This window comes from Trachypithecus francoisi, unplaced genomic scaffold (genome assembly GCF_009764315.1).
Source record: "Trachypithecus francoisi isolate TF-2019V2 unplaced genomic scaffold, Tfra_2.0 Contig01436, whole genome shotgun sequence".
NCBI lineage: Eukaryota > Metazoa > Chordata > Mammalia > Primates > Cercopithecidae > Trachypithecus > Trachypithecus francoisi.
Window position 1 is genome coordinate 3,366,307 of NW_022681430.1, and position 131,508 is coordinate 3,497,814.

At 39.4% G+C, this 131,508-nt stretch overlaps 2 protein-coding genes across 3 annotated transcripts; one reads left to right on the forward strand and one right to left on the reverse strand.

Annotated features, from left to right (window-relative positions):
* Positions 1-30,064: 30,064 nt before the first annotated feature.
* Positions 30,065-121,275, forward strand: LOC117092015 (cytochrome P450 2C9-like). Of its 2 annotated transcripts, none has more exons than XM_033225140.1 (9): positions 30,065-30,330; positions 56,600-56,762; positions 56,933-57,082; positions 65,355-65,515; positions 66,675-66,851; positions 97,972-98,113; positions 113,099-113,286; positions 117,932-118,073; positions 120,741-121,275. In XM_033225140.1, the coding sequence occupies exons 1-9, from the start codon at positions 30,163-30,165 to the stop codon at positions 120,920-120,922; spliced, it is 1,473 nt and encodes a 490-aa protein (XP_033081031.1). In that variant the 5' UTR covers positions 30,065-30,162; the 3' UTR covers positions 120,923-121,275. The 2 variants fall into 2 exon arrangements, with proteins under 2 accessions (XP_033081031.1, XP_033081021.1); XM_033225130.1 differs by lacking the exon at positions 30,065-30,330 and adding an exon at positions 54,547-54,758.
* LOC117092023 (histone H2A.Z-like) lies at positions 85,231-94,811 on the reverse strand (the record flags this gene model as incomplete). The annotated part of the gene is made up of 2 exons (XM_033225150.1): positions 85,231-85,978; positions 94,766-94,811. Coding segments are annotated over 2 exons (423 nt in total), but the record flags the coding sequence as incomplete, so codon positions are not given.
* Positions 121,276-131,508: the final 10,233 nt, after the last annotated feature.

Here is a 131,508-nt window from a genome sequence, read left to right on the forward strand (position 1 = left end):
TGGAGTATCTTACTGGGGTTCTCTGTATTTCCTGGATTTGAATGTTGGCCTATCTTGCTAGGTTGGGGAAGTTCTCCTGGATGATATCCTGAAGTATGTTTTCCAACTTGGTTCCATTCTCCCTGTCTCTTTCAGGTACTCCAATCAGTCATAGGGTCAGTCTTTTTACATAATCCCATATTTCTCAGAGGTTTTGTTTATTCCTTTTCATTTCTTTTTTTCTTTTCTGCCTGCCTTATTTCAGAATGATAGTCTTCAAGTTCTGAGATTCTTTCCTTGGCTTCGTCTATTTGGCTATTGATACTTAGAATTGCATTGTCAAGTTCTCATGTTGTGTTTTTCAGTTCCATCAGGTCATTTATGTTCTCTCAACTGGTTATGCTGATTATCAGCTCCTGTAATGTTTTATCATGATTCTTAGCTTCTTTGTATTTGGTTAGAACATGCTCCTTTAGCTGAGGGAAGTTCATTATTACCTACTTTCTGAAACCTATTTCTGTCAGTTCAGCCATCTCAGCCTCAGCCTAGTTCTGTGCCCTTGCTGGGGAGGTGTTGTGGTCACTTGGAGGAAAAGAGGCACTCTGTCTTTTTGAGTTTTCAACATTTTTGCATTGATTCTTTCTCCTTTTGTGGGCTTATCTACGTTCAGTCTTTGAGGTTGCTGATCTTTGGGGTTTTTGTGGGGTTTTTTCTATTAATGTTGTTGTTGCTTTCTCTCTGTGTGTGTGTGTTTGCGCTTGTGTGTGCATATGTGTGTGTGTTTTAACAGTTAGGCCACTCTTCAGTGGGCCTGCTGCAGTTTTCTAGGTAGGGGCACACTCCAGACCCTAGTCACCTTAGACCCTTCTGCACCTGGAGGTATCACTGGGGAAGCCTGTGAAACAGCAAAGATGACAGCCTGTTCCTTCCTCTGGGAACTCTGTCCCTGGGGGCACCAACCTGGTGCTGGCCAGAATGCTCCTGTGGGAGGTTTCTGGAGATCCCTGTTGGGAGGTCTCACACAGACATGAGAAACAGACTCGGGGACCCACTTAAAGAAGAAGTCTGGCTGCCCCTTGGCAGAGCAAATGTGCTATGCTGACCTCTGGCCTCTCCAGAGCCAGCAATCTGGAAAGACTAAGTCTGCTGAACTGCAGAGACAGAAGCTGCCCCTCCCCCCAGGGACTCTGTTTCAGGGAGACATCAGAGTTCTCTTTGTATAATCATGGCTGGAGTTGCTGAAATTCCTGCAGGAAGGCCCCACCCAGTGAAGAAGGATGGATCGAGGTCTCACTTAAAGAAGCAGATTGCCCATAATCTGGTACAGCAGCTGTGCTGCACTGTGGGGAATTTCTCCCAGCGCCCCCATACTGGCAGGCTATAGTGGCCAACTGCAACCACAGATATGGCAGCCAGCTCTCCCCACTCCCCTAACTTCAGTCCATGTCAGGCCATCTCCAGCCTGCTGCCACTGGCTGGCTGGAATTCCAAGCCAGTGGGCCTTGATTTGTGAGATGCCATGGGAGTGGGGCCCACAGAATGATGCCGCTTGGCTCCCTGGATTCAGCCCCTTCCTAGGGGCATGCATGAGATCTCCTGCTTTGTCAGAATTCCTGGGGCTGGAATATGCAAATCTCCTGGGGTTCTCTGCATGCTGAATGAATGAGTGGCTATCTGCTGAGATGCCACACAGCTCTGTGCTGTGGACCCAAGGCCCTGGTGATGTGGGCTCATGAGGGGATCTCCTGCTCTGTTAGGTTGCAAAGATGCCTAGGAAAAGCATGTTTTCCTGGGCAGGGTTGCACAGTCACTTGCTGCTTCCCTTGGCTGGGAGTGGGGCTCCCCTGGCTCCATGCCACTCCTGGGTTGGCTGTTACCTCACCCTGCTTTCCTCACTTTCCATGGGTCTAGCCATCTGCCTAGTCAGTCTATGTGAGAAACTGAATACCTCAGGTTTATTTTCTTTCCCTCTCCCTTTCTCTTTCTCTCTTTCTCTTCCTTCCTTCCTTCTTTCTTTTCTTTTCTTTCTTTTCTCTTTCTTTCTTTCTCTCTCTCTTTCTTTCTCTCTCTCTTTCTTTCTTTCTTTCTTTTCTTTTCTTTTCTTTTCTTTCTGTCTTTCTTCCTCTTTTTGAGACAGTGACTTGTTCTGTTGCATAGGCTGGAGTGCAGTGGTGTCATCACAGTTCACTGTAGCCATGAACTCCTGGGCTCAAGTGATCCTTCTGCCTCAGCCCCCTGAGTAGCTGGGACTATAGGTGCACCCCACTACACTTGGCTAATTTTTTAATTGTTTTTGTAGAGATGGGATTTTGCTATGTTGCCCAGGCTGGTCTCAAACACTTGCATGTTTTCTTCTAGTAGTTTTAGAGTTTCTGGTCTTATGTTTAAGTATTTAATCCATGTTGAATTGAATTTTGTTTATAGTGTGATATAAGGGTCCAGTTTTATTTTTCTGCACATGAAAATCCGGTTTTCCCAACACTATTTATTGAAGATACTCTTCTTTTCCTGAAAATGTACATATCTTGTGTACAATTTGATGTTTCAAAAAGTTCCACACTCATGTAACAACCACCCAAATCAAGATAGAGAACGTTATCATTCATTACCTCTGAAAGTTCTATTGTGTTCCCTCTAGGCAATTGCTGTCCCCAGTTGTCCTAAAGAAATACTTATCTGATTGCTATTACCATAAATTAAAATTTTTATTTCTTGAAATTTCTATATGTGAAATAATATAGTATGTATCCTAGGTATATGACCTTTTTTTGCTAAGCAGTATGTTTTTGAAATTAATCGGTGCTGTTGATGACATTTTCTTATGCATATCGGCCATTCATATATCCTCTTTTGTGAAGCATCTGTTTCTTTTGTCCATTTTTAAATTGGATGGTTTGTCTCTTCACCATTGATTTTCTAAGATTCTTGGCTGGGTGTGATGGCTTACACCTGTAATCCCAAAACTTTGGGAGGCCAAGGTGGGCAGATCACAAGATCAGGAGTTCAATACCAGCCTGGCCAATATGGTGAAACCCTGTCTCTACTAAAATACAAAAAATTAGCTGGGCGTGGTGGCATGCACCTGCAGTCCCAGCTACTTGAGGGGCTGAGGCAGGGGAATCACTTGAACCTGGGAGGTGGAGGTTGCAATGAGCTGAGAACGTGCCTCTGCACTCCAGCCTGGCAACAGAGCAAGACACCGTCTCAAAAAAAAAAAAAAAAAAAGATTCTTTGTATGTATTCTAGATATAAGTCCTTTGTTGGGTATATGTCTTGTGAATATTTTCTCCCAGTCTATTGCTTATATTTTCATTTTTTAAATAGGATCTTTCAATGCAATAAACTTTTAAAGACATTTCTGCCTCAAAATTATGAAGATATATTCTTAGTTTTCTTCTAGGAAATGTATAAATTTAACATTCATGTTTAAACCTAATATTAATTTTGATATTTGGTATGAAGTAGATGTTAAGGTTCATTATTTTCCATAAATTTATCCATTTGTGCTATTAACTTTTTTTGAGAGAACTGACATATTCTCTATCAGTCAGGATTCTACCCGAGAAAAATAACCAAGAACCAGTAGAAGATTATACATATCTCTTACTGAGAGATAGAGAGTGAGTGGGAGGCCAGTAGGGGAAAGAGAGAAAGAGACTGAGAGAGAGAGAGAGAGAGAGAGAGAGAGAGAGGTATTATTGTAAGAAATTGGCTTACATTATTGTGTAACCTGGCTAGGTAAGTCCAAAATTTGTAGGGCAGGCTTACAGACTGGAAACTTGAGGGCAGAAGGTGACACCACAGTCCACAGTAGAATTTCTGCCTCAGTCAAACCTCAGTTTTGTTCTTAAGGCCTTTCAACTAATTGGATAAAGTCCAAACACATTATCAAGGAAATACGTCTTTACTTAAGGTCAACTGGTTATAGATATTTATACTGTCTACAAAATACCTTTGCAGCCACATCTAGATTAGTGTTTGATTACATAACTCAGTACTATAGCCTAGCCAAATTGACCCATAACTCTCAGTTTTATTACAGTTCACTCCTTATCAACTTGGCACCTATACACATCTTAAATCATACCTAATCTCTAAATAATAACAACAACCAAGTCATACTTCTACCTAATACAACTGTAAACATGCTAATTCTTTACTCAGAGGAGGATACAAGTCTTTGAATGATGTTCACTCTTTAATATTCTGTAATTTAAATACTGTGATACAAAGTGAAGTATTATGAATATCTCCTATGTTAGATGATAAAGGAATGAGAAAGAAGAAAATGAAAATATTAATACTTGTATATATAAAATGTTTGATAAAATAAGGAAAAAACACTCATAATTATAGTCCTCAGTTTTGCAAATGGTTATGTGGTCATAGCTAGTATTTATGACTACCTCCTTTGACTGTCCACCTCATATTTGCCTTCAGCAAGCAACTGACAGTGGTTCTTTGCCTAGTGGAATGACCCAAACCTGAATTCCTAAACAGTCTCAGCCATAGGGAGTCTTGCCTGGATTGGTCTTTTGTAGTTTTTCATTGACTTTCATCGTGGTCGTACTATGAGACACTCTAAAAGAACCCTCTGTGTTCCATACATGCTCTTTGTACCACCATTGTGTAGTAGCAGCTCAATTTCTCTTTGGTAATCAGGATCCGTCACCTCAGCCAGTGTAGTATCTTCCTTTTTTGCCTGTTGATTCAGAAGCATGTGGAGCCCACAGTGGCTGAGTGGGAATTTAACTTATACTTTAATGGAATTGTTGTTGTGTCTCCTGGTGGGAATAATTCTGTCTAAAACTAAGGTCTCTAGACCAGCAGAGCATAAAGTTATAGAAACAGGAATAAAAAATTTTGCTAGTGGATCACTAGGGGGAATAGTGAGTGATGCCATTCTCATTTTCATACCTTGATTTCTGGACCCATGAATCCTGGCTAGGGAAGAAACAGCTGTGTATGTTGAATGCTGATTTAGAGCATATACATCCTCCTGGAGGACACTGCTGCAGTCATGCAAGATATTGCCACCAACTTGGTACTGTAAGTTTCTTCAAAAGGCCATTCCAGCATTCTATCATGCTACTTTCTTTTTTTTTTTTTTCTTTTCAAAGTAAAAAAATTTTTTTTTTCTTTTTTTTTTTTTTTTTTTTTTTTTTTTTCTTTTTTATTTTTTATTATACTTTAAGTTCTAGGGTACATGTGCATAACGTTTATATCATGTATAACTCCCCATGCAATCCCTCCCTCCTCCCCCCTCCCCATGATAGGCCCCAGTGTGTGATGTTCCCCTTCCCGAGTCCAAGTGATCTCATTGTTCAGTTCCCACCTATGAGTGAGAACATGCGGTGTTTGATTTTCTCTTCTTGTGATAGTTTGCTAAGAATGATGGTTTCCAGCTGCATCCATGTCCCTACAAAGGACGCAAACTCATCCTTTTTGATGGCTGCATAGTATTCCATGGTGTATATGTGCCACATTTTCTTAATCCAGTCTGTCACAGATGGACATTTGGGTTGATTCCAAGTCTTTGCTATTGTGAATAGTGCCGCAATAAACATACGTGTGCATGTGTCTTTGTAGTAGAGTAATTTATAATCCTTTGGGTATATACCCAGTAGTGGGATGGCTGGGTCATATGGTACATCTAGTTCTAGATCCTTGAGGAATCGCCATACTGTTTTCCATAATGGTTGAACTAGTTTACAATCCCACCAACAGTGTAAAAGTGTTCCTATTTCTCCACATCCTCTCCAACATCTATTGTTTCCTGACTTCTTAATGATTGCCATTCTAACTGGTGTGAGATGGTATCTCATTGTGGTTTTGATTTGCATTTCTCTGATGGCGAGTGATGACGAGCATTTTTTCATGTGTCTGTTGGCTGTATGGATGTCTTCTTTTGAGAAATGTCTGTTCATATCCTTTCCCCACTTTTTGATGGGGTTGTTTGTTTTTTTCTTGTATATTTGTTTGAGTTCTTTGTAGATTCTGGATATTAGCCCTTTGTCAGATGAGTAGGTTGCAAAAATTTTCTCCCATTCTGTAGGTTGCCTGTTCACTCTGATGGTAGTTTCTTTAGCTGTGCAAAAGCTCTTTAGTTTAATGAGATCCCATTTGTCAATTTTTGCTTTTGCTGCCGTTGCTTTTGGTGTTTTAGACATGAAGTCCTTGCCCATGCCTATGTCCTGAATGGTACTACCTAGATTTTCTTCTAGGGTTTTTATGGTATTAGGTCTAACATTTAAGTCTCTAATCCATCTTGAATTAATTTTCGTATAAGGGGTAAGGAAAGGATCCAGTTTCAGCTTTCTACTTGTGGCTAGCCAATTTTCCCAGCACCATTTATTAAATAGGGAATCCTTTCCCCATTTCTTGTTTTTGTCAGGTTTGTCAAAGATCAGATGGCTGTAGATGTGTGGTATTATTTCTGAGGACTCTGTTCTGTTCCACTGGTCTATTTCTCTGTTGTGGTACCAGTACCATGCTGTTTTGGTTACTGTAGCCTTGTAGTATAGTTTGAAGTCAGGTAGCGTGACGCCTCCAGCTTTGTCCTTTTGACCTAGGATTGTCTTGGCAATGCGGGCTCTTTTTTGGTTCCATATGAACTTTAAAGCAGTTTTTTCCAATTCTGTGAAGAAAGTCATTGGTAGCTTGATGGGGATGGCATTGAATCTATAAATCACCTTGGGCAGTATGGCCATTTTCACGATATTGATTCTTCCTATCCATGAGCATGGTATGTTCTTCCATTTGTTTGTGTCCTCTTTGATTTCACTGAGCAGTGGTTTGTAGTTCTCCTTGAAGAGGTCCTTTACATCCCTTGTAAGCTGGATTCCTAGGTATTTTATTCTCTTTGAAGCAATTGTGAATGGAAGTTCATTCCTGACTTGGCTCTCTGCTTGTCTGTTACTGGTGTATAAGAATGCTTGTGATTTTTGCACATTAATTTTGTATCCTGAGACTTTGCTGAAGTTGCTTATCAGCTTAAGGAGATTTTGGGCTGAGACGATGGGTTTTTCTAAATATACAATCATGTCATCTGCAAACACGGACAATTTGACTTCTTCTTTTCCTAACTGGATACCCTTGATTTCTTTCTCTTGCCTGATTGCCCTAGCCAGAACTTCCAACACTATGTTGAATAGGAGTGGTGAGAGAGGGCATCCCTGTCTTGTGCCAGTTTTCAAAGGGAATTTTTCCAGTTTTTGCCCATTCAGTATGATATTAGCTGTGGGTTTGTCGTAAATAGCTCTTATTATTTTGAGGTACGTTCCATCAATACCGAATTTATTGAGCGTTTTTAGCATGAAGGGCTGTTGAATTTTGTCAAAAGCCTTTTCTGCATCTATTGAGATAATCATGTGGTTCTTGTCTTTGGTTCTGTTATATGCTGGATTACGTTTATTGATTTGCGAATGTTGAACCAGCCTTGCATCCCAGGGATGAAGCCCACTTGATCATGGTGGATAAGCTTTTTGATGTGCTGCTGAATCCGGTTTGCCAGTATTTTATTGAGAATTTTTGCATCGATGTTCATCAGGGATATTGGTCTAAAATTCTCTTTTTTTGTTGTGTCTCTGCCAGGCTTTGGTATCAGGATGATGTTGGCCTCATAAAATGAGTTAGGGAGGATTCCCTCTTTTTCTATTGATTGGAATAGTTTCAGAAGGAATGGTACCAGCTCCTCCTTGTACCTCTGGTAGAATTCAGCTGTGAATCCATCTGGTCCTGGACTTTTTTTGGTGGGTAGGCTATTAATTGTTGCCTCAATTTCAGAGCCTGTTATTGGTCTATTCAGGGATTCAACTTCTTCCTGGTTCAGTCTTGGGAGAGTGTAAGTGTCCAGGAAATTATCCATTTCTTCTAGATTTTCTAGTCGATTTGCGTAGAGGCATTTATAGTATTCTCTGATGGTTGTTTGTATTTCTGTGGGGTCGGTGGTGATATCCCCTTTATCGTTTTTTATTGCGTCTATTTGATTCCTCTCTCTTTTCTTCTTTATTAGTCTTGCTAGCGGTCTGTCAATTTTGTTGATCTTTTCAAAAAACCAACTCCTGGATTCATTGATTTTTTGGAGGGTTTTTTGTGACTCTATCTCCTTCAGTTCTGCTCTGATCTTAGTTATTTCTTGCCTTCTGCTAGCTTTTGAATGTGTTTGCTCTTGCCTCTCTAGTTCTTTTAATTGTGATGTTAAAGTGTCAATTTTAGATCTTTCCTGCTTTCTCTTGTGGGCATTTAGTGCTATAAATTTCCCTCTACACACTGCTTTAAATGTGTCCCAGAGATTCTGGTATGTTGTATCTTTGTTCTCATTGGTTTCAAAGAACATCTTTATTTCTGCTTTCATTTCGTTATGTACCCAGTAGTCATTCAGGAGCAGGTTATTCAGTTTCCATGTAGTTGAGCGGTTTTGATTGAGTTTCTTAGTCCTGAGTTCTAGTTTGATTGCACTGTGGTCTGAGAGACAGTTTGTTATAATTTCTGTTCTTGTACATTTGCTGAGGAGTGCTTTACTTCCAATTATGTGGTCAATTTTGGAATAAGTGCGATGTGGTGCTGAGAAGAATGTATATTCTGTTGATTTGGGTTGGAGAGTTCTATAGATGTCTATTAGGTCCGCTTGGTGCAGAGATGAGTTCAATTCCTGGATATCCTTGTTAACTTTCTGTCTCGTTGATCTGTCTAATGTTGACAGTGGAGTGTTGAAATCTCCCATTATTATTGTATGGGAGTCTAAGTCTCTTTGTAGGTCTCTAAGGACTTGCTTTATGAATCTGGGTGCTCCTGTATTGGGTGCATATATATTTAGGAGAGTTAGCTCTTCCTGTTGAATTGATCCCTTTACCATTATGTAATGGCCTTCTTTGTCTCTTTTGATCTTTGATGGTTTAAAGTCTGTTTTATCAGAGACTAGGATTGCAACCCCTGCTTTTTTTTGTTCTCCATTTGCTTGGTAGATCTTTCTCCATCCCTTTATTTTGAGCCTATGTATGTCTCTGCATGTGAGATGGGTCTCCTGAATACAGCAGACTGATGGGTCTTGACTCTTGATCCAGTTTGCCAGTCTGTGTCTTTTAATTGGAGCATTTAGTCCATTGACATTTAAGGTTAATATTGTTATGTGTGAACTTGATCCTGTCATTATGATATTAACTGGTTATTTTGCTCATTAGTTGATGCAGTTTCTTCCTAGCCTCGATGGTCTTTACATTTTGGCATGTTTTTGCAATGGCTGGTACCGGTTGTTCCTTTCCATGTTTAGGGCTTCCTTCAGGGTCTCTTGTAAGGCAGGCCTGGTGGTGACAAAATCTCTAAGCATTTGCTTATCTGTAAAGGATTTTATTTCTCCTTCACTGATGAAACTTAGTTTGGCTGGATATGAAATTCTGGGTTGAAAATTCTTTTCTTTAAGAACGTTGAATATTGGCCCCCACTCTCTTCTGGCTTGTAGAGTTTCTGCCGAGAGATCTGCTGTTAGTCTGATGGGCTTCCCTTTGTGGGTAACCCGACCTTTCTCTCTGGCTGCCCTTAAGATTTTTTCCTTCATTTCAACTTTGGTGAATCTGGCAATTATGTGTCTTGGAGTTGCTCTTCTGGAGGAGTATCTTTGTGGCGTTCTCTGTGTTTCCTGAATTTGAATGTTGGCCTGCCCTACTAGGTTGGGGAAGTTCTCCTGGATGATATCCTGAAGAGTGTTTTCCAACTTGGTTCCATTTTCCCCCTCACTTTCAGGCACCCCAATCAGACGTAGATTTGGTCTTTTTACATAATCCCATACTTCTTGCAGGCTTTGTTCATTTCTTTTTCTTCTTTTTTCTTTTGGTTTCTCTTCTTGCTTCATTTCATTCATTTGATCCTCAATCGCTGATACTCTTTGTTCCAGTTGATCGAGTCGGTTACTGAAGCTTGTGCATTTGTCATGTATTTCTCGTGTCATGGTTTTCATGTCTGTCATTTCGTTTATGATCTTCTCTGCATTAATTAGTCTAGCTGTCAATTCTTCCACTTTTTTTCAAGATTTTTAGTTTCTTTGCGCTGGGTACGTAATTCCTCCTTTAGCTCTGAGAAGTTTGATGGACTGAAGCCTTCTTCTCTCATCTCGTCAAAGTCATTCTCTGACCAGCTTTGATCCGTTGCTGGCGATGGGCTGCGCTCCTTTGCAGGGGGAGATGCGCTCTTATTTTTTGAATTTCCAGCTTTTCTGCCCTGCTTTTTCCCCATCTTTGTGGTTTTATCTGTCTCTGGCCTTTGATGATGGTGACGTACTGATGGGGTTTTGGTATAGGTGTCCTTCCTGTTTGATAGTTTTCCGTCTGACAGTCAGAAGGACTGTCTGTTGGTCTGTTGGAGATTGCTTGAGGTCCACTCCAGACCCTGTTTGCCTGGGTATCAGCAGCAGAGGTTGCCAAGATAGAATATTGCTGAGCAGCGAGTGTACCTGTCTGATTCTTCCTTTGGAAGTTTCCTCTCAGGGATGACTCCACCCTGTGAGGTGTGGGGTGTCAGACTGCCCCTAGTGGGGGATGTCTCCCAGCTAGGCTACTCAGGGGTCAGGGACCCACCTGAGCAGGCAGTCTGTCCGTTCTCGGATCTCAACCTCCGCGTTGGGAGATCCACGGCTCTCCCCAAAGCTGTCAGACAGAGTCGTTCGCCTCTGCACCGCCCCCGCTGCTTTCCCTATTGGACCTCAGCTGTGGGCTGTCCCCAGAGGTGGAGTCTACAGAGACAGGCAGGTTTCCTTGAGCTGCTGTGAGCTCCACCCAGTTCGAGCTTCCCAGCGGCTTTGTTTACCTACTTAAGCCTCAGCAATGGCGGGCGCCCCTCCCCCAGCCTCGCTGCTGCCTTGCGGATAGATCGCCGCAGACGGCTGTGTTAGCAGTGAGGGAGGCTCCGTGGGCGTGGGACCCTCCCGGCCAGGTGTGGGATATATTCTCCTGGTGTGCCTGTTTCCTTAAAGCGCAGTATTGGGGTGGGAGTTACGCGATTTTCCAGGTGTTATGTGTCTCAGTTCCCCTGGCTAGGAAAACGGATTTCCTTCCCCCTTGCGCTTCCAGGTGAGGCGATGCCTCGCCCTGCTTCAGCTCACGCTGGTCAGGCTGCAGCAGCTGACCAGCACCGATTGTCCGGCACTCCCTAGAGAGATGACCCCAGTACCTCAGTTGAAAATGCAGAAATCACCGGTCTTCTGTGTTACTCACGCTGGGAGTTGGAGACTGGAGCTGTTCCTATTCGGCCATCTTGCTCCGCCCCTCCATGCTAACTTTCAAGATGATAGGGAACATGGTAAGACCAATGAATTCTATAAGCATGGACCCATCATTGCATTTCATTTGTAGTGAAGTGAGTTCCTTGATCACAAGTAATGCTTTGTGGATTATCATGATGGGTGGATAAGACACTCTATTCTGTAAGTTCACAGATGGTGCTTTGGCAGATGCATTTTATCCAGCATATGTGTTTATTATGGTAAGAACAAAATGCTACTCTTTCCATGATGAAGGTGGTTCAGTATAATCAACCTGCTACTAGATGTCTGACCAATCACCCTGAGGAATGGTGCCATACTGAGGACTCAGTGTTGGTCTCTGTTGGCAAATTGAACACTCAGCAGTGACTGTAGCCAGGTTGGCCTTGGTTAGTGGAAATCCATGTTGCTGAGCCCATGCATAACCTCTATCCCTTCCACTATAGCTACTTTCTTCGTGAGCCAATTAAGCAATGACAGGAGTGTTGTGGGAAGTCAGGGACCCCAAACGGAGGGACCAGCTGAAGCTGTGGCAGAAGAACATAAATTGTGAAGATTTCATGGACATTTATTAGTTCCCCAAATACTTTTATAATTTCTTACACCTGTCTTTACAGCAATCTCTGAACATAAATTGTGAAACTTTCATGGACACTTATCACTTTCCCAATCAATATCCTTGTGATTTCCTATGCCTGTCTTTAATCTCTTAATCCCATCATCTTTGTAAACTGAGGAGGATGTATGTCACCTCAGAACCCTGTGATGATTGCGTTAACTGCACAAATTGTTTGTAGAGCATGTGTGTTTGAACAATATGAAATCTGGGCACCTTGAAAAAAGAACAGGATAACAACAATGTTCAGGGAACAAGGGAGATAAGACTTTGGACTCTGATTGCCAGTGAGCCAGACAGAACAGAGCCATATTTCTCTTCTTTCAAAGGCAAATAGGAGAAATATTGCTGAATTCTTTTTCTCAGCAAGGAATATCCCTGAGAAAGAGAATGCACCCTGAGGGCAGGTCTATAAACGGCCCCCTGGGAGGCAGCCATCTTTTATGGTCAAACCTGAAGGGATGAAATAAGCCCTAGTCTCCTGTAGTGCTCCCAGGCTTATTAGGATGAGGAAATTCCCACCTAATAAATTTTGGTCAGACTGGTTGTCTGCTCTCAAACCCTGTCTCCTGATAAGATGTTATCAATGACAATGTGTGCCCAAAATTTCATTAGCAATTTTAATTTTGCCCTATCCTGTGGTCCTGTGATCTCGCCCTGCCTCCATTTGCTTTGTGATATTTTATTACCTTGTGAAGCATGTGATCTCTGTGACCCACACCCTAGTTGTACACTCCCTCCCCTTTTGAAAATCACTAATAAAAACTTGCTGGTTTTATGGCTCAGGGAGCATCATGGAACCTGCCCACATGTGATGTCTCCCCCGGACACCCAGCTTTAAAATTTCTCTCTTTTGTACTCTTTCCCTTTATTTCTCAAACAAGCTGAGATGCTTAGGGAAATAGAAAAGAACCCACATTAACTATCGGGGGCGGGTTCTCCCAATACAGGAGTAGCTGGGGAGAGGCTAGCTAGTATTCACAAAAAGGGTCATCCTATCCACCTGATGATTAAAATCCTTTCCTGCCAATGTCACCTTGTAGTGAGCACTGAGATGAGCACAAATATCTTCTTACTTTTTTCCATTCAGAGAGTTCTATCCAGATACTTCAGCCCCAGGTCTCCTTGTTACTAATTTTCTAAACATTTTTCTTCCAAACCCTTGTCTACCCAGTAAAACCATTGGCCACAGCTCATGAAATGGTATAGACTTGTACCTCTGGCCTTCCAAGCAAAATGAACAAGTAGGTGCACTGCTTGAAGTTCTACCTACCTGGAGCATGTTGCCTCATCACTGACCTTCAGGGATGTTATAGAAAGGTGCTGTAGTGCTTCAGTTGTCCACTTTCAGATGATGCCTACATGCCATGCTGAACTACCTGTAAACCAGGCCCAAATTTTCTCTTCCTTAGTCAACTGATCATAAGAAACTCTCCATGAAGCCATAGTAGGCTGGAAGAGAGAAGGTAGTGTATCTGGAGTGGGGACAATGGGCATTTGGGCCACTTCTTCATGTAGGTCCAGTCAACGTAATATCATCAATGTAATGACCAGCGTGATGCCTTACAGAAGGGAAAGGTGATCGAAGTACCTATGGACTAAATTATGACACAAGGTTGGAAAATTGATAGACTCCTGAAGTAGGAGAGTGAAAGGGCTGTTACTGGATTTCCCGGCTTAAAGCAAACTGATTCCAGTGCTATTTACTAACATGTATCAAAAACAGTATTTGCCAGATCAATAGCTGCATACCAGTTACCAGAGGATATCTTAATTTGCTCAAACAATGAAATCATATCTGGAACAATGGCTTTAGTTGGAGTTGCCACCCGGTTAAGATTATGATAATTCACTGTCATTCTCCAGAACCATTTGTTTTCTTCATAGTCCAGATAGCTGAGTTGAGTGAGGATGTGGTGGGAATCACCATTCCTGAATCTTTCAATTCCTGATGGTGAAAATAACATCTGCAATCCTTCCAGGAATATGGTATTACTTTTGGTTTCAATTTTCCTAGGCAGAGGCAGTTCTAGGGGCTTCTACTTTGTCTTTCCTACTATAATAGCTGCCACTATATAGGTCGGGGAAGCAGTCTGGGAATCCTACCAGTTGCTGAGTACATTTATTCCATTATGCATTCTGGAACTGGGGAAATAAACACAAGATGATTTTGAAACCCTACTGGGCTCACTGGGAGACAGACCTGAGCTAAACCTCCATTGATGACCTGACTTCCATAAGACTTTACTCTGACTGGTGGATCAAAGTGGTGTTTTGGGTCACTCAGAATTACTGTCAATTTAGATCCTGTTACAGTAATTTCTCCAAAGTCCAATTATTTGCTCTTTCTCAATGCACATTCACTGTGGTAAAACAGATTTTGGGAAAGTCTGGAAGAAAGATTCACAGTATACATTTTTGGGAATTTAGCAGGGCAATTCTTTAAGGGGAACTGGATGCCTCTTCAACAGGGTTCTAGGTCTGTAAACTGTCTCAAATCCAGGAATAGATTCAGGGGTCATGATTCAATGTTTGGGTGATTCAAGTTAGACTTCCGTTCACTCACTGTAGAACTCTTCTATTGTCTATACAGACCAGCTGAGAATTTGGTAGACTGGTCATCCATTCCTCTTGTAGGGACACTATGACCAGTGCCATAAGTAGATAAGAGTCAGATTATTCTGATTATTGCTTTAACTCCACTGTCCATTATGATAACTATGAACATTTTGTCTTTGGTGGCTAAGTGCTACAATTTGACCCTTGTTAACCTGGGATTCAATTATCTTCATTGCACTGAAGGATTCTAGTTCAGTTTGCATTATAATTTCTGACTTACAGAGAAGAACAACTGCAGAGTTCTTCAAGGATGCTGGGGATCCCCTTACAAATTTATTTCTCATAGCTGTGCTGAATGGTGATCCACTGGGCCCTCCTTGGGATGTGTGAGCAGTTTTGATAAGATAAATTCATTCTGACATTTGAGTCTCTCTGAGTCTTTGAATCCCTTCATCTACAGTATACCAAGAAGTTCTGGCATATTAACTTTGTTTGGTGTAGGCCATTTTTTATTCTGTGTTTCAGCCAAGCAACCACCAACTAAACAAACAGGCTCTTTCTAGCCCATCAAGCTACAACATTGAATTTAGAATTTCTGCTTAGTGAACTCATGTCAATAAATTGGCCTGTTCCAACTTTGTATTCCATTCACCATTATCCCACACTTTTAGTATCCGCTCTTACACATATTATGCAGATTACTATCTGCATGAATTGGAAATATCATGCAATCATTTTGGTGTTAGGCTACCTCTTCACGGGTTACCCTTTCAGGCCTGCTGGGGCTTGAGTCTAGTTGTAGGTCTAGAAGCAAAGAAGGTTGGTGGGGGCCCTGCAGTGTCATGCAAGGCCTCAAAGGAGGCCATTATAGGTTCTTCAGGCAAAACAATTATAACCTCCACAGACAGGGCTGGAGGGCTGCTTCTACTGGCAAAGGAGCCACAACAGATTTTAAGGTTCAATCTTCCCAGCTGCATTGGGATCTACTCTATATGTTCCTATTCCAACGTTCACAATTCCATTCCTTCCAAGTCCAGGCCCTCACTTTAACAGAAGACACCCTGCAATGTTGGGAATTCAATTTGTGTTGTAATTTTGCCACTTACAGAATGAAAGTCCGGGTTTGGTTTTCAGCAGTCTTAGTTGTAGCTACAGGAGATAAGGCTTGCTTTCTCTTTTTTTTTGAGATGGAGTCTCACTTCTGTTGCCCAGGCTGGAGTGCAGTGGTGCGATCAAAACCCACTGCAGCCTCAACCTCCTGGACTCAAGTGATCCTCTCCACCTCAGCCTCCCAAGTAGCTGGGACTGTAAGCACACGCCACCCACCACAACTGGCTAATTTTTTTTTTTTTTTTTTTTTTTGTAGAGATGGGGTTTTGCCTTGTTGCTCAGGCTAGTCTCAAACTCCTGGGCTCAAGCGATACACCCACCTTGGCCTTCCAAAGTGCTGGAATTACAGCTGTGAGCTACTGCACCCTGCCTTAAGCATTTCTTTCAAGGCAGACATAGACACTTTCAGATCATTTATGTGGAGCTTATGTGGAATTTGAAGCCCTGAGTTGAGAATTTGAATCCCTGAGATCATCCTTTTCTATCCCCAGTTTCTCCAGAGCAGTTATGAGCAGCCAACCAGTTGTTACATTCATTATTTTTACGAATGTGTTGTAAGGTATCAAATACGTGGCACTCAGACCATGCCCTTTATAAATATTTAATTATGAGTATTCAATGGTGACATCTTGCATATTTCTATTGCCGCATTATGCCATGACCAATGATCTCATTATCAATGGAAATAAAGTCATTAGTGCCTTTAAATCTAATCAGACGGGAAAACCAATTTCAGACAGACCAGAATCAATTTAGAAAACTCATCCTTAAGATTCTGTTCCTTTACAACCACTCTACGTACTAAAATCTGTGTTATTCAGGTTTCTTCAGAGAAACAGAACCAATAGGACACACACACACACACACACACACACACACACACACACACGGGGATTGGCTTACCTGTTTGTATGGGCTGACAAGTCCAAAATCTATAGGGCAAGCACGGAGGCCGGAAACTCTTGGGCAAAAACACGATGCTGTAGTTCCTAGGTGGAATTCCTTCTACTTCAGAAAAACCTGTTTTGCTCTTAAAGGCTTTTCAATTAATAGGATGAGCCCTGTCCACATAATCAAGGATAATCTTCTGTACTGAAAATCAAGTGACTATAGATGTGAACTATATCTACAAAATACCTCTACAGCAATACCACATTACTGCTAGATCAAATAACCTGGGTACTACAGCCTAAACAAGTTGATACATCAAGTTAACCATCACAAATGAGAATAACTTAAATAATATTGATTTAATATGACTATCCTAAAAATTATATTACATTCAGGATATTTCAAAATTGCTGTAAGAGTAGATTTTTAAATATTCACACCATACAAAAATAAGTAGGTGAGGTGATGGATATGTTAATTAGCTTGATTTAATCATTCTACAATATATGCATATGTCAAATACATATATAAAAACATTACATTGCAGCCCATAAATATATGCAATTATTATTTGTCATTTAAATACTTTTATGAGTGGTTTTACTTTCCTCACGTTGCATTTTTTAAAAAAAATTAAAAAAAAATTTTTTTAAATAATTAAAAAAATGCAACGTGAGGAAAGTCCCTTTGTCCCTTCTGTTATGTGTGAACACAGAGAGAAGTAGCCATGTATGAACCAGAAAGTGAACCCTCACCAGGCACTGAATCTGCCAGCACTCCATTATTGAAAAATACAAAGTGAGCAAAGTAAAACCACTCATATAAAAAAGTATTTTACTCTAAAAATATAGATTGTAGAAATACTTATGAAGAAAAAAACCATAGACTGTCCCACGGGCCAGGCAGCTGCTCATCTCATAGGGGACCCATTTGAGCATAAACTTCCACAAAAAATGTACGTGCCACCATACCTGGCTAATGTTTTGTATTTTAGTAGATATGGGATCTCGCCATGTTGCCTAGGTTGGTTTTGAACTCTTGGACTCAAGCAATCCAGCCACCTTTGCCTCCCAAAATGCTGATTATTACAAACATGAGGCACCTCACATGGCCTCAGGTATTTCTTTATAGTAATGCAAGAACTGCCTTCTACAGGCATTTCGTAATACTGGATCCACATACAGATAGGAAACCTGAGACTCTGTGGTGATCAAACAGTCTGCAGTTTCAACAGTGTCATTACAAACTTTGATCTGGCTAACACCAAGATCTGTGACACAGTTCTGCTGAGGACTCTGACAGCTACTTTGCTGAAAATGTTTGTGGCTCTGGACCAGGCTCAGAATCAGCACAACCTCATCTGTCATTTGTAGTGTAAGACGGGTCTGAGCCTCAGACACAGGACTTGTTGCCTAAATTCCTGAGACCTCAACTGTGCTTTCTTCTCCCACACCTTCCCACATGCCAACCCTGGGGATATGCTTGATTTTGTTTTTGCCCCTTGTGGCTGCTGAGCAGAACTACCTCTGTACTTTGTCCTCAAGCAGCAAAGTCCCACACTCAAGCTTTTGGGGAAGATGTCAATGATGACAATAGCAGGTGAAACCCAAAGACAGCATTCTGGCAAGGAGGCGATATTGGGATAGGATTATTTTTCTTATGAAACGTTTGAGGGCCCCAGTGGCCATCAGGTCTCCTGATAAGTTGGAATGGAGAAAAGGAGTCACAAGTCTAAGTCTTCCTCCCTCTTTAGTGAGACTCTACAGTAGGTGCTTGTAATCCCAGCTGAGGCAGGAGGGTTGCTTGAACCCAGGAGGCAGAGGTTGCAGTGAGCCAAGATCTCGCCACTGCATTCCAGCCTGGGTGACAGAGTGAGACTCTGTCTCAAAGGAAAAAAAAAAGGAAAAGATGAGCTGTAATATCTTGCTATGCCAGAAAGTAAGGAATTGCTTAAGGATTGAGGGGAACATGACAAAAGGACTCAGAATCCAGTCATTAGAAGATAATTTGAGCACCAAAGTAAGTAATGTTATAATGGATTATAACCCATTGAACACAACTGAATTCATGATTCCATAATGATATAAATAAATACATGAATACATTAAAAACTTGATGAGGAATATAAAGTTATGTAGCATCAAAGAATCTACCCACAAAATATTTCTTTTTTTTTTTTTTTTTGAGATGAAATCTCGCTCTTGTCTCCCAGGCTGGAGTGCAATGGTGCGATCTTGGCTCACTGTAACCTCCGCCTCCCGGGTTCAAGCAATTCTCCTGCCTCAGCCTCCCATATTTCTTAATTACAAATGCAGGAAGAATGACATTATGGTGGAGGACACAACCAGACACCATAATCAAAAATCAAAGTAAACATTACCCATAATAGAACAGATTGAAATTATTTGTCACTAGATATGATGCAATGAGAAGTGAAAGCATCTTCTATGATATTCCAGCCAAAGTTGCATAGCCAGAATCTGATTATGAGGAAACCTCAGATAATCCCAAATTGAGAGAAAGTTAAAAAATTCCCAACCTATGCTTTTCAAAAGTGACAAGGTCAAGGAGGTTGAGGAAAGACTGAAGAACTGTGTCAGGCTCTGGTTGACTAAGGAGACATGAAAACTAGTTGCAAAATGTGATTCAGGATTCTAAACTGGATTCCAAAATGAATATAATGAATATCATTGGGATTTATTGAGGAAACACTAATGGAAATGAGGATTAGATGGCCCTAATGCATCAATGTTAATTTCCTGAATTTGAAAGTTATATTTTGGTTATATAGTCAAATTGCCTTGCTTATAAGAGCTGTATACTAAAATATTTCAGGTTTGGAACTTCAGGTCCAAAATTACTCTCAAATGTTCAAAATAGAGAAAATTCTCTGTTTGTACCTCCAACTTTTTATTACATTTATAGTTATTAAAATTATATAAATATATATGCACTAGTATATATATATGTATAGATATGCATACATATAGATATGCATATACATAGATAAATGATACATATAAAACCAACAATAGACTCATATCTAATCTATGCAAGCCCTTCACAAAATATTTGATATTGCCAAAGGACATTTGAAAAAGCACCCGGCATCATGAAGCTCCACTGAAATGAAAATTAAAACTACAGTAAGATATTATTACACACACATCAGAATGGTTAAAATGAAAAAAGACAGTACACTAAGGGTTGGCAAGAAAGAGAAGCAGTTGGCACTCTCAGTAAAATTGTAAATTTATTAAACCATTTGGACAATTATTTGGCAGTCATTAATAAAAGTGAACACATGCACATCCAGCAATTATGCTCATAGTTGTATCAATAGAAATCCTTATATTGGGATAACAATGTATTAGAGTAATAACAGCACTATTCACAATAGCCACAAACTAGAATCGACTCAAAAGTCCATAACAATACAATGAAAAGATAAATTTTGGAATTGTTATAAAATAAAACACTCTAAAGTAACCCTAACTTACCTGCTGCTATTTGTGACAACATGAATGAATCCTACAAACACAAAATTAAGTGAAAATACTAGATACTTAAAAATACATAATGTGATTCCATTTATATTAAGTTCACAAACAGGCAAAACCTATGGAATAATACTGGAGATATCTAGTGGGGGAGGAAGGTAGGAGGAGACATAAAGGGACCTCTGGGGTCCTGGCAAAATTACTTTTCTTGATCTGTGTATTGATTACACAGATATGTTCAATTCATGATAATTCATTGAGCTATATACATTTAGGATGTTTCCAACATTCTCTTTGTATATTACATTCCAGTGAAAAGGTTTATTTAAAAAGAAGCAGTTTGCATTCGCCCAATTCCACCCAAGCTGAGGTTTGCATTACTCTGTCACTGTGGAGGGCTTCAGCCAGATGCCCTCCTGACAATCCATTTGGGCAATAATAGGAAATCTCTGCAATGTGACAATCACTGAACTGGGAATTAAAACCTGGATTCAAAAAAAAAAAAAAAAGATTATGTGCTGATGCACTGGTGGCAGTTCACCTCACTTATTCACCAATTCCTTATTTCTTTTTTTTTTTTTTTATACTTTAAGTTCTAGGGTACATGTGCATAACGTGCAGGTTTGTTCCATATGTATACTTATGCCATGTTGGTGTGCTGCACCCATCAACTCGTCAGCACCCATCAATTCATCATTTATATCATGTATAACTCCTCAATGCAATCCCTCCCTCCTCCCCCCTCCCCATGATAGGCCCCAGTGTCTGATGTTCCCCTTCCCGAGTCCAAGTGATCGCATTGTTCAGTTCCCACCTATGAGTGAGAACATGCGGTGTTTGGTTTTCTCTTCTTGTGATAGTTTGCTAAGAATGATGGTTTCCAGCTGCATCCATGTCCCTACAAAGGACGCAAACTCATCCTTTTTTATGGCTGCATAATATTCCATGGTGTATATGTGCCACATTTTCTTAATCCAGTCTGTCACAGATGGACATTTGGGTTGATTCCAAGTCTTTGCTATTGTGAATAGTGCTGCAATAAACATACGTGTGCATGTGTCTTTGTAGTAGAATAATTTATAATCCTTTGGGTATATACCCAGTAGTGGGATGGCTGGGTCATATGGTACATTTAGTTCTGGATCCTTGAGGAATCGCCATACTGTTTTCCATAATGGTTGAACTAGTTTACAATCCCACCAACAGTGTAAAAGTGTTCCTATTTCTCCACATCCTCTCCAACACCTGTTGTTTCCTGACTTCTTAATGATTGCCATTCTAACTGGTGTGAGATGGTATCTCATTGTGGTTTTGATTTGCATTTCTCTGATGGCGAGTGATGATGAGCATTTTTTCATGTGTCTGTTGGCTGTATGAATGTCTTCTTTTGAGAAATGTCTGTTCATATCCTTTCCCGACTTTTTGATGGGGTTGTTTGTTTTTTTCTTGTATATTTGTTTGAGTTCTTTGTAGATTCTGGATGTTAGCCCTTTGTCAGATGAGTAGATTGCAAAAATTTTCTCCCATTCTGTAGGTTGCCTGTTCACTCTGTTGGTAGTTTCTTTTGCTGTGCAGAAGCTCTTTAGTTTAATTAGATCCCATTTGTCATTTTTGCTTTTGCTGCCGTTGCTTTTGGTGTTTTAGACATGAGTCATTGCCCATGCCTACGTCCTGAATGTACTACCTAGGTTTTCTTCTAGGGTTTTTATGGTATTAGGTCTAACATTTAAGTCTCTAATCCATCTTGAATTAATCTTCGTATAAGGGGTAAGGAAGGATCCAGTTTCAGCTTTCTACTTATGGCTAGCCAATTTTCCCAGCACCATTTATTGAATAGGGAATCCTTTCCCCATTTCTTGTTTTTGTCAGGTTTGTCAAAGATCAGATGGCTGTAGATGTGTGGTATTATTTCTGAGGACTCTGTTCAGTTCCATTGGTCTATATCTCTGTTTTGGTACCAGTACCATGCTGTTTTGGTTACTGTAGCCTTGTAGTATAGTTTGAAGTCAGGTAGCGTGATGCCTCCAGCTTTGTCCTTTTGACTTAGGATTGTCTTGGCAATGCAGGCTCTTTTTTGGTTCCATATGAACTTTAAAGCAGTTTTTTTCCAATTCTGTGAAGAAGTCATTGGTAGCTTGATGGGGATGGCATTGAATCTATAAATAACCTTGGGCAGTATGGCCATTTTCACCATACTGGTTCTTCCTATCCATGAGCATGGTATGTTCTTCCATTTGTTTGTGTCCTCTTTTATTTCACTGAGCAGTGATTTGTAGTTCCTTGAAGAGGTCCTTTACATCCCTTGTAAGTTGGATTCCTAGGTATTTTATTCTCTTTGAAGCAATTGTGAATGGAAGTTCATTCCTGATTTGGTTCTCTGTTTGTCTGTTACTGGTGTATAAGAATGCTTGTGATTTTTGCACATTAATTTTGTATCCTGAGACTTTGCTGAAGTTGCTTATCAGCTTAAGGAGATTTTGGGCTGAGACGATGGGGTTTTCTAAATATACAATCATGTCATCTGCAAACACGGACAATTTGACTTCTTCTTTTCCTAACTGGATACCCTTGATTTCTTTCTCTTGCCTGATTGCCCTAGCCAGAACTTCCAACACTATGTTGAATAGGAGTGGTGAGAGAGGCATCCCTGTCTTGTGCCAGTTTTCAAAGGGAATTTTTCCAGTTTTTACCCATTCAGTATGATATTAGCTGTGGGTTTGTCATAAATAGCTCTTATTATTTTGAGGTACGTTCCATCAATACCGAATTTATTGAGCGTTTTTAGCATGAAGGGCTGTTGAATTTTGTCAAACCTTTTCTGCATCTATTGAGATAATCATGTGGTTCTTGTCTTTGGTTCTGTTTATATGCTGGATTACGTTTATTGATTTGCGAATGTTGAACCAGCCTTGCATCCCAGGGATGAAGCCCACTTGATCATGGTGGATACTTTTTGATGTGCTGCTGAATCCAGTTTGCCAGTATTTTATTGAAAATTTTTGCATCCATGTTCATCAGGGATATTGGTCTAAAATTCTCTTTTTTTGTTGTGTCTCTGCCAGGCTTTGATATCAGGATGATGTTGGCCTCATAAAATGAGTTAGGGATGATTCCCTCTTTTTCTATTGATTGGAATAGTTTCAGAAGGAATGGTACCAGCTCCTCCTTGTACCTCTGGTAGAATTCAGCTGTGAATCCATCTGGTCCTGGACTTTTTTGGTGGGTAGGCTATTAATTGTTGCCTCAATTTCAGAGCCTGCTATTGGTCTATTCAGGGATTCAACTTCTTCCTGGTTTAGTCTTGGGAGAGTGTAAGTGTCCAGGAAATTATCCATTTCTTCTAGATTTTCTAGTTGATTTGCATAGAGGCGTTTATAGTATTCTCTGATGGTTGTTTGTATTTCTGTGGGGTCAGTGGTGATATCCCCTTTATCATTTTTTATCGCGTCTATTTGATTCCTCTCTCTTTTCTTCTTTATTAGTCTTGCTAGCGGTCTGTCAATTTTGTTGATCTTTTCAAAAAACCAACTCCTGGATTCATGATTTTTTGGAGGGTTTTTTGTGTCTCTATTTCCTTCAGTTCTGCTCTGATCTTCATTATTTCTTGCCTTCTGCTAGCTTTTGAATGTGTTTGCTCTTGCCTCTCTAGTTCTTTTAATTGTGATGTTAGAGTGTCAATTTTAGATCTTTCCTGCTTTCTCTTGTGGGCATTTAGTGCTATAAATTTCCCTCTACACATTGCTTTAAATGTATCCCAGAGATTCTGGTATGTTGTGTCTTTGTTCTCATTGGTTTCAAAGAACATCTTTATTTCTGCTTTCATTTCGTTATGTACCCAGTAGTCATTCAGGAGCAGGTTGTTCAGTTTCCATGTAGTTGAGCGGTTTTGATTGAGTTTGTTAGTCCTGAGTTCTAGTTTGATTGCACTGTGGTCTGAGAGACAGTTTGTTATAATTTCTGTTCTTTGACATTTGCTGAGGAGTGCTTTACTTCCAATTATGTGGTCAATTTTGGAATAAGGGCGATGTGGTGCTGAGAAAAATGTATATTCTGTTGATTTGGAGTGGAGAGTTCTATAGATGTCTATTAGGTCCGCTTGGTGCAGAGATGAGTTCAATTCCTGGATATCCTTGTTAACTTTCTGTCTCGTTGATCTGTCTAATGTTGACAGTGGAGTGTTGAAGTCTCCCATTATTATTGTATGGGAGTCTAAGTCTCTTTGTAAGTCTCTAAGGACTTGCTCTATGAATCTGGGTGCTCCTGTATTGGGTGCATATATATTTAGGAGAGTTAGCTCTTCCTGTTGAATTGATCCCTTTACCATTATGTAATGGCCTTCTTTGTCTCTTTTGATCTTTGATGGTTTAAAGTCTATTTTATCAGAGACTAGGATTGCAACCCCTGCTTTTTTTTGTTCTCCATTTGCTTTTAGATCTTCCTCCATCCCTTTATTTTGAGCCTATGTATGTCTCTGCATGTGAGATGGGTCTCCTGAATACAGCAGACTGATGGGTCTTGACTCTTTATCCAGTTTGCCAGTCTATGTCTGTTAATTGGAGCATTTAGTCCATTTACGTTTAAGGTTAATATTGTTATGTGTGAACTTGATCCTGTCATTATGATATTAACTGGTTATTTTGCTCGTTGATGCAGTTTCTTCCTAGCCTCGATGGTCTTTACATTTTGGCATGTTTTTGCAATGGCTGGTACCGGTTGTTCCTTTCCATGTTTAGGGCTTCCTTCAGGGTCTCTTGTAAGGCAGGCCTGGTGGTGACAAAATCTCTAAGCATTTGCTTATCTGTAAAGGATTTTATTTCTCCTTCACTTATGAAACTTAGTTTAGCTGGATATGAAATTCTGGGTTGAATTCTTTTCTTTAAGAACTTGAATATTGGCCCCCACTCTCTTCTGGCTTGTAGAGTTTCTGCCGAGAGATCTGCTGTTAGTCTGATGGGCTTCCCTTTGTGGGTAACCCGACCTTTCTCTCTGGCTGCCCTTAAGATTTTTTCCTTCATTTCAACTTTGGTGAATCTGGCAATTATGTGTCTTGGAGTTGCTCTTCTGGAGGAGTATCTTTGTGGCATTCTCTGTGTTTCCTGAATTTGAATGTTGCCTGCCCTACTAGGTTGGGGAAGTTCTCCTGGATGATATCCTGAAGAGTATTTTCCAACTTGGTTCCATTTTCCCCCTCACTTTCAGGCACCCCAATCAGACGTAGATTTGGTCTTTTTACATAATCCCATACTTCTTGCAGGCTTTGTTCATTTCTTTTTCTTCTTTTTTCTTTTGGTTTCTCTTCTCACTTCATTTCATTCATTTGATCCTCAATCGCTGATACTCTTTGTTCCAGTTGATCGAGTCGGTTACTGAAGCTTGTGCATTTGTCACGTATTTCTCGTGTCATGGTTTTCATCTCTGTCATTTCGTTTATGACCTTCTCTTCATTAATTAGTCTAGCTGACAATTCTTCCACTCTTTTTTCAAGATTTTTAGTTTCTTTGCGCTGGGTACGTAATTCCTCCTTTAGCTCTGAGAAGTTTGATGGACTGAAGCCTTCTTCTCTCATCTCGTCAAAGTCATTCTCTGACCAGCTTTGATCCGTTGCTGGCAATGGGCTGCGCTCCTTTGCAGGGGGAGATGTGCTCTTATTTTTTGAATTTCCAGCTTTTCTGCCCTGCTTTTTCCCCATCTTTGTGGTATTATCTGTCTCTGGTCTTTGATGATGGTGATGTACTGATGGGGTTTTGGTATAGGTGTCCTTCCTGTTTGATAGTTTTCCTTCTGACAGTCCGGACCCTCAGCTATAGGTCTGTTGGAGATTGCTTGAGATCCACTCCCTACCCTGTTTGTCTGGGTATCAGCAGCAGAGGTTGCAGAAGATAGAATATTGCTGAACAGTGAGTGTACCTGTCTGATTCTTCCTTTGGAAGCTTCCTCTCAGGGGTGTACTCCACCCTGTGAAGTGTGGGGTGTCAGACTGCCCCTAGTGGGGGATGTCTCCCAGGTAGGCTACTCAGGGGTCAGGGACCCACCTGAGCAGGCAGTCTGTCCGTTCTCAGATCTCAACCTCCATGTTGGGAGATCCACGGCTCTCCCCAAAGCTGTCAGACAGAGTCGTTCGGGTCTGCACAGGCCCCCGCTGCTTCCCCTGTTGGTCTTCAGCTCTGCGCTGTCCCCAGAGGTGGAGTCTACAGAGACAGGCAGGCTTCCTTGAGCTGCTGTGAGCTCCACCCAGTTCGAGCTTCCCAGCGGCTTTGTTTACCTACTTAAGCCTCAGCAATGGCGGGCGCCCCTCCCCCAGCCTCGCTGCTGCCTTGCGGATAGATCGCCCCGGACTGCTGTGTTAGCAATGAGGGAGGCTCCATGGGCATGGGACCCTCCCGGCCAGGTGTGGGATATATTCTCCTGGTGTGCCTGTTTGCTTAAAGCACAGTATTGGGGTGGGAGTTACCCGATTTTCCAGGTGTTGTGTGTCTCAGTTCCCCTGGCTAGGAAAAGGGATTCCCTTCCCCCTTGCGCTTCCCGGGTGAGGCGATGCCTCACCCTGCTTCAGCTCTCGCTGGTCAGGCTGCAGCACCTGACCAGCACCGATTGTCCGGCACTCCCTAGTGTGATGACCCCAGTACCTCAGTTGAAAATGCAGAAATCACCGGTCTTCTGTGTCGCTCGCGCTGGGAGTTGGAGACTGGAGCTGTTCCTATTCGGCCATATTGCTCCGCCCCAAGATCCCTTATTTCTAATAATAAAGTAGGGATTAGGCTAGTGGATCTCTGAGACCCCTTCTGTCTCTAACTGTCTATGTTTCTTTCATTCTTTGATGGGACCAGGCAGAAGTCTCAACAGAAAGGAGGAACAGAAACCCATTTTTCAAGAAATAAAATGATTGTTTTAAAGAAAGCCATTGAGGTCATTTTATCTAAAAGAAGGTAGTGCACTTCTTTTAGAGTTCAGAGCTACGTGAACCAAGCAGTACAATAACTGTTTCTCTTTGTCTCAGATAAATTATTCACCACAACCCGGACTGACTCAAATCCCAAAGGTTACAGAACCACACCCTAATTGTAATCAACCTATGTTGCACATGTTGAGTTGGTTAATGTGTATTTGAAAGTCAGTGATTATCCTGAGTAATGAAATATTGCCTCATAGTACATGGTAAGTAAATGTTGGTGACTCTGGTTGAACTGAATTTCTTGCTTGGAGGGAATGATGTAAGAGTTAGGAGATAGGGTTCCAGCCTCGGCCCTATATTTTCAGCCTCTGTGTCCTTGAACAAAATACTGAATCTCCAAGGCCCAGCTTCCTTATCTCTAAAGTGGGAATAATTTTACCATAGGCAAGGGTAATTGAGAGAATCAAAAGAGTTATGATGGGTATAAAAATTCTCTGTGAATTGTCAGAATCCCTGTAAACATGTTTGATAAATCATTGTTGATATGGAATCTTGACAAAACTTAATTTTTCCTTACTGCAGTTAGAAATAACTGCACGAATCCAGTATTATTTCCAATAGCCAAGATATAGAAACAACCTAAGTGTTCATTCACAAATAAATGGATGAAGAAATTGTGGTGTTTATTTATATACACAATGGAATATCTTTGAAACTTTAAAAGGAGATACTGCCATTTGCAACAACAAGAAATGAACCTGGAGGATATTATGCTAAGTGATATGAGCTAGATACAGAGGAAAAAAGATTGCATGATTTCACTTATATGAAAAATCTTTAAAAAGTCAAATACATAGAAACAGAGAGTAGAATGGTGGTTACCAAAAGTGGGAGGGGGAGAAAATGGAAAAAAGTGCGTTAAAGAGCCCAAATTTGCGGTTAGATAGGATGAATAAGTCTAAAGATCTAATAGACAGCAAGAGGACTATAGTTAATATACTATACTGAAAATTTGCTAAAAGAGTAGATTTTAGGTGCTTATACCACAAAAAAGAAGGTAATTATAAAATTGATGAATATGTAAATTTAACTGTAGTAATCATTCCACTGTTTATGTCTACCAATGTTGTATACCTTAAATATATACAATGGAAATAAATAACTGTACTAGTCGTTTAGAATACCACAATGATATCTTTACAGAATATGCCTTTGTACAAGCATTGCCATTAATCATCCAGAAATGTGTGTATCATTTTAGTGATATATAGAGCCTCATGACCACTAAATGTCATCTTCTGTTCAGGTCTGCACAACTGTGTTTGTTCTGTGCTGTGGGTCTGTTTAATGATTTCCCTACCTCCCATTCACCACTGAAGCACATGCCTGTTGTTCTGCCTATAGTTCCCCTTCCTTGCTGTGGAATATTTCATTCCATTATTTCTGACATAGACCAAAAAAACAATAGAAACAGTTGTGTCTGGAGGCGAGCGGGAGGTGGAGAAGCCATAGTTTCTGAGCTCTTACCCACTTAATTCTCTGAGATTGGCTCTTTCCTCAGTTACACTGAGTAAGTTTCAGCTCTTCAGTAACAGAGAGGGGAGAAACCCTAGCTTTTATTTCTTCTGTTGAGAATGTACAGCCCTGTTATTTTGTGAACAGTGTGGTGTAGATTCAGACTGATGAATGTTTTTAGGATTTATTTTATTTTGCTAAAACTGTTCACAAGTCAGCTCAGGTGTAAGTGATAATATACTGCAGCGGGCATCAGATCTCAGTTCAAATCCCAGCCTGCATTTATGAGCTGTGGAACACTGAATAGGTCATCTCTTCTCCTAGAGTCTCCCTTTCCCCATTTGAAAAATATGAAACAATATTCTCAGCTGTCCAGTGTTTTTCAGGGGGGTTAATGGAAAAAGGTGTGTATGTTTGCTTAGTTAATTGATAACCGGTTTAGCCATTTAAGATGAATGAGTTTGTTAGCTGCGCTATGTTTAGGCAGCTATAATGTTAGCACTTACACTAAAATATTTCAAAAGGATCTCATTTTCAAGGAAAATGATCCCAGTGCTTGAGAAAGCATTATAGTGTTGCAGTCTTGCTGATCCTTAGCTCAGCTAGGTCCGAGTTGTTGTCTCATGCAGGAAGAATTAGGCACACAGACACCGGAGAGTGAGTGGAGTAGAATTTATTAAGTGAAAGGAAAACTCTCAGCAAAGAGAGAGGCCCTGAAAGCAGGTTGCGGATTGCTACTTCACAGTTGAATACCAGGATTTTTACAGAAAAGCTGATGAGGCTGGGATCCTTATTTGCATAAGGCGTGAATTCCTGGTGTTTCCACCCCTTCCTTCCATTGCGCATGTGGACTGTTAGTGTAAGCCACTCCATATTGATTTAATTCTCTTACTGCACATGTGTTAAAGGTAGGAATTTTTCACTGCGGGCATATTTAGGCAAGCTCCCTGTGCAAGTTCCCTTATCTGCACAAAACATCTAGTGTAAGTACTTGGGGTTTGTGTGGATTGGGCAATGACCTGGAAGGGTTGGAGGTTCTCTGGGGACCCTTCCCTTACTGCCTGCCTAAAGCAAGCTGGCTACCTCCTCTCAATAGGATAAATATTATTTTATATATGAGGGATATAATACACAGATTCCCCTCAAAGTCATATTTCCAACTGTTCATCAATCTAAGAATCCAAAATTTTGAATACTTTTTTTGATGAAATAATTTATTTCATTGGTTCTCAATTTTGGCTGCACAGTGGAACCACCTGGGGTTTTGAAAAAAACCTAGGCCTGGCCGGGCACAGTGGCTCATGCCTGTAATCCCAGCACTTTGGGAGGCCAAGGCGGGCGGATCACCTGAGGGCAGGAGTTCGAGACCGACCTGGCCAACATGGTGAAACCCTGTCTCTGCTAAAATACAAAATCAACCAGGCATAGTGGTGCATGCCTATAATCCCAGATACGCCGGAAGCTGAGGCAGAATCGCTCGAACCCAGGAGGTGGAGGCTACAGTGAGCTGAGATCTTGCCCTTACACTCCAGCCTGGGCAACGAGAGCGAAACTCCAGCTCAAGAAAAAAAGAAAAACAAAACAAAACAAAACAAAAACCTGGGCTCTGCTTCAGACTAGTTAAACCAGAATCTCCAGGGTGGGGCATTGGAAATGAGAACAAGAAAAAAAGAACACCTTATTTTTATCTTTTTCAGTGAGCCAATGTTCATTCAGAAGAGAGATTAAAGTGCTTTTTGCTGACTAGTCACAGTCAGAGTTAGAATCACAGGTGGATTAACAGGGAGTGTTATAAAAGCCTTGAAGTGAAAGCCCACAGTTTTCTTACTAAGAAGAGAAGCCTTCAATGGATCCAGCTGTGGCTCTGGTGCTCTGTCTCTCCTGTTTGTTTCTCCTTTCACTCTGGAGACAGAGCTCTGGAAGAGGGAGGCTCCCGTCTGGCCCCACTCCTCTCCCAATTATTGGAAATATCCTGCAGTTAGATGTTAAGGACATGAGCAAATCCTTAACCAATGTAAGTAGGCTTTATGCTCCTCTAGTAATGTACAAGGTGTATTAACCTCACGATTCCTAAAGTTTTATTTCATCTTAAAGTGATAAATGGTAATTGAATATATTAATGGGGTGCAATATTACATTTTGACACATGTATACATTGTGAATTGATCAGGGTAATTAGCATATCCGTCATCTCAAATATTTGTCATTTCTTTGTAATGAGGACATTTAGAATCCTCTTTTTTAGCTGTTTTGAAATATACAGTACATTAACATTAATAATAGTTACCTTGCTGTCCAGTAGAACACCCGAGCTTATTCCTCCTATCTAACTGTAACTCTGTACCTGTTGACCAAAGCATTCCCTTATTTGGCCCATTTCCAACTGCCAGCCTCTGGTAGCCACCATTCTAATCTCTACTTCTATGAATTCAACTTTTTAAGATTCCACATAGAAGTGAGATCATATATGATATTTGTCTCTCTATGCCTGGCTTATTTTATTAATATGATGTTCTCTAGATTCATCCATGCTGTAATAAATAAGAATATTTTTTCCTTTTTAAAAGGCGAACTAAAATTTCATTGTACATATATGCCACATACAAAATCGATTAATTTATTGATGAACACTTAGGTTGTTTCCATATTTTGGAATAGGAAAGGCCTGGATGTCTAGGCAAAGTTTGCTGCAGGGGTAGAGCCCTAATGGGGAACCTCTGCCAGGGGAGTACAGAAGGGAAATGTGGAGTGGGAACCCCCACTCAAAGTCCCCACCGGGGCATTGCCTAGTGAAGCTGTGAGAAGAGGGCCACCATCTTCCAGACCCCAGAATGGTAGATCCACCAACAGTTTGGCTTGTACTGTGTGCCTGGAAAAGTCACAGATACTCAACACCAGCCTGTGAAAGTAGTCAGGAGTGGGGCTCTACCCTGCAAAGCCACAGGGGTGGAGCTGCCCAAGACCATGGACACCTATCTCTTGCATCAGTGTGACCTGGAGGTGAGTCACAGAGTCAAACAAGATCTTTTTTGAGCTTTAAAATTTGACTTTCCTGCTGGATTTCAGACTTGCATGGAGCCAGTACCTCCTTTGTTTTGACCAATTTCTCCCATTTGCAATGGGTGTATTTACCCAATGCCTATACCCCCATTGTATCAAGGAAGTAACTAATTTGCTTTTGATTTTACAGGCTCATAGGCAGAAGGGACTTGCCTTGTCTCAGATGAGATTTTGAACTATGGACTTTTGGGTTAATGTTGGAATGAGTTAAGGCTCTGGGGGACTATTGGGAAGGCATAATTGTTTTGAAATGTAAGGACATGAGATTTGGGAGGGGCCAGGGGTGGAATAATATGGTTTGGTTCTGTCCTCACACAAATCTCATCTTGAATTGTAGGTTTCATAATACCCACATGCTGTGGGAAGGACCCAGGTGGGAGGTAATCGAATTGCAGGGCAAGTTTTTCCTGTGCTGTTCTTGTGACAGTGAATAAGTCTTATGAGATCTGATGGTTTTATAAAGGGCTGTTCCCCTGCATATGCTCTTTTGCCTGCCACCATGTAAGACATGCCTTTGCTCACCTTCTGTCATGATTGTGAGGCCTCTCTAGGCATGTGGAACTGTGAGTCCATTAAACCTTTTCTTCTTTACAAATTATCCAGTCTCAGGTATTTCTTCATAGCAGTATGAAAATGGACTAATATAGTGTCTTTACATAATCTCTTTTTTTGGAGGTTTTGTTCATTCTTCTTTTATCTTTCTTCTTTATTTTTGTCTGAATGAGTTATTTTGGAGAACTGGTCTTCAAGCTCTGAGATTCATTCCTCAGCTTGGCCTATTCTGCTGTTAATACTTATTATTGCATTATAATATTCTTGCAGTGGTTTTTCAGCTCCATCATGGTGCTAGTTTGTTTCTTAAAATGATCATTTCATCTTTCATCTTACAACTAGTCTGTTAATTCCCTATGGTCATTTGATTTTTTAATTGGTTGCCTTTAAACCTAGGTTCCTGGCTTAAAACTATTTTGCAAACTGAGATTATCATGCTACTATTAATTTGCTTGAGCCTTCCAAGAAGAGAGTTTTTATGCAATCACTGTAAAATGGGGGAGCCCTAGAAGCCAGGTTTCTACACACTGTAGCTTGTTTTTTCTTGTGGTTTTACCTGTAACTTGTTAAATTTCTGCAGAAGTGCAATTCTGAACAGAAGAATGCTGGTCCAGCACTTTGAGATTATAGCCATTACCTACAGAACAGAAAAAATTAACTTAACAGCCTGGGGACCACTTTTCTGAATCTTCCTTGTTGCTCAGATGTGGCTAAAAGGGTTTTGGCAGTGACTGCTAGTCACCGATCACTTCCTTCCAATGTGGAAGGGACCACATTGGAAGGGACTGGAAGGGACCAGTCCAAATCAAATAGAGAATGCTTCTTCTCAGCACCACGAGACCTCAGTATTTATCTAAATGAGTTGAAAACTTATTTCTACACACAAACCTGCACATGAATGATTTTAATAACTTTTTATTTGCCATTGCCAATACTGGAAGCAACCAACATGTCTTTCAATAGGTGAATACAAAAGTAGTAAATCCATACAATGGAATATTGCTTATTGTTAAAAAAATGAGCTGTCAAGCCATGAAAAGACATGGGGGAAACATATGTATACCAGTAACTGAAATAAACTAACCTGAAAAGGCTCTATACTGTATGATTCCATCTACATGACATTCTGGAAAAGGCAAAACTCTGGTGACACTAAAATATCATATTTTTAACCAAGGGCTTGAGGAAGGAGAGTAGTGAATAGGCAGAGCACAGAGGACTTTTATGGGATTGAAACTATTCTGTATTATATTAACATGCTGGATACTGTCACACATTATCCAAAGCCCATCGAATGTACAACACAAAGAGTGAACCCTATATAAGCTGGACTTTGTTGATGGTGATGTGTCAATATTGGTCTATTGATTGTAGCTATGAAACCTCACTGGTGAGAGTAACTAATTGTTGGGGAGGTTACCTGTGGGTGAGAAGAGGGAGTATGTGGGAGCTGTGTATTTTCCAGTTAGTTTTGCTGGGAACCCAAACCAATCCTAAAAAATAAATTCTAATTAAAAAATCCCCACTGTAATCCACAATTCTAGCCAAGCTGAGGTTTGCATTATTCTGTGACTGTGAAGGGCTTAATACTGATACTCTCCTGATCATTTAACTGAGATGTGTGTTTTAAAGGATGGGATGTGCAATATCATTAAATTGGGAGTTAAAAAACTGAAATTCTCACACACTTTTGCATTGGTGGCACTTTATCTCATTGAGTCACCAAATGCTCATTCCTTAAAAATGAATCAAAATTAAAGGCCCCTTCTATCTTTAACTTATCTATGATTCTTTCATTCTATAAAAGGCCCAGGCAGGAGACTCAGTTCATCAAATCAGGGATACTCACCTCCTAAGGAATAAAATAATTGCTGTAAAGGGAGCAGTTGAGCTTATTTTATCCAAAATAAGGTGGTGTAGTTGTGGTTCTTCTAGAATTTGTAGGTATGGGAGTTAGGCAGTAACTCTTTACCATCGGTACGGAATTAACTAAGATCTAGACTCACTCAAGTTACTAAAGGCGTATAAAACTACACTCTCTGACCCCCATTTTAATCGATTTGCACTGTAATTATTAACTAAATTAATATTTACTTTGCAAGTCACTCACTAGGCTCATCCATGAAATATCAAAACACAGCACACAATCAGTCAATGTTAGCAAACCCAGTTGAACTGAATGTTTTATTTGGGAGAAAGGGTGCAAGACTCAGAGGTTATGGGTTCCATAGCACCTGCAGACACCATGTCCTTGGTTAAGGTATTGAATTTCTGAGGCCCAGCTTCCTCATCCCTAAAATAAGAGTACTTTTACCTTAGGCAAAAGTAATTGAGAGAATAAAGAGGAGTATGATGGGTGTGAAAATCTATATTAATTGTCAGAATCCCTGTAAACATGACTCATAAAACATTGTGTAACTGCATATTGATTTTTTTAATTTTAATTTTTGTGGGTATGTTGTAGGTACTTATATTTATGGGGTGCATTTAATGTTTTGATACAGGTATGCAGTGTGTAATAATCACATCAGGGTAATTGGGGTCAAGCCAAGCATTTATCATTTTTTTGTTGTAGGTACATTCCAATTCTACTCTTTTAGTTATTTTCAAATATACAATAAATTATCATTGATTGTAGTCACCCTACTGTGCTATCAAATACTAGATCTTATTCATTATATATAACTATATTTTTACACTCATTAAGTATCCCCACTTTATCCCCCAATTTCTGCTACCCTTCTCAGCCTCTGGTCATCATCATTCTACTCTCTATCTCCATGAATTTAATTCTTTTGATTTTTAGCCCCCACGTATGAGTGAACATGTATTTGTCTTTCTGTGCCTGGCTTATTTCATTTAACATAGTATCTTCCAATTATGTCCATGTTGTTGCAAATGACAGGATGTCATTCTTTTTTATGACTGAATAATATTCTTTTGTGTAAATGTACCACATTCTTTTTATCTATTTATCTGTTGAACACACTCCCAATCTTGGACATTATGTATAGTGTTGCAATAAACGTGGGAATGCAGGTATCACTTTGCTGTACTGATTTTTTTTCTTTTGAGTATATATCTAGCAGTCGGATTGCTGGATAATACAGTAGTTCTATTTTTAGTTTTTGAGGAACCTCCATACTAGGTTGCTGAAATGTTTTCCATAGAGATTGTACTAATTTCCATGCCCACTAACAATATACAAGTGTTCTCCTTTTTTTTTTTTATTTTTATTTTTTTGAGACAGAGTCTCGCTCTGTCGCCCAGGCTGGAGTGCAGTGGCCGGATCTCAGCTCACTGCAAGCTCCGCCTCCCGGGTTCCCGCCATTCTCCTGCCTCAGCCTCCCGAGTAGCTGGGACTACAGGCGCCCGCCACCTCACCCGGCTAGTTTTTTGTATTTTTTAGTAGAGACGGGGTTTCACCGTGTTAGCCAGGATGGTCTCGATCTCCTGACCTCGTGATCCGCCCGTCTCGGCCTCCCAAAGTGCTGGGATTACAGGCTTGAGCCACCGCGCCCGGCCAAGTGTTCTCCTTTATCCACATCCTTGCTAGGTGATGTCTCATTGTAGTTTTGATTTGCATTTCTGTGATGATTAATGATGTTGAGTATTTTTCATATATCTCTTTGCCATTTGTATGTCTTCTTTTGAGAAATTTCTATTCAAATCTTTGACCCATTTAAAAAACAGAATTATTTGATTTTTTTCATATTGAGTTGTCTGAGTTCCTTACATATTCTTGTTATTAATCCTTTGTTAGATGGATAGTGTGTAAATATTTTCTCTAATTCTGTGTGTTGTTGCTTCACTTTGTTGAATGTTTGCTTCGCAGAATCTTTTTAAACTTGATATATCCCATTTGTCCATTTTTGCTTTGGTTGTCTGTGCTTTTGAGATATTACTCAAGAAATCTGCGCCAAGACCAATGTCCTGGAGAGTTTCCCGGATACTTTCTTTTAGTAATTTCATAGTTTGAGGTCTTAGATTTAAGTCTTCAATTTATTTTAATTTGATTTTTGTATATGGTGAGAGATAGGGGTCTAGTTTCATTTTTTTCTGCATATAGATGTCCAGTTTCCCCAGTACCATTTATTGAAGAAAATATCCTTCCTCCAGTTTATGTTCTTGGCACTTGTGTGAAAAATGAGTTCATGGTAGGTGTGTGGATTTATTTCTGGGTTCTCCATTCTGTTTCATTGGTCTGTGTATCTGTTTTAATGCCAGTACCATGCTGTTCTGATTGCTATAGCTCTGTAGTATAATTTGGAGTCAGGTAATGTGATTTCTTCAGTTTTTTTTTTTTTTTCTTTGGATAGCTTTGGCTATTCTGGGTCTTTTGTGGTTCCCTATAAATTATAGAATTTTTTTTCTATTTCTGTGAAGAATGTCATTACTGTTTTGATAGGGATTGTATTGAATATGTGGAGTGCTTAGGATAGTATGGACATTTTAAAAGTATTAATTATTCCAGTCCATCAACATGGAGTATCTTTCCATTTTTTGTGTACTTTTCCATTTCTTTTATCAACGTTTTATAGTTTTTATTGTAGAGATCTTTGGTCAAATTATTCCTAGATATTTTATTTTGTGTGTAACTATTGTAATGGGATTACTTCTTTTATTTATTTTTGATTGTTCACTGTTGGCACATAGAAATGCTACTGATTTTTGGATGTTGATTTTGTATGCTGCAACTTTACTGAATTTGTCAGTTCTAATAGTTTTCTTGGGAAGTTTTTAGACTTTTCCAATTATGAGATTATATCTTCTGCAAACAAGAGTAATTTGACTTCTTCCTTTCCATTTTGGATGCCCTTTATATCTTTCTGTTGTCTGACTGCTCCAGCTAGGACTTCCAGTACCATGTTGAATAACGGTGGTGACAGTGGGCATCTTTGTCATGTTCCAGGTCATAGAGGAAAGGCTTTCAGTTTTTCTCATTCAGTATTATACTAACAGTGGGTCTATCATATATGGCTTTTATTATGTTGAGGTATGTTCCCTCTATCCCCAGGTTTTTTAGGGCTTTTGTCATGAAGTGATGTTGAAATGTATCAAATGTTTTTTCAGCATAAATTGAAATAATCATATCACTCTTATCCTTCATTCTATTGGTATGTCACATTGACTAATTTGTGTATATTAAACCATCCTTGCATCCCAGTGATAAATCCCACTTAGTCATTATGCATCATCCTTCTAATGTATCGTTGATTTTGGTTTGCTAGTATTTTGTTGAGGATATTTGCATCAATATTTATCAGAGATGTTAGCCTGTAGTTTTCTTTTTTTGTCTGGTTTTGGTGTCAGGGTAATACTGCCCTTGTAGAATGAGTTTGGAAGTATTTCCTCCTCCTCCTCCTCCTCCTCCTCTGTTTTTCAGATTAGTTTAAGTAGGATTGGTATTATTCTTCTTTAAATGTTTGGTAGAATTCAGCAGTGAAGCCATTAGGTTCTGGGTTTATCTTAACTGAGAGATTTTTTCTTAAGGCTTTGGTCTTGTTCTTTGTTACTATTCTGCTCAGGTTTTGGTTTTCTTCATGGTTCAATCTTGGTAGCTTGTATGTGTCTAGAAAATTGTCAGTTTCTTCTATATTTTCCAATTTATTGGCATGTCGTTGCTCATAGTAGCCACTAATGATCCTTTGAATTTCTGCAGTATCAGTTGTAATGTCTCCTTTTTCATCTCTAATTTTATTTATTTGTATTTTCTCTCCTTTTTTCTGAATCTGGCAAAAGGTTTATCAATTTTGCTTAACTTTTCAAAAAACAAATGTCTTGTTGCATTCATCTTTTGTATTGCTTTTAAATTTCAATTTTATTTATTTCTGCTCTGATCTTTATGATTTCTTTTTTTCTATTAATGTTGGGTGGGTTTGCTCTTGCTTTATTTATTTATTTATTTTTATTATACTTTAAGCTCTAGAGTACATGTGCACAATGTGCAGGTTTGTTACATATGTATACATGTGCCATGTTGGTTTGCTGCACCCATTAACTCATCATTTACATTAGGTATGTCTCCTAATGCTATTCCTCCCCCTACAATAGGACTTGGTGTGTGATGTTCCCCTTCCTGTGTCCAAGTGATCTCGTTGTTCAATTCCCATCTTTGAGTGAGAACATGCGGTGTTTGGTTTTCTGTTCTTGCGATAGTTTGCTGAGAATGAAGGTTTCCAGCTGAATCCATGTCTCTACAAAGGACACGAATTCATCCTTTTTTATGGTTGCAGAGTATTGCATGGTGTATATGTACCACATTTTCTTAATCCAGTCTGTCACTGATGAACATTTGGGTTGATTCCAAGTCTTCGCTATTGTGAATAGTGCCACAATAAACATACGTGTGCATGTGTCTTTATAGCAGCATGACTTATAATCCTTTGGGTATATCCCCAGTAATGGGATGGCTGGGTCAAATGATATTTCTAGTTGTAGATCCTTGAGGAATCGCCACACTGTTTTCCACAATGGTTGAACAGTTTACAGTCCCACCAACAGTGTAAAAGTGTTCCTACTTCTCCACATCCTCTCCAGCACGTGTTGTTTCCTGATTTTTTTAATGATTGCCATTCTAACTGGTGTGAGATGATATCTCATTGTGGTTTTGATTTGCATTTCTCTGATGGCGAGTGATGATGAGCATTTTTTCATGTGGCTGTATGAATGTCTTCTTTTGAGAAGTGCCTGTTCATATCCTTTGCTCACTTTTTGATGGGGTTGTATTTTTCTTCTAAATTTGATTGAGTTCTTTATAGCTTCTGGATATTAGCCCTTTGTCAGATGAGTAGATTGTAAAAATTTTCTCCCATTCTGTAGGCTGCCTGTTCACTCTGATGGTAGTTTCTTTTGCTGTGCAGAAGCTCTTTAGTTTAATTAGATCCCATTTGTCAATTTTGGCTTTTGCTGCCGTTGCTTTTGGTGTTTTAGACATGAAGTCCTTGCCCAGGCCTATGTCCTGAATGATATTACCTAGATTTTCTTCTAGGGCTTTTATGGTTTTAGGTCTAACATTTAAGTCTCTAATCCATCTTGAATTGATTTTCCTATAAGGAGTAAGGAAAGGATCCAGTTTCAGCTTTCTACTTATGGCTAGCCAATTTTCCCAGCACCATTTATTGAATAGGAAATCGTTTCCCCATTTCTTGTTTTTGTCAGGTTTGTCAGATGGCTGTAAATGTGTGGTATTATTTCTGAGAGCTCTGTTCGGTTCCATTGGTCTATATCTCTGCTTTAGTATCAGTACCATGCTGTTTTGGTTACTGTAGCCTTGTAGTATAGTTTGAAATCAGGTAGGTGCCTCCAGCTTTGTTCTTTTGGTTTAGGATTGTCTTGGCAATGAGGGCTCTTTTTTGGTTCCATATTAAATTTAAAGCAGTTTTTTCCAATTCTGTGAAGAAAGTCATTGGTAGCTTAAAGGGATGGCATTCAATCTATAATTATCTTGGGCAGTATGGCCATTTTCACAATATTGATTCTTCCTATCCGTGATCATGATGTGTCCTTCCATTTGTTTGTGTCCTCTTTAATTTCACTGAGCAGTGGTTTGCAGTTCTCCTTGAAGAGGTCCTTTACATCCCTTGTAAGTTGGATTCCTAGGTACTTTATTCTCTTTGAAGCTATTGTGAATGGGAGTTCATTCATGATTTGGCTCTCTGTTTGTCTGTTACTGATGTATAAGAAAGCTTGTGATTTTTGCAAATTGATTTTGTATCTTGAGACTTTGCTGAAGTTGCTTATCAGCTTAAGGAGATTTTGGGCTGAGACAATGAGGTTTTCTAAATATACAATCTTGTCATCTGCAAACAGGGACAATTTGACTTCTTCTTTTCCTAACTGAATACCCTTTATTTCTTTCTCTTGCCTGATTGCCCTAGCCAGAACTTCCAACACTATGTTGAATAGGAGTGGTGAGAGAGGGCATTCCTGTCTTGTGCCAATTTTCAAACGGAATGCTTCCAGTTTCGCCCATTCAGTATGATATTGGCTCTGGGTTTGTCATAAATAGCTCTTATTATTTTGAGATACGTTCCATCAATACCGAATTTATTGAGAGTTATTAGCATGAAGGGCTGTTGAATTTTGTCAAAGGCCTTTTCTGCATCTATTGAGATAATCATGTAATTTTTGTCTTTGGCTGTGTTTATATGCTGGATTATGTTTATTGATATACGTATGTTGAACCAGCCTTGCATCCCAGGGATGAAGCCCACTTGATCATGGTGGATAAGCTTTTTGATGTGCTTCTGGATTCATTTTGCCAGTATTTTATTGAGGATTTTTGTATCGATGTTCATCAGGGATATTGGTCTAAAATTCTCTTTTTTTTGTTGTATCTCTGTCAGGCTTTGGTATCAGGATGATGTTGGCATCATAAAATGAGTTAGGGAGGATTCCCTCTTTTTCTATTGATTGGAATACTTTCAGAAGGAATGGTACCAACTCTTCCTTGTACCTCTGCTAGAATTTGGCTGTGAATCCGTCTGGTCCTGGACTTTTTTTGGATGGTAGGCTATTAATTATTGCCTCAATTTCAGAGCCTGCTATTGGTCTATTCAGGGATTCAACTTCTTCCTAGTAGTCTTGGGAGTGTGTAAGTGTCCGGGAAATTATCCATTTCTTCTAGGTTTTCTAGTTTATTTGCATAGAGGTGTTTATAGTATTCTCTGATGGTAGTTTGTATTTCTGTGGGGTCGGTGGTGATATCCCCTTTATCATTTTTTATTGCATCTATTTGATTCTTCTCTCTTTCCTTCTTTATTAGTCTTGCTAGCGGTCTATCAATTTTGTTGCTCCTTTCAAAAAACCAGCTCCTGGATTCAATGATTTTTTGGAGGGTTTTTTGTCTGCTCTGATCTTAGTTATTTCTTGCCTTCTGCTAGCTTTTGAATGCGTTTGCTGTTGCTTCTCTAGTTCTTTTAATTGTGATGTTAGAGTGTCAATTTTAGATCTTCCCTTCTTTTGTGAGCATTTAGTGCTATAAATTCCCCTCTATACACTGCTTTAAATGTGTCCCAGAGATTCTGGTATGTTGTATCTTTGTTCTCATTGGTTTCAAAGAATATCTTTATTTCTGCTTTCATTTCCTTATGTATCCAGTAGTCATTCAGGAGCAGGTTGTTCAGTTTCTATGTAGTCGAGTGGTTTTGATTGAGTTTCTTAGTCCTGAGTTCTAATTTGATTGCACTGTGGTCTGAGAGACAGTTTGTTATAATTTCTGTTCTTTTACATTTGCTTTTTGTTTAGCTATGCCCTGTCCCCAGAGGTAGAGTCTACAGAGACAGGCAGGCCTCCTTGAGCTGCAGTGGGTTCCACCCAGTTCGAGCTTCCTGGCAGCTTTTTTTCCCTACTTAAGCCTCAGCAATGGCAGCGCCCCTCCCCTAACCTCGCTGCCTCCTTCCAGTTAGATCTCAGACTGCTGTGCTAGCAATGGGGGAGGCTCTGTGGGTGTGGGACCCTCTGGGCCAGGTGTGGGATATAATCTCCTGGTGTGCCCTTTGCTAAGACCCTTGGTAAAGTGCAGTAGTAGGGTGAGAGTTACCCGATTTTCCAGCTGTAGTGTGTCTCAATTTCCTTTGGCTAGGAAAAGGAATCCCTTCCCCCTTGTACTTCCTAGGTGAGGCGGTGCCTCACCCTGCTTCAGGTCTCGCTGGTCGGGCTGCCCCCGTGGACCAGCACCAACTGTCTGACATGTCCCAGTGAGATGAACCTGGTACCTCAGTTGAAAATGCAGAAATCACCCGTCTTCTGTGTCACTCACGCTGAGAGCTGGAGGCTGGAGCTGTTCCTATTCGGCCATCTTGGGCGTGCCCCCTACTTATTTTTTAAGATGCATTATTAGATTTCTTTTCTACAGTTTTTCCTGTTTGTGATGCAAGCAGTTATAGCTGTGAACTCCCTCTTTGTACTCCTTTTGCTGCATTCCATAGGTTTTTGTATGTTATGTTTCCATTTTTTTGTCACAAATTTTTTCAATTTCCTTCTTAATTCTTTATTGACCTGCTGGTCTTTCAGGAGTGTGTTATTTAATTTTCATGTATTTGTATGGTTTCCAAAATTTCCTGTTATTAATTTCTAGGTTTTTTATTTTTTATTTAGTTTTTTTCTTTTTGAGATGGAGTTTTGCTCTTGTTGCCCAGGCTGTAGTGCAATGGCATGATCTTGGCTCACCACTACCTGTGCCTCCTGAGTTCAAGTGATTCTCCTGCCTCAGCCTCCCAAGTAGCTGGGATTATGGGCATGCACTACCACACCTGCCTGATTTTTGTATTTTTAGGAGCTATTGAGTTTCTTCCTGTTGGTCGGACTGGACACAAACTGCCGACCTCAATTGATCTGCTCACCTCGGCCTCCCAAAGTGCTGGGGTTACAGGCATGAGACACTGCACCTGGCCGATTTCTAGTTTTATTCCATTGTAGTCAGAGAAGATGCTTGATATTATTTCAATATTTTTGTATGTGTGTGAGAGGGAAACATTAAACGTTTCTTCCTATCTAGGACATGGAGCTGGTGCAGCCCACTCACCCTTTACAGAGACATCAATGAATCTTATCAGGAGCTCCTGTCAGCCATACTCATCAAACCCCATGCCTATGCTCATCACTGAGTTATTTATGGGCAAGCCAGCTTTGCCCAGCTTTGGCTCTGCATCCCCACAGAACAGGAAACTCAGGGAACTGGGTACTCCAATGTCCAGCCTATCACTTGAAACAACAGAGAACATCTCACAGTAAACAAAGATCCACTACATACACATCTGCTTGTGACACAGCTGGTTCTTACCTGTAAGTGCCATCTACTTGCTTGTAAGTTGAATCAGACAGTTTAATATAAAATCTGTTGACAAAGGGCATAGGGCTGTAGAAGAAAAGCCAAAAGACCTTACCCAATATACTCTATAGTCACACCCCATAGGAAGGGAGAGAAGGATAAAGGAAAAGAAAAAAATAAGAAAAGAAAAAATTCTATCCACAGAAAAATAGTTTCAAAAATTAAAAGTGGCAGCCTCTCCAAATGAGAAGGAACCATCATAAGAATTCTGACACCATGAAATATCTGAACATTGTAAACCACCAAAGGATCATGCTAGCTCCCCAGAAATGAACTCTAAGCAAAATGGGAACTCAGAAATGACATATAAAGGATTCAAAATATAGATTGCAAAGAAGATCAGTGAAATTCAAGACAAAATTGAAAATTAACACAAAAAACTACCAAAGCAATCTGGGAAATGAAGAAAAAGATAGACATCTTTAAAAAATCAATCAGAATTCTGGAATTGAAAAACTCGCTTAAAGAATTTCAGAATACAATGGAAAGATTTATAAATAGACTAGACCAAGCCAAAGAAAGAATTTCAGGGTCTGAAGACCAGTCTTTTAAACTAAACCAGTCAGATAGAAATAAAGAAAAATAGTTTTTAAAAATGAAGAAAGCCTTTGAGAAATACATGATCATGTCTAGCAACCAAACCTATGAATTATTGGCATTCTTGAGAGAGAAGATAAAGTAAACAAAATGGAAAATGCATTTGAGGGAATACTTCAAAAATTTTCAAGAAAAAAGAGCAGCAAAGTCTAGATGACAGCACATCAGTGTGCATGATAATTTGCTGAATATCTTAAGACCACTTTTGAGATCTACCACTCAGAAAAAAGTTCTTTTGAAAATACTACTGCTCCTTGACCACGCACCTAATCATGGCACCCATGAGCTCTGATGGAGGTGTATCAGGAGAGTTCTTTTCATTACTGACAACACAACTTTTATTTTGCAGTCATGAATCAAGTAGTAATTTCAAATTGTAAGTCTTATGATTTGATATGTACAGTTCAGAAGGTGATACCTGCTAGAGATAGTCATTCCTCTGATTAATGAGGGCAAAGTAAATTAAAAACCTTTTCAAAATGGTTAAGAACATTGGTAATTCATGGGAGGATTCAAACTATCAATATTAACATGAGTTAGAAGAAATTGATTCCAACCCTCATAGATGACTTGGAGGTTCAAGACTTCAGTAAAGAAAGTAAATGCAGATGTGGTGGAAATAGCAAGAGAATTAGAAGTGGAGCTTGAAAATGTGACTAAATTGCTGCAATATTATGATCAAACTGTAATGGATGAGGAGTTCCTTCTTACAGATGAGCAATGACATTGTTTCCTTGACAATGAATCTACTAGTGTTGAACATTGTTAACATGACAAAAGAAAGGATTTAAAATATTATATAAATTTTGTTGGGGAAGAAGTAGCAGGATTTCAGAGGATTAATTCCAATTTTGGAAGAAGTTTTACTGTGGATGAAATGTTATCAAACAGCATCACATGCTATAGAAAAGTCTTTTATGAAGGGAAGAGTCAATGTGGTAGACTTCATTGTTGTCTCATTTAAAGAAATTTTTACAGCCACTCAAAGATTCAGCAAGCACTACCATGATCAGTCAGCAGCCATCAACACTGAGCTAACACTCTCCACTAGCAACAAGATTATGACTTGCTGAAGACTCTAATGATTATAACCATAAAGTATTTTAAAATTAAGTTATGCACACTTTTTAGATGTAATGCTATTGTACACTTAACCTACCGTATAGTGTAAACATAACTTTTATACATACTGGGAAGCCAAAAAATTCATGTGTCCTGCTCTATTGAAATATTTTCATTATTGTGGTGGTCTGGAATTGAACACACAATATCTTCAAGATATGCCTGGTGATCCTCATAACCAAAAATGTAGGTTTTCATCCAGTTTTGTACATTGTGGTCATTCTTCACTGTGTGTCTGTTTAATAATATACCTACCTCCTGTATACCACTGAAGCACATTTTTTTGCTGTTCTATCATCTCTCTTTCTTGGTGTGTATTACTTTATTCTATTATTTCTGACAATGACAGGGAAAAAAAGTTACAGATGCAGATATGTCTGGAGGTGACTAAGAGGTGGGAGAAGCCATAATTTCTCAAGTGTTCTCTACTAAATTCTCTGAGATTGGCTCTTCCATTGGTTATTCTGAGCATGTCTTACTTCTGCAGTAATGGAGAGATGAAAACACTATTTTTTTCTATTCTCTTGAACATCTATGATCTTTGTCTCCTTTGAGTGAAATAACAGTCTTCTATTTAATGTGATGACTTTTTTGATGAAGGAACAGAGTTACTAGAGTATACATTCAGGGAAACTAATGCTTTTGGGGTTTGTTTTGTTTTGCTAAAATTGCTCTTGAGGCAGCCATGGTATAAGCAATAATGTACCATAATGCAAATCATAAGATCTCCATTCAAATCCAAGTTCTGCCACACAATGAGATATGTGACACTAGATATATCTCCCTTTCCCCATTTGAAAAATAAAAAAAATTATTCTTTGCCTTCTAGTGCTTTGGAACAAGTTTAATGATAAAGTGGTGAAAATTCTCTTTAGTTGCTTTCAGAATCTCTGTCACTGTCTTTTGAAAATTAAGTTATAATGTGTCTTGATGTGAGTCTCTGAGGATATATTGATTGGAGTTTCTTGAGCTTCCTTAATGTTTATATTCATGACTGTCATCAAATTTGGGTTGTTTTAAGCCATTGTTTCTTCAAATATTCTGTCTCTTTATCTCTTTTCCTCCTTGGATTTCCATAATGCATATCTTGGTCTGCTTCATGGGGTCCTACAGATCCCTTAGGCTCTATTAATTTTCTTTAATCTTTTTTTCAGTCTGTTCATCAGGCTTGATACTTTCCACTGACCTATCTATCTTCATGATCTCTGATTCTTCTGCTGGCTCAAATCTGCTTTCGAATCCCTCTAGTGAATTTTTAATCTCAGTTATTATACTCTTAAGCTCCAGAATTTCTTTTTGGTTTAATTTTAGATTTTTATCTCCTTATTAATATTTATATTTTTATATTTTGTTCATACCTCTTTTGTTTAACCTTTATCATATCTTAGTTTGTGAATTCAAAATACCTGAGACAAGTCTCAGTCAATTTAGGAAGCTCATTTTGCCAAGATTAAGGACACACCCATGAAACAACCTCAGGACCATCCTGTTAACATGTGGTCAAAGTGGTCAGGAAACAGCTTAGTTTTATACATTTTAGGGAGACACGAGACATCAGTAAATATACGTAAGATTTTAATTCATCTCGTCTGGAAAGATGGGACAACTCAAAGTGGGGAGTGGGGTTCAGGATACAGGTAGATAAAAGACAAATGATTGCATTATTTTGGGTTTCTGATTAGCCTTTCACTGACTACACAATTTACAGCAGTAGTCACTTATTCCTTAGTCTGAGTTAGTAAAACAATAAGGCAGAGGAAGCAATCAGATATTTGTCTCACATAAACAGAGAGATGACTTTGAGTTCTGTCTGTCCCTTGTCCACAAGTAATTTTCTTGTGGGCAAATTGTGAGGGAGGTTGGTAGCTTTTTAAACTCTTTGTAGCTATCTTATTTAGGAATAGAATGAGAGGCAGGTTTGTCCAACACAGTTCCCAGCTTGACTTTTCCCTTTGGCTTAGTGATTTTGAGACCCTGAGATTTATTTTCCTTTCACATTTTCCAGCATTTTTTTTTTCAATCTTTTGGAAAAAGCATTTCTCAATAAAACGAGTCTCTGGTTTCAGGTTTTGTCTGATCTCTCATGGTTAGAACAATTTACTCCTAGATGGATAGGTCCCATATTACTAGGAAAACTTATTTTTAGCAGGTGGTAAAGTCCCACATTTTATGAAGAGAAAATCAGGAGAGGAAGGGAGAAAAACAGCAACAAACAACAGCAACAAAAAGAACATGAAGGGCTGTTGAATTTTGTTGAAGGCCTTTCCTGCATTTATTGAGATAATCATGTGGTTTTTGTCTTTGGTTCTGTTTATGGGATGGATTACGTTTACTGATTTGCTTATGCTGAACCAACCTTGCATCCCAGGGATGAAGCCAACTTGATCTTGGTGGATAAGCTTTTTGATATGCTGCTGGATTCAGTTTGCCAGTATTTTATTGAGGATTTTTGCATTAATGTTCATTAGGGATATTGGCCTGAAATTCTCTTTTTTTGTTGTGTCTCCGCCAGGCTTTGGTGTCAGGATGATGCTGACCTCATAAAATGAGTTAGGGATGATTCTCTCTTTTTCTGTTGATTGGAATAGTTTCAGAAGGAATGGTACCAGCTCCTCTGTGTACCTCTATAGTATTCTGTGATGGTAGTTTGTATTTCTGTGGGATCGGTGGTGATATCCCCTTTATAATTTTTTATTGCATCTATTTTATTCTTCTCTTTTTTCTTATTTATTAGTCTTGCCAGTGGTCTATCAATTTTGTTGATCTTTTCAAAAAACCAACTCCTGGATTCATTGATTTTTTGATTTTTTTTTCTTTTGTGTGTGTGTGTGTGTGTGTGTGTGTGTGTCTATCTCTTTCAGTTCTGTTCTGATCCTACTTATTTCTTGCCTTCTGCTAGCTTTTGAATGTGTTTGTTCTTGCTTCTCTAGTTCTTTTAATTGTGATGTTAGGGTGTCGATTTTAGATCTTTCCTGGTTTCTCTTGTGGACATTTAGTGCTATAAATTTCCCTCCACATACTTCTTTAAATGTGTCTCAGAGATTCTGCTATGTTGTGTTTTTGTTCTCATTGGTTTCAAAGAACATCTTTATTTCTGCCTTCATTTTGTTATTTAAGCAGTAGTGATTCAGGAGCAGGTTGCTCTGTTTCCATGTGGTTGTGCAGTTTTGAGTAAGTTTGATCCTGACTTCTAGTTTGATTGCACTGTGGTCTAAGAGACAGTTTGTTGTAATTTCTGTTCTTGTACATTTGCTGAGGAATGCTTTACTTCCAACTATGTGGTCAGTTTTGGAATAAGTGTGATGTGGTGCTGAGAAGAATGTATATTCTGTTGATTTGGGGTGGAAAGTTCTGTAGATGACTATTAGGTTCACTTGGTGCAGAGCTGAGTTCAAATCCTGGATATCTTTGTTAACCTTCTGTCTCATTGATCTGTCTAACATTGACAGTGGGGTGTTAAAATCTCCCATTATTGAGTGGGAGTCTAAGTCTCTTTGTAGGTCTCTAAGGACTTGCTTTATGAAACTGGGTGCTCCTGTATTGGGTGCATATATATTTAGGATAGTTAGCTCTTCTTGTTGAATTGATCCCTTTACCGTTACGTAATGGCCTTCTTTGTCTCTTTTAATCTTTGTTGGTTTAAAGTCTGTTTTATCCAAGATTAGGATTGCAACCTCTGCTTTTTTTTGCTTTCCATTTACTTTGTAGATCTTCCTCCATCCCTTTATTTTGAGCCTATGTGTGTCTTTTCATGTGAGATGAGGCTCCTGAATACAGCACACTGATGGGTCTTGACTCTTTATCCAAAGTGCCAGTCTGTGTCTTTTAATTGGAGCATTTAGCCTATTTACATTTAAGGTTAATATTGTTATGTGTGAATTTGATCCTGCCATTATGATGTTAGCTGGTTATTTTGCCCGTTAGTTGATGCAGTTTCTTCCTCGCATTGATGGTCTTTACAATTTGGCATGCTTTTGCAGTGGCTGGTACTGGTTGTTCCTTTCCATGTTTAGTGCTTTCTTCAGGATCTCTTGTAAGGCAGGCCTAGTGGTGAGAAAATCTCTCAACATTTGCTTGTCTGTAAAGGATTTTATTTCTCCTTCCCTTATGAAGCTTATTTTGGCTGGATATGAAATTTTGGGTTGAAAATTCTTTCCTTTAAGAATGTTGAATATTGGCCCCCACTCTCTTCTGGCTTGTGGAGTTTCTGCCGAGAGATCTGCTGTTAGTCTGATGGGCTTTGCTTTGTGTGTAACCCATCCTTTCTCTCTGACTGCCCTTAACATTTTTTCCTTTATTTCAACCTTGGTGAATCTGACAATTATTTGTCTTGGGGTTGGTCTTCTCGAGGAGTATTTTTGTGGTGTTCTCTGTATTTCCTGAATGTGACTGTTGGCCTGCCTTGCTAGGTTGGGAAGTTCTCCTAGATAATATCCTGAAGAGTGTTTTCCAGTTTGGTTCCTTTCTCCCTGTCACTTTCAGGTACACTAATGAAAGGTAGATTTGGTCTTTTCACATAGTCCCATATTTCCTGGAGGCTTTGTTTATTTCTTTTTACTCTTTTTTCTCTAATCTCCTCTTCTTGCTTCATTTCATTAGTTTGATCTTCAATCACTAATACCCTTTCTTCCACTTGATTGAATCAGCTTCTGAAGCTTGTGCATGCATCATGTAGTTCATGTGCCATGGTTTTCAGCTCCATCAGGTCATTTAAGGTCTTCTCAACTTTGTTTATTCTAGTTATCCATTTTACTGTTCTTTTTTCAAGGTTTTTAGCTTCCTTACCATGGGTTCAAACATCCTCCTTTAGCTCGAAGAAGTTTGTCATTACCGACCTTCTGAAGCATGCTTCTGTCAACTCATTAAAGTCATTCTCCATTCAGCTTTGTTCCATTGCTGGTGAGGAGCTATGATCCTTTGGAGAAGAGGCGGTCTGATTTTTAGAATTTTCAACTTTTCTGCTCTGGTTTCTCCCCATCTTTGTGGTTTTATCTACCTTTGGTCTTTGACAATGGTGAACTACAGGTGGGGTTTTGATGTGTATGTCCTTTATGTAGATATTGATGCTATTTCTTTCTGTTTGTTAGTTTTCCTTCTAACAGTCAGGTTCCTCAGCTGCAGATCTGTTGGAGTTTGCTGGAGGTCCACTCCAGAACCCGTTTGCCTGGTTATCACCAGTGGAGGCTGCAGAACAGCAAATTTTGCAGAATAGCAAATATTGCTGCAGAACAGCAAATATTGCTGCCTGATCCTTCCTCTAGGAGCTTCGTCTCAGAGGGGCACCTGGCTGTATGAGGTGTCAATTGGCCCCTACTGGGAGGTGTCTCCCAGTTAGGCTACATTAGATTCAGGGACCCACTTGAGGAAGCAATCTGTCTGTTTTCAGAGCTCAAACACTGTGCTGAGAAAATCACTGCTGTCTTTAAACTGTCAGACAGGGACATTTAAGTCTGTAGAAGATTCTGCTGCCATTTGTTTAGCATTGCCCTGCCCCCAAAGGTGGAGTCTACAGAGGCAGGCAGGCCTCGTTGAGCTGTGGTGGGTTCCACCCAGTTCGAACTTCCTGGATGCTTTGTTTACTTACTCAAGCCTCAGCAATGGGGGATGCCCTTCCCCCAGCCAGGCTTCCACCTTGCAGTTTGATCTTAGACTGCTGCGCTAGCAGTGAGCAAGGCTCCATGGGCGTGGGACCTGCTTAACGAGGCACAGGATATAATCTCCTGATGTGCCGTTTGCTAAGACCATTGGAGAAGTTCAGTATTTGGGCAGTATTTCCCCAATTTTCTGGGTACAGTCTCTCATGGCTTCCCTTGGCTAGAAAAGGGAAATCCCCCAACCCCTTGTTCTTCCTAGGTGAGGTGATGCCCTGCCCTGTTTTGGCTTGCCTTACATGGGCTGCACCCACTGTCCAACCAGTCCCAATTAGATGAACCAAGTACTTCAGTTGGAAACACAGAAATCACCCATGTTCTGCATCGATCACCCTGCTCCTATTTAGCCATTCTGGAATTGAGGGGCCTCTATTTTTATTAATTTTTATCTTTAGATATCAACAGTCTGATTGTAAAGTTTATATGGAGAGGCCAAAAAACCCAAAACAGCCAATGGTAAGGAGAACAAAGTCAAATGATTAACCTTACCCAATTCAAATTCAAGACTTATTTTGAAGCTACAGTAATCAATAGAGTGTGCCATTGGTGAAAAAAATAGTCAAATAGATTAATACAAATGAGTAAAGAGCCTGAAATAGATAATCAGAAATACAGTCACGTGATCTTTGAAAAAAAAGCAAAGGCAATTCAATGGGAAAAAGTAGTCTTTTCCACAAAGACTAATGGAGTAACTGGAGAGTCACATACAGAAAAATGAATTTGGAAATAAACCTTATATCTTTAATGAAAGTTAACTTCTAAATATAAAATGCAAAACTATGAAACTCTGATAACATAAGGTAGGAGAAAATAAAGATGACCTTGATCTGACAATAGTTTTTAAAATACTACAATGAAGGTACAATCCATGAAATAAAGAATAACTAAGCTGACCTTTATTAAAATTTAAAATTTCTGCTCCACAAAAGACACTTATCAAGGGGATGAGATGACAAGACACAGATTGGAACAAATATTTTCAAAAGATATATCTGATAAATGACAGCTATCTAAAATTTTTTAAAACTCAATGATTAGAAATCAGACACCTTGTTTAAAAAAATGGGCAACTGATCTGAACAGATACCTCACCCAAGAAGACATACAGGTGGCAAATAAAGATATGAAAAGTTCTCATCATTAAATGTCATTAGGGACCTGCAAACTAAAACCCCAATGAGATACTATTACACACTTATACAATGGCTAAAATTCGAAACACTGAAAGAACCAAATGCTGACAAGGATGTGCAGCAATGAGAACTATTAGTCATTGCTGGTGGAAATGCAAAATGGTACAGACACTTCAGGAGACAGTTGGGCAGTGTCTAATAAAACTAAAATATGTTTACTATGTTATCTAGTAGTTGTGCTCCTTGGCATTTGCCAAATGAATTGAAAATATATTTCCACACAAAAATCTGCACATGGATATTTATAGCAGTTTTATTCATCATTGTCAAAAATTAGAAATCGCCAAGATGTTCTTCAATAGATAAATGAATAAACAACGTGGTAAACCTATACAATGAATGTTATTTAGTGTTAAAAAGAAATGAACTATCAAGACTTGAAAAGATGTGGAGAAACTTTATACATATTAGTAAGTTAAATCTTAAAAGGCTACATACTGTATGATTCCAAACGCATGACATTCTGGAAAAGGCAAAACTATGCTGACACTGCAAAGATTATTTGTTGCTAGGGCTCACAAGGAAGAGAGGGTGAACAGGTAGAGTACAGAGGGTTTTAAGGTCAGTAAAGCTGTTTTATATGATACTACAATGGTGGATACATGTCATTATGCATTAGTCAAATGCCATAGAATGTACAACACAAAGAATGAACCCCACATAACCTATGAGCTTTGGATGATGATGATGTGTCAATGTTGGTTCATTGATTGTAACCTATGAGAGTTCTTAATTGTGAGACAGACTGTGTATGGGTGCAGGGAAAGAGGCATGTGGTAATTATATACTTTCCACTTAGTGTTGCTGGAAACCCCAAACTGCTGTTAAGAAATACATTTTTCTAAAGCCTACTCTAACCCACCATTCTAGTCAAGCTGAGGTTTGTATTACTCAGTGACTGTGGAGGGCTTAATGTTGATACTCCACTGATCATTTGGACTGAGATGTGAATTCTATGAGATGGGATATGACATGTCACTGAACTGGGAATTGAAAAACTGGGATTCTAAGTCTTATACTGAGGCATTGTGATACTGTCTCACTGAGTCAACAATTGCTCATTTCTAAAAAAACAAAGCAAATCCTGTTTAGTTGATCTCAGAGATCCCTTATGTCTTCAAATTATCTATAATTCTTTCATTCTATACACTGAAAGGTCTAAGGAGAAGCCTCAGCTCAACAGAAGAGAGTAGGAGCAGAGCTGAGACACCTAACTCTCAAGGAATGAAATGATTATTCTAAAGAGAGCAACTAAGCTTATTTTACCCAAAATAAGGTAGCATATTTCTGTTAGAGTTCAGAGTTACATGAGTCAGCGACCAAGTTTTTGCTTTTCTTTAATCTATATAAAGGGTTCTCCAAGGCCTTTGACTTACCCAAGTACTAAAGGTTATAAAACCAAACTCTTCTGACCCCCAATCTAGTCAATTTGGGCTGTAATTATTAATGAAATTAACGTTTATTTTGAAAATAATTTACTAGACTGAATCACAAAATACTGAACCTTAGTACACAATCAGTAAATATCTGTGAACTCAGTTGAACTGAATGTTTTGCTTGAAATGAAACCTTCAAGATGCAGGGCTTATGGGTTCTAGTCTCAGCTCTAGCAGCAGCAGACACCATGTTCTTGGGTACAATACTGAATCTTCAAGGCTCAGCCTCCTCATTCCTGAAATGGGTCAATTTTATTGTAAGCAAAGGCAATTGAGAGATTCCCAAGGGACATGAGGTGTGAGAATTCTCTGTAAATTTTTAGAATCCCTGTTAAAAATGACCAGTAAAACATTGCACAATTGTGTCTTAACATAACTTAATTTTTCTTAATAAGACAACTGGAAATACCCTCAATGGGGAATTTAGAACAAATATGATGATATCTTTAAAGAAAATGGCTTTGCATAAGTATTGTCATTAGTGATCTAGTAAAGTGTATCTGTCTAGTTGTATTTAGGCCCTCAACTCAAAATGTCAGTTCCCATTAAGGTCTATACATTGAGGTGGTTTTGTGCTATGAGTCCATTTAGTGATTTACCTACCTCCCACCCTCTATTAGATTCACAGCTGTTGTTCTGTCCATAATTTCCTATGCTTGCTTTGCTTTATTACATTATTTTTGAAAATGAGAGACCAAAAACAATAGAAAGCAGCCGTGACTGGAAGTGACTGGGAGGTCAAGAAGCCTTAGTTTCTCAAGCCCTTAGCATCAAATTCTCTGAGATCAGTGGTTCTCTCAGTTACACTGAGTGTTTCACCTCCACAGTGATGGAGAAGAGAGAACTCTTATTTTTTCTCATGAGCATCCCTGGGGCTGTTTTGCTTAGATAAATAAGGGGTTCTATTTAATGTGAATCTTGTTTTATGAACAGAATCAATGGGGTATATATTCAGAATGACTAATGTTTGGAAGTTTGTTTTGTTTCGCTAAAACATAGTTTTAGCAAACAATTTTTTTTTTTTTTGAATTTGGGTCTTCTGTTCTGAAGGCATCTCTAGATGTAAGAGATAATGCACCATGATGGGCATCAGAAGACCTCAGCTCAAATCCCAGTTCTGCCAGCTATGAGCTGTGTGGCACCAACAGGTGTCCTGTTCTCCCAGGGTCTCCCTTTTCCCATTTGAAAAATAAAAAATAACAATTCCTACCTTCATGTGTTTTTTCAGGGGGTTTAATGGTAAGGGTGTTTATATCTGCTAAGCTAATTTGCTTGATATATGTTTGGTTATTTAAGATATATGAGTTATGTTAGCTATTTCATGTTTAGGCTGCTGTATTTTTAGTAGGCTATATTAAATAGATGATTTCATTATAAAAGACAAAGTCTCCTAATCTTTGATATAGCATTGACATACTTTCAAAATATACAAGGCATAGACTACATCAATTTTCCTCAAAATCATAAATTCCCAACTGGTTATTAATCTAAGAATTCAGAATTTTGAGTAATTGTTTTTCCATCAGATTATTTACTTCAGTGCTCTCAATTATGATGGTGCGTTGGAACCACTTGGGTTAACCTTTTTTTTTTTTAATTACCAATACCTACGCTCCAAAGTGGGCACTGGAATGAAGGAGAACAAGACCAAAGGACATTTTACTTTTATCTTTATGAGTGGGTCAAAGTCCTTTCAGAAGGAGCATATAGTGGACCTAGGTGATTGGTAACTTTATATGGCAAAAAGGCACACACTTAATTAGCATGGAGTGTTATAAAAGGCTTGGAGCACAAGGTCACGGTTGTCTTAACAAGAAGAGAAGGCTTCAATGGATTCTCTTGTGGTCCTTGTGCTCTGTCTCTCCTGTTTGCTTCTCCTTTCACTCTGGAGACAGAGATCTGGGAGAGGAAAACTCCCTCCTGGCCCCACTCCTCTCCCAGTGATTGGAAATATCTTACAGATAAATATTAAGGATGTCAGCAAATCCTTAACCAATGTAAGTATGCTCTTTCAGTGACTTGCAAAAGGTAAGTAAATTCACCTGTAGTTTTTGAATAAAATATACCCCTAGAGATACATTGTTACAAGAGATCATTGTAAAGTAAAATACTTGGAAAGGCTTTTGTTGCCTTTTCTCCATCACTGCAGAGGTGAAACCTCAGTGCAACTGAGTCTGTCAGGGTCAGAAATACTGGAATGCAATCATGTATTTTGTGAGTAAAGAAAGATTTAGGTCTTTGCATGTTAGATTCAAAATAACAAAGTGTCAATAGTTTGAAATGTTGTGTTCCTTCTTTATTTCATAGTCATTTGCTATAATTTTTGGCTGAAGGTAAATGGTAAGGGACGTGTTTGTTATTAGAGATTTTATTATGTAGGTCCTCTACTATATTAGCCATGTGTTTTATTCAGAATAGCTGTGAAAATTTAACTTTTCTGAGGAAATAATTTATGGCTGTTGTAAAGGAAATAGCTGTGGGTTCAGGACCAGCAAAAGCAGATAAGTAGTAGATAGGAAGTTATAGATTTCCATTATTGGATCCACAAATTAATGTTTTAATTAAACTATAGCTACAATATATAAACCCCAACATGACCTTAGGGTTTAGTAATAGTAGGAAGAGGGGTAGAAGATGTATAAGTATTAGGGTTTTCTTCTCGAGTGAAAGATGGTTTAACAGTGTTAATATGATATGTGAATACCCCTCATTGTGTAATAATTAACACATACAGAAAGTAAAGGGCTGCGATTAGTATAGTATAGTAAGCCTTATAAGCATGCTGGTATGATTAGACCAAGAGAATGAGGTATAGTTATGAAGACTACTACTAGAGTGATGGTAGGGGGCAGGGCAAGGTTGGCAAGGCTAGTTAGGAGTCATCATGTGGCTCTCAGGAGGAGAAGTGTTTGAAGGCCCCATGTTATTAGTATGGTTTGGCTGTGTACTTGTTTGTAGTTTGAGTTTGCAAGGCAGAATAGTACAGATGAGGTTAGTCCTTGGGCAATTATTAGGGCAGTTGTGCCTGTAAAACTTCAGGTGGTTTGAATGAGAATAGCCATGATAATAAGGGCCATGTGGCTTATGGAAGAGTAAGTAATGAGTGATTTTAGATCAGTGTGGCACAGACAAATGGAGCTTGTTATGATTATTCCTCATAGGGATAGTATGAAGGAGGAATAAGCTATAAACTCTGTTGGGGGTTAAGGATTAAGGTGATTCGTATAATCCCATAGCCACCTAATTTTAGGAGTACTGCTGTGGGGACTATTGATCCAGCAATGGGGACCTCTACGTGGGCTTTTGGGAGTCCTAGGTGGAGTCCATACGGAGGTGATTTTACTGTAAATGCTATGATGCATACTAATCATAAAAGGCTATTAGACCAGGAAATTATTAGTTATTGAAGCTGGATATTTGTGTTAAGGTAGACACGAGAGTGCTGCTGATAAATTTCTCACGCATGAGTGTTTGAATAAGTGGAGTTTCAAATTTGGGTCTTCTGTATATTAGCTGTGGGACACTGCAAATGAATTTGTCATTCTCTTAGCTCAGTTTGTTTGTTTAAAGTAGAGCGAATAGACCTGCTGAATATGTTGATGTGAGGATTAATTGTAATCTGTGTAGCAAGTGTCTGACCATTGCCTTGCACATCATAGGCCATCTGAGTGGCAAGTATAATAATCATCATCATGTTTATATATATAATTCAGAACTATTTGAGCCTGTATGACTGAATAAAAGCATACAAATACAATGAAAATATGAATCTAAGTCAGGCTTAGTAAATGGATGAAATAGTGACTTCATTTGCTGTTACCTGTATCTCTTTTTCTAGCTCTCAAAAGTCTATGGCCCTGTGTTCACTCTGTATTTTGGCCTGCAACGCGTGGTGGTGCTGCATGGATACGAAGCAGTGAAGGAAGCCCTGATTGATCTTGGAGAGGAGTTTTCTGGAAGAGGACATATTCCATTGGCTGACAGAGCTAGCAGAGGATTTGGTAGGTGTGCATGTGCCTATTTCAGCATAGGTCATGGGGATGGGGAGGATGGAAAACAGACTAGCAGAGCTTTTCATGCAGAGCTTAGCCCATCCACGTGGCTGCCCAGTGTCAGCTTGCTCTTTCTTGCCTGGGATCTCCCTACTAGCTTCTGTTTGTCTTCCTGTTAGGAATCGTTTTCAGCAATGGAAAGAGATGGAAGGAGATCCGGCGTTTCTCCCTCATGACACTGCGGAATTTTGGGATGGGGAAGAGGAGCATTGAGGATCGTGTTCAAGAGGAAGCCCGCTGCCTTGTGGAGGATTTGAGAAAAACCAAGGGTGGGTAAACCTACTCTGTATCACTGACCTTACTGGACTGCTGTCCCCTCTACTGACATTCTTGGAAACATTTCAGGGGTGGCCAGATCTTTTATTATGAGTCCTGGTTGTTAGCTCATGTGAAGCGGGGTTTGAGGCTGAGAGCCAAGGGAATTTGCACATATTTGTGCTGTGTGTGTACAGGCATGATTGTGCATACACTGTGGGTATAAAAGGTTCATTTAATCCTATGTTCTCCTGAACTTTGCTTCTTTGTTTTCAAATAAGAAATCATGAATAATATAGGTTTTGAGTTCATTTTTTGAAAGAGTTAAAGAGCAGTGTTTTTCCCATTACCTATTCCAGAACAAGTCACCAGAGAATACTTGGCAAGTGGACATGGTGGGAATGACCCTATCACACCCCTAGGTAGCATGAACCAAATGGCATGTGCTTTTATTTAATTGGACTGTGTTTGTATGGTCAGCCTCACTGACTTGTCTGGGGTTTCTTTTAGGCCCATGCTTTACGTTCTGGCCAGTAATGACATTCTACAGTTTGTATTGCTTAGGCATATCTTATTACAGTTCTCATCAATTTTTATTTCTCTGTAAACAGAGCATTATTTAAAAAATAGTGTTACTTCTTGTTACTCTATTGATTTATGTGTTTTGAGTAAACATATGCTGTAGCATAATTCTGTGAAATACACAAATGTCAATTTATAAAATGATTTATTTACCTACATTTTAATTATTAGTAATAACTCTGTAATCTGTATTCCTTAAGTACAATTTGGCTCCATTTCAGTTTTGGTTATCTTTTTCTAACCATATTTATGAAATTTTGGCTTCAAAATTTATGGTAATTATTATTTTCCACTGCCAACTCTGCTCACCTATGAAGCTTTACAATGAATCAGTTTATCAGCTTGGATGCCAAATTACCTTGTTTTTAAATTCTGTTTTCCATATGAAATGAAAGACTGAAAATCAGATTTGTCTGTGAATGATACACACACACTCAACAGACTTCCAGCTGTTCAATGCCTTGCTATTCATTCAGAGTACTTTTGATTAAAGTCACTATTTAGGGCCTATGGGTGTGAATTTGGAAGCTGTTTAAATATAAAGTTTAATACTTCAAAATAATAAGAGCTATGCATAGCAAACTCATAGCCAATATCATATCAAATGGGCAAAATCTGGAAGAATTCCCTTTGAAAACCAGAGTAAGACAAAGATGCCCTCTCTCACCACTCCTATTCAACATAGTATTGGATGTTCTTGCCATGGCAATCAGGTAAGAGAAAGAAATAAACGGTATTGAAATAGGATGAGAGGAAGTCAAATTGTCTCTGTTTACAGATGACATGATTGTATATTTAGAAAACCCCATTGTCTCAGCTCCAAAACTGTTTAAGCTGATAAGCAACTTTAGCGAAGTCTCAGGAAACAAATTCTATGTGCAAAAATCACAAGCATTCCTATACACCAATAATAGATAAGTAGAGAGCCAAATCATGAGTGAACTCCCATTCACAATTGCTACAAAGAAAATAAAATGCCCTGAAATACAACTTAAAAGGGATGTGAAAGACCTCTTCAAGGAGAACTACAAACCACTGCTCAGGGAATTAAGAGATGATACAATCAAATGGAAAAACATTCCATGCTCATGAATAGTAAGAATAAATATTGTGAAATTGGCCATACTGCCAACAGTAGTTTACAGATTTAATGCTATTCCCATCAAGCTGCCATTGACTTTCTTCACAGAACTAGAAAAAACTACTTTAAATTTCATGTGGAACCAAAAAAGAGCTTGTAAAGCCAAGACAATCCTAAGCAAAAGGAACAAAGCTGGAGGCATCACACTACCTGACTTCAAACTATACTACAAGGGTACAGTAACCAAAACAGCGTGGTACTGATACCAAAACAGATATATAGACCAATGGAACAGAACAGAGGCCTCAGAAATAAAGTCACACATCTACAACTATCTGATCTTCAACAAACCTGACAAAAACAAGCAATGGGGAAAAGATTCCCTATTTAATAAATGGTGTTGGAAAAACTGGCTAGCCATATGCAGAAAACAGAAACTGGATCCCTTCCTTACATCTTCTTCTTCTTTTTTTTTAATTTTTTAAATTATACTTTAAGTTCTATGGTACATGTGCACAATATGCAGGTTTGTTACATATGTATACATGTGCCATGTTGGTGTGCTGCACCCATCAACTCATTTACGTTAGGTATATCTCGTAATGCCATTCCTCCCCTCTCCCCACATCCAATGACAGGCCCTGGTGTGTGATGTTCCCCACAGTGTGTCCAAGTGTTCTGACCGTTCTGTTCCCACCTATGAGTGAGAACATGCAGTGTTTGGTTTTCTGTCCTTGCAATAGTTTGCTCAGAATGATGGATTCCAGCTTCATCCATGTCCCTACAAAGGACATGAACTCATCCTTTTTTATGACTGCATAGTATTCCATGGTGTATATGTGCCACATTTTCTTAATCCAGTCTATCATTGATGGACATTTGGGTTGGTTCCAAGTCTTTGCTATTGTGAATAGTGCCACAATAAATATACATGTGCATGTATATTTCTTTATAGCAGCATGATTTATAATCCTTTGGGTATATATCCAGTAATGGGATAGCTGGGTCAAATGGTATTTCTAGTTCTACATCCTTGAGGAATTGCCACACTGTCTTCCACAATGGTTGAACTAGTTTACAGTCCCACCAACTGTGTAAAAGCTTTCCTATTTCTCCACATCCTCTCCATCACCTGTTGTTTCCTGACTTTTTAATGATGGCCATTCTAACTGATGTGAGATGGTATTTCTGGTTTTGTAGTATTTGTAGCATTGTGGTTTTGATTTTCATTTCTCTGATGACCAGTGATGGTGAGCATTTTTTATGTGTCTGTTGGCTGCATAAATGTCTATAAATGTCTTCTTTTGAGAAGTGTCTGTTCATATCCTTTGCCCACTTTTTGATGGGGTTGTTTGATTTTTTCTTGCAAATTTGTTTAAGTTCTTTGTGTATTCTGGATAAAAGCCCTTTGTCAGATGGGTAGATTGTAAAAATTTTCTCCCATTCTGTAGGTTGCCTGTTCACCCTGATGGTAGTTTGTTTTGCTGTGCAGAAGCTTTTTAGTTTACTTAGATCCCATTTGTCAATTTTGGCTTTTATTGCCATTGCTTTTGGTGTTTTAGTCATGAAGCCCTTGCCCATCCCTATGTCCTGAATGGTATTGCCTAGGTTTTCTTCTAGGGTTTTTAACGTTTTAGGTCTAACATTTAAGTCTTTAATTCATCTTGAATTAATGTTCGTATAAGGTGTAAGGAAGGGATCCAGTTTCAGCTTTTGCCATATGTCTGGCCAGTTTTCCCAGCATCATTTATTAAATAGGGAATCCTTTCCCCATTTCTTGTTTTTGTCAGGTTTATTAAAGATCAGATGGTTGTAGATGTGTGGTATTATTTCCGAGAGCTCTATTCTGTTCCATTGGTCTATATCTCTGTTGTGGTACCAGTACCATGCTGTTTTGGTTACTGCAGCCTTGTAGTACAGCTTGAAGTCAGGTAGCGTGATTCCTCCAGCTTTGTTCTTTTGGCTTAGGATTGTCTTGGCAATGCGGGCTCTTTTTTTGTTCCATATGAACTTTACAGTAGTTTTTTCCAATTCTGTAAAGAAAGTCATTGATAGCTTGATGGGGATGGCATTGAATCTATAAATTACCTTGGGAAGTGTGGCCATTTTCACAATATTGATTCTTCCTATCCATGAGCATGGTATGTTCTTCCATTTGTTTGTGTCCTCTTTTATTTCATTGAGCAGTGGTTTGCAGTTCTCCTTGAAGAGGTCCTTCCCGTTCCTTGTTAGTTGGATTCTTAGGTATTTTATTTTCTTTGAAGCAATTGTACATGGGAATTCACTCATGATTTGGCTCTCTGTTTGTCTATTATTGGTGTATAGGAATGTTTGTGATTTTTGCATATTGATTTTGTATCCTGAGACTTTGCTGAAGTTTCTTATCAGCTTAAGGAGATTTTGGGCTGAGATGATGGGGTTTCTAAGTATACAATCATGTCATCTGCAAAGAGGGACAATTTGACTTCCTCTTTTTCTAACTGGATACCATTTATTTCTTTCTCCTGCCTTATTGCCCTGGTCAGAAGTTCCAACACTATGTTGAATAGGAGTGATGAGAGAGGGCATCCCTGTCTTGTGCCAGTTTTCAAATGGAATGCTTCCAGTTTTTGCCCATTCAGTATGATATTGGCTGTGGATTTGTCATAAATAGTTCTTATTATTTTGAGATATGTCCCATCCATACCAAGTTTATTGAGAGTTTTTAGCATGAAGCGCTGTTGAATTTTGTCGAAGGCCTTTTCTGCATCTATTGAGATAATCATGTGGTTTTTGTCTTTGGTTCTGTTTATATGATGGATTACCTTTATTGATTTGCATATGTTGAACCAGCCTTGCATCCCAGGGATGAAGTCAACTTGATTGTGGTGGATAAGCTTTTGGATGTGCTGCTGGATTAGGTTTGTCATTATTTTTTTGAGGATTTTTGCATCGATGTTCATCAGGGATATTGGTCTAAAATTCTCTTTTTTTGTTGTGTCTCTGCCAGGCTTTGGTATCAGGATGACATTGGCCTCATAAAATGAGTTAGGGAGTATTCTTCCTTTTTCTATTGATTGGAATAGTTTCGGAAGGAATGGTTCCAGCTCCCCTTCGTACCTCTGGTCCTGGACTTTTTTTGGTTGGTATGCTATTAATTATTGCCTCAATTTCAGAAGCTGTTATTAGTCTATTCAGGGATTCAACTTCTTCTTGATTTAGTCTTGGGAGGGTGTATGTGTCCAGGAATTTATCTATTTCTTCTAGATTGTCTAGGTTTTTTTGCATAGAGGTGTTTATTGTATTCTCTGATGGTAGTTTGTCTTTCTTTGGGATTGGTGGTGATATCTCCTTTATCATTTTTTATTGCATTTATTTGATTCTTCTCTCTTTTCTTCTTTATTAATCTTCCTAGCAGTCTATCAATTTTGTTGATCTTTTCAGAAAACTGGCTCCTGGATTCAGTGATTTTTTGAAAGGTTTTTTGTGTTTCTATCTCCTTCAGTTCTTCTCTGATCTTAGTTATTTCTTGCCTTCTGCTAGCTTTTGATTGTGTTTGCTGTTGCTTCTCTAGTTCTTTTAATTGTGATGTTAGGGTGTCAATTTTAGATCTTCCCTGCTTTCTCTTGTGGGCATTTAATGCATTTAATGTTCTAAATTTTCCTTTACACGCTGCTTTAAATGTGTCCCAGAGATTCTGGTATGTTGTGTCTTTGTTCTCATTGGTTTCAAAGAACATCTTTATTTCTGCCTTTATTTCGTTTTGTACGCAGTAGTCATTCAGGAGCAGGTTGTTCAGTTTTCATGTAGTTGAGCAGTTTTGAGTGAGTTTCTTAATCCTGAGTTCTAGTTTGATTGCACTGTGGTCTGAGAGACAGTTTGTTATAATTTCTGTTCTTTGACATTTGCTGAGGCGTGCTTTACTTCCAACTATGTGGTCAATTTTGGAATAAGTGTAATGTGGTGCTGAGAAGAATGTATATTACGTTGATTTGGGGTGGAGAGTTCTGTAGATGTCTATTAGATCTGCTTGGTGCAGAGTTGAGTTCAATTCCATCTGACTAAGGTCTAATATCCAGAATTCACAAGGAACTTAAACAAATTTATAAAACAACAACAACGACAACAAAAACTACTGAGTCTGTCCTGCAGACCCTGGCCAATGGATGAAATGAGTACTCATATACAGGTATGCAGTGTAAGAGCAGCTAGGGGACTGTCTGGCTTAAGTGGCCAGAGTGTAGCCTCGAGAAGCTGGAGCTGCATGCTTTTATTCAGTGCAGGCACAATGCTGAAAACCTGGAGCCCACATAATCTGTAGGTAATTAATATTTATTGTTCCCCTTTCAGGGAACATCAAGCAGGGATGATCAAAGGTCAGCTCCTGGTCAATATAAGTAAACAAGCCTGTTCATGATGACTTCCCCTTCCCTCCCTTGTGCATATTCTTGCCCTCTGGCTCAGGGTCAGGGAACAGCTGCCTTCATCTATTCTCACCTAAAGCTGGCTATGTAGATCCTTTTCACCTTTCAGAAGAGCTGTTCCTTTCCCTATACTTTCTCCCACCACTCTGACTGATCTCCTACAAACAACTTCATCAAAAAGTGGGTGAGCAGACACTTCTCAAAAGAAGAGATTTATGCAGCCAACAAACATATGAAAAACAGTTCATCATCACTGATCATTAGAGAATGCAAATCAAAACCACAATGCGATACCATCTCATGCCAATTAGAATGGTGATCATTAATAAGTCAGGAATCAAGAGATGCTGGTGAGAATGTGAAGAAATAGGAACACTTTTACACTGTTGGTGGGAGTGTAAATTATTTCAACCATTGTGGAAGACAGTGTGTTGATGCCTCAATGATCTAGAACCAGAAATTCTATTTGATCTAGCAATCCTATTACTGGGTATATACCCAAAGGATTATAAACCATTTTACTATAAAGATACATGCACATGTATAGTTATTGCAGCACTATTTACAGTAGCAAAGACTTGGAACCAACCCAAATGCCCATCAATGATAGACTGGATAAAGAAACTGTGGGACATACACACTACAGAATACTATGCAGCCATAAAAAATAATGAGTTCATGTCCTTTGCAGGGACATGGATGAAGCTGGAAACCATCATCCTCATCAAACTAACACAGGAACAGAAAACCAAACACCACATGTTCTCACTCGTAAGTGGAATTTGAACAATGAGAACACATGGACACAGGGAGGGGAACATCACACAACCAGGGCCTGTCGAGGCATTGGAGGGCAAGGGGAGGGAGAGCATTGGACAAATACCTAATGCATGTGGGGCTTAAAACCTAGATGACAAGTTCATAGATGCAGCAAACCACCATGGCACATGTATACCTATATAACAAATATGCACAATGCTGCACATGTATCCCAGAACTTAAAGTAAAATAAAAAAATTTTAAAAGTTTATCAACCACTTGATTACAACTTTATTTCAGAGATCCTCCACCAAACAAGAAAACCTTTCCTATAATTTAATTGATTTAGCTATTAAATGATAAACTTGGCCTAATCAATGTCAAATTTCAAATAAGTTAAACTTGAAGGATGATTAGAGATGATGGGCATTTAGTTCCTAAAGAAGAAAATTCATTTTTAAAAAACTAAAGAAGAAACAAAAACTCCTTTTATTAATTTCCTTTTCCTTTTTTCTTTCTTTCTTTTTTTTTTTTTTTTGAGTCAGAGTCTCGCTCTTTTGCCAGGCTGAAGTGCACTGGTGCGATTTCGGCTCACTGCAACCTCTGCCTCCTGGATTCAAGAGATTCTCCTGCCTCAGCCTCCCAAGTAGCTGGGATTACAGGCACCCACCACCACACTCGACTAATTTTTGCATCCTTAGCAGAGATGGGATTTCACCATGTTGCCCAGGCTGGTCTTGAACTCCTGACCTCAGGTGATCCACCTGCCTCGGCCTCCCAAAGTGCTGGGATTACAGACGTGAGCCACCATGCTCCACCTAATTTACTTTTCCTTGTTTGCCTTGCCTGGGATTTACATTTCAAATAAAAAGTTTTTGTTTAATTTTTTTGACAAACTAATCTATGTTAGACATGCTATTCATTTATATTTGTTTTCCTTCTCATAAAACACGTTCTGCTTCTTACATTTATTTTCTCAAATACATGAATTCACCCATAGTCTCTCTAGTTCCTCTCTACTGATTCAACACATGATTCTTTCAGCTATTCATTATAATATAAAAAGCTTCGAAATCCCCAACCATTCTTGCCCTTTCTATCTCAGTGCTTTGTTGTCTACAGACTTTGCAGACTGATGTGATTCCCTCTGAAACCTGAATTATTAGGTTTTTAAAAAATTATCCTTTTTTTCCTCCCAAAGTAAAAGACAAATAGTCCAGGAATGTAAATTTAGCATTTGAGCAGCCATTATTCAACCAGCTAGGTTGTAATGGTTACTTCAGAATTAATGTAAAAGTGCTGTGTTGATTTTATGCATGCCAAACTCTTTTTGTGGCTGTTAAGGGAATTCGTAGGTAAAACACTGCTTAAAACTTCTAAACTATTATTATCTGTTAACAAATACAAAGTGTTTTATAACTACAGTTTACTAGTATTTTAAAATTGTTTCCAAATCTTTAGGCTCACCCTGTGATCCCACTTTCATCCTGGGCTGTGCTCCCTGCAATGTGATCTGCTCCATTATTTTCCATAAACGTTTTGATTATAAAGATCAGCAATTTCTTAACTTGATGGAAAAATTGAATGAAAACGTCAAGATTGGGAGCACCCCCTGGATCCAGGTAAGGCCAAGATTTTTGCTTCCCAAGAAACCACTTATGCTCTTTTTTTCTGACAAATTCAAAATTCTATATGGATCAAACCCTGAAGTGCATTTTTGAATACTACAGTCTTGCACATACAGCCATGGGGTAAATATCTCAGAAAGATGGCAAAGCCCTTTATTTTATGCACAAGAAATGAATGCCCCAATATAGATCTGGCTTCTAAGTCCATTAGCTCCCTGATCAGTGTTTTTTCCACTAAACTCCAAAGCCCTGTTTCTATAAAGTACTTTGGTGACAGCCCCAAAGCGTGCTCATATCACTTCATGGACATCCAGGCACTTTGGAGGCTTCCATTACTCAGAAGGCTTGTCCTTCAATTCACACTTTGTCATATTATGTGGCAGAAATATCCTAATCTAAAAGACGTTGTCTCCTTCAAGGAGGGAGAATATTTGGAACCATAGAAGCTGCCAAAAAACACTGAACAGGGCAGGAGTGTTTGATATCTCAGTTGGGATTCTAGCTGATGAGATAGCTGGGTTAGGAATGACAAAATTATTGTTTTTTTTGTGTGTGTATGAACCATAAACAGACATCACACTTTTACCCTGTGCTGAACTGGCATGTTTTATACTCTGCCTAGATAATAACTGTGTGATTTTAGAGAAGTCATTTAACTGCTTTGGTGCACAGTTGGAATTTGAAGCATCTTTGAACCCCTCCAACTTCTAAAATACTAATTACATTTCAGAGGTTGCTTGATAGAATCAATATAGTAGGGACAAGCTTTGTACTATCAATCAGATTTTCCAAATTCTTTTAACCTATGCTGTCATCTATAAAACGTGAATGTAGTAATTGATACCATCTTATATTTCAAGATTGTAGAGAATTGTAAAAAATAAGAGAATTAATATAAAGATGCTTTTATACTATAAAAAGGAGATATGAGTCTAGGAAATGATTATCATCTTTGATTCTCTGGTAAGAATTTTCTTCCTCAAATCTTTTATAATCAGAGAATTACTATATATGTACAATAAAAATTTCTCCATCGAGATATAGAATATATTTTAATTATATTTATATCTTTAAATTACAACCAGAGCTTGGTATATGGTATGTATGCTTTTATTAAATGCTTTTAATTTAATAAATTATTGTTTTCTCTTAGATATGCAATAATTTTCCTCCTTTCATTGATTATTTGCCGGGAGCCCATAACAAATTACTTAAAAACATTGCTTTTTTGAAAAGTTATATTTTGGAGAAAGTAAAAGAACACCAAGAATCAATGGACATGAACAACCCTCGGGACTTTATTGATTGCTTCCTGATCAAAATGGAGAAGGTAAAAAGTTAACAACAGCTTAGTTATGTGACTGCTTGCATATTTGCGATTCATTGACTAGTTTTGGGTTTACTATGGATGTTTAAGCGGTCAAGGAGTAATGCTTGAGAAGCATTTTAAGTTTTTATTGTATGGATGAATATTAAGTAAGCATCATAGAAAATATAAAATTAAATTGTTAAATATTTAGAATACATAGGCTCAATTGTTTAGGTAAATATAATCTACCTGAACAATAAAGATGGCAGAATAGGAAAAGCCCAGTTCTGCAGCTTCCAGTGATATCAACGCAGAAGGTCGGTGATTTCTGTATTTCCAACTGAGGTACCTGACTTGTTTTTCTAAGACCACCAGAGCGGGCACAAAAGAACCAGCGACTAAGCAAGTGTAGGAGCAAAACTGCAAGTTTATTTTGGTCACCTAGCTTCAGGGGAAGAAGGTGGGTGGGGAGAGGTCTGTCGGCCTCCGGCAAATGAGGCCCACAGAGTCGCCCGTGGAGCTCTCGGACGGAGTTCCGAAAGTCCCGACCGCAGTGGGGAAGCTGGGAAGTCCGTGCATGGCATTCGTCCGGAGCGGCTTTTCTAGGAGTGGGAGGGCGATAGGTGGGGCACGGGTGTGTCGGGGGCGTTCTGCAGGTGCGACCAGGTAAATCTTGGTCTCTTCGGATTGACATCAACTGGCGCATGCCTAGTTGGTCTGCACCTTCCCGGGTCGCCGGCTGCATTTTCGCGCGCGCGGGAAAAGTTGGGGGATGAAGAACCTGGAAGTGCACCATCTTGCCTCCGTTCATCCAAACAGTCCAACCTTTTATTGATAATAGTGATAAAGGGGCGCCGTGGTCTGTCTGGCTACTTCCTGCTGTTAAGGGGCGCTGTTAAGGTCGGGGCCCATGGTTGGCATTTGGACGTACGGATGAAGAATAAAATAAGGCACAGTATTAGTATAGGAACGAGGAATGGAAGCATTTGTTGGAATAGGGGCAAAACCCAGAAGGAAGGTCCCAGCAAGGTTGAGGTATTAAGGTTCTGTATCTCAGTTTTTATTTTATTGAGGGTTCGAATGTTAGTGTCTACTAGGCCTGACTTGCTAACATAATAGCAGCACTCTTCTCCAAGGAAGAGACAAGTGCCTCCTTTTTCAGCTGTAAACAAGCCTAGGGCTCGCCTGTTTTGGGCAGCTACCTGGGCTATTGAGGTAGTTCGGCGCTGCAGGGAGGCCAGGCTTTCAGCTGATTCCAATAACTAGAGGGAGGAAAACAGCCCATTTTTGACGGAAGTGGCGTAGTGGCATGGAAAGTTGCTGGAAAAGCTCTGCTACTTCTGCCTGGCTGTATAAAGTTAGACTGGGGACCAAGGACACGGGGACATAGAGGGATCAGTTAATGGCTGTATGGTTAAGAGTTTTAGAGAGAGACCAGTTGTGTTGAAGGCCATGGGCAGGGGGCTGCCATAGGCGGGGGCCTTCTAAAGCCTCACAGAGGAAGCAGTGGGAGAGATTGGTTATATTCACAGTGTAGGTTAAGTTTAGCCTTTGGCGGATAAGTGTGAGCCATGAGAAGGGGGTCTCTATTGTGTGGAGAGAAGTTTGCTAGCCTTAAGGAAGACAACTGGCAGAACTATGTACTATTGAGTGTGTTCGGCTGTCTTGTGGCCAAGTTTCAGTGATGAGAAAAAAATTGCCATACAGTAGGTGGAATAGCAAAGGTCTGAGTGTATGAGTGAAACAGCAATATAAGTATAAAATGAGACTTCATTTTCAGTGTAGTCACGGAGTGTCCCTTGCCACTGGAGATGTTCGATGAAGGTTAGGAGATGGGAAAACCACTGCTCTGGACTATTGCCTGGAGGTAGATATGGGTCTGGGGTTATGTATTGAAAGTCTGATAGGTTTATGTAGAGGATGGTGAGAAAGCAAGCTAAGCCCCAGGGGTCAGGGAGCATGAACTAGTTAAGAAAGTTTTGTAAGTTTGAGGCAAGTGGGGGAAAGTTGAACTGATGTCCACTGATTGTTCCCGGTGGGGGCCCTTTTTAGCTGGGAAATATGAATCCAATGCGGGTGTCCTAGGAGTTTTGCTGCTGTATGTGTAGACAGGAGGACAATGTATGGGCCTTTCCACCTGGGCTGTAAGTCTTTGGCTTGGATATCTTTTATGTGTACTTGGTCTCCGGGACTGAGGGAGAGATGCGGGTTGTAGGCGTCTGTTGGAGGAGGGTGTGCTAACTCAGCGTGTTGTCTTAGGAGTTGTCTGAGAAGAGTGAGATATGGGAGGTAGTTCGCCAAAGGGGCTGGCAGGGAAGGTATTTGTTGGAGGGTTAGGGGCCGTCCGTAGACTAATTCGAATGGACTGAGGCCTGTTGGGCTTCGAGGTGCTGCCCGCAGCCGGGTCAGGGCTAAGGGAAGGAGAGTTGCCCACGACTGCCGGGTTTCGATTGAGAGTTTGGTGAGCTGCTGTTTGATGAGTCCGTTAGCCTTTTCTACCTTACCAGAAGACTGAGGCCTATAAGGGATGTGGAGTTTCCAGGTGATGTGTAGGAGGCTGCCACCTGTTGGACTACCTTAGAGATGAATGCTGGACCATTGTCGGATTGAAGAGTGACCGGGAGGCCAAACCTAGGAATAATATGTTCAGTGAGTATAGAGGCAACAATGTTATCGGTTTCTCCTGTGGTAGGATAGGCCTCGATCCACCCTGAAAAGGTGTCCACAAGGGTTAAGAGGTATTTGAATTTTTTATGTCTTGGCATATGTGTGAAATCAATTTGCCAATCTTCACCTGGTTGGTGTCCTCTGAGTTGATGGCTGGGATAGGGATTACGCAATGCGCCTTGAGGATTTGCCTTTAGGCAGGTAGAGCACTGCTGGTTGATTGTAAGTAAGTGTTTTTGTAGTGTTGGACAGTGGAGGAGGGGATTTAGGAAATGATATAAGGCTTTGGGTCCTATATGTAAAGAATTATGTATGTCTGTTAGAATGGTATGGAGTTGTGTTTCAGGAATAACTAGTTTGTTATCAATATATATCCAGTCACCTGTAGTTAGTTTGGGTGTTGGATTTTGTAATAGCTTAGCCTTTTCTTCCTGAGTGTAATTAGGGGCATACTGGGGGGAGAGAAAACAGGCAGAAGGAGGCTTAGGGGTGGAAAATCCGGCGGCTGACTTGGCAGTGACGTCAGCGAAATTGTTGCCAGCTGCTACCGGGTTAGATGAAGTTTGGTGCCCTTTACAATGTATAATGGCTACCTTGGAAGGTGCTGACAGTGCATCTAGTAGTTTGAGTATTTGGTTTTTGTTAATAATAGGGGTACCGCCAGTGGTTAAAAACCCTCTCTCTTTCCAGATGACTGAATGGGTGTGTGCGATTAGAAAAGCATATTTCGAATATGTGTATATGTTTACTGTTTTTCCTTTTGATAGTAGGAGTGCCTTGGTTAGTGCAGTGAGTTCTGCCTGCTGTGATGTGGTCCCTTGTGGTAGGGGTTTTGCCTCTAAAACTGTGGAAGAGGTAACTACTGCATATCCTGCCTGTCTGTTTCCTTGAGGGTTGATAAAGGAGCTGCCATCCACAAATAGGGTCAGTTGTGCATTCTGAAGGGGCTGGTCATGCAAGTGTAGGTGGCTGGGGGGTTGAGCCTCCAGGACCTCAGGACAAGAATGTTTAGTATGGGGTGGTTTAAGAGAGTCTGGCAGTAAAGTGGCTGGATTTAGAGAGGAGCAAACTTCTAAAGTAACAGTGGGGTCTTCTATGAATAAGAGATGGAAAAGTTGGAGCCGGATGGAGTTAAGTGGCTAATACTTTTATGAGAGATGAGATCCTGAAGACGGTGTGTGGAGAAGACTGTTAGATTACTGCCTCTAATGAGCTTTTTTGCTTCCTGGGTCAGGCAGGCTGCTGCTGCTAACGCACGCAGACAGGGTTGCCAGCCTTGTACAGTTGGGTCTAGCAGTTTGGATAGATAGGCCACAGGATGGTGGGTGTTACCAACAGGCTGGGCTAAGAGACCAACTGCCACTTTCTGCCTTTCATCTGTAAAGAGTTGGAAAGGACGCTGGAAATCAGGCAGTGAGAGAGTGGGTTGTGAGAGAAGGCAAGCTTTTAAGCGGGTGAAATGAGTCGAGATTAACTTGGGGTTGGACAAAGGCCCATGTGGGGTTTCTTTAACTGTGGCGTATAAAGGTTGGCTAGGATTCCAAAATTGGGGATCCAATGTCTGAAGAAACCTATTAGACCTAGGAAGGATTGAATTTCTTTTGCATCTTGAGGGGGAAGAAGGTTACGTATTAGGGCCATGCGGTCAGTAGTTAGTGACCGGGTTGTTGGGGTGATTTCAATTCCTAAGTATATGACGGTTTGGCAAGAAATTTGGCCTTGTGTTTAGATACTCTATAACCTAATGAGCCTAAATGGTTGAGGAGAGTTGCAGTGTCTAGAAGAGAGTCTTGTTCGGTAGGGCTACAGATTAGGAGATCATCTACATACTGCAGAACTTTGCTATTAGTGAGAGGGCAGGAGGCAAGGTCTTTTGCTAAGGCCTGACCAAAGAAATGGGGGCTGTCCCGGAACCCTTGTGGAGGACTGTCCACGTCAGTTGAGTGGAGGTATGTGTGTCTGGGTCCTCCCATGTGAAAGCAAAAAGGAACTGGCAGTCTGTGTGTAGGGGTATGGTAAAGAAAGCATCCTTAAGGTCTAGCACAGTAAAATAAGTAGAATTGGTGGGGATATGGGACAGAAGGGTGTAAGGGTTGGGAACTACAGGGTGCGTGGGACGGGTGGCTTCATTGACTAGCCGAAGATCCTGTACTAACCTATACATTCCATCCGCCTTTTTAACTGGAAGTATTGGAGTGTTACAGGGGGAATGTGTGCGGACAAGAATATGTTGGCTAAGTAGTCGCATGATAATTGGCTTTAAACCTTGTAGATGTGTAGGAGAGAGAGAGAATTGGGGGCGGTTTGGGAAACGAGTGGAATCTTTGAGCTTGACGAGAACTGGTGGGTGGTGGGCAGCTATGACCGGGGTGGAAGTGTCCCACACTTGAGGGTGTACAGAAATAGGAAAGATGGGGGGTGGGGGCGATATAGAAGGAGCATGTGCGCTTGCACAAAGCATGAGCAACAGGTCATGAGGGGGTTGAAGGGGAGTGGATGGGTTGGTGGGAATGCATACGGAGGTCTTTAAGGTGCTCAGGATGTCTCGGCCTAGTAAGGGGGTAGGGCATGAGGGTATAATGAGGAACGAGTGCGCAAAGTAGTTGTTGGCCAGGCAGCAACTGAGGAGTGGAGTTTTTCGTGGGGTGGATGGCTTCCCGTCTACTCCTACTACAGAGATATCGGATGGAAGGCTAGGTCCAGAGAAGGACGGCAAAACAGAATAGGTAGCCCCGCTATCTATTAAAAAATTAATTGTCTTACCCGCTACCAGGAGAGTTACCCGCGGCTCGGCGAGGGTGATGGGGGTCCCCGAGTCTCGGCACCTTCAGTTGTAGTTGTCGTCCAGATGTAGGAGCTGGAAGGAGCTCCCAGGATCCTGGGAAAGGGGGTCACGTGGAGACGCAGCACCTGTTCTCAGGGTGGGGCAATCAGACTTCCAGTGTCCTCTCTGCTGGCAAGCAGGGCAGGGGGCTGCTGGTGGACGAGGGTTAGAGCATTCATTGGCCCAATGTCCTGACGCCTTGCACTTATAGCAAGGCTGCATTGGGACTCGGGGACCTTGCGGACACCTGTTGGCATAGTGTCCTGCCTTGCCGCACTTATAGCAGGCTCCTTTCGTGGCCTTGGAGTCTGTGGGGTGTGTGCTCTCTGGTCTGGGGTTACAACTGGGCTGTAAAGCCGCTGCTAGGAGCTGGACCTTCTGTTTGAGGCGTGCCTGTCGCACTGCCTCAGCCGTCTCCTCTCTGGAGTTATAGACCTTAAAGGCTAATTTAACCAGGTCTTGTATTGGTGCCTGAGGACCATCCTCTACCTTTTGAAGTTTCTTATGAATGTCAGGAGCTGATTGAGAAATGAAATAAGACGCCAAAATGGTGGCCCCTGTCGGGGAGGCCGGATCTAACTGGGTATATTGGATTAGAACCTCAGTCAGCCTATTTAAGAATGCGGCTGGATTTTCTTCTGGATTTTGAATAATTTCTTTTAATTTGTTAAAATTTACAGTTTTGTTTGAGGCTGCTTGCATACCAGCCAACAAACACTGAACCATTATGTCTCGCCTATGGCGCCCAGGTTGGTTTGCTTGGTAGTTCCAGTCTGGGTCTGCCGAGGGGACTGCTTGCTTCCCTAGTGGGATGGCGGCATCAGTTAAATGTAGTTGGTTGGCATGCTGCCTGGCGGCCACTAGGATGCGCTTTTGCTCCTCAGGGTTTAGGGTGGAGGTTAGGATAACCTGGAGGTCATGCCAAGTTAGGTCATAGGCCTGACAAAGGTATCTAAATTCCTTTGTGTAGATGGTGGGATTAGCTGAGAAATCCCCTAAACGCTTCTCAATTTTGGAAAGATCAGCCAATGAAAAAGGGACATGTACTCTGACTACCCCCTCCGCCCCAGCCACCTCTCGCAAAGGCGCTAACACTGTAGGAGGGTGTGGGGCAGGAGTGGAGGCATCAGCAGGGCACTTAGAGCGGGTGTGTGCAGAGACAGGAGACTCAAGACAGCCAGTTGGGGGCCCCGAAGGAAGTACGGGACTGAGTGGATTACTAGTAGGTAAGGAAGAGGAAGGAGGAGTCTGGGCGGAGGGAGGAGAAGTATAGGGCGGAAGTGAGGGGAACCCTAGATCCTCCGGCTGAACAGAAAGGAATGAAGACTCCTCTTTTTCGGGTTCCTGTGAGCCAGCGTCCTTGGCTAGCATAACTTGGGCTGAAGAGCACCGGCTACACAGGTCGGGATGAGAGCGTAAGGCCCAAAAGCCTTGTATGTACGTAATTTCAGACCACTTGCCCAACCGCTGGCAGAAATTTCCTAAGGTCTTGTTCAAGCTGTAAGGTTTTTAAATTGGCTAGGAGGCACCCCAAGGGGGTGCTCTTTGGAAATTTGGACTGGGGGTTTCCCATTTGTTTCCTCTTTACCGACACAATGGACACAATGGAAATGGAAATGGATCCCTGCCTGGCTTCAAAGCGTCCTTTGGAACCAGCAGAGACAGACTGGAGGCTCTTGAAGCCAAAGTGGAGATTACCTTCAGGTGGATGTCTCCGTCCTGAACGGGTCTCCCGAGCCACGTGGTGGCTCCCAAGCCACTTGGTGGCTCCAAATGGACCTCGGACCTGCGCAGGATTTTGGCTGAGGGAGGTAAAGAGGAGACAAGGGCACTTACCCCAGAGAGGCCGTGAGAGTGAGGGAAGCGGGTCTCAGGTCCTGGTCCGTCTGCGGCATGGAACGAGGAGGAGGAGGAGGAGGCTCCCCAGACTCTGGGGGCCCTGAGGAGGGGTCTCCTCCCGGGTTTCGGCACCAACTGACTTGTTTTTCTAAGACCACCAGAGCGGGCACAAAAGAACCAGCGACTAGGCAAGTGTAGGAGCAAAACTGCAAGTTTATTTTGGTCACCTAGCTTCAGGGGAAGAAGGTGGGTGGGGAGAGGTCTGTCGGCCTCCGGCAAATGAGGCCCACAGAGTCGCCCGTGGAGCTCTTGGACGGAGTTCCGACAGTCCCGACCGCAGTGGGGAAGCTGGGAAGTCCGTGCGTGGCATTAGTCCGGAGCGGCTTTTCTAGGAGTGGGAGGGCGATAGGTGGGGCACTGGCGTGTCGGGGGCGTTCCGCAGGTGCAACCAGGTAAATCTTGGTCTCTTCGGATTGACATCACCTGGCGCATGCCTAGTTGGTCTGCACCTTCCCGGGTCGCCGGCTGCATTTTCGCACTCGCGGGAAAAGTTGGGGGATGAAGAACCCGGAAGTGCACCATCTTGCCTCCGTTCATCCAAACAGTACCCAGCTCATCTCATTTGAACTGGTTAGACAGTGGCTGCAGCCCATGGAGAGTGAGCAGAAGCAGGGTGGGGCATCACCTCACCTGGAAAGCTCAAGGCGCCAGGGAACTCCCTCCCCTAGCCAAGGGAAGCTGTGAGAAACCCTGCCATGAGGAACTGTGCATTCCTGCCCAGATACTATGCTTTTCCAACAGTCTCAGCAACCTGCAGACCAGAAGATTCCCTCAGGTGCCTACAGCACCAGGGCCCTGGGTTTCAAGCACAAAACTGGGCAGCTGTTTGGGCAGACACTCAGTTAGCTGCAGTAGTTCTTTATTTCATACACCAGTGGCACCTGGAACACCAGTGAGACAGAGCTGTTCACTCCGCTGGAAAGGGGGCTGAAGCCAGGGAGCCAAGGGGTCTAGCTCAACGGATCCAACCCCCATGGAGCCCAGCGAGCTAAGATCCACTGACTTGAAGTTCTCTCTGCCAGCACAGCAGTCTGAAGTTGACCCAGGATGCTGGAGTTTGGTGGGGGGAGGGGCATCTACCATTACTAAGGCTTGAGTAGGTGGTTTTCCCCTCACAGTGTAAACAAAGCCACAAGGAAGTTAGAACTGGGTGGAGCCCACTGCAGCTCAGCAAAGCCACTGTAGCTAGACTGCCTCTCTAGATTCTTCCTCTCTGGGCAGGACATCTCTGAAAGAAAGGCTGCAGTCCCAGTCAGGGCTTGTACATAAAGTGTCCATCTCCCTGGACAGAGCACCTGGGAGAAGGGGCGGCTATGAGCGCAGCTTCAGCAGACTTAAACTTTCCTGCCTGCCAGCTCTAAAGAGATCAGCAGATCTCCCAGCACAGTGCTTGAGCTTTGCTAAGAGACAGACTGCTTCCTCAAGTGGGTGCTTGACCCCCAAGTCTCCTGATGGGGAGACACATTCCAGCAGGGGTCAACAGACACATCATACAGGAGAGCTTTGGGTGGCATCTGGTGGGTGCCCCTTTGGGATGAAGCTTTCGGAGGAAGGAGAAGGCAGCAGTCTTTGCTGTTCTGCAGCCTCCACTGGTGATACCCAGGCAAAGAGGGTCTGGAGTGGACCTCTAGCAACTCCAGCAGACTTGCAGAAGAGGGGCCTTACTGTTAGAAGAAAAACTAATGAACAGAAAGAAATAGCATCAACATCAACAAAAATCTCATACAAAGGTCACCAGCATCAAAGACCAAAGGTAGATAAATTCATAAAGATGAGGAAAAACCAATACAAAAAATCTGAAAATTTCAAAAACCAGAATGCCTCTTCTCCTCCAAAGGACCACAACTCCTTGCCAGCAAGGGAACAAAACTAGACGGAGAGTGAGTTTGATGAATTGAGAGGAGTAGGCTTCAGAAGGTAGGTGAAAACAAACTCTCTGAGCTAAAGGATCATATTCTATCCCAATGCAAGAAAGCTAAGAACCTTGAAAAAAGGTTAGATGAATTGCTAACTAGAATAACCAATTTGGAGAAAAACATAAATGACCTGATGGAGCTGAAAAACACAGCATGAGAACTTCATGAAGCATACACAAGTATCAATAGCCAAATTGATCAAGCAGAAAAAAGAATATCAGAGATTAAAGATCAAGTTAATGAAATAAAGCATGAAGACAAGATGAGAGAAAAAAGAATGAAAAGGAACAAACAAAGCCTCCAAGAAATATGGAACTATGTGAAAAGATCAAATCTACATTTGATTGGTGTACCTGAAAGTGATGAGGAGAATGGAACTAAGTTGGAAAACACTCTTCAGGATATTATCCAGGAGAACTTCCTCAACCTAGAAAGACGGGCCAACATTCAAATTCAGGAAATACAGAGAACACCACAAAGATACTTTTTGAGAAGAGCAACACCAAGACACATAATCGTCAGATTCACCAAGGTTGAGATGAAGGGGAAAAATGTTAAGGGCAGCCAGAAAGAAAGGTCAGATTACCTACAAAGGGAAGTTCATCAGACTAACAGCAGATCTCTTGGCAGAAACTCTACAAGCCAAAAGACAGCAGGGGCCAATACTCAACATTCTTAAAGAAAAGAATTTTCAACCCAGAATTTCATATCCAGCCAAACTAAACTTCATAAGCAAAGGAGAAATATCATTTTTTACAGGCAAACAAATGCTGAGGGATTTTGTTGCCACCATGTCTGCCTTACAAGAGCTCCTGAAGGAAGCACTAAATATGGAAAAGAAAAATCGGTACCAACCACTGCAAAAACATACCGAATTGTAAAGACCATTGACACTATGAAGACACTGTATCAACTAATGGGCAAAATAATCAGCCAACATCATAATGACAGGATCAAATTTACGTATGACAATATTGACTTTAAATTGAATGAGATAAATGCCTTAGTTAAAAGACACAGACTGGCAGGTTGGATAATGAGTCAAGACCCATTGGTGTTCAGGACACCCATATCATGTACAAAGACATACATAGGCTCAAAATAAAGGAATGGAGGAAGATTTACCAAGCAAATGGAAAGAAAAAAAAAAAAGCAGGGTTTACAAACCTAGTCTCGGATAAAACAGACTTTCAACCAACAAAGATCAAAAGAGATGAAGAAGGCCATTACATAAAGGTAAAGAGATCAATGCAACAAAAAGAGCTAACTATCCTAAATATATATATAGTCAATACAGGAGTACCCAGATTCATAAAGCAAGTTCTTAGAGACCTACAAAGAGACTTAGACTCCCAAACAATAATAATGGGAGACTTTAACAACCCACTGTCAATATTAGACAGGCCAATGAGACACAAAATGAACAAGGATATCCAGGACTTGAACCCAGCTCTGGACCAAGCAGACCTAATAGACATCTACAGAACTCTCCACTCCAAATCAACAGAATATACATTCTTCTTAGCACTACATTGCACTTATTCTAAAATTGACCACATAATTGGACATAAAACACTCCTCAGCAAATGCAAAAGATGGAAATCATAGCAAACAGTCTCTCAGACCACAGTGTAATCAAATTAGAACTCAGGATTCAGAAACTCACTGAAAACCATGCAACAACATGTAAACAGAACAACCTGCTCCTGAATGAATACTGAGTAAATAATAAAATTAAGGCAGAAATAAATAAGTTCTTTGAAACCAATGAGAACAAAGACACAATATATTAGAATCTCTGGGTCACATGTAAATCAGTGTTTAGAGAGCAATTTATAGTACTAAATGCCCACAGGAGAAAGTGGGAAATATCTAAAATCGGCACTCTAACATCACAATTAAAAGAACTAGAGAAGCAGGAGCTAACAATTCAAAACTAGCAGAAGACATGAAATAACTAAGATCAGAGCAGAACTGAAGAAGATAGAGACCCGAAAGCTCCTTCAAACAATCAATGAATCCAGAAGTTGTTTTTTGAAAAGATTAAGAAAATAGACCAGTAGCTAGACTAATAAAGAAGAAAAGAGAGAAGATCAAATAGATACAATAAAAATGATAAAGGGCATATCACCACTGATCTCACAGAAATACAAACTACCCTCAGAGAATACTATAAACACCTCTATGCAAGTAAACCAGAAAATCTAGAAGAAGTGGATGAATTCCTAGACACATACACCCTCCCAAGACTAAACCAGGAAGAAGTAGAATCCATGAATAGACCAATAACAAGTTCTGAAATTGGGGCAGTGATGAAGAACCTACCAACCAAACCAAACCAAACAAAAAACAAAACAAAACAACAACAACAAAAAACAAAACAAAACACTGATTCAAAGCCAAATTCTATCAGAGGTACAAAGAGGAGCTGATCCTATTCCTTCTGTTTTTTTTTTTTTTTTTTTTTTTGAGACGGAGTCTCGCTCTGTCGCCCAGACTGGAGTACAGTGGCCGGATCTCAGCTCACTGCAAGCTCCGCCTCCCGGGTTTACGCCATTCTCCTGCCTCAGCCTCCCGAGTAGCTGGGACTACAGGCGCCTGCCACCTCGCCTGGCTAGTTTTTTGTAATTTTTAGTAGAGACGGGGTTTCACCATGTTAGCCAGGATGGTCTCGATCTCCTGACCTCGTGATCCGCCCGTCTCGGCCTCCCAAAGTGCTGGGATTACAGGCTTGAGCCACCGCGCCCGGCCTGTCCTATTCCTTCTGAAACTATTCCAAACAATAGAAAAAGAGGGAATTCTCCCTAAATCATTTTATGAGGCTAGCATCATCCTGATACAAAAACCTGGCAGAGACACAAGAGAAAAAGAAAATTTCAGGTCCGTATACCTGATGAACATCAATGTGAAAATCCACAGTAAGATACTGGCAAACCAAATCCAGCAACACATCAAAAAGCTTATCACCACGATCAAGTTGGCTTCATCCTTGGAATGCAAGGCTGATTCAACATACACAAATCAATAAATGTAATCCATCATATAAACAGAACCAATGACAAAAACCACATCATTATCTCAATAGATGCTGAAAAGGCCTTCAAAAAATTTAATACCTCTTCATGCTAAAACCTCTAAATAAATGAGGTATTGATGGAACGTATCTCAAAATAATAAGAGCTATTTATGACAAACCCATAGCGAACATCATACTGAATGGGCAAAAGTTGGAAGCATTTCCTTTGAAAACTGACTCAAGAAAAGGATGCCCTCTCTCACCACTCCTATTCAACATAGTATTGGAAGTTCTGGTGAGGTCAGTCAGGCAAGAAAAGGAAATTAGGGTATTCAAATAGAAAGAGAGGAAGTCAAATTGTCACTGTTTGCAGATGATGTGATTGTACATTTAGAAAATCTCATCGTCTAAGCCTCAAATCTCCTTAAGCTGATAAGCAACTTCAGGAAAGTCTCAGAATACAAATTCATTGTGCAACAATCACAAGCATCCTAGACACCAATAATAAACAAACAGAGAGCCAAATCACGAGTGAACTCCCATTCACAATTGCCACAAAGAGAATAAAACACCTAGGAATCAATTTAGAAGGGATGTGAAGCACCTCTTCAAGAAGTACAAATCACTGCTCAAGGAAATAAGAGACGACATAAACAAATGGAAAAACATTCCATCCTCATGGATAGGAAGAATCAATATCATGAAAATGGCCATACTGCCCAAAGTAATTTATAGATTCAATGCTATCCCCATCAAGCTACCATTGACTTTCTTCATAGAATTGGAAAAAACTACTTTAAATTGTATGTGGAACCAAAAGAGAGCCTGTATAGCCAAGAAAATCCTAAGCAAAAAGAATAAAACTGGAGGTATCATGCTACCGGACTTCAAATTATACTGCAAGGCTACGGTAACCAAAACAGCATGGTACTGATACCAAAACAGATATATAGACCAATGGAACAGAACAGAGGCCTCAGAAATAAAGCCACACATCTACAACCATCTGACCTTTGAAAAACCTGACAGAAACAAGCATTGGGAAAGGATTTCCTATTTAATAAATGGGTGTTGGGAAAACTGGCTAGCCATATGGAGAAAAATGAAACTGGACCCCTTCATTAAACCTTATACAAAAATTAACTGAAGATGGATTAAAGACTTAAACATAAGACCTAAAACCACAAAAACCCTAGAAGAAAACTTAGGAAATAGCATTCAGGACATAGACATGGGCAAAGACTTCATGACTAAAACACCAAAAGCAACAGCAACAAAATCAAGTGAGATCTAATTAAACTAAAGAGCTTCTACACAGCAAAATAAACTATCATCAGTGTGAACAGGCAACCTACAGAATGGGAGAAAATTTTTACAATCGGTCCATCTGACAAAAGGTTAATATCCGGAATCTACAAGAACTTAAACAAATTTGAAAAAAAAAAACCATCTCCATCAACAAGCATGTGAACAGACACTTTTCAAAAGAAGACATTTATGTGGCCAAGAAACATGAAAAAAAGCTCATCATCACTAGTCATTAGAGAAATGCAAATAAAAACAACGAGATACCATCTCATGCCGATTAGAATGGCGATCACTAAAAAGTCAGGAAACAACAGATGCTGAAGAGGATGTGGAGAAATAGAAATGCTTTGACTCTGTTTGTGGGAGTATAAATTAGTTAAATCATTGTGGAAGGTAGTGTGGCAATTCCTCAAGGATCTAGAACTAGAAATACCATTTGACTCAGCAATCCCATTACTGGGTATATACCCAAAGGATTATAAATTATTCTATTATAAAGACGCATGCACACATTTGTTTATCATGGCACTATCACAATAGCAAACACTTGGAATCAACCCAAATGTCCATCAATGACAGACTGGATAAAGAAAATGGGGCACATATACACAATGAATATTATGCAGGCATAAAAAAGATGAGTTCATGTCCTCTGCAGGGACATAGATGAAGCTGGGAGCCATCATTCTCAGTAAACTAACACAGGAACAGAAAACCAAACACCGTATGTTCTCACTCATAAGTGGCAGTTGACAATGAGAACACATAGACACAGGGTGGGGAACATCTCACACTGGGGCCTGTCAAGAGGTGGAGGGCTAGGGGAGGCATAGCATTAGGAGAAATACCTAATGTAGATGACAGGTTCATAGGTGCAGGAGACCACCATGGCATGTGTATACCTATTTAACAATCCTGCATGTTCTGCGCATGTATCCCAGAACTTAAAGTATAATAATAATAACAACAACAACAAAAATCTACCCAAGGAGAAACAAAATGCATGTTTTAGGTGAAATGGAAGCAATTATCAACAAGTTAGAAAATACAAAATATTATGTCATAGGATGAAAATGGGCATCATTGTTACACACAGTTTATTTGAGAATGGGAAAGAATGGCTTAACCTAGGTGGGTTTCCTGCATTCCTGTGGATTGAAATAGGCCTTAAAATATTTGCTGTGAGAATCAGAGTAGGGGTTTCAGATGGGTTGGGATGCTTTACATATAGGTGTAGAGGTGTGTGATGGGAAAGAGTAGGTGGATGGAAGAGGGAAGGATTCATTGAGTGTAAACTAAAATGATTTGTACAGGTAAGAATTGGAATTTGGTGTCTATCAGATACCATGTAAACATCACCTCAGTTGTCACTGCACCATTTTTGAAAAGGCTATTTTTACCTCTGTTGAATTGTCTTGACAACCTTGTCAAAATCCAATTGACTATAAATGTGTGAAGGGTTTTTTTGGGGGGCTCTCAATTCTACTCCATTGATCTGTATGTCTGTCCTAATGCCTATAGTACACTGTCTTGAAGTCTTAATTACTGTACCTTTGTATTAATATCAACTTACTAAATCAAGGAATGTGAGTCTTTTGTTGTCCTTTTTCAATGCTGTTTTCACTATTCTGGGTCCCTTGAATCTTCATATGAAATTTAGGATTAACTTGTCAATTTCTTCAAAGGAGCCAATGGGGATTTTGACAGGATTGCATTAAATCTGTAAAACAGGGAGTTAGGCCATTTTAAAAATTGAAGTAAAATTCACACAACATACAATTAACCAGTTGAAAGCATACACCTAAGTGGTATTTAATGTATTCACAATGTTGTGCAACCATCAGCTTTCTCTGGTTTAAAATGTTTTTATCACACCACAAAAACACATTATATTCATTAAATAATTACTCCATTTCCCCACTCCATCATGTAATAACCTCTAATCTTCTTTCTGTCTCTATGGGTTTGCCTGTTATGGATATATAAAGAACTCATAGCATATGCGACCTTTTGTTTCAGGGTCCTTACACTTACAATATTTTGGAGGCTCATCTAAGTTGTAGCATACATCAGTACTTCATTCTTTTTTGTGGATAAAAATATTTTATTTTTCATGCACATATATCACAAATTGTTATTCATCTGTTTATGAACATTTGCATTTTTTCCAACTTTCGTTTTTATAGATAATCTTGCTTTGAACATTTGTGTATGTTTCTTTATGGGCATGTTTTCATAATTCTTGGGTATATACTCAGGAGTTGAATTGCTGGATAAAATGGTAATTTTATGTTTATCTTCTTGTATAAGAGCCAAACTTTTCTACGATGAATGTGGCATTTATATCCCTTCCAGCAATGTAGAAGGATTTCTGTTTTTCCACATAATTGCTAATACTTGTAATTTTCTGTGTTTATTAAAGCCATCCTAGTGAATGTAAAGTGGTATGTCAGTATGGATTTATTTATTTATTTATTTTGAGACAGAGTCTCACTCTGTTGCCCAGGCTGGAGTGCAGTGGCATGATCTCAGCTCCCTGCAACCTCTCCCTCCTGGGTTCAAGCAATTCTCCTGCCTCAGTCCCCAGAGCAGCTGGGATTACAGGCATGTGCCACCACGTCTGACTAATTTTTATATTTTTGGTAGAGGTAGGGTTTCACCGTGTTGGCCAGGCTGGTCTCGAACTCTTGACTTCAGGTGATCTGCCCACCTTGACATTCCTAAGTGCTGGGATTACAGGTGAGGGCCACCACACCCAGCTATCATTGGGGTTTTAACTTGTATTTAATGACCAGTGATTTTGAACTTCTTTTAATATACTGCTACCCATTTGTATATCTTCTTTGGAGAAATGTCATTCAAGTCCATTTCCTATTTAAATTAAGTTGCCTTTATTTTTCTTTTGAAGCTGTTAGAATTGTTTATGTTTTCAAAACAGTAAACTCTTACATATACATAATATGAAAATATTTCCTCCCATTGTGTCAGTTTCATTTCACATTCCTAATTACATTCTTGATGCACAAAGTTCAATTTTGATGAAGTTTGGTTTATCTATTTTTTCTTTTGCTACTCTGGTATCAAATTTATGAATCTATTGCCAAATATGAAGTCATGAAGATTTACCTCTATGTTTTATTCTAAGAGTTTTATAATTTTAGCTCTTATATTTAAGTTTTTCCATCCATTTTCAGTTATATTTTTCATTTGGAGTGAGGTAGGGAAGGTCTGAGCTTCATTCTTTTGTATTTTGTCATTCAATTGTCTCATCACCATTTGTTGAAGAGATTCTTTCCTCTGATTGAATGGTCTAAGCACCTTTGATGAAACTAAATTGGCCATAGATGTTTAGGTTTATTTCTTGATTTCAGTTTTATTCCCTTGGTCTTGATGTCTATCTTTATGCTAGGACCACACTTTTGATTATTATACCTTGTAGTAAGTTTTGAAGTTGGAAACTGAGAACTCACTGATACAGAAATTAAGAAGAAATTACTTAGGCAGATAGTAAGCATTTGGGAGTCCTCGGTAAGATTTTTCTTTTTAATGAAAAGCAACCCCAAATCATTTTCTGGCAAAGAGCAGCCTGTAAAATCGAGCTGCAGACATAGACAAGCAAGCTGGAAGCCTGCACCGGTGAATCTGGTAGGAAAGAACTAACTGTGACTAGGTATGTTCAAAATGGCGGCTCCATCTTCCCTTCCCTTTGTCAGCCACATGTACAGTAAGGAGCAGACAAGATGGCACTGGTCAAGTGGAAAGTCCATTTGCATAATAAGATTAGAGTGAGGTGGCCCGCCTTCCCTGTCCACTATATAAATGCCACACCTGATTGAACCAATCTTTGGGCTCTATGTAAATCAGACACTGCCTTTTCCAGCCTGCCTATAAAATCTGCTGGGTCTGCCTCCTTCCCCCTCTTCCCCTTGTCTCATAAGAAGCTGCTCTTTTCTCTCCTTTCTTCTATTAAATGTTCAGTTACTTAACCCACTCAGATGTGTCCGTGTCCTAAATTGTCCTGGGGCATGATGACAAGTCTGTGGGTGTACATCCCAGAAAACGTAGCTGTTTCATCACCATGTAGTTGTATATAAATTGAATAATCAACTTTCCCATTTCTGGAAAAAAGACCATTGGTATTTTGGTAGGGATTGCATGACTTTTGAGATCACTTTGAGGTGTATTGCCATCTTAACAATATTAAGCCTTCCAATCCTTGAACATGGGATAGTTTTCAATTTATTTAGGTATTAGATATTCTTTTCTCCTCTGTTGCAAGGGTCTGGTTTAGTTTAAAAGGCAAGTTTATCTTAAATTTTGTATTTAGTTATGACATTGATTGCTTGATTTTAAAATGATACCATACTAAATGCCTTCTTTTTTAAAAAATTTTTTGACTTATTTTAGATTCAGGAAGTGCATGTTCACATTTGTTACATGGGTATACTGTGTGATGCTGAAGTTTAGGGTACAAATAATGCTGTCACCCAGGTAGTGAGACGAGTACCCAATAGGTAGTTTTTCAGCCTTTGCCTTTATATCTCTCTACCCTCTATAGTAATTCCGTGTGTATTGTTTCCACCTTTGTGTCTCACTTTTATATGAGAACATGTGGTATTTGGTTTTCTGTTGCTGGATTAATTCTCTCAAGATAATGACCTCCAGCGGCATCTATGTTGCTGCAAAGACATGAATTTTTTAATGGCTGCATAGCATTTCATGGTGTATATATACCACATTTTCTGTTTTTTTTTTTTTTTTTGGGTGGGGGGGATATGACCTTTATAGAGCTTATCCACCAGAGTGGAAATAATGTCTGTACAAAACCAATTGTTTGTTACTGTAACTTCTGCATCACAATTAAAATCCAAACAGTTTTTTAAAAACAGTCAACTCAATCAAAACCCACTACTTCAGAATCAATAGCTTCTTTGAAGCCACAGTAACACTTAAATATGGTTAAGACTCGAATGCAGAAATTTGATTGGTTGGAAAGCTAATTAAACTTCCAACTTGCTCAAATGGAATTACAAAAAGGCAAAATTGTGTTTTTCACAGAGATACAGTCCACTGGAATCACCAACACAGGACAGCTGTTAGAGTATTTAGAGTCCTGAGATAACAAGGAATCCAGGCATCCTTTAGACAGTCTTCTGTTGTGGTTTCTTCCCAATCAGAGATTTGTGGATGTGTGGAATGACACCATCACCAGCAATTGTAGCCTTGATGAGCGAATCCAATTCTTCATCTCCACGAATAGCAAGTTGCAAGTGACAAGGAGTGATAGGCTTTACCTTTAAGTCTTTTGATGCATTTCCTGCCAGTTCGAGTACCTTGGTGGTGAGGTACTTCAGGATGGCAGCGCTGTACACAGCGGCAGTCGTGCCCACACGTCCATGACTGGTTGTCCTAGATTTCAGGTGTCCATGAATAAGGCCCACTGGAAACTGCAAGCCGGCTCTCTGCGAGCGGGAAACCACCTTTGTCTTGGCCTTTCCGGAGTCCTTTCCAGCCTTTCGAATTCTGCTGAAGCTGAAGCAAGCAACCCAGAGAAAAGGCTAATTGGACCCACGGTGAGATCCCACCACCTACTCCTTCGTCGCAGCATGATTCAAATGCACCACATTTTCCTTATGCGACACATCATTGGTTGGCTCTATGTCTTTACTGCTGTGAATAGTGCAGGGATGGACATACGAGCACATGTGTCTTTTTAGTAGAACAATTTGTTTTCCATTGGGTACATACCCAGTAGTGGAATTGCTGCATCAAATGGCAGTTCTGCTTTTAGTTCTTTGAGAAATCTCCAAACTGCTTTCCATAGTGGCTGAACTAACTTACATTCCCACCAGTAGTATATAAGTGTCTTCTTTTCTCTGCAGTCTCACCAATATCTGTTATTTTTGGCTTTTTAATCATATCCATTTTGACTGGTATGAGATGATATCTCACTGTGGTTTTGATTTGCAGTTCTCTGATTATTAGTGATGTTGAGTATTTTGTCATGTGCTTGTTGGCCATGTGTATGTCTTCTTCAGAAGGACGTATGTCCTTTGCCCACGTTTTAATGGGGTTACTTGTTTTTTAACTTGTTGAATTGTCTAACTTCCTTATGGATTCTCACTGTTGAATCATTGTTGGATTCACAGTTTGCAAGTATTTTGTCCCATTCTGTAGGCTGTTTATTCTGTTGGTAGTTTCTCTTGCTGTGCAGAAGCTCTTTAATTAGGTCCCACTTGTCAATATTCATTTTGGTTCCAATTGCTTTTGAGGAATTATTCATAAATTCTTTTCTAAAGCCTGTATCCAGAATGGTATTTTATAGATTTTTTTTTCTATAGGATTCTTTTAGTTTGAGGTTTTGAATTTAGATCATTAATCCATCTCGTTAACTTTTATATAAAGTGCAAGGAAGTGTTCCAGTTTCATTCTGCATATGGCTTGTCAGTTATCCTAGTTCAATATACTAAATAGAGAATTCTTTCCCTCACTGATTATTTTTGTCAACTTTGTTGAAGATGAGATGGCTATAGGTGTGTGGCTTTATTTCTGGCTTCTCTACTTTTGTTCAATTTGTGTTTTGTACCAGTTACATTCTCTCTTGGTTACTGTAAACTTACAATATAGTTTGAAGTCACCTAATGTGAAGCTTCCCAGTGTTCTTTTTGCTTAGGATCGCTTTGGATTTGGTCTCTTCTTTGGTTCTATATGAATTTTAGAATAAAATGACATTGATAGTTTGATAGGAATAGCATTGAATCTGTAGATAGCTTTGGGCAGTCTAGCCATTTTAATGATATTGATTGTTTCAATCCATAAGCATGAACTGTTTTTCCATTTGTTGGTGTCATCTATGATTTTGTTCAGCAGTATTTTGTAGCTCTCCTTGTAGAGACCTTTTTGCCCCCTTTGTTAGTTGTATTCCTAGGTTTTCTCCTGTGGCTATTGTCAATGGGATTGAGTTCTTGATTTGGCTTTCAGCATGAATATTTTTGGTGTATAAAAATGCTACAGATTTTTGAATATGTATTTTGTGTACTGAAATCTCACTGAAGTTGTGTATCAGTTCCAGGAGTTTTTGGAAGGTTCTTTAGGGTTTTCTAGGTCTGAGATAGTTCTTCTAGGTCTGAGATGGGTCTTCTACTTCTACTAGTAGAAGATGGGCCTCGCAGTCTTGAGGACAGTAGAAGGATGGGTCTTATTTTTAATCCAACTTCCTGCTCTTTGCCTTTTATGTGTTGCATTTAGACTGTTTATCTTCAATGTTAACATTGATATATGAGGTTTTGATTCTATTGTGAAGTGGTTAGCTGGTTGCTTTGTAGTTTCTATAGTGTGATTGCTTTATAGAGTCTGTGGGCTATATACTTAAGTGTGTTTTTTTGGTAGCAGGTATTGTTTTTTCATTTCCATATTTAGAATTCCCTTAATGATCTCTTATAAGCCCGATCTAATGGTAACAGATTTTCCTGGCACTTGCTTGTTTGGACAAGATTGTATTTCTTTGCTTTTGAAGCTTAGTTTGGCAAAATATAAAATTCTTCTTTTGAATTTTTTTTCTAAATGAATGTTGAAAATAGGCTGAGCATCCTTTTAGCTTGACAAGGTTCTCTGTGTATGTGATCTGACCTTTTTCTCTAGTTGCCTTTAAAATTACGTTTTGGCCTTGGTTTTGGACTGCCTGGTGAGTAAATGCCTTGGTGATGTTAATTTTGTATAGTGTCTCACATATATTCCCTGGGTTTATTGTATTTGGATGTCTACCTGTCTAGCAAGTTTGGGAACATTTTCTCAACTTATTAGCTCAAATATGTTTTCTAGATTGGTTACTTTTACTTCTCTCTCAGGAATGCCAATAATCCCTAGGTTTACTCCTTTTAAATAATCATGTATTTCTTGAAGACTTTGTTCATTATTAAAATTATTTTTTCTTTATTTTTGTCTGAGTTAGTTCAAAAGACTGGTGTTCAAGCTCTGAAATTGGTCCAGTCTGTTGATAAACCCTGCACTTGTATTCTGAAATTCCTTAAGTGAGTCTTTCAATTCCAGAAGCTTTGATTTCTTTTTAAGATGTTTATCTGTCGCTCCATTTTCTGGACAGCTTTAGTAGTTTATTTGCATTGATTTTCAATCTTGTCTTGGATCACTAAGCTTACTTGCAATCCATATTTTGAATTGTTTATCTGTCATTTCTGAGTTGCCAGTTTGGTTAGAGTTCATTGCTGGGGAGTTCATGTGATCCTTTGGTGGTTTTACAACATTAAGACATTTCATGGTGCCAGAATTCTTATGCTGGTTTCTTCTTATTTGAAGAGGCTATCCCTTCTGGTTTTTGAAATTATTTTTGTGCAGATAGAATTGTTTTTCCTCTCCCTATTTTTTTTTCTTTCCTTTTTCTCTCCTGCTTCCTATGGGGTGTGACTATAAAATATACTGTGTAGGGCCTTTGACTTTGATTCTATAGCTGTGTTCACCTCTGTGGGTAGTTTTATATTGGCCTGTGCAGTTTGACATACAAATCAGTAGATGGCATTTATGAGCAAAAGCCAGCTGTGGCTAGTACAACTTGATCCAGCACGGCTTGATCCTTATTTTCTGGGGGAACTTCTCTGTTTCCTCAGACCATATGTTAATCATGGAATTCAAAGTAGTCTGGGCTCCCCGCTCAGCCCCAGGGGGATCAAGATGGGTGTTGCTGGACTGGGCAGTCCTATCTACAGGTCCCCTAATGGCAGGCACTAGCATCAGCCCTGAGAGACAACTGATTTTTGCATTGATCTTGTACTCTGAAATTATGCTGTAATCATTAGCTCTACTTGTTTCTATCTGTACTGTATAAGATTTTTCTATATACAGAATCATGTTATCTTCAAATACACATGATCTGAATTTTTCCTTTCCTATTTGAATGTGTTTTATTTCATTTCTTGCCTAATTGCTATGGCTAGAACTTCGAATACTATGTGTAATAGCAGTAAAAATGGGCCAGGTGTGGTGGCTCATGCCTGTAATCCCAGCACTTTGGGGGGCCAAGGTGGGCGGATCACAAGGTCAGGAGATTGAGGCCATCCTGGCTAACATGGTGAAACCCCATCTTTATTAAAAATAAAAAAAATTAGCCAGGCGTGGTGGTGGGTGCCTGTAGTCCCAGCTACTCGGGAGGCTGAGGCAGGAGAATGATGTGAACCCAGGAGGTGGAGCTTGCAGTGAGTCGAGATTGCACCACTGCACTCCAACCTGGGCGACAGAGCGAGACTCTGTCTCAAAAAAATAAAATAAAATAAAATAAAATAAAGTAGTAAAAATGGACATCCTTGTTTTTTTCCTTTTCTTTCTGATTTTAAGTTATAAGCTTTTAGTCTTTCACAATATAGTATGCTTTAGCATTGGGGTTTTCATAAATATACTTTATTTAGTAAGGGAGTTTTATTTCATTTAGAGTTTTCTGAGTGTTTTTGTTGTGATGGGTATTAAAAGTTGTCAATTTTTTTTCTGCATCTGATGAGATGAACATGTTTTTCTCTTTTATTCTAATATGGTGTAGTACACTGATCGACTTTCTTGTTGAACCACTTTTGCATTTCTGGGATAAATCTCACTTGTTTGTTGTGCATAATTTTTTAAATTTTGTAAAAAAAAATTGTGGAAAAATACACATAACATTAAAGTTTCTGTATTAATCATTTTAAGTGTATAGTGTATTGATATTAATTACATTCACATTGTTGTGCAAACAATGTCACTGCCATACATCTCTAGAATTCTTTTCATCTTGCAAAACAGAAACTTTATACCCATTTAATAATAACTCTTGGCTGGGCATTGTAGATCATGCCTGTAATCCCAGCACTTTGGGAGGTTGATGTGGTCAGATTGCATGAGTTTAGGAATTTGAGACCAGCCTGGGTAACATAGCAAAACCGTCTCTACCAACAGAGTCATCAACAAACAAAACCAAAGTAACATAATTTCCTCAACTATGCAAACTAATTTATATTGATAATTCCATGAAGTGCGTCCATAGTAACACAAGAACAGAAGATGGGCCTTGTAAAGGTGGCCCACCACATTCTTTGAGGTCTTTGTCAGTCTTATCTGCCAGAGACTGTGTAGATTAGCTGCAGTTAAAATTCTCATTACCTTATCTCTTGCCCTGAAATTTATCTGAAGTCAAAGGGAATGGGTTGCCCAAAGAGAAGTGTCCAGAGGCGTAGATGATGCAGGAAGAAATGTTGTAGAACCCCACCCCCACCTCAAATGATAACTCTACATTTCTCCCTTCCACCATCCCATGGCAACCAACATTCTACTTTGTGTCTCTATAAAATCGAGTATGCTGGGTACCTCATAAAAGTGGAATCATTACATATTTGCTCTTTTGTGACAGGTTTATTTCACTTAGCCTAATGTTATGTTCTAAGGGTTCACTCATGTTTTCGCATATGTCAGATTTTTCTTCCTTTCTAAGGGTGATTAATATTCTGTTGTATGTATAAACCAAATTTGCTTACCCATTTATCTGTTGATGGGCACCCAGATTACTTTCACCTTTTGACTTTGTGAGTAATGCTATTATGAATATGGGTAAACAAATATCTCTTTGATGTGCTGTTTTCAATTCTTTTGGGTATATACCCAGAAGTGGCATTTCTGGGATATGTGGTAATTCTATTTTCAATTCTTGAACTGCCTTAATATTTTCCTTAACAGCTTCACCATTTTACATTTCCATCAGTAGGACATGAGGGTTCCAATTTCTCCATATTCTCACCAACACTTGTTGTCTTTTGTTTTCTTAGCCTTCATTTATTTGATTTAATGATTATTTATTTAGTAATAATTTATAATATTAAAAATTATAATGCAATGTATAAAATATTGTATATTATAAATATATTATAAATTTATATTATATATCATATATAAATTTATATTATTATTGATATATTATAATAACTTTATAATTTATTATTTCAGTGGACACAATAATTGTACATATTTATGGGGTGTATTGTAATATTTCAGTACATGTACACAATGTGTAATGATCAAGCAGGATGATTAACATATCTATAACCTCAAATATTTTTCATTTCCTTATGCTGGAAACATTAAAAATCTACTCTTCTAGCTATCTTAAAGTACACAATAAAGTGTTGTTAATTATAGTCACCCTATTCTGCTATAGAACACTATAACTTATTCCTTTTATATAGTTGAACTTTTGTATCTGTTAACCAATTTCTGGCTATCTCCCTTACTTCTTTACCTCTACTAACTACTGTTCTGCTATTTCTTTCTTTCTTTCTTTCTTTCTTTTTTATTGTACTTTAAGTTCTGGGATACATGTGCAGAACATGCAGGTTTGTTACATAGGTATACATGTGCCATGGTGGTTTGCTGCACCCAACAACCCGTCATCTACATTAGATATTTCTCCTAATGCTATCCCGCCCCTAGTCCCCTAACCTCCTGACAAGCCCTGGTGTGTGATGTTCCCCTCCCTGTGTCCGTGTATTCTCATTGTTCAACTCACACTTACAGGTGAGAATATGTGGTGTTTGGTTTTCTTGGGAGGGTGTATATGTGAAGGAATTTATCCATTAATTCTAGATTTTCCAGTTTATTTGCATAGAGGCATTTTTAGTATTCTCTGATGGTAGTTTGTATTCCTGTGGAGTCAGTGGTAATATCCCCTTTATCATTTTTTATTGTGTCTATTTGATTCTTCTCTCTTTTCTTCTTTATTAGTCTGGCTAGCAGTCTATCTATTCTGTTAATCTTAACAAAAAACCAGCTCCTGGATTCGTTAATTTTTTGAAGAGTTTCTGCATCTCTATCTTCTTCAGTACTGCTCTGATCTTAGTTATTTCTTGTCTTCTGATAGCTTTTGCATTTGTTTGCTCCTGCTTCTCTAGTTCTTTTAATTGTGATGTCAGGGTGTTGATTTTAGATCTTTCCCTCTTTCTCCTGTGGGCATTTAGTGGTCTAAATTTTCCTCTGAAGACTGTTTTAGCTGTATCCATGGGATTCTCGTACGTTGTGTGTTTGTTCTCATTGATTTCAAAGAACTTGTTTATTTCTGCCTTAATTTCGTTATTTACCCAGTAGTCGTTCAGGAGGAGGTTATTCAGTTTCCATGTAGTCGTGCAGTTTTGAGTGAGTTTCTTAATCCTTAGTTCTAATTTGATTGTACTGTGGTCTGAGAGACTAAGATTTCTGTTCTTTTACATTTGCTGAGGAGTGTCTTACTTTAAATTATGTGGTTGATTTTAGAAGAAGTGCGATGTGATGCTGAGAAGATTGTATATTCTGTTGATTTGGGGAGGAGAGTTCTGTAGATGTCTATTAAGTCTGGTTGGTCCAGAGCTGAGTTCAAGTCCTGAATATCCTTGTTAAATTTTCTGTCTCATTGATTTGTCTAATATTGACAATGGGGTGTTAAAGTCTCACACTATTATTGTCCTCAGTTTCTTTGTAGGTCTCTAAGAACTTGTTTTATGAGTCAGGGTCCTCCTGTATTGGGTGCATATACATTTAGGATAGTGAGCTCTTGTTGCATTGATCCCTTTACCATTATGTAATGCCTTTCTTTGTCTTTTTCTTTAATCTTTGTTGGTTTAAAGTCTGTTTTATCAGAGACTAGGATTGCAACCCCTGCTTTTTTTTTGCTTTCTAATTGTTCGGTAAATCTTCTTCCATCCCTTTAATTTGAGCCTAAGTGTGTCTTTGCACGTGAGATGTGTCTCCTGAATGCAGAACACTGATGAGTCTTGACTCCTTATCCAATTTGGCTGTCTCTGTCTTTTAACGTTGGCATTTAGTCCATTTACATTTAAGGTTAATATTGTTATGTGTGAATTTGATCCTTTCATTATGATGCTAGTTGGTTATTTTGCCCATTAGTTGATGCAGTTTCTTTATAGTGTCAAAGGCCTTTACAATTTGGTATGTTTTTGCAGTGGCTGGTACCAGTTGTTCCTTTCCATGTTTAGTGCTTCCTTCAGGGTCTCTTGTAAGGCAAGATGGTGGTGACAAAAATCTCTCAGCATTTGCTTGTCTGTAAAGGATTTTATTTTATTTTTTCACTTTGAAGCTTAGCTTGGCTGGATATAAAATTCTGGGTTGAAAAGTCTTTTCTTTAAGAATGTTGAATATTGGCCTCTACTCTCTTCTAGCCTGTAGGGTTTCTGCAGAGAGATCCACTGTTAGTCTAATGGGCTTCCATTTGTGGGTAACCCAACCTTTCTCTCTGGCTGTCCTTAACATATTTTCCTTCATTTCAACCTTGGTGAATCTGACAGTTATGTGTCTTGGGGTTACTCTTCTCGAGAAGTTTCTTTGTGGTGGTCTTTGTTTTTCTGAATTTGAATGTTGGTCTATTTTGCTAGGTTGGGGAAATCCTCCTGGATAACATCCTGAAGAGTGTATGCTAACTTGGTTCCCTTTTCCCCATCAATTTCAGGTACACCAATCAAACGTAGGTTTGATTTTTTCAAATAGTCCCATATTTCTTGGAGGCTTTGTGCATTCCTTTTCATTTTTTCCTACAATCTTGTGTTCAGGCTTTATTTCATTAAGTTGATCTTTAATTTCTGATATCCTTTCTTTCACTTGATCGATTCAGCAATTGATACTTATGTATGTTTCGTGAAGGTTTTGTGCTTTGTTTTTCAGCTCTATCAGGTCATTTATCTTCTCTCTAAACTGGTTATTCAAGTTAGCCATTCATCTAACCTTTTTTCAAGGTTCTTAGCTCCCTTGTGTTGGGTTAGAACATGCTCCTTTCTATCAGAGGAGTTTGTTATTACCCACCTTCTGAAGGTTACTTCTGTCAGTTCATCAAACTCGTTCTCTGTCCAGTTTTGTTCCCTGTTGGCAAGGGGTCATGATTCTTTGGAGGAGAAGAGGTGTTCTGTTTTTTTGAATTTTCAGCCTTTTTGCACTGGTTTTTCCTCATCTTCACTGATTTATCTACCTTTGGTCTTTGATGTTGGTGACCTTCAGATGGCGTTTTTTTGTGGACATCCTTTTTGTTGATGTTGATGCTATTGCTTTCTGTTTGTTAGTTTTCCTTCTAACAGTCAAGCCCCTCTGCTGCAGGTCTCCTGGGGTTTGCTGGAGGTCGACTCCAGACCCTGTTTGCCTGGGTATCACCAGCAGAAGTTGCAGAGCAGCAAAGATTGCCATCTGTTCCTTCCTCTGGAAGTTTGTCTCATTGGGGCACCCACCAGATGCCAGCCAGAGATCTCCTTTCTGAGGTGTTTGTTAACCCCTGCTTGGAGGTGTCTCCCATCAGGAACCACGGGGCTCAGGGATCCACTTGAGGAGGCAGTGTGTCTTTTAGTAGAGCTCAAGCACTGTGCTGGTAGATCTGCTGCTCCCTTCAGAGTCAGCATGCCAGAACATTTAAGTCTGCTGAAGCTGCACCCACAGCTGCCCCTTCCCCCAGGTGCTCTGCCCCAATGGGAATGGTAGTTTTACCTATAAGCCCCTGACTGGGGCTGCTGCGTTATTTTCAGAGATGCCCTGCCCAGAGAGGAGGAATCTAGAGGGGCAGTCTGGCTACAGCTGCTTTGCTGAGGTGCAGTGGACTCTGGCCAGTCCAAACTTCCCAGCCATTTTGTTTACACCGTGAGGGGAAAATTACCTACTCAAGCCTCAGTAATGGTGGATGCCCTTTCCCCACCAAGCTCATGCATCCCAGGTAAACTTCAGACTGCTGTGCTGGCAGCGAGAATTTCAAGCCAGTGGATTTTAGCTTGCTGGGCTCCACGGGGATGGGATCTGCTGAGCAAGACCACTTGGCTCTTTGGCTTCAGCCCCCTTTCCAGGTGAGTGAAAAAGTTCTGTCTCACTGGTGTTCCAGGTGCCACTGGAGTGTGAAAAAAATCTCCTACAGCTAGCTCGGTGTCTGTGCAAATGGGTGCCCAATTTTGTGCTTGAAACCCAGTGCCCTTGTTGTGTAGGCACCTGAGGGAATCTCCTGGTCTGCAAGTTGTGAAAACCATGGGAAAAGCATAGTATCTGGGCCAGAGTGCACTATTCTTCATGGCACAGTCCCTCACTACTTCCCTTGGCTAGGGGAGGGAGTTCCCTGACCCTTTGGGGTTTCCGAGTGAGGTGACGCTCAACCCTGCTTTGGCTTGCCCTCTGTGGGCTGCACCTATTGCCTAAACAGTCCCAGTGAGAGGAGCTGGGTACCTCAGTTGGAAATGCAGAAATAACTTACCTTCTTTGTTGATCTTGCTGGGAGCTGCAGATGGAAACTGTTCCAATTCGGCCATCTTGCCAGCCACCCCCCCTTATTTAGTTTCTTCAAGGTAATTATTTTGAATTCCTTTTTTGAATATTTGTTGATTTTATTTTCATCGAGTTCTGTTATTTGAGAGTTATTACATCTTTTTGGTGGTGTAATATTTCTTGATTTTTCATATTTTGTCCCTGCATTGATGTCTATGCATGTGGTGGGACAATGGCTGTTCCAGTTTCTGGAGTGGATTTCATAGAGAAAGACTTTCATCTGAAGTTGAGTGTTTGTGTGCAGGTGATGAAGAGTGGGTAACTCAGTTTTTGAATAGATGCCATGTGATAGTATCTGTGTAGTTTCTCTAGCTGCGGTCAACATCAGGAATAATTTTGGGTGCCTCAGTGGCCTAGGCTGTAGAAGTTTGCAGCAGTATCAGGAGTAGTGTAGGTTGTTAATGTCCCTGGTGTCAAAGTATTTGGGTGTCCTCCTATTTTTATTTTCCTGAAATTGGGTGACTTAACCTAAGGGATTCCTTTTGATGTCAACTCTGACATGGCATACATGCAGCTGCATTGGTGCTGGGTTACAGGTATACGTCCTTGAAGTTGTCATAGAAGCATTACTCTAGACTCAAGATTTTTTAATCAGGTACTGTGACACCTGGGTCTTGGGGTACAGGTTCATTCTCTGTGGCAGGGTTGAATGTAGATTGCCCACAGAGCCAAGGTCTGTGACTCTATAGCACACCCTAGCAGCTGAAGCCCACAGACTGAGTTGTAGCTGTGAGTCTGTTTCTGAGGGTGAGGTGCAGGACAATGCCCTGGCCTGCCTCTGAGGTAGAGGGGTGCTCTTTAGATTTGAGCCCAGCAAGTAGAATATGGCTACTATCATTAATAAGGTAGGATAGACACATAACTGCTAAAGAACCAAGCTCAAGTCAGCAGATGGAAATGTTAATACTGGTTTGTGAGTGCACTGTTTTTACTTAAGAGTAATTTTTAACATGACAAGCTTAGAAAACGGTGTGAAGCTGATGTTACCAAGGGAGAGGACTGTCTTCATCTAGTAAGTAGACATGTTGAGTGGATCTAGTCTATTTCAGTGGTGTTGATTAAACAATATTCAACGTGACATACGTCACTTGGAGACTCTGAAAACGTAATTAATTTATTACTGGCCTAGAGACTGGTTAAAAAGTAATATGTTTTGTATATTGATGATCTCTTTCAACTAAGTATTCCTTATTCGTTGCTTTCTTTCTCCTAACTTTCAAATTATGAAAACTCCAGTCTTCGAGCCTTGGCATATGCATTACCCTTACTCTCTCCTTTATCCCCTGTGACAATTAATCCCTTTATTCTCCATATTCATCATTGTTCTTTCTCTTCATTTTGTATATTTTTATTTATTCCTGCACTACTGCACCCTAGAAAAAGTTATCTGTTGCCTCCCATCTCGATAATAATAGTGTGGGCCCATCTTGTCATTGTAAACCCATTCTCTTTCTCTATAATTTATCCTAGGTTTTGCTGTCATATTGCTTTTTTCATATTTGTTTTTACAAAATTTCAACTTTATAATGAATCTGGAGGCAATATTAAGTCCATGTACCTTTCTGACAGAAGAAGATAATTGCAGACTCTTGATTCAAGCTCACAGTATCTAATGATATGGCCCTAATTTACCTTTTTACTAATTTAGATTGTAGTTGTCTACAGGTAATAATGGCTTTATCACATAATGTCTTTATCTCAAATACAGGGAATCTCATGGTGGGGCAATCTAGGGATAATACAGCAACCCCAAAGCAGCAGAGAGTCAAGGGCCTTTCTTTTTTCCCACTAAATTTAGTATACAGACCTTCATTTTCATGATTAAATCCCAGGATGGGGTCTATTCTACCTCCTACTTCACATTTGTGTTTTGAGTATGAAAGAGGAAATGAAAGTGGACCTAGAGACCTTCTGCTTATATCTTTTGGCAAAAAATAATAATAATAATTATTATGCTGTGTGACTCCGCTAGCTGCAAAGAGCCTGATGAATGGAATTTTTAGGCAAGCATGGAATAAGGGGGTAGGAAATAAAATTTGGGCAAGTTGGTTTACAGCTTCTGCTATACCATACAGGATTTTTTTTCTAGTAGTATGCTTTCTGGTTTCTATATTGGTAACTATATAACAATGTGAGTAATTTTGAATTCACTGTAATCAAATATGCTGGTAAATAATTTGTCAGATAATTGCATCAAATCATTCCTAGGAAAAGCACCACCAGCAGTCTGAATTTACTATTGAAAACTTGGAAAACACTGCAGTTGATTTGTTTGGAGCTGGGACAGAGACGACAAGCACAACCCTGAGATATGCTCTCCTTCTCCTGCTGAAGCACCCAGAGGTCACAGGTATGATCACAGATGAAGAGTTAATTGACTTTCAGAAAAGATGTTGGGAAGGTGTTGCTAGTGTCCTCCTTCCTGTTTCTCTTAGAGAAGCTTCATTACTTAAACCCTGCTCCCAGCTGTAATCTGTTCCAAACTAATGGTGTGATTAAAATGGGATATCTTGGCCTGGCATGGTGGCTCACACCTGTAATCCCAGCACTTTGGGAGGCTGAGGTGGGTGGATCATTTGAGGCCAGGAGTTCAAGACCAGCCTGGCCAACATAGCCAAATCCCGTCTCTGGTAAAAAGGCAAAACTTAGCCAGGCATGGTGGCACACGGCTGTAATCCCAGTTCCTCGGGAGGCTGAGGCACCCGAATCGCTTGAACGCAGGTGACAGAGGTTGTAGTGAGCCAAGATTGTGCCACTGCACTCCAGCCTGGGCAACAGAGTGAGACTCTGTCTCAGAAAAAAAAAAAAGAAAAAAAGGGGGGGCGGAGCAAGATGGCCAAATAGGAACAGCTCCAGTCTCCAACTCCCAGTGTGAGTGACACAGAAGACCGGTGATTTCTGCATTTTCAACTGAGGTACTGGGGTCATCTCACTAGGGAGTGCCAGACAATCGGTGCTGGTCAGCTGCTGCAGTCTGACCAGCGAGAGCTGAAGCAGGGCGAGGCATCGCCTCGCCTGGGAAGCGCAAGGGGGAAGGGAATCCCTTTTCCTAGCCAGGGGAACTGAGATACACAACACCTGGAAAATCGGGTAACACCCACCCCAATACTGCGCTTTAAGCAAATGGGCACACCAGGAGAATATATCCCACACCTGGTCAGGAGGGTCCCACGCCCACGGAGCCTCCCTCATTGCTAACACAGCAGTCTGCGGCGATCTAACCGCAAGGCAGCAGCGAGGCTGAGGGAGGGGCGCCCGCCATTGCTGAGGCTTAAGTACGTAAACAAAGCCGCTGGGAAGCTCGAACTGGGTGGAGCTCACAGCAGCTCAAGGAAACCTGCTTGTCTCTGTAGACTCCACTTCTGGGGACAGGGCACAGCTAAAAAACAACAGGGGAAGCAGCAGAGGCCTGTGCAGATGCGAACGACTCTGTCTGACAGCTTTGAAGAGAGCAGTGGATCTCCCAACACGGAGGGTGAGATCTGAGAACGGACAGACTGCCTGCTCAAGTGGGTCCCTGACCCCTGAGTAGTCTAATTGGGAGACATCCCCCACTAGGGGCAGTCTGACACCCCACACCTCACAGGGTGGAGTACACCCCTGAGGAGAAGCTTCCAAAGGAAGAATCAGACGGGTACACTCACTGTTCAGCAATATTCTATCTTCTGCAAACTCTGCTGCTGATACCCAGGCAAACAGGGTCTGGAATGGACCTTAAGCAATCTCCAGCAGACCTATAGCTGAGGGTCCTGACTGTCAGAAGGAAAACTATCAAACAGGAAGGGCACCTATACCAAAACCCCATCAGTACATCACCATCATCAAAGACCGGAGACAGATAAAACCACAAAGATGGGGAAAAAGCAGGGCAGAAAAGCTGGAAATTCAAAAAATAAGAGCACATCTCCCCCTGCAAAGGAGCACAGCCCATCGCCAGCAACGGATCAAAGCTGGTCAGAGAATGACTTTGACGAGATGAGAGAAGAAGGCTTCAGTCCATCAAACTTCTCAGAGCTAAAGGAGGAATTACGTACCCAGCGCAGAGAAACTAAAAATCTTGAAAAAAGAGTGGAAGAATTGACAGCTAGACTAATTAATGCAGAGAAGGTCATAAACGAAATGACAGAGATGAAAACCATGACACGAGAAATAGGGGACAAATGCACAAGCTTCAGTAACTGACTCGATCAACTGGAAGAAAGAGTATCAGCGATTGAGGATCAAATGAATGAAATGAAGCGAGAAGAGAAACCAAAAGAAAAAAGAAGAAAAAGAAATGAACAAAGCCTGCAAGAAGTATGGGATTATGTAAAAAGACCAAATCTACGTCTGATTGGGGTGCCTGAAAGTGAGGGGAAAATGGAACCAAGTTGGAAAACACTCTTCAGGATATCATCCAGGAGAACTTCCCCAACCTAGTAGGGCAGGCCAACATTCAAATTCAGGAAATACAGAGAACGCCACAAAGATACTCGTCCAGAAGAGCAACTCCAAGACACATAATTGCCAGATTCACCAAAGTTGAAATGAAGGAAAGACTCTTAAGGGCAGCCAGAGAGAAAGGTCGGGTTACCCACAAAGGGAAGCCAATCAGACTAACAGCAGATCTCTCAGCAGAAACTCTACAAGCCAGAAGAGAGTGGGGGCCAATATTCAACGTTCTTAAAGAAAAGAATTTTCAACCCAGAATTTCATATCCAGTCAAACTAAGTTTCATAAGTGAAGGAGAAATAAAATCCTTTACAGATAAGCAAATGCTTAGAGATTTTGTCACCACCAGGCCTGCCTTACAAGAGACCCTGAAGGAAGCCCTAAACATGGAAAGGAACAACTGGTACCAGCCATTGCAAAAACATGCCAAAATGTAAAGACCATCGAGGCTAGGAAGAAACTGCATCAACTAACGAGCAAAATAACCAGTTAATATCATAATGGCAGGATCAAGTTCACGCATAACAATATTAACCTTAAATGTTAATGGACTAAATGCTCCAAAGAAAAGACACAGACTGGCCAACTGGATAAAGAGTCAAGACCCATCAGTCTGCTGTATTCAGGAGACCCATCTCACATGCAGAGACATACATAGGCTCAAAATAAAGGGATGGAGGAAGATCTACCAAGCAAATGGAGAACAAAAAAAAGCAGGGGTGCAATCCTAGTCTCTGATAAAACAGACTTTAAACCATCAAAGATCAAAAGAGACAAAGAAGGCCATTACATAGTGGTAAAGGGATCAATTCAACAGGAAGAGCTAACTCTCCTAAATATATATGCACCCAATACAGGAGCAGCCAGATTCATAAAGCAAGTCCTTAGAGACTTACAAAGAGATTTAGACTCCCATACAATAATAATGGGAGACGTCAACACTCCTCTGTCAACATTAGACAGATCAACGAGACAGAAAGTTAACAAGGATATCCAGGAATTGAACTCATCTCTGCACCAAGTGGACCTAATAGACATCTATAGAACTCTCCACCCCAAATCAACAGAATATACATTCTTCTCAGCATCACATCGCACTTATTCCAAAATTGACCACATAATTGGAAGTAAAGCACTCCTCAGCAAATGTACAAGAACAGAAATTATAACAAACTGTCTCTCAGACCACAGTGCAATCAAATTAGAACTCAGGACTAAGAAACTCAATGAAAACTGCTCAACTACATGGAAACTGAACAACCTGCTCCTGAATGACTACTGGGTACATAATGAAATGAAAGCAGAAATAAAGATGTTCTTTGAAACCAATGAGAACAAAGATACAACATACCAGAATCTCTGGGACACATTTAAAGCAGTGTGTAGAGGGAATTTTTAGCACTAAATGCCCACAAGAGAAAGCTGGAAAGATCTAAAATTGACACTCTAACATCACAATTAAAAGAACTAGAGAAGAAGAGCAAACACATTCAAAAGCTAGCAGAAGGCAAGAAATACTAAGATCAGAGCAGAACTGAAGAGATTGAGACACAAAAAACCCTCCAAAAAATCATGATTCAGGAGTTGGTTTTTTGAAAAGATCAACAAGATTGACAGACCGCTAGCTAGACTAATAAGAAGAAAAGAGAGAGGAATCAAATAGACGCAATAAAAAATGATAAAGGGGATATCACCACCGACCCCACAGAAATACAAACTACCATCAGAGAATACTATAAACGCCTCTACGCAAATCAACTAGAAAATCTAGAAGAAATGGATAATTTCCTGACACTTACACTCTCCCAAGACTAAACCAGGAAGAAGTTGAATCCCTGAATAGACCAATAGTAGGCTCTGAAATGAGGCAACAATTAAGCCTACCACCAAAAAAAGTCCAGGACCAGATGGATTCACAGCTGAATTCTACCAGAGGTACAAGGAGGCTGGTACCATTCCTTCTGAAACTATTCCAATCAATAGAAAGAGGAATCCTCCCTAACTCTTTTTATGAGGCCAACATCATCCTGATACCAAAGCCTGGCAGAGACACAACAAAAAAGAGAATTTTAGACCAATATCCCTGATGAACATGGATGCAAAAATCCTCAATAAAATACTGGCAAACCGGATTCAGCAGCACATCAAAAGCTTATCCACCATGATCAACGGGCTTCATCCCTGGGATGCAAGGCTGGTTCAACATTCACAAATCAATAAACGTAATCCAGCACATAAACAGAACCAAAGACAAGAACCACATGATTATCTCAATAGATGCAGAAAAGGCTTTTGACAAAATTCAACAGCCCTTCATGCTAAAACGCTCAATAAATTCAGTATTGATGGAACGTACCTCAAAATAATAAGAGCTATTTATGACAAACCCACAGCCAATATCATACTGAATGGGCAAAAACTGGAAAAATTCCCTTTGAAAACTGGCACAAGACAGGGATGCCCTCTCTCACCACTCCTATTCAACATAGTGTTGGAAGTTCTGGCTAGGGCAATCAGGCAAGAGAAAGAAATCAAGGGTATTCAGTTAGAAAAGAAGAAGTCAACTGTCCCTGTTTGCAGATGACATGATTGTATATTTAGAAAACCCCATTGTCTCAGCCCAAAATCTTAAGCTGATAAGCAACTTCAGCAAAGTCTCAGGATACAAAATTAATGTGCAAAAATCACAAGCATTCTTATACACCAGTAACAGACAAACAGAGCCAAATCAGGAATGAACTTCCATTCACAATTGCTTCAAAGAGAATAAATACCTAGGAATCCAACTTACAAGGGATGTAAGGACCTCTTCAAGGAGAACTACAAACCACTGCTCAGTGAAATAAAAGAAGACACAAAACAAATGAAGAACATACCATGCTCATGGATAGGAAGAATCAATATTGTGAAAATGGCCATACTGCCCAAGGTTATTTATAGATTCAATGCCATCCCCATCAAGCTACCAATGAGTTTCTTCACAGAATTGGAAAAAACTGCTTTAAAGTTCATATGGAACCAAAAAAGAGCCTGCATTGCCAAGACAATCCTAAGTCAAAAGGACAAAGCTGGAGGCATCACGCTACCTGACTTCAAACTATACTACAAGGCTACAATAACCAAAACAGCATGGTACTGGTACCACAACAGAGATATAGACCAATGGAACAGAACAGAGTCCTCAGAAATAATACCACACATCTACAGCCATCTGATCTTTGACAAACCTGACAAAACGAGAAATGGGGAAAGGATTCCCTATTTCATAAGTGGTGCTGGGAAATTGGCTAGCCATAAGGAAAGCTGAAACTGGATCCTTTCTTTACCCCTTATACGAAGATTATTCAAGATGGATTAGAGACTTAAATGTTAGACCTAATACCATAAAAACCCTCGAAGAAAATCTAGGTAGTACCATTCAGGACATAGGCATGGGCAAGGACTTCATGTCTAAAACACCAAAAGCACAGCAGCAAAAGCCAAAATTGACAAATGGGATCTAATTAAACTAAAGAGCTTCTGCACAGCAAAAGAACTACATCAGAGTGAACAGGCAACCTACAGAATGGGAGAAAATTTTTGCAATCTACTCATCTGACAAAGGGCTAATATCCAGAATCTACAAAGAACTCAAACAAATATACAAGAAAAAACAAACAACCCCATCAAAAAGTGGGCAACGGATATGAACAGACATTTCTCAAAAGAAGACATTCATACAGCCAACAGACACATGAAAAATGCTCATCATCACTGGCCATCAGAGAAATGCAAATCAAAACACAATGAGATACCATCTCACACCAGTTAGAACAGCAATCATTAAAAATCGGGAAACAACAGGTGTTGGAGAGGATGTGGAGAAATAGGAACACTTTTACAGTGTTGGTGGGTTTGTAACCATTATGGAAAACAGTATGGCAATTCCTCAAGGATCTAGAACTCGATGTACCATATGACCCAGCCATCCCACTACTGGGTATATACCCAAAGGATTATAAATTATTCTACTACAAAGACACATGCACACGTATGTTTATTGTGACACTATTCACAATAGCAAAGACTTGGAATCAACCCAAATGTCCATCTGTGACAGACTGGATTAGTAAATGTGGCACATATACACCATGGAATACTATGCAGCCATAAAAAAGGATGAGTTTGCATCCTTTGTAGGGACATGGATGCAGCTGGAAACCATCATTCTTAGCAAACTATCACAAGAAGAGAAAACCAAACACCGCATGTTCTCACTCATAGGTGGGAACTGAACAATGAGATCACTGGACTCGGAAGGGGAACATCACACACTGGGGCCTATCATGGGGAGGGGGGAGGTGGGAGGGATTGCATTCGGGAGTTATACATGATATAAATGATGAATTGATGGGTGCTGACGAGTTGATGGGTGCAGCACACCAACATGGCACAAGTATACATATGTAACAAACCTGCACGTTATGCACATGTACCCTAGAACTTAAAGTATAATAAAAATAAATAAATAAATAAATAAAAATAAAAAAGAAAAAAAAAGGTAAAAGGGGCATGTTTGCACAGTAGAGGAAGATAACTAAGAGCAATGAAGACAGACAGCAGTAGGAAAAGCAATAGAGCTCTGGTCCAAGGTGGGTAGGGCATCCCTGAAAAAAACAGATAATGATTTATGGCAGGAAGAGACAAGATAAATTGGCCTGGTGTTACATGTTGGTATTATTATGAGAAGCCCATTTTTAAATAGCAAGTATGTTTTTGAATATAACTTTTCTCATTCTCAAAATTTCTGGTTCGAATGCTGGAATAGGGAAACTGGAAACTCCACTTATTGAAAGATAAATGGTAATCCTAGAAATGTAGTGAGTCTGCCTGAGAAAATTCCTAGTCTGCTAAGTATTCTAAAAAGTTAGATTCATAAGGAAGGTAGTTCTGTTTACCAGAAGAGGTACCTAAAGAATGTTCCATTTAGGCAGAATATGTACCTGAGACAGTTTCCATGAAATTGGTGTTGGACAAAATAAGATTTTTTTTGAGGGGGTCAATAATTTTATCTTTTATGTACAACTTTAGAAATTTACTTTTAAGGACTTTTGCTTATGCTGCAAATAAGAAATATTCTTTTTTTCTCCTCTGTCAGTATCCCCCATTGAAATGACAATAACCTAATTACAAATAAGAATTAGGCCTTTTTTTTTTGAACAGTTACTAGCCTATAGAGTTCTACAAGATTTTTTGTCAACTTTCATTATAGATTAAAGGGTTCAAATATAGGTTTGTTACATAGGTAAGTTGTATAACGCTGAGGCTTGGGGTCCCAGCTATTCCATCACACTGACAGTAAACATACTACCCAGCAGATGGTTCTTCAGCCCACATCACTTCCCTCCCTCCCCCATCTAGTGATCCTCAGTGTCTATTGTTCCCATCTTTAAGTTCTTGTGTATTTAATGCTTACCTCCCACTTATAAGTAAGAACATGTGGTATTTGGTTTTCTGTTCTTGTATTACATTGTTTAGGATAATGGCCTCCCACTTCATCTATCGTCCTGCAAAAGACATAATTTTTGTTCTTTCTTATGGCTGCATAACATTCCATGGTGTATGTATTAGTCTGTTCTCACGCTGTTAATAAAGACATATGTGAGACAGGGTAATTCATAAAGGAAAGAGGTTTAATGGACTCTCAATTCCACATGACTGGAAAGGCCTCACAGTAAGTCTCTGGTAGATACTTATTCACTATCACAAGAACAGCATGGAAAAGTCCTGCCTCCATGATTAAATTACCTCCCATTGAGTCCCTCCCATAACATGTGGGAATTATGGGAGCTACAATTCAAGATAAGATTTGAGTGGGGACACAGCCTAACCATATCAGTGTATATTTACCACATTTTCCTCATACAATCCACTGTTGATGGGCACATAAGTTGATTCTATTTCTTTGCTATTGTGCATAGCACTACAGTGAACATTGGGGTGTGTGTCTTTTTGATAGAATGAATATTTTTGGGACATATACTCCATAGTGGGATTGCTGGGTCAACTCATAGTTCTATTTTAAGTTCCTTCAAAAATATCAAAACTGGTTTCCACAGTGGCTGACCTAGTTTGCATACCCATCAACAGTGTAAAAGCATTTCTATTTCTCTGCAACCTCACCAGCATCTGTTGTTTTTGAACTTTTTAATATTAATAATTGCTATTCTGACTGGTGTGAGATGGTACCTCATTGTGATTTTGATTTGCATTTCTCTGATGATTAGTGATGTTGAAGCACTTTTTCATGTTTGTTGGCTGTTTGTATATCATCTTTTGAGAAGTACCTGTTCACATCCTTTGCCCATTTTTAATTGATTTTTTTTTTTGTTTAATGCTTGTTGATTTAAGTTTTTTTTTATAGATTTTGTATATTAGACATTTAGGTCCTTTAAGATAGGAAGAGTACAGGAGATAGTCAAGAAGACTTTAACAAGTTTCTAAAACACAGAAAGCATATAGAGGATTGATAAAGCTGTACAGAGAGGATAAACTTGTAACCAAAAAGTCAGAAGAGAAAACTTGATCAAGGAGGAAAAGTTAATCAGTGTCCCTTAAGTCTCTCCAATTTGGAAGTCAAGGGTTAAAGAATGGTGGAGAATGAGGCTGAAAAAGGAGGCTTTCCCTGCCTACATTTCCTCCACAAGTCTTTTCATCAGGTAACTGATTTCTTCCCACAAGAAGAAGGAGGCTCACTCTCTAGAGAAACTGAGCTTAAGAAGCCCTGTACTCAGAGACACAGGGCAGTGCCAGAAAAGGCATGAGGTGTAGGCTTGAAAGGCAGATTTGGTATGGGTCTACTCCTTCAATTAGGAGACTCTTAGCTCTTTTATGCATCTTGCTTCCTAAAATTCAGCAGCTAACTTTATCCAACACAAAGGGAACTGATCTAGAGAAATGACATTTTTCTTTCGCCATCTTAATGGAAAATTCTCTTCAATGCCCAACAGAGTGAATGAAATGAAAACATATACTGCTAGACACAGGGTTATGGAATATGAGGACATGAGAATTAAAGGGAAAATCACAAAAACTTTCAGATCTATACCAGGTTATCTTGAAACAATTAGGATTCAGAATTCTCAAGAAGAACTATTAATATTATCATGTATATTAATAGAAATAGGGTGTTTTCAGACTTGCATGTTTGCCAAAAATTTTACCTTCTATTTTCCCTTTCTCAGAAAAATGTTGGAGAATGCACTTCACTCAAATGCCTGAAACCTAGTTAGAGAATGTCCTGAGCTCTAGCAATCAGGAAACCTCACATAGGAGAATGAGAATGTCAGGGAGGCTGCCTAGCACCAGACCTAGAAAACAACTACTTCAGAATGGACCTGGTAGATTATTCAGAAGTGAGAGGAGACAGCAAGAACAAAAGAGATGTGACAGATTTTATGAGAGTTTCCAATAGCTCAAAAAAGAGTTTCAAACATCTGCCTGAACATTTGTCAATAATTCTAACTTAGGAAACAGAAATTACAAATTGAAATAAAGAGACATGGTTAAGCCCAGAAAAGTGCTAAAAATATAATTTAATCATAGCTGTCTTACCAGAGAACCATATTTGTGTAGTCAGAATGATGTAAGCAATGAATACTGATATCATAAAAATTGTCATCTAAATATATTCTGGAAAAAAGCATGTGAAAAAGTGAGTATGTCTATCTGTTGTGTTCAAATATGAGGTGAAGATGGAGATTAAAATTCTCATCTCTCATAATAAAAAATTATTAAATATAATCTACAAAAGGATAAGTAAGAAATAGAAACAGAGTCTTTATTTAAAAATGTGAATGTATGTTCAGAAGAAGCTGCTAGAATGTTCAAAATGGTGGATTTGGCAAGTGTGCAAATTGCACACCATTGCAATTTGCGACCCTTGCCACACACAGATGCACAAATACAGTCATATATATGCATAAATCTGAGAGTATAATTTAATGTTTAAGCAACATATGTTATTTTGATATGACATTAATCCCTGTTTTTTTCAAGACAGTAATTTCATGACTAAATTATATGCTTACTTTATGTTTTCAAACATTTTATTATTTTTATTTGTATTATATATACTAATGTATAATTTATACACAGATTCATCTTTTATCTTCTTTAATTTCTATTGGTACATAGTAGGTATACATATGTTTGGGGGTACATGAGATGTTTTGATACAGGCATGCAATGTGAAATAAGCATGTCATGGAAAATGTGGTATCTATCCCCTTACGCATTTATTTTTTGAGTTACAAACAATTCAGTTACACTCTTTAAGTTATTTTAAAGTGTACAATTGAATTATTATTGACTATAGTCACCCTATTGTGCTATCATAGAGTAGGTCTTATTCATCCCCACCTCCCCTCCCACCCCCCATTACCCTTTCGAGTCTCTGGTAACCATGCTTCTACACTTTATGTCCATTCGTTCAATTCTTTTGTTTTTAGATCCCACAGATAAGTGAGAACATGCTATGTTTATCTTTCTGTGCCTGGCTTATTTAACTTAACATAATGATCTCCAGTTCCCTTCATGTTGTTGCAAATGAGTGAATCTCATTCTTTTTATGACTGAATAGAACTACATTGTGTATATGTACTACATTTTCTTTATACATTTGTCTGTTGATGCATATTAAAGTTGTTTCAAAGTCTTAGCTATTGTGTACAGTGCTGCAACCAACATAAGAGTGCAGATGTCTCTTCAATATACTTATTTCCTTTTATGGGGGTTATATACACAGCAGTAGGGTTGTTGGATCATATGGTTGTTTTATTTTTAGTTTTTTGAGGAACATTCAAACAGCTCTCCATAGTGGTCATACTAATTTACATTCCCACCAACACTGTATGAGGCTCCACTTATCTCCACATCCTCACTAGCATTTGTTATTGCTGTCTTTTGGATATAAGCCATTTTAACTGGAGTGAGACGACATCTCATTGTAATTTTGATTTATATTTCTGTGAGGATCAGTGGTGTTGACCACCTTTTTGTATGCCTGTTACCCATTTAAATGTCTTCTTTTGAGAAATATCTATTCAAATCTTTTGCCCACTTTTGGATTGGATTATTAGATTTTTTTCTATAGAGTTGCTTGAGTTTCTTATATATTCTGGTTATTAATCTCTTGTCAGATGAATAGTTTGCAAATATTTTTCTCCATTCTGTGGGTTGTCTCTTCTCTTTGTTGATTGTATCTTTGGCTGTGCCGAAGCTTTTTAACTTGATGTGATCCCATTTGTTCATGTTTGCTTTGAATGCCTGTGCTTGTGGGGTATTGCTCAAGAAATTTTTGCCTAGACCAATGTCCGGGAGATTTTCCCTAGGGGTTTCCTACAGTACTTTCACAGTTCAAGGTCTTAGATTTAAGTCTTTAATCCATTTTGAGTTAATTTTTGTTTATGGCAAGAGATATGAGTCCAGTTTCATTCTCCTGTGTAGGATATTAAATTTTCCCAGCACATTTATTCAAGAGACTGTCTTTCCCCCAGTGTACATCCTTGGTACCTGTGTTAGTCTGTTCTCATGCTTCTGATAAAGCCAACACAAGACTGGGTAATTTATAAAGGAAAGAAGTTTAATGGATTCATAGTTCCACATGACTGGGGAGGCCTCACAATCATGGCAGAAGGTGAATGAGGAGCAAAGTCACGTCTTACATGGCAACACGCAGAGAGCTTTGCAGGGGAACTTCCATTTATAAAACCATGAGATGTTGTGAGATTTATTCACTACCATGAGAAAAGTATGGAAGAAACCATGCCCATGATTCAATTATCCCCACCTGCCTCACCCTTGACTTGTGGGGATTATTACAATTCAAGATGAGATTTGGGCTGGGAACACAGCCAAACCATATCAGCACCTTTGTCAAAAATGAGTTCACTCTAGGTATGTGAAATTGTTTGTGGATTCTCTATTCTGTTCCATTGGTCCATGTGTTTGTTTTTATGTCAGTACCATACTGTTTTAGTTAGCTCTGTAGTATACTTTGAAGTGAGATAATGTGATTCTTCCAGTTTTGTTCTTTTTGCTTAGGATAGTTTTGACTATTCCGGGTCTTTTGTGGGTCCATATAAATCTTAGGATTTGTTTTTTCTATTTCTGTGAAGAATGCCATTGATATTTTGATAAGGATTTTATTGAATCTGTAGATTGTTTTGATAGTATGGACATCTTAACAATATTGATTTTTCCAATCCATGAGCATGAAATATTTTTCTATTTGTTGTGTCCTCTTAAATTTCTTTCCTCAGTGTTTTATAGCTTTCATTTTAGACATCTTTCAGTTCTTTGGTTAAATTAATTCCTAAGTATTTAATTTTACTTATGGCTATTGTAAATGGGATTACTTTTTAATTTGTTTTTCTTTTTGTTCACTGTTGGCATACAACAACACTACTGATTTTTATGTAGATTTTGTATCCTTCAACTTTACTGAATTTGTTCATCAGTTCTAATAATTATCTTGTGGAATCTTTAGGGTTTTCCTAATATAAGGTTATATCATCTGAACACAAGGATATTTTGACTTCTTCCTTTCCAATTTGGATAGCCTTTATGTCTTTCTCTTGTCTGATTGCTCTTGCTAGGTCATCCAGTACTATGATGAATAACAATGGTGACAGTGGGCATCTTGTCGTGTTCCTGATCTTAGAGGAAATACTCTTGGTTTTCCCCATTCAGTATAGTACTAGTTGTGGGTCTGTCATATAGCTTCTTTATGTTGAGATATGTTCCTTCTATCTCAGGTTTTTTTAAATTAATTTTTATCAGGAAGGGATGTTAAATTTTATCAAATACTTTTTAAGCATCAACTGAAGTGATCATATAGCTTTTATCCTTCATTCTTTTGATATGATGTATCACACTGCTTGATTTGCACATGTTGAACCATCCTTGCATCCCAGGGATAAATCCCACTTAGTCATTGTGAATGACCTTTTTATTGTATTGCTGAATTTGGTTTGCTAGCATTTTGTTGAAGATTTTTGCATTAGTGTTCATCAGGTGTATTGGCCTGTAGTTTTCTTTTCTTGATATGTCTTAGTCTGATTTTGGTATCAGGGTAATACGGGTCTCACAGAATGAGTTTCGAAGTATTCTCCTTTATTTTTTGGAATAGTTTGAGTAGGATTGGTATTAGTTCTTTAAATGTTTGGTAAAATTCAGCAGTGAAGCTAGCCAGTCTTGGGGTTTTCTTTACTAGGATATTTTTATTTCTCATTTGATCTTGGTACTGGTCATTGCATGTTCAGGTTTTGGATTTTTTCCTGGTTCAAACTTGATGGGTCATATTTGTCTAGTGATTTGTCCATTTCTTCTAGACTTTCCAATTTATTGGCATATAGTTGCTTATAGTAACCACTAATTATTCTTTGAATTTCTGCAGTATCAGTTGTAATGCCTCCTTTTTAATTTGTTTTTATTTATTTGAATCTACTCTGTTTTTTTTTAGTCTGGATAAAGGTTTGTCAATTTTGTTTAACTTCTCAAAAAAGCAACTTTTTGTTTTATTGATCTTCTGTTTTTCTTCATTTAAATTTTATTTCTGCTCTGATCTTTATTATTCCTTTTCTTCTATTAATTTTGGGTTTAATTTGCTTTTGGTTTTCTAATTATTTGGGATGCATCATTAGATTGTTTATTTGTCTATTTTCTCCATTTTTGATGTAAGTTCTTGTAGCTATAAACTTCCCTTTTAGTACTGGTCTTGCTGTAGCCCCTTGGTTTTGGTATGTTGTGTTTCCATTAAAATTCGTTTCAAGAAATTTTTCAATTTCCTTTTTAATCTCTTCATGGGCCCACTCTCCATTTATGAGTATATTTTAAAATTTCCATTTATTTGTGTAGTTTCCAAAATTCCTCTTGTTATTGATTGCTGGTTTTATTACACTGTGGTCAGAGAAGATGCTTGATATTATTTCAGTTTCTTTGTATATTTTAAGACTTGTTTTGTGACCTAACATATGGTCAATTCTTGACAACAATCCATGTGCTGCAGAAAAGGATGTGTGTTCTGTAGCAGTTGGATAAAATATTCTGCAAATATCTATTAGATCCATTTGGTCTATAGTGCAGATAAAGTTCAATGTTTCCTTGTTGATTTTCTATCTAGATGCCCTGTCCAATGTTGAAAATGGGATGTTGAAGTCTCCAGCTATTATTTTACTGGGGACTATCTCTCTCTAGTTCCAATTATATTTCTTTTATGTATCTGGGTGCTCCATTGTTGGTTGCATATATATTTAAAATTGTTCACCAATAGTGATCTTCTTTGTCTCTTCTTATAGTTTTTGTTTTGAAATCTACTTTGTCTGTTTTAAATATAGTAACTCCTGTTGTTTTTTTCTTTTCTATTGGCAGGTACTGTCTCATTCCATTCCTTTATTTTCAGCCTATGTGTGTCTTTATAAGTGAAGTGTGTTTCTTTTAGGCAACAGATTAATGGATCTTGTTTTTCCATCCAGTCAGTATGTCTTTTGATTGGAGATTTTAGCCCATTTACATTCAGTGTTATTATTGATAAGTAAGGACTTACCCCTGCCCTTTTGTTATTTGTTTTCTGGTTGTTTTGTGGACTTCTCTTCCTTTTTTCAATCCTTCCTATCTTCCTTTATTGAAGATAATTTTCTCTGCTTATATTTGTATAGATTTTTCTTAATGCCTAGTTTATGGTAGTTACACATTTGTGCATCTGTAACAGTCCTCTCTTTACATTTGCATATACTTCCAGCACTATAATTTAAATTTCTAATGATGTTTGGATACCTTCATCATGATTCATGTACCCCTGAATTGGGACAACAAATGTGCCATTTTTCTCCTTTTCCATCAGTTTTTACTTGTGTCTTATCAGCTAAAGTCCAGGAAGAGATTGAACGTGTGATTGGCAGAAATCGGAGCCCCTGCATGCAGGACAGGAGCCACATGCCCTACACAGATGCTGTGGTGCACGAGGTCCAGAGATACATTGACCTCCTCCCCACCAACCTGCCCCATGCAGTGACCTGTGACATTAAATTCAGAAACTATCTCATTCCCAAGGTAAGTTTGTTTCTCCTACACTACAACTCCATGTTTTTGAAGTCCCCAAATTCATAGTATCATTCTTATCCTCTACCATCCCCCCGTGAGAGAAGTGCATAACTCATATGTATGGCAGTTTAATTGGACTTTCTGTTGTTTCCAGCTTGGGGCTACAAAGTCTTGTAACAGGTTCTTGTGTCTGGCAGTGTGTGTTTTCCAGATTTATTATCTTTTTTCAAGATTGGTTTGGCTACTCTTAGGTGCTTATATTCCAAATACATTTTAAAGGTATTAGTTTGTCAATTTCCCAAAACATTGGGCTGGAATTTCTGTCAGGGTGACATTAAATTTGTAAGTCAGTTTGGAAAGAACTGAATCTTGACACGTTGAGTCTTTCTATTCCTCAATATAATTATGCTTCCAATTTATTTGGGGTTTCTTTTATTTTCCCAGGAATGTTGTGATTTTGTTGTCATGGCTTTCAAGTCTTTGGTTTTCCCTAGATAATTAATATTCTTGTTGTGGAACATAATTAGTTTTTATCATTCTGATGATGTTAATCTGTCAACTTTGCTAAATTTACTAATCACTGTTCATAATTTATTTCTGGATTCATTGTAATTTCTGTGTAATTATACTGTACTGGGTTAATATTGTTTTATTACTTATTTTCCATGTCTCATGGGCTTAATGTCTCTTTATTGCATTAATTATTGCATTGGCTAGAATTTCTAGGAGAGTGTTGAATAGAATTGGTGACAGTGGGGATCCTTGTTTCTCATTTCTAATCTGCAGGAAACAGTGGAAGTTTTCCATTTCAATATTGAGAATGATGCTTGAAGTAGATTTTGGTAGATATTTTTTATCAGATTAGAGAAGTTTGCTGTCATATGTATGTCATAATTGTGTGTAAAATCTTATCAAATCAATTCTCTGCACCTATTTATATAATTGTGTGTTAGTCCGTTTCCATTGCTATAAAGGAATATCTTTGACTGGGTAATTTATAAATAAAAGGTTTTATTTTGGCTCATGGTTTTGCAGGCTGTGCAAAAGGCATAATGGGGGCAGGCATCTGCTCCTAGTGAGGACTTCAGGTAGCTTTCAATCATGGAAGAAGGTGAAGGGGAAGCAAGCATGTCACATGGCAAGAGAGGGAGTAAGAGAAAGGAGTGGAAGTGACTTTAAACAACCAGCTCGGGTGTGAACTAACAGAATATGAACTCACTTATTATCATGAGAAGAACTTTAAGCCACTCAAGAAGAATTCACCCCCATGTCTTAAATACCTCCCACCAGATTCCACCTCCAATATTGGAAATCACATTTCAACATGAGATTTGGAGGGGACAAATATCCACACGACATCAGATTATATGTATTGGGCTTACATTCCTCACTAAAGAGAAATAAGTATGCGCATAGAGATGAATTGACCTTCTTCATATTGTTTAGGACTTCAGTGTTTACATTCACAAGAGATTTGGTTTATAATTTTCTTTCTTAGAATTTTCAAGAGTTTTGATATTAAGATTATGCCAGCCTAATAAAACTAGGCGAGAAAAGTTTCCTAATGCGAGTCTGATTTTATTGCCGTTCCTTCTCCCCACTTTCCTTCTTGTGATCACTTAGTTGTATCTTTGAAATGTCTGATAACTTTTGGTTAAATACCAGATGCTATATATAAGAAATTGCAGAATTTCAGAGGTTTATATTCTTCAAAGAAAGATTCATTCCTCTCCCATAGGCAGTCATAATGACATAACACCTGTTGTTATGATTCAGAATTGGACATAATGTGAACCCATTCGAAAATTGAGTGTCAGTGTTAGCTTAGCTCTCTGAGGTTCTCCTACCTCTGGAACCTTGAGACCAATTTTTGTCTTGGCAGCTTTACAATGCTTTCTATCACATGGTTTCTGTATTTATCCAGACACTCCAGTTGCCATCTCAAACCTACTTTTTCCAGTTAAAACCAATACATATTATTAGTGAAATAAAAAATAATATAACTGAAACTTGTATTTTCAAGGGGAAAAACCAATGAGATTAGTAAGGTTGCAATTACTAATGTCATCTTTTGAAGAAGACAGAATTGATAATTTACTGAGAGATTATGGGGCTTACCCTAATGGTCACCGATTTAGTACAAGAGATAAGACTTCAATGCACTCTGTTTTCACAAACACAGGAGGTAACCAGGAGAAGGTTTTTGTTTCTCAAAACTAGGGTCTGAGGGTAATAGTAATGAAACTTACTTCTTCTCCTATAACTAGTTAAATGAGAAATATACTGAAGAATCAGGCAGGAGCTGCCAGTCTCCCCAGTTCACTGCATCAGCTTTGGTGAACTGCTGGAGGGGAACGATGCATCTGATGAGCTTCTTCATTCACCCCCATGCAGGGCAGCTCATGCTGAGAAGCCAGAGCCCAAGGGAATCACCCATTGAATCCCTTCTTCATGGAATAGCCCAGTACAGAAAAATGCAGCACTGTGTGGCCAATTCTACCCTCTTTACATATCAGATACATGTGTTCTTCTGCTACAGGCTGGATCCATTTATCTAGCTGGAGATAATAGTATGAGATAGGATTGGCAAACTGTTTCTGTAATGAGGTTAGACAATAAATATTTAGACTTTTCCAGCCATGTGGTTTCTGTTGCAATACTTGACATCTCTTATTGTAGCATGAAAGCAGTCATAAACAATCTGCAAATGAATGAGGATTGATATGTTCCAAGTTTTATAGAAACAAATATAAATTTCCTATAAAGTGTTTGTTTCAAAAATATTATTTCTTATTTGCATTTGTTCAATGTGAATACTTTTAGCTCACATACTATACAAAAACAGGTGGCAGGATGGACTTGTGCAGGGAGTACTTTTTATTGATGCCTAATATAAGACATTTCTGTCCAGTAGAATTTTCTGCAACTATGTGTGATTGATTTGTGCTTTTGTGTCCTCTTAAAGAATATTTGTCAGCACAAGATTCCAAAGACTGGCTTTTAACTATCCCGGAATTTTTTTGTTTTAGCTCTTATATTTAGATCAATGACATATTTCAAATGAATTTTTATTTGTAATATGAAGTAATAATGATCATGCTTCAATGTCTATAAATTTCTAGTTATTCAAGTAACATTTGTTGAAATAAATCTGCTTTGGTTCTTAATAACATTTTAATATAGTACTTGTTTATAAATATTCAAGGGAATATTTTTGAAAAACCAAATTATAGACTATTGATAAGAAAATTTAGGGGGTAGAATTTTTCCTTACCTTTTTATTATAAAATATTTTAAAATAAGTAACATTACACACACATATGTATATGTACATATGGCAGTATGTATATATATCTACTTTGATATCTGTCCATCCATCTATTTATGCTTCTGTACTTCAGTATGTATAGCACAATAACAATGGTTTTCTCCTACATAATAATAATAGCATTCATACTGTAGAGTTATTAATACAATAATATTATTAACTACACAGCTTATATTTAAAATTTTCCAATTTTTAAAGAATATGTTAATCACTTTTTTTCTTGCAATTCACTCTCCAGTCAAGAAACAGGCACATAATTTCAGTATCCTGTTATTTTCATCTCCCGTAATCAAGAAGAGTCCATTTCCTCTGTTTCCTTTCAGTATGTTGATCTCTGTGAAGAGTTGAGGCCGTTAGTCATTTAAATTTTCCTGGGGCTCATTTTGTATGATTGTTTTCTAGATATTATATTCCAGTTATGACTTTGGCAAGAAAACTACATAGTACTTTGAATATTCCACTGAATCACAGTGGTGAGGCGGAGGCACATAATGTCACATATGTCATTATTGGTTATGCTAAGATTCTCACCTAATAAGTTGGAATCTGCCAGATCTCTCCATTGAAGGGGTTCTATTTTTTATGTGTGAATGATGAAAATCTATGGCATGGTACTTTAAAACTGAACACTCTGCTTCTCAAGTCACACATCCAATAGTTTTATCTTTCATTAATGATCCTTACCTGACCTGATGATCTTGACCTGAATGGTTAAAAATAGGTGATTTTTCTAATTTCATCGTTCCTTCTGTATTTTTAAGCTAGGATTAATCTGTAATGAATATCTCTCCCATATCTTTAAATGAAGACAAACAAACTGCATGACAATGACAAGAACTCAATAGTTTTATACTTGTGACTATACTAGTTATCATCCCAGAAGACGTCATTTGAAACTCAATCATGTGTTTATTCACAAACGCCCTGTGAAAAGATACTGTGTCCATTTCCCGTGTCAACAGAGACTTCAACTTTAAGTCATACTCTACACATAAGGTTGGTGAAAACCAAAGTGAGCAGCAAGTGTGGACAGCCACTAGTGTCCAAGCTTGATGAAAAGGAAGACAGATTCAGAAGGTTGCACCCAAGTATCCAAGTACTCAGGACTTCAAATGTGATTGCAGGGCACTTTAGCAAGATTATTGTCACTGGCCTTAAGCTCATGCCTCTTATTACTTGGTCTATCCATCTGGAAATGGTACTGCTCTTCTTTGGAATGGTGTGTCCTCATCAGCACATCAAAAGATTCAACTACGTGATCACCACTGTTTCTTCAACCTTCATGACTTCTTTACAGCTCAGTTCATCTATGTCTCTTGTTTCTAGGGCACAACCATATTAATTTCCCTGACTTCTGTGCTACATGACAACAAAGAATTTCCCAACCCAGAGATGTTTGACCCTCGTCACTTTCTGGACGAAGGTGGCAATTTTAAGAAAAGTAACTACTTCATGCCTTTCTCAGCAGGTAATATAAATGTATTTCTATTTGTGTTTCAGGGTATAAGATAAATTTTTTGATCAGTTGGAACTTACGTGTGCCTCCTCTGCAGTGGTACAATTACTCTTCCTACATGATCAAGAGCACTGTTCTGAATGTCTGTGTGCTCCCTGCTCATGATACATCCTAATTATTGGGCCAGATTAGTGGGCTTTGGGGAGTTAATCCAATTCTTCCAAATTGAGAAAGCTGAAGTATAGATTGGTTGAATTCTGCCTCTAGGTACACCACTGAGGTACCCAAGAACTCCTCCTAGAAGATAAAACTAATTACATTTTCCTCACTAGCCATGAGGAAGTTATCTCACTCCAAAACTTCACTGAGTGTTTTCCATATGGTGTCCCTCACCCCCTAGGCTGGGCTTTTGGGATAAAATTATCCTCAAACACTGAAGACAGTTTTAAAAGGCTCACGTCTGAGTTTGGAAAGCACAGCAAACAGATCATTTTAGTTCAATAGGACTGAGGCTGTGATACAGGAAAGGATAAGCTGTTGGGAGTTGGGAGGCAGATGGAAAAGCTGTCTGCTTCTTGTTCTCTTATACCCCAAAGTGAGGCATAAGTAACATTTTAATAACAGTAAAGACATTTGACCTACCTCAAAGGAGGCAGAGAGGATGAAATGAAGAGAAGGCAGGGCTATTAAAGGAGATAATGAGCCACAGGAGCAGGACATTAGCTCTAAATAAAGGATATTAGAACCTTTGCCAAATAACCGTGGATGGGATGAGGGGGACATTGGGAACGTAGCAGGAGCCTCTGGGGTGATGCAGAGCACCACGCTCTTCCCCTAGTCATGGCCATGTATCTTAGATGTTAGATCTCCACACCTGAAATGTGTGTGCTGAGCATCTGGTGGTAGAATCTCCTTCCTTCCTTCTGTGGCCTTTGATATCTGCTTTATATCTGGCACTGTAGATACCAAGACAACAAGAAAAGAAACTTTCCTTCAAGCATTCACATTTGGCACATGTATTAGTCCATTCTTACATTGGTATAAAGAACTACCTGAGACTGGGTAATTTATGAAGAAAAGCGTTTTAATTGACTCACAGTGCCACAGGCTGTACAGGAAGCATGACTAGGAGACCTCAGGAAACTTACAATCATGGTGGGAGGCAGAGCGGAAGCAAGCACATCTTTCCATGGCAGAGCAGGAAAGAGAGAGCAAAGAGGAAAGGCTACATACCTTTAAACAACCAGATCTCATGAGAACTCACTATCATGAGAACAGCAAGGGGGAAATTATCCCTCATGATTCTATCACCTCTCACCAGGTATCTCCCCCAACATTGGGAGTTACAATTTGACATGAGGTTTGGGTAAGGACACAGAGCCTAACCATATTACACTCTAATAAATAAATAAATCAGTAATTATTATACTAGGTGACCCATGCTGTCTGTTTCTTTGGCCATGACAAAATATCCAAGACTAGGGAATTGATGAATAATGGAAATCTATTTCTCACAGTTCTGAAGGCTGGGAGTTCCAAGATCGAGGTGTCAGCAAGTTCAGTGTCTAGTGAGGGCCTGTTCCTTATAGATAATGCTCCCCCTGTATCCTTATATGGCAGAAGGGCAAAAAAGGCAAAAGGGGAGAAATGGCTCCCTTGCATCTCTTGATGTTATTATTTTAGCAAGGACAGAGCCCTCCTGACTTATTCATTTCCTAAAAGGAGCCATCTCTTTAGTAATGTTGCATTGGGTATTATGTATCAACATATGAATTTGGGGGAGGCATATTCAGACCATAGCACATTTTTCAATGGAAGCATAAATATAATGTTGAGGAAACCCAGAGAAAGCAACATTTTCTTGCTCAAGGAGATGAGAAAAAGGGTAAAAAAGGAGATAAAATTTGACCTATGTCCTAACTGTGGTAATAGAAAAGTTCATCTTGACCAAAAGGAGCAGCATGCTGTAAAACTTGAAACCTTGTGGTGTGCTAGAGGCTGATGACGAGTGGCTATGCCTAGAGTTGACAGTATCGGATTTGAAGAGTGTAAGGAGTGATATGGATTATCAGACTGGAAACAGAATGTGAGGTCCAGGTCAATCCATAGGTACCTTATCCTATAGGACAGACAGGGAAGCCATTTAAAGTTTTAAAGTGAGAAGGTGACATGTTTAGCCATGTGCTCCTGAAAGTACCTAGGGGAAAAAAAATCTTTGACTGTATATTGATCCAGAAATACAAAGGGAAATACAGTATGTTAGCTTCCTCCTCTAACCCTTCTCAGTTCAATCCACTTGACAAGGAATGTATATTTCTAAAGAAAGATTGACGAAGGCATTTAAAGTCTGTACAAAGATTTTAATAAAGTGCTTGGCATGTAGCTGGTACTCAATAAATATTTGTTCAATATAGGGTGGCTGTTAAGATCTGATATTAGGTGAAGAGTAAATATGTCCACTCATTTTTCAATTGCCTACCCATCCATCCATTCATCCATCTATCTATCCACCATCCATGCATTCGTGCATGCACCCATCCACCCATCTATCTCCTAATCCCTCCTATGATTCACTGAACAGTTATTGCATATTCTGTTTGTGCCAGTTATAGAGACAGTGTTTGTCACTGTCACAGTTACACATGAGGAGTAACTGCTCTCTGTGTTTGCTATTTTCAGGAAAACGGATTTGTGTGGGAGAAGCCCTGGCCCGCATGGAGCTGTTTTTATTCCTGACCTCCATTTTACAGAACTTTAATCTGAAATCTCTTGTTGACCCAAAGGACCTTGACACCACTCCAGTTGTCAATGGATTTGCCTCTGTGCCACCCAAGTACCAGCTGTCCTTCATCCCTGTCTAAAGAAGAGCAGATGGTCTGGCTGCTGCTGTGCTGTCCCTGCAGCTCTCTTTCCTCTGGGGCGTTATCCACCTTTCACTATATGTGATGCCTTTTCTGGCCTGTCATCTCACATTTTCCCTTCCCTCAAATCTAGTGAACATTCAGCCTCCATTAAGGAGAGTTTCTTATGCTTCACAGTGCAAATATATCTGATATTCTCCATACTCTGTAACTGTTGCATTGACTGTCACATAATGCTGATATTTATCTAATGTTGTTATTATTAAATAGAGAAAGATGATTTGTGCATCATAATTCAAAGGCATTTCTTCTCTGCATATTCTAAATAAAAAGCATTATTATTTGCTGAGTCAGTTTATTAGACCTTCCTTCTTTTATGCATAATGCAGGTCAGAAATTAAAGAAAAACAGAGTTCCAGGAGGCCATGCTGGTTCTCAAAATGATGAGGACAGAAAGGACAAAGGGGAAGAGGGTAGGGAAGCTATTTTTGCTGAGTGTGAGAGTTACCGGAGGATTGGATTTGAAAGTGAGAAACTGTCCAGGAGCAGCTCCAACCTGTAGGGAAATATTCAGAGGATCAACCAAAGGGAGGAATGGACATTAAATGTTAGAATTCTTATATCCACATTGGTGTTCCTTTTTTTTTTTTTTTTTTTTGAGATAAAGTCTTGCTCTGTCACCCAGGCTGGAGTACAGTGGTGGAATCTCAGCTCTCTGCAACTTCCGCCTCCCAGGTTCAAGTGATTCTCCTGCCTCAGCCTCCTGAGTAGCTGGGATTACAGGTGCATGCCACCATGCCTTGCTAATTTTTTGTATTTTTAGTACAGACGGGTTTTCACCATGTTAGCTAGGATGATCTCGATCTCCTGACCTCGTGATCTGCCCGCCTCAGCCTCCCAAAGTGCTGGGATTACAGGTGTGAGCCACTGCACCTGGCCTGGTGTTACTTTAAAGTGTCATTACTTTATCTCTAAAGAATCAGATTACTTTTGTTACTTCATGTTTCCAACTTATAATGATATAATGAAGTATAAATATATGCTTTCATATTGCTTCTCATGTGTCCTGTCATGCTTCTCTCTTCAAACATGAACAAAATTTCTTTTCTTTTCTTTTTTTTTTTTTTGAGATGGAGTCTTGCTTTTGTTGCCCAGGCTGGAGTGCAATGGCATGATCTTGGCTCACTGCAATCTCCACCTCCAGGGTTAAAGTGATTCTCCTGCTTCAGCCTTCCAAGTAGCTGGGATTACAGATGCCCACCACCACACCAGGCTAATTTTTGATATTTTTAGTAGAGACAGGGTTTCACCATGTTGACCAGACTAGTCTTGAACTCCTAACCTCAAGTGATCCACCCACCCCGGCCTCCCAAAGTGCTGGGATTACAAGTGTGAGCCACCACGCTTGGCTGGACAAAATTTCTAAGAAGAATTACCAGGATTTAATCTTTCTCAGCTTCTCCTATATTATTTTACTTTTAACCTAAGTGGGATGATAATTTTATGCTATGGTCCTAATATAATTAGCCTCAGGTCATCTCCAAAGCATAGACAGTTAAGTATGTTATGTAAATTATGTTCACCACTCTCCTGTCTTCTACTTGAAATGTAAGAAATAAGAAGTAACATAATTTGTAATGCTTCTCACAGCTCATCTCCCAGAAGAAGCTACTTACACTTTGGAATACATTTTAAAGATAATATGTGGGTACAGGTGTACATATACATCTATATATTTATGCATACATTATGTGTGTATATATAAAATATATACATTTATGTATGTATATATAATATATATATTTATGTATATATAATATATCTACATTTATATATGTATATATATCTTATGCAAACATACATACAGGGTTAAATGTTTATAATATTGGGCTTATATCACATATCTTGTATTAAAACTTGGTATTTTCCTATCAAGTAATATGCCAGCAAATCCTCTAAGGTGATAGAAACATAGGCAAAAGATTCAGAGAGATAATAGAGGAGAAAGTGGAAATGGGTATTACATTAATGGGAAGATCCAAATGGAAATTACACATTATACCTTTTAAACCTTCTTCAGTGGGAAATGCAAATGTATTAATGTCATGTTAGTAGAGGTGTTGGCAAACACCCCTAGGTGAGATAAATCAAGGAATTTTCAAGTCTGTTTTCTCCTGGAGACTGTAGTGAATAATCTGTTTTCCTGCCTATTTCAGCTCCTAAAGGCTGCCTGCGTTCCTTGGCTCATGAACTCTTCCCTCTTTCACTCCAAACACTTGCTTCTGTTGTCACATCTCCTACTCCTACTACTGACTCTTATTCTCACATCTCCTTTACATTAGAAATGCAAAATGCTTTTTTCCTGGTGCCACAAAGAAATAGCACTCAAACATTAATTTTCTCATCAAGGCAATTTTTACTTCCTGCAGAAAGAGTGCCCCTTGCAGATGGAACAATGTTGAGAGCACCCCTGGACGGAAGAGGGGAAGTGAAGTTGTTCTTATTCCTGATGCAGGTAGCCTCTACTGTGTGTCACTCACCTATTGGCTAGGGTTGGACTGCACAGTCTAAGCTAATTCAAAATGGCTATTTTACAAAAGAGCAGGAGCATAAGCTGGAGTCGTGAGGCATGGAGTTTGGCAGGAAGCGCAGTTACAGAACTGGTGGCTCAGGGTGAGTCAGGATGGAGCAGGTGACCAGGGGTGACTCATGTCAAAGCAGGTGACTAGGGGAACAGATGTGAACTACTGATTAGGACAGGTGGGAAAGTTGTTTACTGAAATTAGAAGCAAGGGGGTGAAGGGAACCAGGAATTAAACTTTAAAATGGAGAATCAATAATAGAGCTGAACATACTGACATACTGGTTCTTTGAAGAGAAACTTGGGATTCACTATATTTAACAATTCCTCATCTTGAATTTTTCCAATTCTTTCTCTTCAAACTTCCTTAACATGTCTTGGCTGAGTTGTTCTGCATGATTCTCTAAAAGAAAAAGCTTCTCTGAATAAGGTGGAGGAGAATTAAGGGAGGTTTTAGTAAGTGCTGCCTGTATGAGTCTGTGCATCAGCCCACAGATGCATGGTATGACATAACACCCAACAAGAATGAATACATCTACTGTGGCCGTGAGAGAAGTAAGAACTGAGGCTATGATTTTTTTCAAATTTACTGAATGATTTTTCTAGCCACCTTTTAAAGGGGTCATTTACCCCTGAGTTTTTGGCTAACTCATTGGACAGAGAAGTTAAACCTTGCAATGCATTTGTTATATTTCCATCAGGGGCAGTACTATTTGGGATGAAGGCACAACATTGAATTTTAATCATGATGCAAACTCCTCCTCTTTCTGCTGATATAATGTCTAAGGCTATTCTATTTTCCCAAGCCATCTGGCTAGTAGCCCCTAATTTCTCTGCTATTTCTTTAACAGCATCTCTAGTGTAGTTAATAAACCACTGATGACCATAATAGATGTAATTTACCCAGTCAACATTTTTATTAATCTTCACCCACCAGAATATTGACTGAAATCCTGAAGTTATTTGATCATGGGTTTTAAATTCATCTGGTACTCCTCGTTGAGCTCTAATAGCATTTATATAAACATGGGGATCAAAGGACCCATATAGGGTACTTCTTCCTTTACAATTTTCTCTTTTTTTTGTAATTGTGTTGACGGAATGCTAGAGTGAAAGGGATGGTGAATTGGACTAGAACACAAGAGCTGCTCTAATTACTTGGCAGAGTACCCAGCAATAGTCCCCCATAATACCACCACACTTATGCTCAGGGATGAACAAGGACAGACTGATTGGTAAGTTCTTGAAGAGGCTTGGTTTCACTGCCTCCTGTTAAATCTTCAAGGAATGCTAACTTTTCCCTCTGCTGTGAAAAGCATGAGGTGAAGTTAACATCAGGGGCTGGAGACCAGATGGCCCTTGAGGGCTGACCCACAGGGCTCTTAACCTCAGGGAACAGCAGTAAAAGAGTCTTGCATGACTCATCGCCCCAGGCTGTGGGGTTCTGGAAGAGAGCTACCATACAACTCATGCCCGGTCCCTGAGAAGACCACCCAAGTGGAAAGGGGACAATCTGGGTCTCTGGCCTGCCTATTGCATGACCGTTACCGTCACTTTTGTTTAGTGTTCAAACAGAATATTTTATCCATTCCAACCAAGCATTTGCATCTTGATACCCTGTTTCAATTGCTACAGTTTGTTTTAAATAGTTAACCTCTACAACAACTACTTTGGTTTTATCATTGGATATATAACAAGAGAAGTTTTGGTTAGAGGAGAATTTAGGAGAGGGAGGAAAGGGTGCAGGAAGTGAGGGGGCAATGAAGCACATTTCAAAGGATCCTGAGACTTCTGCTCCTATATCATAGAAATCGCTTAACGAAGGGGAAGAACTCTGGGGAGCACAGATGGTAAATCTGTACCGGATTACATTGGTTTAGCTGACAGTGGGGAGGGATAACTCCTTTAGTAAAATTAATATATGGTTTTAAGAAATTGCAAGTACTGGTTGGGGTGGTCCATCCTTGCTCTTTAGTATTTTATAGGGCATTGAACCAACTTTGGCAGAGAAGCTCTTGCTCTAGGAGGACAAGATTTCCAGTTTATACTGCAATCTTCATCAAACTCTTCTCAAACTAACTTATCCAAGTTAACAGATTTTTAGTCTGAGGAGAGTTAGAAAGGGTAAAGATACTTTTCAGAAGTGGAGAGTTGCCTCTAACTTGTCAAGTCTCCACAGGGTCTAACAAGGCAAGCATCAAATGTAATAATTTGCTCTCTAACTTGTGACAATGATGTGGTCCCCAGACTGACTTTGGTGTGCTGGAAACTCTAGAGGTGGCACCTGTGCTAAAAGACCTTTAGTTCTGGCCGGGCACGGTGGCTCAAGCCTGTAATCCCAGCACTTTGGGAGGCCGAGACGGGCGGATCACGAGGTCAGGAGATCGAGACCATCCTGGCTAACATGGTGAAACCCCGTCTCTACCAAAAAATACAAAAACTAGCCGGGCAAGGTGGCGAGCGCCTGTAGTCCCAGCTACTTGGGAGGCTGAGGCAGGAGAATGGCGTGAACCCGGGAGGTGGAGCTTGCAGTGAGCTGAGATCTGGCCACTGCACTCCAGCCTGGGCAACAGAGCGAGACTCCGTCTCAAAAAAAAAAAAAAGACCTTTAGTTCTGAGGGAAGGAAAGTGGAATATAAACAAAGTATATAATTTATGAGAAACTGATTTTTTGTTTGAAATGTAGAGAGATCAGTAGTAGAATGTAGATAAGGCCATCCATAAAGCATCTCATAAGGGATAGGCCTATGTCTTTTCAGGGAGCAATTCAGACTCTCAACAGTGTAATAGGCCTTCTTATGTTACTTGATGAAGGTAGGTGTCAGAGAGTATGACATTCACATGTTATATCCAGTACCTGGGCTCATTTCTTAATGACATGTACAGTGAAATGAGTCCTATTATCTGAATCAATGTTTTCTATTAATCTAAACTTGGGTATAATATTTTCAGCTAATGCCTTGACTACACTATTAGCAATTGTACTTGAAAAGAAAATAGCTTCTATGTAATGAGTAAGGTGATCTACTCTTACTAATAAATACCTTAGATGTCCAATTGGAGACATCTCTATGCAAGCAATCTGGATATTCTGGAATGGTCTTAAGCCTGGATTCCTTCCCCTGAGGGGTAATGTTTTTATAGCTTGTTTATTAGTTTTCTTACATGCTAAGCAACTATCTGTAACTTGTTTGGCCAGGGTATAAATTTCTATACTGCTATAAACTCTGAGAACTACATCACACATGCCTTGGGGTCCCCAGTGGGTCCCTTGATGCAGTTGGAACAATATTTCCCCTCATAAGATGTTTGGATAACATTTTTCTCTGGTTTAGCACTCTCCTTTTTCCTTCTGAATTTTTTTAGCACCTATTTTTATTAGTTTTTAGACAAAGAAAGCCAAATGTCATTTTATATTTGACAATGCTTTCTGTATGATTTTACAGCAGATAAGCTAAATTTTACCTTTATATTAGTGTACTATTAATGTTAAACTCAATTTTTGTAAAACCTGGTTGACATTATTTATCCAATTTTAATGTCTGACTATAAGGTAAGATTTTTATAGACTCTTTTTAACCCTTTATAATTTTTGTTAAAGGGCAGGTTAGTGCTTAAAAAAAAAAAAAAAACTGTTATGCTTTTTATGTCCAGTTCACAGAAAAACTGGATGATACCCCTTTAACTTTAGCCAGTGTTTACCACAGAATTTTCTTTATAATTAACATTTCAAAGTTTGCTTAAACCTTCAAAACAATTTTTTAAATCTTTTAATGTAGGTAAAATTCACATTTTTATGCCTCCTTATAATCCTTTTACCAAAAGTATATTTTACTTTCCTTACACACCTTGCACGTAAACTGTTTCTTCAATAGTTTTACATTCAGGAGGCCTAATTACTTTTAATTTATACAACAATTCTTGCATAAATTTCCTTTTATAGCATTTTTCATGACTTTCACAGACAGTCTTCGACGTGGCTCAACTTTCTGACTTGTAAACATCCTTTTCTTTAAAGAACCATTTAATCTATTTTAGGACAAGAATTTACCACATAACATTTCTTTTACATAAATTCTCCCCTCCCTCCCCCTTTTTTCTGTCAAAGATGATAACTGTTCTTTTCCAAAGTGAACTTCCTTCATGTCCATGGACTAGATTGCCTAAGGCCACAAGATTGAAAGTTAGGATAATACATGTTACACTGTTCATTTTTAGCTAACTTTATTTTTGTTGAAAACCTTGTAAGTTTGGGATTTTAATTATCCTTTGCTATTGATAACACTTCGTTCGGTCTAAATTTTTTTTTCCAAATGTATAAGCCACTTCAAAGGCATACTTAGAACTGGTGTAGATGGTTCTTCCCTGGTTCTGTGAGTACCTTAAGGCTTGGCTGAGTGCAAACAGCTCACACGTTTGAGCAGACCAATTACTATGCAATTTTCCTAACTCTATTTCTACAAGAGTTTCCCAATCAATTACTGAATACCCATTCTGTCTTCTTCCCTCAATCACCCAGCTGGCACCACCTATAAATAAGTGTCGTCCCATCCTGAAGGGAGTTCCTCTTAGGTCTGGTTGGGCCTTTGTAAGGTAATTAATTAAGACTTAGATCCCCTGTTAGGAAATCTGCTGCGTTAAGTGAATTATCAGTGGCTAATGTGAAATCATACTTTTCTAACAGAACAGCATCATACTTCAAGATTCTTGAGTCAGTAAGCTACCTTTTTACTTTTTTTGACTTAGGATAATTCTGAATTGGTAAGATGTGCTCACAATGAGGTTTCCTCTAAAAGTTATTTTTCTACTTTCTTCTGTTAGCAAAGCAGTTGCTACTAAAGACTGAAAGCATTTGGACCATCCGCGGGTTACTAGGTTAAGAATTTTTGATAGGAAGGCTAGGGGTTGTCACTGCTTTTGGGTATTTCTAAGGCTACGCCTTGTTTACACTGAAAACAAGATGGAATGGCTGCTTCAGGAGGGTAGAGCTAGGACAGGGGCAGTTACTAATAGATGTTTTGACTTTTCCACCTGTTGGATTTCTGGTAATTGGCAAATGAGGGTGTTTGGTCCATCCTGTGTGAGGTTTTTTTATAAGAGTTTTGTTTTTAGGGCATAAGAGTCTGTCCATAGATGACAGTTTCCAAGTAATCTTAAAATATTCTAAGTGCTTGTTTAGTCTCTGGCAGAGGCATGGATATGATGCCTTCAATCTGTTCAAGCTCAATGTGCTGTTTACCTTTGCTAGTTAAATGACTTGTTCTAATATTTGACTAAATAAATTTGGAGACTCTGTAAACCCTTGGGGTAAGATTGTCTGTGGGTATTGGCTATTTTCAACTGGAATGAGGGTCTTCTCACTCAAAGGCAAATAGGTCCTGGCTCTCCTCTGCCAATGGACAAGCCCAGAAGGCATTTTAAGAATCTATTATCGTAACAACAGAGTGAGTAATTTGGACTATCTGATTAATAGCTCTAAGGGCTTGCACTGGTGTGACCCATCTGGCTTCTTTACAGGCAGTATTGGAGTGTTATAGGGTCACGGAGAAGACCTTCAATGATCACTTACAGGTTTTAAATTTATCCTGGCTTTTAAAGGAAGCACATTGCTTTCACTTTACTACTCTCTCTCTCTCTCTCTCTCTTTTCTTTTTATCCTTCTAATATTTTAACACTAGGCCTAGGGGATTATTAGGGGGAATATTATTGTTGTTAGCTTTATCCTTTACCTTACTTGGGGTATTTTCCGTTTTGGGGGTTAGGCTCCATTTCCCTTCCCAGAAATGTTTCACATTTTGGGGTGAGGCTCAATTCCCTTACTGGAAATACCTTGCCTTTTGGGGTGAGGCTCAATTTCCCTTACTAGAAATGTCTCACCTCTTTTTAATCCCCAAGATATCCTGACTAAGGAATACTTCACCGCCCCCCATGGCTTTTCTTTCCTTAGTCCCAACTAAGGAATGCCTTACCACCCCTGTAGCTTCTCTTTCCTTGGTATGGCCCAACCAAGGAATGCTTCATTGCGCCTGCGTTTTTTCTTTCCTTAGTCCTGACCACCAAGGAAATACTTTACCAGTTCCTCCAGCGTTTCCTTCCTTGGCTTGTGCACGAAGTTGTCTGGTCCACGGAGTACGTGACGATCCTTTACTCCACATCACCAGCCAGTTTCTTTCCGCATTGCTGAGAGTTCGGGTTTATTCAACACAGCAGAGTTTCAGTTCCTCACCCCTGAGGTCACCACGATGAGGCAGCAGGATGCCTCCTTATGAGAGAGGACTGGAGACCACCACCAGAGGAGAATAGGTCCCTGTATGGGCCATCAAATTGTTAGAAATGCAAAATACTTGTTCCCTGGTCCTGCAAAGAAATAGAACTTGAATATAAATGTAATTTTCTCAGCAAGACAATTTTTATCTTCTGCAGAAAGAGTGCTCCTTGCAGGTGGAACAATGGCGAGAGCACACCTGGACAGAGGAGGGGAGGAGGTTCTTATTCCTGATGCAGGTAACCTCTACTGCTGTGTCATTCCCCTATTGGCTAGGGTTGGACTGCACAGTCTAAACTAATTCTGATTGGCTTTTTAAAAAAAAAGAGCAGCAGTATGAGCTGAAGTGGTGGGGTAAGTAGTTTAGGGGGAAGGGCGGTTACAGAACTGGTGGTTCAGGATGAGTCAGCATGGAGCAGGTAACCAGGGGTGACTCGGGTCAAAGCAGGTGACAAGGGGAACAGATGTGAACTGCTGATTAGGACTGGTAAGAAAGTTGTTTACTGAAAGTGGGAGCAAGGGGGCAAAGAGAATCAGGAAGTTAAACTTTAAAACGGAAAATCAAAGAATAAGATAGCTGATTCTTTGAAGAGAAACTTGGAATTCACTATATTTAACACTTATGTAAAGACCCTTGTGATTACATGAAACGCACCAGCTTAATCTCTTTATGTCAAGACATTATTTAGCCTACCATACTATTATTATACCCATTTGAACAACCAAACAACTGCACTGATGATCTGTTAAGTATCTTGTTCAAGGTCACACAGCTTTTATTTATTTATTTATTATTATTATTATACTTTAAGTTCTAGGGTACATGTGCATAACGTGCAGGTTTGTTACATATGTATACTTGTGCCATGTTGGTGTGCTGCACCCATCAACTCGTCAGCACCCATCAACTTGTCATTTACATCAGGTATAACCGCCAATGCAATCCCTCCCCATCCCATGATAAGCCCCGGTGTGTGATGTCCCCCTTCCCGAGTCCAAGTGATCTCATTGTTCAGTTCCCACCTATGAGTGAGAACATGCGGTGTTTGGTTTTCTGTTCTTGTGATAGTTTGCTAAGAATGATGGTTTCCAGCTGCATCCATGTCCCTACAAAGGACTCAAACTCATCCTTTTTGATGGCTGCATAATATTCCATGGTATATATGTGCCACATTTTCTTAATCCAGTCTGTCACTGCTGGACATTTGGGTTGGTTCCAAGTCTTTGCTATTGTGAATAGTGCCACAATAAACATACGTCTCCATGTGTCTTTATAGCAGCGTGATTTATGATCCTTGGGTATATACCCAGTAATGGGATGGCTGGGTCATATGGTACATCTAGTTCTAGATCCTGGAGGAATCGCCATATCGTTTTCCAAAATGGTTGAACTAGTTTACAATCCCACCAACAGTGTAAAAGTGTTCCTATTTCTCCACATCCTCTCCAGCACCTGTTGTTTCCTGACTTTTTAATGATTGCCATTCTAACTGGTGTGAGATGGTATCTCATTGTGGTTTTGATTTGCATTTCTCTGATGGCCAGTGATGCTGAGCATTTTTTTCCTGTGTCTGTTAGCTGTATGAATGTCTTCTTTTGAGAAATGTCTGTTCATATCCTTTGCCCACTTTTGGATGGGGTTGTTTGTTTTTTTCTTGTAAATTTGTTTGAGTTCTTTGTAGGTTCTGGATATTAGCCATTGTCAGATGAGTAGACTGTAAAAATGTTCTCCCATTCTGT

Excerpts from the sequence above, each read along its gene's own strand:
- LOC117092015 (XM_033225140.1), top strand. The coding sequence starts at position 30,163 with ATGGATCCAGCTGTGGCTCTGGTGCTCTGTCTCTCCTGTTTGTTTCTC. Across the intron at positions 30,331-56,599 it reads TGAGCAAATCCTTAACCAAT|CTCTCAAAAGTCTATGGCCC; the intron begins GTAAGTAGGCTT and ends CTCTTTTTCTAG. Across the intron at positions 118,074-120,740 it reads CTTCATGCCTTTCTCAGCAG|GAAAACGGATTTGTGTGGGA; the intron begins GTAATATAAATG and ends TGCTATTTTCAG.